Raw genomic sequence first — 138144 nt, 5'->3', positions numbered from 1 at the left:
TATCAATAAGCAATCGAGCTTCCCATTGCGGCATCATACGACTAACAGTATCTAACCCCGAAAAACCAGAGGTCGAATCAAGTGCTTAGGAAAATGAAGCCCCTCCTGTAGAGAATAGTCAAAATTAATATGAAATATATGGAGATAACGAACAGTATTTTATCTAAAAAGTCCATTAATCATTACAGAACAGGAGCAGAGCAAACACGGACCTCCAAAACATCAGAGGTGGGATCAGGGCCATGGAGGAATGAGCATCCCCTGCTGATTGGTCACACCCATAAAGTCAATATTCTGTGCATATTCTCTCGTCATAAAGACTTCATTTTTCAAATGAAACCTATCTGTGTCGTATTTTAGTTGTTTTGACTTATGTGTTTCGCACTAATTATAAGGCTATTGTTTTCATACCAATTTGACCATGAAGTACTCTAAATTCCTGGTAAATAAATATTAGCCTAAGTGTCGTTACGTTGGATGTTCAGTTCCCCAAGGATCCAGATCGACCTGTGGTATTTCCAAGATTGCACGTTCTTTTCGTTTTCTTGAATTGATATAGGACTTGTCTTCTGCTTTTCATCGTCTTCTTAATAGAGGGAGAAAGGTGACAATAACTGATTTTCATTTGAATATTATCAACAATGACTTCTTCAAATGTAATATTATTAATATTGTAGCTAGAGTTGTAGAATTCAAATGAAGACCATAATTGTGTTCAAGAGTCATTAAATACTTCAATAAAACATGAAAAATGTCTAAATTAATCTAATAAATCTGACTAGAAATATTATCTTTCTAGCTCATTTTGTGCAATTGCCTGCTTATCTCATAAGTTACATTCTTGTATGTTGTCTATATAGTTCTTTTTAAAACTTCTGAGTAAAGTTTTAGGAGATCTATTGCTATTACTTTTATTATTAGATTCTTTTATTTGAATACATTCTTATAGGTACTTATGGATATTCTGATTTTCAGTTATTTTGTTCCTGATGGTGAATGTTTTATCATTTTAAATGATGCTTTAAGAATATGCAGTGGTTAGACCTTTTCGATATCTTTAGAATCATTTTCTGATTTTATGTTATTTTAAGTGCAGTTCGAAAATATATTAACTCACGTATATATATAGATGTAGGGCTTCAAATTTGACCTTTCCTTGGCTCTTACATTTACGACCATTGAGCAGTGAGGAATCTCTGTCGTGCCAACGTGGGTTATTAAGGTTTCATCCGAAGGACCCAAAACTTTCACTTCAAAGTGCGGAGCGTTTGGCAAAGGAACAATTGCTACCTATATTGATCGATTTAGGTCAGTCGAGGCCTATAAAATAAGGTTAAGGAAAAATTCAAAAATAAATAAAGCCAAAACTATAGTGATTAATACAAATTAACATTAAATTTTCTTCTCAGCTCGAACATTAAAGGCGCTTGTTTAGGTAACGTACAAACATTGTGGAACGTCATTTAAATAATAGTTCATAACTGCTCAAGATAAATTTGATTAACATACAACATGCATTTGTTCTCAAGAAAATCAATGCCAAATTGCATATAATTGCACTACGTTAATCATATATTGGATAGATATTAGTTTTTCATGCAGGGTCCTTGTCATGTTACATAATAGTCATAACAGAAGAAAGAGGCATTCGATTTTTATATTGGAAAATGGTAAAAACCATAAAATGAGGTACAAGTTAAAAAGAAATGGTCTTGTTAAATATGCAGAAATCAATGATACATTGTCTAATCATTGATAGAAGTTATGAAGTCGAAATGGAATTTTAATTTTATAAGCATCAACAAACATGTATTTAGTTAAGGGTGTCAATATCTTTTTATCAGCTATTTAATAGGTATGCCTTTAAACAGTACCATTTGAACAACACTAAAAAATTGATGACCCGCCAATATATGTTTTGAAAAAAAATGTCCGATTTTTGGATATGCTCATTAACAAGAGCAATAAGTATCCCCTGTCAACCGGTTACACCCGTCGTGAGCCAACATACTGATCAGATACATGGAAAAAATTCAGCATAAAAACAAAGGCATAACACCCAGTATGAAACAAGTTAGCTAAAAAAACAAACCAATAATAGATTACGTTTGCAAGAATTCCTAAAAAAAAAAAAAACACAGAAGTTAATATGGTTAAGAAAAGCTGACTATAAACATGAATGTTGAAATCTGTTATATACACTAGACAAAATTGCTAACGCACCACTTGTTCATTTTTATTGTGAATTGAACATTTGCCGAATCGGTGCTAGTGTATTTAATATGCCATTATTTCAAAAGCAGTGGGATTGGCAAATGTCTTGGCATCATGAAAAAACCCTTGAATGACCTTCTTGTCCGAAAACCAATTTCCAGCTGTGCACTGCTCACCATTTTTGCACAGATATGAAATTCTTGATCACTAAAGGGGTCTGTGAATGTTGAAATCTGTTATATAAATAACTAACGGTCATTGACTCTCATATCTCCTAGTAATCATCTGATACCTTAGTGTCTATACTAAATCCACTCCACTTCCGGTTGACCAAGTTTTGTGGAACAATTTTCAACTTATTGTATGCTGCTAACTTAATGCCATGGTTATCTATAGTTAACATTTTCATGTTTGTTAATCTTTTGGAACAATTTTTCATGAGTAGAATCCGTAAGTTTTTTATTGTTTTTATTTTTCACAGATTTTTCTAAAGGAACCCCCTGCAGGCGCCACCATGTCTGCTTTTGCACACTCTTCTAGCGTCAAACGCCGCATACGATGTATTTTTTTCTGAGTTTTTAATTAGTACAAATGGAAAGAACTCAAATACAAAGAAAAAAATAAATAAATTTTTTCAAAAATGGAATAGACACGATTTTATCTTTTTCTATGAATTGGTCACACTTCAATAATCATTGTAGTAATTTATATGGTTTGATATTAATATGCCTTATTTTTTGTTAAAGTAAAATATTAATATACTGAAAGGAAAAAGAAACGCATAAGAACATAATATGCGAAAATGTGTTGACTATGCGCCCAAAAATTATGAAAATTGTTCAGATGTGTATTTTGGTTACTTTGCACTAAAATCGCTGGTCAAAACTACTCAACCATGAAATGTATGGCGTCACGTAGGGGAAATGATAAAAAGTAAAAACACGTGCATGTTGATGATGATAATTTTGTGATAAAATTTTGTAGTGCCATACGATGCATTAGAGTTATAGAAATCGTTTTTGCATATTTGCAGACAGTATAAATTTCTTGCAATCGTGGTATGGCTGACATCATTTAAAATTAAATTCAATATTGCATCCGTGAAATAAAAAGGCAAAAACATGCTGCTGTAATTTTTTCTTTTCAATCAGTTTTTTTGGTTGTCAGAGAGTTAATTAAAATGTTTCCAACTGTGTGGCGCGTATACAACAAGATAGGGCTTTTCATCATGCCACCTCGGTTATTGTCAAGGCATTATAACTGAAACTGATATTTATACAGCAGACAATCATACTCATTTTTTTAATCCTAAATTAACAGAAACTCTCTGTTAATTTGGGCCGTGAGACTTTACGTCTTTTGCGCAATTTTGCGTGATTTTTTTAGCATGTTTACACTGGAAAAATTTAGCTTATGTTTGTACATTTTTTTATACGTGTACCAAACCTGCTGGATATGTTCTGTAAAATATTTGTTGGCTTTGGAATAATACAGCTGATTAAGACTGCATGGTTGACAAATTTCTAAAAAGAAATTTTATTCAATGCACAAAAATCAAGTTTGTTACATAAAAGATATATATTTTATTTTTGCATATTGATATCAATATCTCAGGAATTATATAAAATCACACAAAAGTTTGGTAACTTGTTGATTAAAGATGAATTAAAATGTATGATAACAATGGTGGAAAACATATTTGAAATAATTGTTTTAATTTAACTCAAAAGTTTAATATGCGTTTCTTAATCCTTTCAGTATATTACAAATGCATCATAAACAGGTTTTTAAAAGTAAAATATTAATTCTCTTCGGTGGTGCGTTAGCAATCTTGTCCAGTGTATACTGTGAATTACTCTTTATTCGCGGAAACTTTATTTAGCACTCATTTCTGCTCTCGAGTATTTTATTCCCGCGTTTATTTGTATTCGTAATGATTATTCTTCACAAAAACTACACCTTGCGGAAGGTTTTACTTGCTCAAACAATAACAAGTATTATAGCTTGCAAATAAGGTGGCGCAAAAATAAAACAATCTACAGAAGTTTATCATCGAAGTTTTGAGCTTGTTTGATAGAGAAATATTATGATCTGTCCCTCTCATTAAACAAACATGATTTAAACGAGTAATGACAGATTATTTTTGTTGTTTTTTGCAAAACGAATGGCCTGACCTTTTGAAATTATGTGTACTTTCTCTATAAGTGCCTAATCAATGATTCTCAGAGCGATTGAGGGTTTTATTCGTGCTGCAACTTTAGAAGCAATTAACCTCTTTCAATTAGTTGAATTGTTTGATATCAATCTTTGTGCCCCCAAAGGCACATTTTGATCCCGTGTCGAATCAATAATTTAGAACGTTTGGTCCTTCTGGTTCACTTTTATGTTTTCAGGAAAGTCACGTGGTATTTATTTTTCTCTTTGTGTTCAAAATGTTTTACTATTCTTTTCCCCTTAGATCATAGGTTGGCCTTTAAAAAAGTAGAATTATGAAAAATCTTCTTCATCTTTTACACTCAATTTCAACATGAATATTGAATTTCTGTCTGATTTGTTTATACAACAAATAATATCAGAGCAAAAAAGAAATTCGTTATTGATTTCCCCCCAAAAAAGCCCATAGGAACTGTGAAGCTTCTCTGTATTGCCAGATATGGGCTTGTCAAATTACACATAGTTCGAGTTTGATTTTATCAAACTTAAAAAAACGAATACAAGTATCTATAAATTTAATTATGCATAATAATTTGATTTCTCCCAGAAACGTGAATAAAGTAGAACACATTCGTCACAATACACAAAAATTAAGAGCACAGATGCTATATTTTATATCTCTTTACAAATGCTCTCTCTCTCTCTCTCTCTCTCTCTCTCTCTCTCTCTTATTTGCAATACTCTTTGTTTGTTAACCAAATGAAACATTGATTGACTGCACCTGATATTCAAAGTATTGACAGCTAATGAGAAATATTGTAATGATTTTTACTAATGTGTGCATTATTTCTTTTTTTTTTCTTGCATTTGAATACAAATCTAATTTTCCGGAATTTTTTCTTCAATCTAACTATTTTTGTTTTCTTTTTGTGTATACGAATGTCCATTTTATAGTTATAGTTGACAACACATTCCTCTGTTTTATAGGAATTCATTTATATGCTGAACTTGAGATTATGGTTTCAACCACATTGTTTTTTTGGAATGCTTTTCTGACTATAGATTGATTGATTGTATGTTGTTTAATGTTCCACTCGAGAATTTCACTCACATGGAGACGCCACCACTTGTCGGTGGAGAGCTTCACATTTTGTGATGTACTCGACACTTATGGCCATTTAACAGGGAGGGGTCTTTTTCCTGCCAGCACCTACCGCGACAGGGGATATCGTTTTATACGGTCTTATTCGAAAGACCAGTCTCCATGTCCAACATTGATATTCAAACCCGCGACGTAAGAATCAACTTCTTACTTCGCAACTCAAGATCAGACGCTTTAACAGCTGCACTATTCTGGCGACTCTTGACTATAGAAGTTTGTGGCCTACTGTAGACTTAAATTGTATGATAAACGAGATGACGTCAGCTTTTCCATCAACAGCTTATACGGGAAGCTAAGTTCCCAAAAAGTTCCCACACAAAACTCTTTTGCAACATAAGCAGCAGTACAATATTTGCAACAAATATAACAATGTAGAATTAACAACTGAAAATAGAATGCATTTAAAAAACTGGACCAGATGAATTAATCAGGTCATGTACGTTCAATGTTTATAATACATCCCTATGTACAATAGATACTGAACAATGCAGCATATGAATATCATAACCAGCCTAAACAAATATTGTACCGATTAAGCTGACTGTTCATAAAATGATGCTAACAAAAAAGAACAAATTATAGTCTCAAAAACACAACTATTCAAAAATATATTGAATATGGTCCAACATTTTTAACTTGAATAATGGATTACTATAATATTTTATACATATAAGTATAACCAAACAGAAAATGGCGATTCAAGTAAAGTATAATTATATATGATGACTACCAAAACATGAAATGTAAAATACACTTATTTTTCCTAATAATATAAATCCTACGATCTTACATGAAGCAACCACCGGAAAATACGATGATAATAGCTACAACTGCAATCGTATCTAGATAACAACACATACATACACTGGTTTATTATTATACCTTTCGTTACTAGTATATACATGTATTACTTTGACTTCCGTGCAGTTAAAATAGTTACTTTGCACTGCTGCTTTATTTAATCATAATTTTTTTCTTATTTTGAAAATGATTGTTTAACTGACAATGAGGCTTTTGATCAATAATCATAATTTCATCTATTTAAAAATTTGATGCACTGCCTGCGTTACTTTGATTTCACATAGACATTACAGATAAACCATTGTTGCACCACATAGAATAGCCACCAAGAGAATTTAACTTTATTTCTCGAACAAAAATTGACTATTAAAGAACTTTTAAAAATGTTCTATTAATTATTTGGCTTTCCTATATCACCTTCTCCCCTTTCCATGACAGTTTTCTCCTTATATCTGAAAAATAAGAATTCTAGGATCGAACTATAGCATAAGACATAATAAATAATTCGAAGATCAAAAAAAACTTTTTCTAATTTTTTACGTTCAAGAGGAAAATCCATAATCGAATCAAAATTCAGAATTTGTATTCCTGAGAGAAGAGTGTTAAGCTATCTAGTTCATGAGGTATGAATAAATTCTGACGGTTTTTGCTTCTTCCTTGAAAACTAACACCTTATAAACAAACGGCAAAAAACCTTTTCTTCTAAGTAATCAAAACTAGTTCCAAGGGAATAGATAGTTTGATAAGGCTTAGCCAAAGAATTGTCAACATAATCAAATCTATATTGATTCCTTGGCGAAGCGTCGACGGCACATAAAAACAGTGACAGCTGCGATGATTATTGTGGGGAAAATATTGCCAATATCAATGGTTCAATGGCACACGCTGGGAAGTTTAGCTGTTTGGTGTACGATTAACTCTCGGGATATGGACAGTAAATATTAGAGCAGAAAAAAAACGTTTTTATGCAAATGGAATAAAGTGGTTTATTTTCTTTCCTTAGCAGCCGCTAAGGATTTATTTGCAAAAAATATACACACTGAAATATATTTTCACACATTGACCACTTTTTATGAAGAGAAGAGTTTGTTTCGTTTTTTATGTATATTTATATACACGCATTTACTCCATGAGACATTTTTATCGCCTTTTGAATTAATCTGCTTTTTATATTCCCACACGCATAAAACCTTCGCTCTTCAGTACTACTGGTGTACTACTGGTGTTTCAATAAGTTATAATTCACTAACAAATATTCTTTTTTCTTTTGGCTTTGATTTTAAGATGTTGCAAAAAGTCTTTGAGTGATTGCATTCAAATTGTCTTTCAAGATTACTCTAAAATGTTTTAATATCGCATTGTATTTTGTGATTTTTTCTATAAATGTTTTTATGAAAACAGTAAATCTTTATTACTTCGCTTCAAAAACTTGAAAAAGACGTTAATGGTAATCTAACAATCAAGCTATATGATAAACGTGATGACTTTAACTTTTCTATCGTCAACTTCCCTTACTTATGCTCTACGTATGAACAATTTCTAAAACGAGGTAAATTATTGATAAGCAAGTTGATGAAACAAGAATATCAACAGTCTCGTTTAAAGTCATCATTTCGTAAATTCTATGGTCGATACAATGACCTTGTCAGCAAATACAATTTATCATTGAGACAAATGCTGACTGACGTGTTTCATACTTATTGTTAGTCCATTATTTATACACGGATTTTTCCGTTATTTCCCTATCATGACAAAGAGCACACGGCGGGTGTGACCGTTCAACAGGGGATACTCACTCCTCCATGGCACCTGATCCCACCTCTGATGTTTCGGAGATCCGTGTTTGCTCTGCTCCTATTTTGTACTGTTTTATGGACTTTGATATTGAATACTGTTCGTTATCTCCATATCCTTCTTCAACGTTAGCTTAATGGTTTAATTTCACACAAAGCTCCTAGGATTAACCATTTTTAAATAAAGAAAAACAAAACAACATATTAATCATTATAGAAAGTACTACCGATAAAGATTTAGATACATACTACATTAGACATACTGCATTTTGATACAGTAAAGTGCAACCGTACCAGTTTAACAAGAACATTTAGAGACCCTTGTAAACATTTGAAAAGGTCGCATTTTGCAACAGATTGCTACAAGTACATTGAATTAATATTTCAGATCGAATGTTCGAAACATGTCTATAATTGCACATACTTGTACATTGACTTCCAATAATGACTTTAGTGAGATAGGAGCACAAACGTCCATAAAGTAGGCTTGGCCAAGACTTGACCCTTGTGTCTCATTAAGGGCTATTATATAGTTAATCCACTAGAGAGATTCTAGTTAAATCATTTGACAATGATGTACTGAAATCTAATTCCAAAAAAGAACTGGTAAATGAATATGTTCGTATGGAAACGTGCCATTGTTAAATGGACTTAATCTAGCATTTCCCTTTTAAATTACTTTCCACTTAGAAACCATATTACTAATTTGGCTTAATGCACATTTCACACTTATGTCTTGTTAAAATAAGCATCAGACACTGATATCTGCGCTTTTATTTAATGGGTTTCTCTTTATTTCAGAGTTATTTCGCTGTTTATCAGTGTAAATTGAGCAACTCATCCAAGTCATAGAATCTATTATTCACGTTTACATTGACGTCAAAATCCATTGCTGTACTCATTGTCTTCTATTACTTTTAATTACCATCTTTTTTCACCTAATGCGGCCACATTCCCTACAATTTTGCTCTAAAAATCCTTTTACAATTAAAAAAAGGAACAGTGATTGATTCTTCAGATACAGTAAAGAATACAAATCGTGAACAGTGTAAAACAGAATAAATAAATGGAGTTTCCGTAGTAAAACCTTAGGGCTATCAATGTATGTTTACTATATATAGTAGAAAAAGGTTGTATTTCCAAACAAAGTCAGTATAACGAACAAAAGCTTTGCAGAATGCAAATTTTCAATGAGATAGATGGAAAACCCTGAACGATAAAATAAATTCTTATTTAAGTAGCACATATATACGTTTTAAAACTGATCATACTAAGAGCATGTTCTGGATTACCGAATCCTTTGCGAATATGAAATTTATACCTTCATCTCCTGCATACGGAGTATACATATCTCAGTTGATTCGATATGCAAGAGCATGCTCTACATATGAACTATTTCTAAAACGAAGTAAATTATTGACAAGCAAGTTGATGAAACAAGAATATTAACAGTCTCGTTTAAAGTCATCATTTCGTAAGTTCTATGGTCGATATAATGACCTTGTCAGCAAATACAGTTTATAATTCAGTCAAATGCTGACTGACGTTTTTCATTCTAATTGTTAGTCCATTATTTCTACACTGAATTGACGTCGGATTTTTCCGTTATTTCCTGATCATGACGAGGAGCATACGGCGGGTGTGACCGGTCAGCAGGGGATGCTCACTCCTCCATGGCACCTGATCTCTTCTCTGATGTTTGCTCTGCTCCTATTTTGTATTGTTTTATGGTCTTTGAGATTGAATACTGTTCATTATCTCCATATCCTTTATTTAAAGAATGCTTCAGTATCCTGAAACGGCCCAGGCTCCGTCGAACGTTTCATAGTGTGGTTGAATGATGCAGAATTCAAAAGTTCAAAAATCAAGATGGAATTAAATTGCATGATTTGAGTGCTGTTATTTGCAAAGAATCATTTTCCTGTTATGATTTAAAAAATGTAAAGTCTATAGTTTGTCAATGACTAAATAGCCTCGTGTTGGATGATAGAGAAATTTCTACACTAGAAGGAATTTTTTCCAATGGAAAAAACGGAAGCCGGGTTTTTTTCAGATGTATTTTATTTTTTTAATACCAGTGATACTGAATTGAAGGTTAAGATGTACTTTAGACCTATCTGCTCATCATTGGGTGTTGTACTGATTTTAGACGTTAAATTGACAAAAAGCAGATAAACTATACGAAATGGAATGTTTGACCCTTGGTGCATTTGCTAATTGTCAATTAACGTCTAAAATCAGAGAAACAAAGAATAAGCAGATACGATAAACTCTATATAATAGTGTCTTTTGACATTCTTTACAAGGACACTGGTATAAAGCATAGAAATTATATCTGAAAAAAAAATTATATTGAAGAAAACGACAATAATTAATTTTTTGTCAATCTTTAAAATACAAAATAAATTCAAATTTTAGACTAGGAATAAAAGCTACTTTGTTTATGGTCAGGTGAAATTGGTTACATGAGTAAAACTAAACTCAAACTGGTGAACATTTTTAATTTAGGATACTTCTTTTCGAAATAAATTTATAAAAGTCTCTGTATAATTAGATTTGAAGAAAGTATAAATGTAAAATTCTGAACCAATATGCTCTGAATACATTTCATGAAATTATGTAGTTTGTCCTTGGGTCGAGTGCTGGCTGGTGTTATTTGTACTGGTTGTCGGTCCGTTGTTTGTTCGCTGGGTTGGCGGCGGGTTTTTCCGTTGTTTCCCGATCATGGCGGGGGGGGGGGGGGGGGGGCGCACGGCGGGATGGCCGGTCAGCAGGGGATGTTCACTCCTCCATGGCACCTTATCCCACCTCTGATGTGTTTCGGGTCCGTGTTTGCTCTGCTCCTATTTTGTATTGTTTTATGGCCTTTGAGATTGAATACTGTTTGTTATCTCCATATCCTTCATTATATATGAAACTTACTTATATTTTTACTTGTACTACAATTTTGAATGTACTCTCAATCTCTTCTACTTTAGCTGTTAGTGAAATTATGTCAGTTTATCAAAGCTTTATATCAAACATAATATTTACCCTTTACCAAATGGATTTCTTCAGGGTATTTAACCTCCCTGATTGAAATTTATGATATTAATGCTAGTTACTGCGTCAAGACCTTCTTTAGAAGGTGAAGTCTAAGAAATTCACCCATTACCCTTTCCTTTCCAATGCTTTTCTACAACGTTTTTGATACTTAATTTTTGTTGTTTTTTTTATTATTTCGGAGCATAACGGTTATAATAAAGAGTCAGTTGTTTTATTTTCTTGATGACTTGTGGCTTTATTTGGGATTTTGTAGGTTAAAGTCTTACCAGTAGATTCAACCCTTTCTGACGCTGCAGCTGCTGCTACTGAAGTCGATCGTCAACCCCTCTACCTGGGCTGATAATTCATAGAGTTGCTGGCAGCAGATAGTCAATCTTTTATCCGTCATGGCAGCTGATTCCTTGAGTGATCGGAAGTCAACCCTTGCTATCACATTTGCCGATTCTGTGGATGAGCGGATACTTAGCTGACTGGTAGTGCTCACCTGGATATTTTATTCAATTAGATAAATCGGCAAGGCTTTACTGGGCATGGCCTTACTTATCTTCTTTTAACACCTCGTCTAAGGGTTCATTTTGGACACCTTTCTTATTTTGTTTTTGTATCGGCTTTATATAAACAGCCATTAACATTAATGCCAATACGTCTATAAAACTTAGAAGTGTGTGTCAATTTTCTTTTGTCTAATAGTGTTCAGTCCAGAACTGCATCAATATTTTGTCTTTGATAAATAACATCAGACAGTTAGAGATTGTTAAGACATTGATTCGATTGGTAATCAATTGGTAATTGGATATCATCGGAACAATATTTTCCTTTTGAAATTTTGAAGATACTTTAGAAATGAAAGCTTAATATAATTATAACCCTTGTTTTATTGCAATACACCTTCAAACATGAAGCAATACTAAAATAGAATTGACAGCAAACATAAAACAAAAACGTTATACAGCTAGACAACGTTTTGATTATTAAAAAAAAAACACTTTTAAAAGCTCACCAATCTAATCATAGATAAATAAATAATAAATTTTTCATTAAAAATTCTTCTAAAGGTGATTATCTTTTCAAACTGATTTATTCATTTTCAAAAAACACATAAATGATAATCTCATTATTTGTTAATAAAGCGAATTAGTAAAGAGTACATTTCCACTTGTGCTCATGAAATGAACCAATTCATTTTTAGCTGGGCTCATTGCTATTGCGACGGTGAGCAACAGGAAATGCTGCTTCTTCATCGCCAAATTGAGTTTACGAGTAAAAATATAGTACGTACGCCCAGCCGCTGTTGAGAAAACAAACTCTGTTCAAACACCTTAAGAAATAGTAAATCGAATATCTTTATCAAAATATTAAATTGTTTAATATTTTTCCTGGCTCCTTTGACTAATATTTTACAAAGCAATTCAAAAGGTGCGAAAGGTTTTCATCAGGTATCCCTGTCTACGTTAGTTTAAAATATATTTTATTCATTTAATGAAATGGATTGAACAGCAGGCATAAATGCCTATGATCGTTCTCCCTGTCTACGTTCTATAAATAAAGGTTGTACTATCAGGCTAACACAAATGCAGGGAACATCATTAATGACTTGATGCAAAACTCCTCACTGAGGACACATCAAGGCATAGTCGTTTGACCTTAATTAATCTTGCTGCATCGGTGTTCATTTACTTCTGTTTGTATATAAAACCCCGAAACGATACATGTGATAAATATTTTATGCTGTTAATTTCTAGTTTCAAAACTCAGCAATATTTCTCATAGATTTATGCTCAATTCGTTAACCTAAATAATATCCATTAAGTAAAGTGGGAGAACTTTTAAAGATTTTGTCATAGGATTGAAAAGTTGTGCAAAAGTTAGTATAGAAGTACAGATGTATATAGAAAGCGACACAAAGTTTCTTATTTAAACACGAAAAACATCCAACGGTTTTATATTTAAATTCCATGGCTTTATTATTCACAGTCAATTAATCAGTCAAAAATAGGTATCAATCCATGCATCGAGTTTTTGTTTGTGTTAAGTACCCTGTAATATTCATAGCTTTTAGTGGCAAATAATAAATAACATGTGTTGGGACGTATATAGAGTCCTAGTGGAGATTTTGAGTCCTAAGTAAAAGGAAAGAGAACTCTAAAAAGGAACTTTTCCCCAATGATTTTGAAAATTGTGTTTCATGATCAATATAATATTCAATTCAATTTTTGGTGTTATCTATTAAAATTTAGTTGGTTTCCTGCCAAACATTTCTCTCTCTTGTTCAACATGTTGAATACTCAATTATTTCTAGTTTACGGGGATACGGTATATATATATATTATAACTATACATATAGAATCAACGTATGTATGGAAATGAAAATCGTCGTCAGTATATTTAAATGTCGAATGAAAGTATAAGACGAGAAGATGTAATTGTTTTCATGTAGAAATGTCTGACTATATTCTGCTTTGTAAGAAATTAATTGATACAATAGATACCGATGTGAATTCCAAGAATTTCAAAAACAACACTATGAAAAAAAACTCTCTTTTACTTTTGGAGATATCTTTCCAAGTTAAAGAGTTTCAAAGTTAAAGGAAAAGAGATATCTCTCTTAGTTTATCTTAAAAGATATCTCTTAAAGTGAAAGAGATATTTCCAAAAAGTGTATAAAAGAGATATCTCTCAGGCAAAAAGAGTTATCTCTTTATCGCAAAGAGATATCTCTCTTCATTATTTTTATTAAATTCCATTCAAAATGACTTCTCCCTTACCGGAAGTAAGCTTTTTATTATTCCTTAATATTAAACTTTTAGCATTTGATCAACGAAGTTGCCATTATTATTTGTTCTTTCTAACAAGGGATTTATAGCATTTTGTGAAGTAAGCTTTTTATTATTCCTTAATATTAAACTTTTAGCATTTGATCAACGAAGTTGCCATTAATATTTGTTCTTTCTAACAAGGGATTTATAGCATTTTTGTCCACATAGTACATATATTATTCAGGGTATTGCATGTTCAGTCTTTTTCGTATCGCAACGAAACTATTCCAGAGACTTTAATTACATCCTGTTTCGCTTTTGTTTTAAAGTGGAGAATTTATAATTTCATTTCAAGGATGAATGGAAAAGAGATATCTCTTTCATTAAAAGAGATATCTCTTTAGCTTAGGAAATATCTCTTTTTTGAAAATCTAAAGAGATATTTCTCTAACTTTCAGAGATATCTATCTCGTTTAAAGAGATATCTCTCAAGCTTTTAAAGATATCTCTCTAAGTAAAAGAGATATCTCTCTTACAAAAAGAGATGTCTTCTTTGTTTAAAGAGATATCTCTCTAAGGTATAAAGATATCTCTATTAGTCAAAGAGATATCTCCATAAGCTAAAAATATATCTCTCTATGCTAGAGAGATATCTCTCTTATTGAAAGAAAGTTTTTATTTCACAAATAAAATAATAGTAAAATGACTTGCCATACGCATAACTTACAGATCTTAAAAATGAAATAAAAACTTAAAGAGAATAGCTTGGAAGGAAATATTTTTGTTTCTCTGGCTGTTAACTAACACTGAAAAGTGGATTTATTTCGTGAAAAACTCAAAATACGCAGAAGCATGGTCGGTTGTCGATTGGTCTTTCTAAAATTTGATATTAAACTTTCAAAAAAAAAACATCACAAATGTTATTCCTGAATAATACATTAAGAAGAAACATTTTGATTGTACCAACAAGCTAGTACTCTCAAGTTGATTTTAAAATATGTATCTGTTTCTAATTGACAATATATATGTTGTTTTTGGAAACCTAGTCTTCCGACAATCTATTGGAATCCCCCTTGGTACCAATTGCGCCCTCTGATTAGCAAACACTTTGTATTTATATGAAGCAGAGTATATTTGGAATCTTATACATGAAAAGAAGAAAACACTTCCTGTGGCCTTCAACTCGAACTGTAGATATATCGATGTCGTATTATCAATTAAAATAGTTACAGTAAATGAAGTTTAAAAAGCGGATTTCATAATTCATCGGCTTTGGCGGGAGTAAGTATGCGCTAAATCATGAATATATCTAAGATATCTTAAATAAAAATGACACATAAGGAGATAAAGAACAATATTCAAGATCAAAAGTCCATAAAACAATACAAAATAGGAACAGAGCAAAGCATCAGAGGTGGGATCAGGTGTCATGGAGGAGTGAGTATCCCTGCTGATCGGTCATGGTGCTCCTTGTCATGATCGGAAATATCATATACAGTACAGACACTTGATTACGCCAAGCTTGACTCCATAATCTGTGGTGGCGCTAAATTTTGAATACGCCAAATTATTTACACTGCCAATATTTCCATTCATTTGTCGACAGGATATATTCCAGTGAGCTTGAAATAAAAAAAAAAGTGCACAGAGTTTAACACGTCTTTTTCATATTTGGATATTTTACAAGGAAAAGACGTAAATTGTAACCTTACAACAAAGTTTTATATTAAATCTGAAGATTTCAACTTTTAATCAACTTCCCTTACTTATGCAGCAATATACCTTCATCACCTGCATTCGGAATTTATATCTCTCGGTTTATTCCAAACGCAAGAACTTGCTCTACATTATTATGAAATAATGCTATTTATCGACAAACAAATTGATGAAACAAGAATATCAACAGCCTGGATTAAAGTCATCATTTCGTTCTATGGTATATACAATGACATTGTCAGCAAAAATAATCTTTATCTTCAATACAAATGTTGACAGACATTAAAGTAAATACACTAAATATACACACCCTCATATATCATATGTAACTTCCTCTAAGTCCAAAAAAGATATTAAAAAGAAGAACTTCACTTACAAGGATACAATGGAAAAAAGAACTTGCTCTGTAAAAAAAATCTGTCAATCACATAGTTTATAGATTAATGTTTAGATACGATCATATTCTGTATACATATACATATATCATGTAAACTTGTTATGGATGTAGAATTTCGAAATTTAAATCATGTTCACTCAAAGAACCCTATCTTTTCACACATGGTCATTAATTCAGAAGTTGCAGAGAGGTAAAGAAATATATCAGTTTGATTTCAGAAATATGCTTGGTTAAAAATTAACAGCAAACATATAAGAGGTTACATGGATAACGAGTATTAATTGTTTTGTGTGCATTTGTCCTTAGAAGAGAAAGAATAAAAGCAGCGTGAAAGTTTTACCAATTTTCATGACCTAGTTCTCTTACGACGGATATTGTGCAGTAATATGTCTCGCCTCTGTTGTAATTTCAATGAAGGGATTTTAATATTTCCATATCCAAAGACTTTTTAATCCTTCCTCAAAATATTTATCACCCTCTACTACGTTGACTCTTTGGTCCGGTTTAAATACCCAACAAAAAAGTAATGACTCAATTAATTCGTGGAGCTTTTATGTAGGCAAAAAAATGTACTTAAGTTCTTAAATGCATAGATGATATTTGTATGTGACACATGCAAAATTTAGTGAATCAAAACTTTTCTTTTCTTGTTTACATTGACAACAATTTACTGTAAATGTATTACATTTGGCTGTGTATTCTTTTTAGCGCCTTTCGCGGAAAGCAGCCTCCGCTAAATCAAGTACATCGCTAAATGCTGTGTGTATAAAGGATTATGTAACGCATTTTCAAAAAGCGGTAAATCAAATTAACGCCAACTTGTTGAAAATTCAATTTCCGCCAAATATTGTACACGCCAAATATAATACATTTACAGTAATTTGTCCTTAATCAAATGTGCAATAACTATGAATTAAGAAATTATATAAGGTTTCGGGGATTGAAATGTATGTGGTGAAATGACTATGGTGTATTCTGAACAGCTGTGGTACGTCTAGTCCAAAGCCTCTGAAGTTAGTTGTCTAACTTCTGGATTTGAATTCTGTGTTTCAATATTGTTTATAAAGGAAGGAGGGACGTGTGTTCAAAGTTATTGCAGTATGTTTCATCGCGCTCAAACTGTCCCCTGATGAAATGAAAATATCATCATGGGGTGTACCTCCAGTATGTCTAGGAAGAACTCCACGGCGACTTCCTTCCGGCTTATTTTAGTCGGTTTGGATGGGGCAGGTAAATATTATACAATATACATATTCATGTACTGAAGAGATAATTATACAAAAGTGTTTAGGTGTGAAGTGGGGATGAGAGGTATCTGTTTTCTCTATCTTACGAACATTCTTTTACAAGATATTTCACGTTCTAGATTTTGGGTTTTATACTCTTTCCAACAAACTAATAGAAACTGTGCTGCGATATATGGAGTAATTGTACACTTCAATAAGGGAAAGGGGCCAGTTGGACAAAGTGACCAAAACATGATCTTTAAACCCCCACACCCAGCGAATAGAAGATTGTTAGAAGATAGAGAAACATACATATGGAAGAGAGTGGATTATCCTCCCTCCACAGTCCATCTTCGAAAAGATAATTTCGGATTCCACAAGCTGATTTTTCTTCCTTTCTCATATTTTTGATTGTCAAAAAATTTTGACTTTCTTTCTATTTTGAATTAGCATTGACACATGTTTTAAGTTTAGACAAAAAATCATATCCGCACATGATTTACATAAACAATATTTAAGTTTTAAAAAATTAAACATAAATGAAGTATGTTTGCTTTGTCATTGATTCTGAATATGTACATCGGGTCTATTGAAATTTTTTTTCAATTTTATAGGAAAATCTTCCCTGCTGTACAAATTGTCCATCGGAGATTTCGTCGAGACAAAACCAACAATGGGTTTTAATGTAGAGACAATTAATTATAACAATCACACGATCACACTGTGGGATATGGGAGGAAAACCTAGTATACGCAAATTATGGAAGCACTACTATCTTAACTGCCATGGTAAGTGACTAATTAAAACAAAATCCCCATCATACTTTGTATATACATGTAATAATCTTCTAAGTATAAGAGGCTCTGAATAGGAATGGTAGGTACCAATATATACATGTACCAATACTTACTACGCGCATTTCCTAACAGTTTAAAGTGACTCCACATTATATGGAAAGTTAAAGTATTTAATATGCAGTATATTGAATGTTAAATTTTCAGAGAATTAAACATTCTGAGGATTTTTCAGCCATATATTATCACACTAGTTCTTATTTCAAATTGTATGTCAATATAGCTTTAGTAAAAAAAAATCTTGGATTTTAATCTCGTATACGGGAATATGCCACTAAAAATACTTGTACCATAAGGAATTTCAGAACCATAATAACTACTGTTCAAACATAGAAATATATTATCTTCACAATCCCAAATGTCCTGCTTGTGATCAAATGGTAGCATGCATAGTGGGAGACGGGGATTATCCCATTGTAAACTCTCGACAGCGAGTCCTTACATTTATAAGACCCATACTTAATACTCTTTGTCCTTTAAACATGAGACTAATTATTTTATGTTTTGTCGTTCTGGAACTTAACATAATTTCAACAAATGTTTATTCGGCGATTTTTAAACCTTTTTTTACGGATACTAAGTATATTCCAATCATATCAAACCCTGTTTATATTTTTCTGAAAATTATCTAATATCGTTTTTCATACAATATTGCTTCATTTTAAGCATCAAGCAATTCAACATTTTTTGGAATGAGATTGGTGATATCCTTTTAATAGACAATGATATTTCAGAATTTTTATTTTTTTAACCTACAGTTAACTCGCATGACGAACTCCTAAAATTAGCAAATATGTTTTCTTTCTCGTCCGGGGAACCAATCTGTTACCAACTCATATTTTGGAAAAAAAATCTAAGTGTGGAGTCCTGTAGATTTGAAACTTAAATCAATAATTTCATTCAATTTTTAGCTTAATTTGCGGGATAGTCCATTATTTTTTTTAAAAGAATTTTGATCAAAATTTAACTTATGAAAACAAGTTTACTTATACCTTCAATATGGTGCACATTTCTGTCCCCTACATGCAAGATTTTATGCTAACATGCAACATAATTATAAAGACAAGTTACATATTAATGTCAACATTCAAGTTAATTATGTTGACATGCATCTTATACCTATCTTATTTAAGAAATAAGGTATCATTTTTTGAGTTATATTGGGATGTAAAACCGGTTGGTCACGTGATCAAATCCCATAAAGCCCGAAGGGCTTTATGGAAGATTTGATCATGTGTCAACCGGTTTTACATCCCAATATAACTCAAAAAATGATACCTTATTACTTATATTTACACTTGTTGCGATGTTTTTGCCCACAACGAGTTTCCATACATTCCTCTTTTTTGACCTAGATAAGCGCTTCAGTTAAAATGACGTAACAAAAAATAGTTCCAAGGTAGTGCAACTATTTATTTAACACTGATTAAAAAAATAAACAGTTGTTTAAGTCACATTTACAATATATTATCTAAAGAAGAAAAATTACAAGAGAATTAATGTGTATTATAAGAAATACGAATAAAACTTTGCGGAGTGTCACTACTTCCGTTGGCGTAAAGAGGTCGCAAGGCGTCTATTTGAAGTTGAAAACACACTGGTTGAAAACGGACTTGGAGAGGAAATCAGACGACATTCTGGTGCTCACAGAAGAACTAGCATCGAAAGAAGGATGATTTTCATTCGGAACGGGGGAGAAAGGCCTGTCTTGTTTACGAGGAGAAACGGAAAGAGAAGCAGATGGGGCTGTCGAAGTGGAGGCACTGCACGAAAGGTTGGTGATGTTGCGATTGCGGTTTTGATCAGGATTTGTTAGGAGAGAAAGGCAAGAGCTTACAGAGCGTTTTTGATCATTTGACAATTCTCGGTTGTAGGTTTTCAAAGAAGCTTCACTGCGGTGCCCACTCATAAACATAATCTGCCGGGACTCGAACCCATGATCGCTCATAGCAGTAATGGCAGTGGCTCTCAAGCAGTGAGGGGTGTAAGACTTAAGACATTTTGAAGACTTGCATATATCCGCCATGTATCCACTGAAAGATCTCTTCGCCAAAGGTTTAGATGTATACCACAGATCAGATCCAGAGTTCATCAGAGCTTCTTTAAAGCATGTGTTAAAAAGACCTTTAGCACTGGACTCCGTCTTGCTCATCAACAAGCGCAGCATCTTCACAGGGCAGATATCACTGCCAGGAACCTCGTAGATCCGCTTTCCCGCAGGAGCTTCATCTGATCCGATTCCTCCTTGGAAATTTTTTTGCTGCGTTTCATGTCGAAGTGTAATGTACTCTAAATTGTTCTCATCTTTGTGAAATTCAAAGGAATCCATCTGTAATTGATGATGAAACTCTAAGCCACGCGTAACTAAATGGATAGACAAATTGTACCAAACGCATTGGCGAAGGACAATTGGGGAATGTGGAGCTGAAAGAAAATACGAAGATATGCGCTCAAGGTCTTCAGGATGAATTACTGATTTGTGCTTTGTAGCTCTCGATACACCAGTTTTTGTCATTGATTTTAGCATTCCATCTAAAGTGTAATTGGCTGTTTTGAATTCCTTGTCGCGGACAATATCTATTGATCTTCCTAAATCTTGAAGGTGTCTGTTGATGGCAGCACGGAGGTTTTTTAAGCTGTTCTTGTGATAATTTTCTGCCTGTGCAGACGTTAATTCTGCTGCCCTTTTTGGAGTTGATTTGGGTCTGGCTTCAATAAAATTTCCTCAATTTCTCAGCAAGGATCTCAGAAGGGACAGTTTTGAAATCAAGAACATCGTGAAAAGACCTCCAAGTGCCAATCTATAAATTGTAAAGGGAATATTTATTTCAACATTTTATTTTGATTTTATTATTATTTATTTATTTTCTAAAAATTTTTGTTTGTTCTGTTTCATAGTTTGCATGCAAGTTGCATTGTTTGATTGATTTGTTATATTGATATGTTAGTTTCTGCATTTGTTTGTTTGTTTGCTTGCTTGCTAGGCTGTTGGCCTACAGGCCTACATTTTAATTCTGTATTAAACAATCATCTGTTTGTAGACTGCAGAGAAAAATCTGGTATACCTTTGTGCTGGTGAATGTATTGTTTTACTGTAAATATACTCGTAGAACATGCTTTTGCCTTATTTACATGGATATATTAATATCAGCATTGTTCTTTTTTTTTTCATTGGTTCAATTTATTTATTATTTATACTCCTTGTTTTAGTTCGTTGTTATTTTTGAGCACTACTTAAAATTATGTACCTTGAAAGAGTTTCACTCCCCATTGGGTATTTCGTTTTGTTGAGAGAGATTGTCTGGATTCCTCAAATTCTTTCAAATTTTCCTCAGACATGGACTTGAATCTCTTACTAGGGGGGGCAGGCATACCAGGGCTAGGAAGTCCCTCCATATCAGACATTTTCAGCTCCTTTCGACCTCTTCAGTCTCTTCAACGCTTGCTGGAGCCATAAAAGGGAGATCCAGAGCGGCCATGATTTCATTGTCAAACAGAAGATACAGCAATGGGTCGTTATCACAGAGGTCAAAATCGCCAAACTCAGCCATTGTTTTGGTAGGGGGGGTTGAAAGCAGACGTGTATTATGATAAATGAATAAAAAAAAGTTTTTTGTAATGTAAAAAAAGTTTTTTTGAACAGATTTTATTTAATGTATTAAAATTATTTTATTTTTAATGTGACATTGTGTTTCAACGCCTTTTATTTGATTTCAGCCGGTTTTGTTTACGTTCGTAGTAAAGTAGTGACCCAGTTCTGAGGAGGTCAATGTATTCATGCGCGCTATTTGTCATATGACCTCTTGACCCCAAACATGTTTTATTGGGATGTAAAAACGACCGACTCAAGTAATGTTTATATAGGACAAAACATTTGCAAGTGTAAATATAAGAAAATATAATTTGAATATGGGTAAATTTACTTACTAACGCCTGTATCTGACATCGTAGATATAAGATGCAAAATGATTATGTAGACATGCGACTTATTTATGTCAACATGTAAGATAAATATGTAGACATGCAACTTATTTTGTCAACATGCAAGAAAATTATGTGAACAAGCGACTTATTTATGTCAACATACAAGATAAATATGTTTGCATGCAAGATATATGTGTTGATATGCAACTTATTATCTTGATTGTCGGGGGCAGAAATATGCCACCATACTTCAATGTTCATTGAAAGATGTTTTTAATCTTTAGAGGAAAATGACACAATTTACATTTCATTTAACAATAGGCATGCTTTTTGTCATTGATGGGTCCGCTCGCGATCGCCTTCAAGATGCAGATGACCTTCTGACGTCACTACTGCTGGAGAAAGAATTACATGGCGTTCCTATGGTATTTCTGGCGAATAAAAAGGATATCGAAGGTTAACATCACCTATATTTTTGAACGATTGAATAATTATGCAGAAGTCCTTCTTTGCTGCGATAAATCATTATAAATAGTAATTTAATATGTATACTGACATAACATCTTATTGGTGACCATGTTTGAAGAAACTCAGCCGGAAATGAGATATGATATTGAGTTTATATGTAGTCTATTAACTCTTTAAATACTCAATCTTCAAAAAAATTGATAGAAATATTTTTTTTTCCTTTTAGGAGCATTATCGGAGAGTGACGTCATAGAATATTTCTCATTAAACCAGATTTCCGGCCGGTTGTGTACTGTGCAAGGTACAAGTGCACTGACTGGGGAGGGAATTCATAAAGCTTTGGATAACATGATTAGCTTTAGAAGACATATCGACAGAATGCAGGCCTGATGTGGGGATGAAACTCTTACAATTAATTCACAACTAATTCATGTGGATGCAGGGTCACTGAAGTGTTCAAAAAAAGTGGTTCTGGGCTTCTGCACACGATGCATGTAACATTGAAGAAATGACACCTCAATGGGAAAACGTACGTGCCTAGAAGAAATCTTATCTACAGTGTGTTGTGCGAAGAACAAATTCTGACTAAATTGAATTTGTACTGTTCTAAGGGATGAAGGATCAAAATGAAATAAGCTTGCCTTAACTTGCTAATTTGCTTTTCATCATTAATTATGTTATTAATTTTTTTTATTAAAAATAACTGCAAACTTTGCATTTTTGTATTTTAAAAGCGTATGTACCTCTTGTACACAAAGTCCAAATCAACGTCACGTGACCAGACAACGGAGTCTATCATAGTTATTTCCATCGTATCTTCGGTGTAAATCAAAGGAAAAGACACAAATTAGCAAAATGTTGGATATGACGCAAAAATAATACCTACCCTCAAAGGATGTATTAAATGATAAATATTGGTGCTCCAAAATAAGGGTTTCCTCGGGATTTCTTTTATAGTTTTGTGACTTATTGGTTTTTATGCCATCCTCTTCTAATATAATGGATATACCTTTTTAGCCATGAGTCAACTCTGCTCTGTTTTTGCCAAACAGATAACATAACACAGAGTTTGTCGAAAAAGAACATTCATTTTTGAAAATGCCAAATATATATTTCGAATCTTAAAAGTACATACGACACACGTAAAAAATCTTAGACACAAAATACAAGAAACCTCATGTAAAAAAGTATCTCATTACAAGTATACAAAGAAAAATGTGCCTAAGATATATACAGTACAAATACTGATATATAAATAACAAATGTATTGCTCATTGGACTTAAGTTATATGGCAAAAACGATGGGACTAATCCTTATAAAAACGCCATGAACTTATTGTCAAATTGACAAGTGACAAATAGTTTGGACGATAAGAATTTCTTCGGACAAGTTACATGTATAACCTCTTTCATACGAGTCAGTTTCTTTGAAAGGGGATACAGGATAGAAAAATTGTTCAATTGGCTCACACGCACGGGTCAGTATCTGGTCAGAATGAGGCATGATGCTACATTTTAATTGACTGTGATACAATTCATTTTACAACTTTCCATTCTATCTTACCACAATAGTACATAATGAAGAACGAAAACTCTGAAATTGAAAGGTGAATATTATTCTTCTTACTTTTATTGGTTTATTTAGCCGATGTGATGTAATTAATATTTTTTGAAAATCTCATTTAAACTTTATATGAACAATTTCATGTTTTCATCACTCTTTGGATTTCAAAGGATTCTAACGACGGATGTTGAACCTAATGGCGAGAATAAACCAAGACTGCATTCAGTGGATATCGCTGAAACAGACCAGCCCGTCCAAATTGAGAACAGCCAAACAAATACATTGCTATATGGTGTTTCTGATGTCCCACCCTGGTACCTCTGTATTTTTCTAGGTTTACAAGTAAGTGCTTTATTATAAATTATGCGTTTGTAGAGAAGAAATATTTCCTTTATTATCTATATTGCCAAAGAATTAATTTACGCGTACGATTTAATATTACGAGGGACGTTCAATAAATAATGTCATTAGCTCGATTTCATACAACATAGTACTCATATAGCATAAAGCTTGACTTTCTATCATTATTGAATCTTTAATGAATTTATAACAGTTTGGTTGACCACTTTTCATCGCATTATTTCATCGTGGGAAGCTGGAAAACAAGGGCTATATAGACACTGCATTAAAAATGAATGGACAGGAATCAGTAAACTAGAGTAAAATTAAACGCTTCATTAAAGCAGCTGTAAAACTTGTTAATATCCCAAAAACATATTAACTGAAATATGTGAAAATTACAGCAACCAATGCCTGCTTTATAGACAGGTGAACATGTTGATTTCAATAAACAAAAATTATTTAATGCGCATCAAAAATGGGTACCGTCCTTCACAACAATGAATTACAACAACCGATGTAAATTTGCGAAATTTCAACAAATTATCACTGATTATGTTTTATTGACACATAGCAAAATTGATAAAAATCATTTTGGGGATAGTTCATACTGTTTTAAAGAAACATTTTATAGTAAAAAGGTTTAATACTCAAAGGTCACCCTATATTTTGAAAAATGAGTGAAAACGACAGCGTGTAGGAATATCCAAACAATTATTTTGAAAAATCAAAAATTGCACTTATCCATGTTTATATGAAATTCTAACAGATAATGAAACTTGAATCCATTTTGCTTTAAGCCCTCAAAACAAATTTACAATAAGATACACTTGACAAAACTGCAAAGGCCTAAGAAGAGCAAAGAATTGCAAGAGCATAAAACAGTTTTATATGCTAGTTTCTTAAATATTAGCGGTCTTGTTGTTCAAATTCATATTCGATGAGAAAGTTCAATTTCTGGAAAAGTCTAGAAAACAACTTTTTTGCAAAAAAATTGAAAGGTTTATGAGAGGAAGGAAACAGAATGAGGAATCCACTACATTAATTTTCTTCATGGCGGCGTTCAAACCCACAGGCCATGAAGAGTAAAGGAGTTTTGGGGATAAACAGAAAGTTAATGTTTTGTCACACCAACAAAATTAGCCAGATCTTCAACTTTTGATTTCTTTCATCTCCCGAACTTGAAAAACATCTATCAGAAAGAAAAAAAACAAGTACAGCAAATCATAGGATCTGCCATATTCCAGTATACGAAGGGTCATACTCAAATATGTGTTCGAAAAACAATTAGAAAATGAATGAAAATGTTACGGATATGCGTTTTAATTGAAAGGGAATGTTTTAGTTTAATCATTAAGACTAAGTCATAGAAAAGCGTTTTTTGTTTCTTTCCGAGCCCCAATGGCATTATTTATTGAACGCCCCTCGTAAATTGCGATTTTAAAACAAATGATAAGCAAACAATTGTAATATTGTAATATGTTGAATATATTACATGTAATTATGATATATATGCTCTTTAGAAGAATGTTGCTAGGGTATTTAAGACACAGAAGACTATCAACAATTATTTTTTAAAAAAATGATTTGTTTGATACGATTAAACAATATTTGAGAAAATGATAAGCATGTATAATATATTCAGCAGCTGTTGAGAAGAAGAATATTGTTACGGAAATTTGGATTGAGTAGAATGCCAACAATTATATAAATATTATTTGCAGCAAGCTTTCACCGGCATTGCGGGTGCTGTTGAATTACCCATAATTCTCCGTGAAAGTGTTTGTATGGGAGATGATACAGTTGGGCTTTCAGAGTGGATTGGTACCACCCTTTTTACAACTGGTCTAGCTACGATAATGCAGTCATTCATAGGTATACGGTGGGTATTGAAGTAGGTAATAAATTCAGTTATAATTATAATTGCAATAGTTTAAGTACCGATGTCAGAACATTTCCATTTCGATTTTATTTTCTCTGTGATAACTCTTTGAAAGTTAGCGGAGTTGATTTCTTGATAATTCTACCAGAATGTGAATTAGGCAGGTCGATAGGTCAGGAGTCAAGGAGGCCTAATATGCATGCAAATCTCGTGCGCATCTGTTTCTGTGTCTGACGCTAAGGAGGCAAAATATGCATGTAAATCTCTTGCGGCTGCCTTTGTGTTTGACGTCAGTGGGCCAGGGCTATTGAAATTGGCATGGGAGTTCCGTGTAATTTAAATCTATGTCTATATTTTTAAAGTCTAAATCTTTAACTTTATTTCACAATGAAATGGAAATACAGTAAAAGAAATCACTGTCTTGTTAGTATAGTATGCCAGGGACATCAACGACAGTGGGAAACATGGGATGATTTATGCATAACGCCCGTTATGCAAATTATCCCATGCTTCCCACTATCGTTGATGCCCTGGCATACTATAATAACTAGACATTGATTCTTTAAATAAATTCCGCAAAGGAAGTTCTCTAATATCAAACTCAACGTTAGGCATAGCAATAATGTGTCTGTATTTGGGGACAAAAGCTATTAATCATTCAAAATACTTTCGTTTTCTTAAGGACAGATGATACAAACAAATTTTTGTCAAAAAATCCAAAAATAACAACTTGGGTCATGTTCTAATGAATAAAATGAATGTTTCACCGAGTAGTTTTTAATTTTTTATTCAAAGTTGCATAAAAATGGAATTAATTTGAAGTGAAAAATAGTTGTATAGAATAATAAGGATGGTTTCAGATTGGTAGAATTTTGAACATCACAGAAGGTTTACTATTTCTTTATATTTTTGTACAATTTCTTTATATTTTAGAAATTTATTAATTTTTTTTGCATAATTTGCAATGAAATTAGGTCAACAAATATACCACTCTAGACATCCATTTTTTTTGTTGTATCATCTGTCCTTAAGTGTAAAAATATCCTAAAATGTTCTCCAATGTAAGTGAAACGCCCATCCTGGACAAGTTTTCAGCTATAAATATACATGTATGTTGCTAGATTACCAATTGTACAGGGAACAACGGTTGCTTTTTTGATGCCCGTATTTGCCCTAATGTCACAGCCAGATTGGAAATGCCCTTCTAGTTTAACACAAGGTAGGGTGATTAAGAATATGTACTGAATGCAGTCATAGTGTTATCAATTAAAACACATTACAAGGACTTATCAAAATGTCCGAAGGCTTATAATTCCTTAAGATTAACTTATGAATTTAAAAACTTTAAAATTCTACAATATCTTTTCTGTCTATACGATAAACTTTGAGACATACATGTACACTTTATCTTTGAATATTTTGTGATTGTATACGTCATAGTGTACGTCATAATGGTGCAAAATCGTTAACAGCGTCAACGGATGTCTCTGTTGTTTTAAATCCACTAATGTAAGCGCGGCCCACGGAATAATTTTGAAAACCTCTTATAAATATTGCACTATTAATTAGCCATGACAACAATGCAACCAAACTATTTAAAGAGGTCAAAACCTTTGCATAACTTATGAGAGAATTTGTTGTGATAAATTTTCTGTAAGGAATATTTTTATTTTTTTCTATGTAAGAAATCAAATAATTGCCTATCACTTTTCTTTGAAGGAATAGAGAATTCTTCAACACCCTTTCTTGAAGTTGGCAGTGATAAACATAGAGAAATGTGGCAAACTCGACTAAGTGTGGTACGCAAATAAACTGAAAAAAAGATACAAATATTAAGAAAATGAGGGGAGAAAACTCAGTACAGTGTTGTACGTTGACAAATTTAACAAAAGAGAAGTTGGAGATGACAATGAAAGAGAAATGTGGCACATTCAATGTGAAGTGTGTAGTTGGCATTGAGATTGATTGACTGATTGTATATTATTTTATTTCCCATTCATAAATGTTTCACCCATATAAAAACGTCACCATATTCCAGGCTTCAAATTTAAGCCTTCATGTACATACATAGCACTTATGACCATCGGATAGTGAGGTTTCCATATATCGTGTCAACGCCAACCCTGACACAAATAGATGGCTACTAATAAATTTCTCTCTCGAAAAACTCGTGGCGTGGCGCGGAGATTAAAAAACTAATCCAACTTAATTTACCAGATGACTTTTTTTAACCTAGAATTTTTCTACATTTCTGAAATTCATTTTAAAACATTGTGTTCATTTAGGTCTCAGGATCATTGATGGTGGCATCTCTTTTTCAAATGATCCTTGGTATGACGGGAATGATTGGATTTTTAATGCGTTTTATTGGACCAATCACGATATGCTCTGTGACGTCATCCATAGGACTCTCATTATTTCCCATAGCAGTTTCTTATTCCAGTCAGCAATGGTACATAGCCCTATCGTAAGTTTAAGTGGTACATTAATATATTGATAGGAGACCATGATTCTGCAAAGGAGAATTGTGTCCAATTATTTCTGTTGATACAATTATAATGCATAGAATAAAACTATTACAGGGATTATTTCCTTCCATATGCTCGTTGAAAAAAAAAAATAAAACAACAGATGCGCCTCTCAAATAGTTTGAACATCTTTGATTAGCATTAATTCTTGAATTCGATCGTGTCTTTAGTATTTGGGTTATACATTCTATAAAATATTATCGTCTAGTTTCATCTCCGAAAGCTTTAATCATTATGATATACATGACATGTATATTTGCCAGAGAAAATCTTAATCACTTATATCGATATATTTTTTTCATTGATGCCGCATATATAAGCATTTCTTTGTTGAAAATGTAATACAAAATCCTATAAAACCATGTTTTCTATAATTTGTTCCAAATAATAACTAAAAGTCTAACTGCAAATAAGATTTTTTTTATTTTATTGTCAGAGTGATTTTCTTTGTCACTCTGTTCTCCCAGTTCTTGAAGAGGTGGAAAATTTTCACCATTTTTCCGGTAAGTAAGAATGAATTTTGCAGAGATAAAAAGTAAAAAAAGGATTTCTTGACTACAACACTTTAACTGTTTAATGTTTTACTTAACATTGTTGAAATAATATGCAATTACACATTAAAGAGAAAAAAATATTTAAATTCTTTCGCTTTGATATTTATTAATAATCTTTTACTCTTGGGTTATTTTATCCCTTGGACTGGGATGGCTGTTGTGTTTTGTACTCACTTACACTGGAGTCCTTACCGATCAGAAAGATGGCTGGGGTTATTCAGCAAGAACTGATATTAAGTCCTCGGTTATAGGGAAAACTAGCTGGCTTAGGGTGCCTTATCCAGGTAGAGAGGAAAAACACACCTTTGTCTTACCTGCAAAAAACCCGCACAAGATTAATTTAATTTTGAAAAGCAAAGTCAGTTGCAAATGTCTCGAGATTGTCCGAAATTTGTCAAAGTAATGCATCATTTAAAAATCATATCTAAGGTGGAAAATATAGTAGAACATTATTTTATTCTACCTAATGTGTGTGCTACTTTCTCATTCCTATCTTAATTAAGTTAACGTTCTATCAATTTTAAACAACTTTGTTACTGGTATTCGTTTTATTTATTTATATTTCAGCTTGGATATACCTCAGTATATATAAAAAAAAACATAAAAGAGTCTGTATCATTTGTCTTATGATTTGGATGTTTTATTGACCATAAGGGGCAATGTGATTTGATAGGCAAAGTCTAACAAATTCAAACATATTTTTCAGGTCAGTTTGGATTACCAATGGTCAACATTGCTGGTGTTTGTGGAATGCTTGCAGGTGTCATAGCATCAGTACTAGAATCAATCGGAGATTACTACGCATGTGCAATGCAAACGGGGGCTGGGAGACCACCTTCGCATGCTATAAACAGAGGTGAAGAGCTAACCACAGTACATTATTTAATTTAAGGGGTTAATTGTGATTTCTCTGCTGGACAATACATGTATATGTGTAGAAGTTGACATTATTTTGCCAGGGTTTTCAAATAAAGAAGTAGGCTGCGACACACGGTCGATATGTACAGTTTGTGAAGTGAAAGGCTGGATATTTTACCTCTGCCAATATAAAAAAAATTGTGCATTCACATTTGCACAACACTATAATTTGAAATGCAAGGATGGTTAACAAATCTGTTTTTCGTTACAGGGGTGGCTGTAGAAGGCCTTGGATGTTTCCTCTGTGGACTGTGGGGGTCAGGTATAGGCACGACGTCATATAGTGAAAACATCGCTGCAATAAATATTACCAGGGTATTATTTTCTTTATTCAATTTGAAACATCAGCATGAAAATATGTTTTATGAGTCCGTTTAACAACAAACTTGTTTTAGTAGGTTGGAAGTAGAAGAGTTGTATTAGTAGCCGGACTTATTTTGGTGATATTAGGCTGTCTTGGAAAGGTTTCAGCCATCTTTGTTACCATTCCACACCCTGTCTTCGGCGGTCTCTTTCATGTAACATTTGGTAAGCACATGTACTAGTTTTCTGTTTTCTTTCAATATCTATAAAACTGTAAATCTCATGGATAGTGTGAATAAAACACTCATTATGAAACCTCTGGCAAATGTAAATATATGTCTAATTTGTAATAGACTCTTAAAGGCTTCAAATGTAGAATAACTTTTTTTCTTCTAAATTTCACTAGTTTTCGAAGGCCTCAAAAGTAGAAAAGCTATGCTTTAACTTTTCCTAGGTTTATGAGGAAAATAAAAGAAACATTGCTTTTATCATATCATTCATAAAACTTTGAGATAAAATTAAACCTTTCTAGGGTCGAGTGTCGTTTTCCATAGTATCGACTTTAATACAATTGTATTTAGATTTACTAAGATACTTCAATTTCAATTTTTGACTATGGACCTAATGGAATAAATCCAAGGCGAAAGCAAAGAAGTAGTTCTCAATTTTTGAACATACAGGAATGGTGATGACAGTCGGTCTGACATATCTTCAGTTTGTTGACATGTCTTCGCCGAGAAACATTTTTGTGATTGGGATATCTATTTGTACTGGACAGACCATACCTACGTGGCTTAACCAAAACCAATCAAGTATTAATACAGGTAAAGCTAATCCAAAATCAAGTTTCTACAAATGTGAGCACTAGCAAAGGCAATCTAAGTTCAATAAAACTAAATCAACTTTCTAATTTTGTACAAATTCATATCATTTTATACAGTGAGTTACACCTAAATTTTCTTTGCAAAGGTAAACAACTTAAGTTCAATAAAACTAAAAATTATTACAACACGGGGCCACAGTACTCACATTAAAAAAAAGCACATTTGTTTACTGGGGAGGGGGGGGGGGCCCCCCCAAGGGGTCATGATTTGAAAAAAATTAGAATCTATCTTAATTTAGGCTTACAGATTCATATCATTTTATGCAGGTATGTATAAATTACTGTTACACCTAGTTTATATATATTCCTAAATTTTCTTTTGGCCCCACCCTAGCCCCAGGGGTCATGATTTGAACAAACTTGAATCTACACTACCTGGGGAAATCAAAATAAAAATATATATTCCTATGTCTTCCTGTAAACTGAATACTTTTATTAAAATAGAATAGCTCAGTTGCCGACTATTAGAATTTCACAATAGATAAGATTCCCAAAAGTCATAAAAAAATTTTTATTGCATGGTCAAGCAAATGCCACATCAAAAAAGTTGCATGTATTTGTTTGTTTGTTTGTTTGATTTTATATGACTCTTCATGTATATGACCTACTCATTACAGTACATATTTTAGGTCACAAATGCCACATCAAAAAAGTTGCATGTATTTGTTTGTTTGTTTGTTTGATTTTATATGACTCTTCATGTATATGACCTACTCATTACAGTACATATTTTAGGTCACCCAATACTGGACCAAGTAATCAGTGTTATGTTGGGAACCCATATGTTTGTGGCGGGATTAATTGCGTGTCTTCTTGATAATATTATTCCTGGTAATAGTCAATTTCTCCAAATTAGCATATATTTTTTTTATATGTTCACTTGCTTCTTGTTTGTTTGTTTAAATATTCTCCAAGTACTTTTCACTCATTTTGAGGCGCCACCACTTATTATACTTATACCTTGACATATGTTATAATTAAGAAGCATAGCACTTTTTACATGCTTAACGTATGATTGAAATGTTTCACATGCTTCAAGTATTATGACAAGCGATTTTTACACCTACTCTTTTATAATGGTAAGGTGAAAATATCAAACAAGGATCATCTCAAAAAATTAAAAATCCAAAAACTGTGGAGAAAGCCCCTGAGAATTCCAAAGGTGGAATCTGATGCCTAGGAGGAATAAGCATCTCCTATATAAAAATGTACACACACTTCTAAGACAAGCTTAATACTCTTACTTTTACAGGAACGCAACTGGAACGGGGCTTTACGAGATGGAAGAAGAGCACCGTAGCCTCATTTGATCACACAGGGGCCAGTTCTGTCTATGGGCTTCCATACTTTCAGAAGTACTTAAACAGATTTACCTGGCCTTCATACATTCCAGTGTGTCCTGCATTCAAAGCAAAAAGAAAACGAAGCATGAAAACAACATTTTCCTCTGAGTAAAATCTTTCAACAATTACATGTTTTATTGTTTCTTTTGCTATATTCTTGTTGATTTTGTCTTAATTAAGGAATAGATGATACGAACAAAAAAAAAAAGTAAATGTCTGGATTTTGAATTGGTATATATTTTGGGCTTAATTTTATTTCAAGTTAATGATGCAAATAATAAATTTCTAAAATAAGTGTGAATGCTTACAGAACTTCTGTATATGAAAAAAAAAAACTTGTGGCCTTAAACTCGACTTTCAGGTATAGTGCAGACTTTTTCTTACTTTTTTAACAATACATTTTGTAATTCCATCTATATGTACAGTAAATATATTCCTGTGAACCCAAAATAAAGTCACCTCGGATTCTGCTGCATGTTTCATGTTTAAGATGTTCTTCTTACTGTAGTCCATAATGGACCAACTTACAACTACTTGTATATTTAATGACAAACGGGTTTCAGCGTTTCCATTTCTTTTCAATGAGCTAATATTTTGCTGTCACCTGCATATGAGGTTATGTCTTCAAACTTTTTATACTCAAGAGCATGCTCTAAAAGGGTTACTAAAATAAAGATTGATTGAATAAAAATGTGAAAAACGTCTTTTAAAGTCAGCAATTTTATGACTTTGTTATCAAACATAGTCTATCAATAAATCTTATTTTGGTTCAAGTTTGCCATACCAATTATTGATTATTTTATTATTATTTAATTATTTAACACTATAAATATGGCTACGGAATATACTTTTTTTTATCAAAAATAGGGCTCACGATGGATGTGATTGGTTAACAGGGGATATTTACTCCTCCAAGACATCTGAATCCACCTCTGAAAATCCCAAACGCCCCTATTTGATGCCCTGTTCAGAGATCTGTTTTAATTTTTTTTTTAATCCGTCAATATACGTAAACTTCACCTTTTCCTCAGAGATTAGTATGAAATATATTTTTAAACACGAGTATTTTTTAAAAACAAATCTCTTTTTATTCAAATATGTTTTATTTGATTTATTTATCAAAATATAAAAATGTACAAAATAGCATAAAAATATGTTTATAAAAAAAAGAATAAAGAGAACAAAGTCAAAGAATCATTAAAATCATAAATACACAAAACACAAAATGAAATAAAAACATTTGGATTTACAAACACTGGTATGCAATGCAAACATCATGGCAAGTTTTCATCAAATTGTACATCCTAATTCACACATTACAGGTTATAAATGGAAATATTCTTCTCTATTTCCACACTAAGGAAAACGTTTATTTATCATCACTGGAATTCGAATCTTTGCTTTCACTTTTACTACTTCTGTCTCGTTTTCTTTTTATTTTGTGATGTGTTTTATGTTTACTTTTTCTGCTTTTTACCATTTCAGAGGAATCTCCACTGCTTTTTGAGGATTTCGAAGTGTATGTGTCAACTTGTTTGTTTATATCAACGTTTTTGCTGTAATATATCTTTCTTCTGAATTTTGATTTCTTCTTGTTTCTTCGTTCTACTTTAATTGCTGACTCGTTGCTACTTGTGGATGATGATAAGATTTTTGATTCATAATCCACACTAATGTCGGAGTCTTTGCTTTCACTGCTGCTAAATTTGATATATGATTTTAATTGTGCTCCATACCTGTTTTTGTGACCTTTAATAGTTTTTGAGATGCCAAAATTCTCTTTTGACTTGCTGTCTTCTTCACTTGTACTTCCACTTATGCTTTTGCTTTTGCCAAGTCTTTGCTTTTTCAAGAAAACCTTTTTATTTTTCCTGTTTATTTTCTTGCCATATCTTGCTGGTAAATACTTTCTATTTTTTGTCTCTTCCTTCCTTTTTGATTGTTCCTTTCTTTCATATTCTTGACTTTCGGAAGATTCTCTTGATTTACTAACACTTTTACCGCTGTTATCGCTTTGATTTTCTTGACTTTCGGATGATTCTTGACTCTTGGATGTTTCTTGACTTTCGGAACTTTCTTGACTTTCGGAACTTTCTTCTTCAGTTTCGGAAGTTTCTTGACTTTCGAACGTTTCTGTTGACTTGACAATTTTTCTCCTGTAATCACTGTATGTTTTCTTTATCTTTCTTACAATTCTTCTGCAACATGGATTTCCTTTCAAGCACATCCCTCTCAGTTTCTCCCATATCCCAATAAAAGAATTCATGGCAAACTTTTTCTCATTTATATCAGTTGAATCACAGAATTTTGCAAAATACTTTACTAAGTCTTTCTTTTTAACAGCAAATAATGTTTGAACTGGTCCAAGGCAATCAATTACTGCTTCAAAAATAGTATCCTGAATTTTCTCAACGTCTATGGATCTAGTTTTCAGCAATTTGACGAGTCTTTCAAAATACATTACATTCTGTTTACCTTTGAGTTTCCACAACCAGTATTTGACTTTGTCCGCAAACATTTTCTCCTTGTTTGTCCATTCTCTGACTAATGGTTTACCACTAGTATGGTACTCATGTGAAGAAATCTTTGCCTTACTTTTCAAACTCTTAAGCTTGATAGACTTTTCAAAAACTTTCTTATTTTGAGCGGCGTTGTCCCCTTTTTGGAGATAATGTAGATTATGGTATATTGGAGGTATTGTTGCATATCTAGTTTTTTCGTCATACCTCGGTGGTTCGGGTGTATTTTCGTATGTTGGGATTCTAGTAGTATATTGTATTTGGTCATAAACATTTGGAGCAATTATGTAATCAGCTTCATATTTCACCTTGTTAGATTTTGTTGGTGTCCTGGGTGAATCATATTTCACGTAGTCATGTGTTGGTGGTTCTGTCGTTAGGTAATATTTCCCGTAGTCATATTTTGGTGGTTCGGTTGTTAGATCATATTTCCCGTAGTCATATTTTGGTGGTTCGGTCGTTGGTTCATTTTTCCCGTAGTCATATTTTGGAGGTTCTGTTACTGGTTCATATTTCCCGTAGTCATGTTTTGGTGGTTCTGTCGTTACTTCATATTTCTTGTAGTCATATTTTGGTGGTTCTGTCGTTAGATCATATTTCCCGTAGTCATATTTTGGTGGTTCTGTCGTTGCTTTATATATCTGGTAGTCATATTTTGGTGGTTCTGTCGTTACTTCATATTTCTTGTGGTCATATTTTGGTGGTTCCCGTAATCATGTTTTGGTGGCTTTGTAACAGGTTCATATTTCCCGTAGTCATATTTTGGTGGTTCTGTCGTTACTTCATATTTTTTGTAGTCATATTTTGGTGGTGTTGTAGTGGGTTCATATTTCACCTTGTATTGTTTTGGTGGTTCTGTAGTTGGTTCATATTTCCCATAGTCAGGTTTTGGTGACTCTGTAATTGGTTCATATTTTATGTTGCCATTTCTTGTAGTCGTATTTTGGTGGCTCTGTAACTGGTTCATATTTCCCGTAGTCATGCTTTGGTGGCTCTGTAACTGGTTCATATTTCCCGTAGTCATGCTTTGGTGGCTCTATAACTGGTTCATATTTCCCGTAGTCATGTTTTGGTGGTTCTGTCGTTGGATTATATTTCCCGTAGTCATGTTTTGGTGGTTTTGTAACTGGTTCATATTTCCCGTAGTCATGTTTTGGTGGCTCTGTAACTGGTTCATATTTCCTGTAGTCATGTTTGGGTGGCTCTGTAACTGGCTCATATTTCCCGTAGTCATGTTTTGGTGGTTCTGTAATTGGTTCATATTTTATGTTGCCATATATTGGAGGTGTTGTAGTGGGTTCATATTTCACATCGTATTGTTTTGGTGGTTCTGTCGTTGCTTTATATTTCCCGTAGTCATGTTTTGGTGGCTCTGTAACTGGTTCATATTTCCTATTGTCATATTTTGGTGGTTCTGTCGTAGGTTCATATTTCCCATATTCATGTTTTGGTGGTTCATATTTCCCGTAATCATGGTTTGGTGGTTCTGTCGTTAGATCATATATTATGTTGCCATCTATTGGAGGTGTCGTAGTGGGTTCATATTTTCCGTAGTCATGTTTTGGTGGTGCCATTGTGGGTTTATATTTCTCGAAGTCATGTTTTGGTGGTTTCACTGTGGGTTTATACTTAACGTTATCATACCTGGCTGGTATTGCCGTTGTATGTTTGTATTTTGTTGGCGCCATCTTTTGATCATGGCCATTATTAAATGGAATTTCTCCTGATTTATACGCAGTCGAAATGTAAGGCGGCTGGACGTTTTTGCCATAAAGGATATTCTTGTCACTTTGTGATTTGGAATACTGTTTTGACAAACCACTTATCTCAGTAGCATCTACAAGGGAGGGATAATTTATATTTGAGTTAAGACCATTTTCATATTGGTCAATTCTGGAATATTCATTGTGCTGAAAGTTTAGATTATTTCTATCTAGCTGTGTTGTATCCAGTGGATTTACATCGTAGTTAAAATAGTCCAGGTCCGTTTTAACATTGTTTATAGTTTCACTGACAGATGACAATAGCTGGTCGAAATCTAAATGTGGTGAATTCAGGTCGTTTACAAATTGTTCACTTTGGTGGTCTACATTATGGTATACTTGTGGTACTGGTTTGTTTTTCCTCACGAATGTAGGAGATTTCAAGTGGTTCACCAATGGATTACGATGGTGTCGGCCATTATAATGCTCAAGTGGCATTGAATTCTTTTTCCAGATGAGTTCAGCGTCATTTAGAGTGTGTATTTTCGGAGTCTCTCGGAAGTCTAGTATTTGATTACTCGGTGGATACTGCACTGGATGGACAATCACTCGTGCATGGGCAGTACTCACATAAAAAACCTGGAAAATTAAAATTTGGGCTTAAACGCAATTCTTCCGAAAGAATAATGTTTGTATACACTATAGTATAGTTTGTTTATTTGATCATCGAACAAAAGGAAACATTTTAATAAAAAAGTTATGCACCTGATTAAGAGCGTATATTTTTAATATGTATAAAATTTTTGTTTTACTTTAAAACGTTGTAAAATTACTTTTTAGAAGAGGTGCCTTTTCATTGCAGAGTGTCAATTAAGATGGTTTTTAGTATATTCAATTAATACTTAAATATGCCTGACCAAATACAACACATCAAGATAAATAAAAATAATACTTACCACGGTGATCAAAGTTAGTAATCTCATGTTTGTACAGGTGTTTCTCTATGTTTTCTTCTTCTTAAGACGCCTGCTTTTATACGTGTGACTTACGGATTCACCTAACACTTCCGTAAATAATTAACATATTAATTAAAATCAGATAGTTTGTTATTTTGTGTTAAGTTTATGACTCCTAAAATGATAAATTGATTATTTTCAGGATGTGATCAGAAGCTAATCTGTCTGCAGCATTTACCTGAATTCCGTTTATTTTTAGATTTATGAAGTTTTTAGGAAGTGACGATATAATTCATATTGACTTTAAATAAATTCCTGCATATATTTCACCATGTGTTATGAATAATTAATAGTGAAGAACAATCAATAGGCTCATCTATCTGCTTATTAAAAAAAAATATATATATGTATTTATCTACATGTCAAATGAAATAATTATAAACATTGAAGGGGAAAATCAGATGTATAATTATTTCATACATCTGATTTCCCCTTTCAATGTCAAAATGACGATTTTATATAGTTAAAACAAAAATACTACATTTAAGGTAAATCTCTGAAATAATGTATACTTAATCCATAAGTTCGTTCTGTGCACATGCATTATTTTGAACAAAACAATTTTTCATTCACTGTTTAAACCATTTTTTTTTGTTGTAAGTATATTTCAAACAATTTAAAGAACAATATAGTTTTGAATTTTTTACTAAAAGTAAATTAAAAATTGTTTCGAGAAGTAGTGTAAAACAGAGTAGATACTTAAAAAGTCCAAGAAACTTTTGGAAAATTTGAAATCATGAAATTTTGCCATGATCAACAGCATACCCGGTATGAAACTTACGATTTTTCAGCTTCAAAATACAACTATTCCAGACTTTTTTATATCAATGACAGCAGCTTTTTCAATAAAAATTGAACTCTTAAAACTTACCTTGTTAATGGTCATTTGTAGAATTATTTTGTTACAATACATTCTGATTGTACACGCATGTACTCTGAAATTGATATTTAATAGATGTTAGAGTTTCTCATTGACAATATCTTTATGGTTTTTGGAGATCATATCTTCCAATACCTATTAGAATTTCCTTGGGTACCATTTGCACCCTATTTTTAGCAGACCTATATTTTTGTATCCATATGAAGCAGAATTTGTCCAAATTCTTGTACGTAAAAAGAAGAAAACACTTGTGGTCTTCAAATCGACATTAAGATACTTCGACGACGTATTCATGGTATTGTTAATTTACAATGGTCATTTCCATTCTTATGCGGATAATGAACTTGAAATAAAAGATACAATGGTCACATTTTAATACTCTTAAAAATGTGGTTATAATTATGATCAACTTGATAACTTTTACTTTTCAATCATCAGCTTCCTTTACTTATATATTCAACAATATATCTTCATCACCTGCATACAGAGTTTATAAATCTAACACACAAGAGCATCTGTTAATATTTAGATATTTTACTTGAAAAATGACGTTAATGGTTATGTAACTAACAAAGCTTTGAGATCAAGTTGATGACTTTTACTTTTCATTTTCGCTTTAGATAAAAGTTTGAGTTTGTCATTTGAATTTGGATTTTAGTTCTTATTATATGCACACATTAAATTGTAGACGGATTTTTCTGTTATTTCCCGGCGGGGTGGTCGGTTGGGAAGGGATGCTCACTCCTGCATCACACTTGATCCCACCTCTTATTTTTGGAGGTCCTTGTTTGCTCTACTCCAATTTGGAATAGCTTTATGGACTTTTGAACTTGAACCCTGTTCGTAATCTCCATATTTTTTATTTTTTATCCGTTCCAAAATCCACAATTATAAAGCTACGTATATAAAATAATGGAGAGATAAATTCAAAATTCGAAATTCATTTCATCTGAAGTAAAAGAACAATACTAAATCTAAACATTTTAGAATTTTATTTCAGTTTACCACAATTTATAAGAGCTATGGCTTTAACATTATAAATTGTATAAATGCTATTATAATAAATAACTCAGTTCTGGCCATATGCTCCGTGACCCCCTTTTTGCATTTTTAAACATTTGATAGTATTGATAAATATCAAAATATATTCCAAATTTTTTACTCAATTTGAATCTTTTGTTAAAATATGTGTACTAAATTTGGTTGTAATATGACGTAAATTTTAAAAAAAAGTTATGTATGTATATGAATTATAATAATTCTAAGGGTTTGATTCGGGATTTCTTTTCCAAGAACACTTACGATTCCAATCATTGGTCGTCAACGTTTTGATCGATTACATTGATAAAAATGATTTGTATTTGTGTCTTCAAGGTAATTACATATCAAAATATAATAATTCATCAAAATCGTTCGAAAATACAACAAACAGACTAATAAAAAATGTTAATTTCCAGTTTCATTTAAATTACAAGCTTCTATGACGGCATTCCAAAAGTCAATTTCCCAAAAATTCCTCATGTTTTTCTTATATAAATAATCTTTTCGTGGCAATCAAAAATAGATTGTGTACAAATAAATACGAATTGAGATTGTACATGTATCTGAGACATTATAGAGACTTATTTTATAATATTCCGGTTGAGCATTTGGCGTAACCATAATAATTATTGACAGATTTTCGCTCTTAAATGGAATGTTGTTCTTTCTGTTCCTACCTTGTTTGCTTACACAATGCCAAGCTAATTACACCATAATTAGTGCAAATCAGACAAGACTTTATACATACTGGAGTAATTGTCTCATTATTTTGTGAATTATCTAGACTTTCTTTCTTAATTTCTACATCCTTGCATAATATCCGTGCCAGAGAGCTGTCATTTGTTGTTTGGATTCATGCTATTATCCTATCCAATCAATAAAAAAAAAGATGTTTGTGAAACACTGCTGATGTCCTCATATATCAGATTCTGGCGTAGGTTGAAGTTTCTCGAATGTAGGTCAAACTCCAAGGTCAAAGTCAAAGGTCAAAATTATTGATATGAAGAGGAAGGTCTACACACATGAAAGCCCTAATTACTTACTGTTCAAAAGTTATGGCCAAAGTTAAAGGTTTTTACAAAGTGGGTCAAACTCTAAGGTTAAGGTCAAAAGGTCACAAATATTTTACACTAATTGAAAGGTGTTGCCACAATGAATACACATGTAAAGTACGAAAGCTCTAAAATCACTGTTCAAAAGTTGTTAATGCCCAAGGTAAAAGTGTAGTTTTTTATTGTAAAAGTAGGTCAGACTCCAAGATCAAGGTCAAGAGGTTAAATTTGGTGGTACCAAAAGAAAGGTCTTGTCTTGTCACAAGAAATACACATGTGAAATATGAAGGTCATAGCCTCATCCACCCATAAGTTATGGGAAAGGTTAAAGTTTTTGCGGACAAACAGACAGCTAGACAAACAGACGAAAAGGCATAGGCCGAAATTAATAAGCTTTGCCACAACTGAAGCGTCAGAATTCAAACACAAACCAAAACTACGGCATGAACTTATATACCTCCGGTTGAAAAACGGCAGGGTACACAAGGTGTATTCTTGTAACAAGACCATTCTTTTGGGTACCAAGACTTTTGACCTTTTGACCTTGACCTTTGGAGTTTGTATTTGAAAAAATCCAACCCTCGACATAAACTGCCATGCTACGAGGGCATCAGTGTTCCACAAACACATCTTGTTATATACATGTAGATATCCATATATTTTTTTTTTCTAAAATCGACATAAATCCTGCTGTTCTCTACCTGTCCTCCCTATCAGCTATCAGTAGGTGTATTGCATGCAAACATTATTTAAATAAGAATTAAGCTCTAATAAGCCTAATGAGTTCGCTTATCAAGACCATTTTCTTCTTCGCGCGATGATCTTTGCAAGGATAAGAAATTCCTCAAAAATGCTTGAAAATCGTACGGAAGACAGTGCTTTAGGATTCACATCCAGGGGCACTAAATTTGCTCTGGGAATTTCCACCTTAGCAGTCTCACCCGTGGTGGTGGTGGGGAATTTGATGGTGGTTTTTGCTATGGTGATGTATAAACGTCGACTTAACACCCCGACCAACATTTTGATCGTCTCTCTCGCCTTGGCTGATTTGTCTGTTGGAATAACAACGTTGCCCATGTACGCCTTCCATTACTTCTCACCGGAAGTATTCGTGCGGTACAAATATCTCTGCATCCTTAAATATTCCTCCATCTTGTTCTCTATGAGTTCTTCGATGTATAATTTGACGGCGATCGCAGTAGATCGTTATATTGCTATCCTGTACCCTCTGAAATACACCCAATGGATAACCTCGTCAACAGCTAAGAAGACTGCCATTGGAACTTTCGTTTATAACCTTCTGATAATGTGCATACCATATATTTGGCACAATGATAAGGTTCTCTCGAAAGAGTGTGACTTTTTTAAAGGTTTGCCAAAGATATACACAATCTTTGTTTCCTTCGGAACCATATTTATTCTTCTTACTGTCTGTTCTATCTTGTACGCAAGAGTTTTCCAAGTTATCATTCGAAACCGGAAGAAGAATTTCGAAAGGAAATCCAGACTCACCAACATGAGAAAGACTCAGCTTAGAAAAGAAACCAAGTCGGCAACAGCTATGGGATTTGTCTTGTTCCTGTTCTTTGCATTCTGGTTTCCGTTCCTGATTTGCGGGCCCCTGAGATACACGAATTTGAACCCCAAGCTTGTTGAGTTGATAAAGAGCATAAGCGTGCTTATTGCTCAGAGTAACTCAGCAATTAATCCCATTATCTACTGCTGGCTCAAACCCGACTTCGCCTGGGCCTTCAAGAATATGATCTCTCGATGCTGTATCCAAGGAAACAGGGAGAGTCCTCAAAATATACTGACGAGAAATAAAGCTACATACTTGAACAAGATTGCTGCAACGCATTCTTCCTCTGGTAATACATCAATCCACATTATCAGTAAGCTAAGTTATCGTAAAACACAGGAAAAGAATTCAATTTCGTGTCATCGTAATGAAAATATAGAAATGAACTTTTAAAGCTGAACACGTTTTCAGCTTTAACAATATTGGTCGTAGTTCTGTATGTTTAAAATGTACTTTACGTCATGTACTAACAATTAGCGGATGTACATGTTTCAAACTATTAATCTGCTTACAGTATGTATGATAAATTTACATGATTTTACTACTGACAAAATTTGTGACGTTGTTGAAGTATGTAAGATAAATTTACATGACTTTACTATTGACAAAATTTGTGACGTTGTTGAAGTGAGTAACTCTGTTCATTTTAAGTTATTTCTGTGTAAACATTTTTATATATTAAAGAAATTGTCTTAAAAGTAATGCTATACTGTACATCCTTTGCCTTTTGAAACAATTGACCTGAAACTTTTTTTCTTTCAGTTTTTTAGTTCAATTGAGCCTAAGGCTCAAGTGAGCTTTCCTGGTCTAAATTTTTCCGTTGTCTGTCGCCGTTCTCATTGTAAACTTTTTACAGTTTCTCTTCTTCTCCAGAGCTACTGGGTCGATTTCAACCTAACGAACTTGGCTCAATGGGATTCAAATTTGTTCAAATGAATGGCCAAGCCCTCCTGCAAGGAGCGATGATTACGAAATAGAGAAAAACAAATAGCGCAAGCATCATTGAAAAATCTTCTTCTCAAGAATCAATGGGCCAGGAAATATGAAACTCATACAAATCACTGTCAGGTAGTGAAGATTTAAGTTAGTTCAAATCATGACAACAAGGCGTAGGGTAGAGTCACAAGGGACGATCAAAGTTCAACATAGGAATATAGTAAAAAATCTTCAAACTCTTAATTTTTCCCAAGAACAGCAAAGCTATGATTGGTCATATTTAAATGTCAGGTGGTGTAGATTCATTTTTTTTTTTTTCAAATCATGACCACCGAGGGTAGGGTTTGGCCATAATTATCGATCAAAGTTTTACATTGGAATATATAGGAAATCATGTACAGTTAGTCAAAAAATATGTAAGCATCCTTAGATAATTTAGATGCAATTTTGCTCAAATCATACCCCCTCCTTTCTAGGATAGTTCGGGGATCACTTATGCATATGATCTTTTTAAATACTACACAATTTTTTTTGCTATTTTCCTAGCCACCGTGATCAAGTGAACGATGTGGCCCCTGTGCCTCTTTTATGGTGGTTATATTTTTTCAAGGAATACCACGGTAATTAAATATTAATCTCGAAAATCTCCTTGTCCTGTATACATGTACGTCAATAATACATGTTGCATATTTGAGATGGTTGCAAGAGCATATAAAACGATTCAAACTTCACAGTGATACTGTTATTCACAAATACCCAAAATAGATTCTCAGAAAGACATCTTGTCAGTCATCTATGTGCACAAGAATGTGTCTCACGAGGTTTTGTCTAAACCTTATTATATTAGATTTATTAATCAAGTTCATTTAAAAAGAAGCAGAAAGTATTTGAGTTATATGTAAAGTCAACACGGACCACTGAAACCAGAGATTAGATCAGGTGACATGGAGGAGTAAACATCCTTTGTCGATCGGTCGCACCCGCTGGATACTTTTTGTCATCATTGGGTAAAGGTAAAATATTTGCTGACAATTCAAGACGATTATAATTAATGACCTAAAATGTGTATAATAAACCTCAATCTACAGTTCATCTATTGACAGATTGTATATGCTAACAAAGCCACACAAATGTTGACCTTAAACGGGGTTGTAGATATCCCTGTGTCATTGACTGATTTGTCAATAGCCTTAGTCTTGGAACCTGTTCAAAACTTGTGTGACCCTTAAAAGGAGAGACATAAATGATATATGCAGTTAAAGATGTGATTTTGCTTCATAAAGTAAAGAAATTTGACGATAGAAAAGTGATCTGACATATTTATCATTTTAGTTGAATAGTCGTTTTTTCTTTCAGTGTTGTTGCGACGTACATCTAAAAACAGTTAGCAAAATATTACAAGTTATTAAATATTTTTAACAATATAATTATTGTTCTTTCAACCCCCCTCCTCCCCCCACCCCCACCCCACCCCCCATCCCCAAAAAAACAAAAAAACTAACATTTCCTTGGCCTGCTCATGTATTTACAGTTAGAGCATTTATTTACAAAAATACAGAAAAAAATCTCGATGTTGTGTGAATCATTTGAAGTGCTGGTTTAATTCAGTTATTTTATTTTATTGATGTGTATATTAGACACAACTAGTTGCACAAATCGATTTTTCAATTTTTTTCATGCATACATTTATGTTGTACCGTCTTTGAAACCTGACCAAAGAACGATAACTCTTATAACACTCATGGGTGCAAGATGTTACCCCGTTTTCACGACGAGACTAGCGATAAGACGTTTTGCGGCAAGACGTTTCGGGAAGTTAAATTTTTCGTTTTCAATAAATACTGAAATAAATAACATATTTAGCTAAAATTATTTATTTATTTATTTTATTAATGTATCATTAGATAAATATATGGACAGACATTAAACTTTATAAAATAATTTTTTTTTATAATTTAATCGCCATAGATACGTTTTCTCTTTAATAAAAAGATTTTTTTTCGGGATCTCAACAAATTATTTTATTATGGTGATATAGCATATTATTCTAAGTACACAGAGTACGTAATATTTAATTTCTATGTATATATAGAAAATAAAAATTTTCATAAAAATATACTTTGATGGGGTTTTTTTCATAACAGACGAATAAGAATAAATCTTTACAATATTTGTATTGATTTCACATCAATTTTTTTAAATTAGTTTTTTTTTCTTGTGTGTGTAGTGTAAAATTTAATCAGAGATATATATTTTAAAATATTCAAGTGATCTCCAGCTACCGTCGAATATATCTTTAAAAATATGTCATGAATTGTTAAAACAACAACTGGACCAGGTACACATATCCCATAGGGAAGTGTTACGTACATGTATAAAGACGCCGCCGGTAATGGGGACTGAAAAGATTGTGTGGTTTCTATTGAAATTATTTTAAGAAAATAAAAATCTGCAAAAAAAATATCGTTTGTTTATTGGTAAATGAAATAATTACAAATCAGACAATATTTATATAATAGTAATAATTTTCCCATCATCAAAAGTTCAATAAAATATAAAGGTTTTCAAAATGTTTTGATTGATTTTCTCTATTTTTTTCCCAAACAGTTTCAAATTTTTTTTTTTCAAAAAGTTTTAAACTATTATTCCTCCTCTGGAAATGTTATTTTTAAAGTTTCCAAAACATTGTAAATAAACATATTTTACAAATATTGCGAGAATATTTTCCCTACATGTAGATTTTTAAAAAATACCATACTTTTAAAAAAAGAATACAAAAATAAAATGGTATAAACAATATGATTTCATTTGATATCGTTTGAAATAATTTCTTTAAAAATATTCTAAATTTCATCATAACTTTATCTATTTAATGTGGCTAGGTGGAAATTTAATAAAAAATCAAATTTAATGTTACATGTGTTTTTATCTGGAATGTCTTTTAAACACTTTTACAACGTACATGTAAAATGAAAAATTAAATATTTGCAAATTAAACTAGAGGTACTGTGAGTAATGAGCTCACTAAATGATACCCCCCGCCTCCCATATGAATATATTGGCAGTATCCATGTTTTGCTCTGGAAAATCCAAAATATATTTTAAAATAGGAGGTGCACAAAATATGTAATTTCTGTGAAAGTTTCATTAAATTTCCTTCAATGAGAGGAGTTGCACATCAGTTGTATCTTTCTTTATACCCTCCCGCTTTTCAAGCGGGGGGTAACTTTTTTTTATTTACAGTATCATTTAAACAGTGTGTCATGTACCTAATTATGTAACATCACATCTATTACGCACTGGTCAATATACGAAGATCGATAATTAAATTGAGATTTGTAGTCTGTGTATACACAGTAAACATAACAACTACCCGTAAAACGTAAAGTTTTTACTGCACATGTGCTAGCTTGAGCCTTTGTTAATTCTGTAAACAAATATGAAATCAAACACTTAAAATTGTTATTAAAATGGAGAGAAAGAAAGTCTTGGAAGTAAAAACACGTCCGTGGTCTTCGCACAGCAGTTACGACTGTCTCCACTCTCCAGGTTTTAATTCTGCAAACTCTCGTATCAAACACTATAAATAAATCAATACATAGTCTAATTCTATAATATATTTTTTGAATTAAATTTGGCGAACCAAATACTTTATAAAGGTAATATATCATGTATATCAAATGCTGTAATAATCAACATTGCGGGCGGTTGTTTTCTCGGCAGGCGTGCTCCATGCCGCATGCAAACTTATTCAATCTGTGCAATTAAATGATAAATTGTGTATAAAACTGAGAAATTATACATATATAAACATAAAAACAAAAGTTAACAAGTTTTATTTCATTTCCTTAACAAAATATATAGAAGTCCCGAAACATGTTAGCCCAAGTCCCGAAACGTGTTAACCCAAGTCCCGAAACGTGTTGTCAGGTCCCGAATCGTCGGGGTCCCGAAACGTCGCGGTCCCGAAACATCCAGAATTCACACTCATCATTATTACGACATTAAACCTTAAAAAATGCTTCGTGGATTTGCATAACTTGTTTTATTTTATTCAATATCCAGCATAAATATTTAACGTTGTTTACTTCAGTGCTAAAAATAGTAACTTTGTTGAATAAACAAATTTATGTTTTTTTCCTTACCAAAAACAAGTGAAACTTCCGGTAGACAGGCCCGAAAAAAGAAAGATGGCAGAGAGAAATTGCGGAAGAGAAAATTCGAAAATGAAAGTCACATGCGAAGCTCCCATGCATTATTTAGATTTAACGAAGTTTTAAGAACATGTTTCTTGTCCATTTATTTATAGGATAGGGTAAATTGATGTTTTATTTTGTTATACACACACGCTGTAAGAAGCCCACTCGATAACACCCAGTTTTTATTTGTGAAAAAATGAGTTCTGCATCAGGGCGCCATCGAGCGTCCACGCGACAGTACTCTGCTGAAGAACAAGCTTTAAACCAGATCTCAAAAGAGGTGAGTAAACTGTTATGTTAGCAACGAAGGGCTGTAGAGAATTCTACACTGATTAATATGGACTGAGCTACATGTGGGTACATTGCTCAGCTATTGTTTTACTCATGTTTATTTAGCCAGCAGTACAATATAAGCACCTCCATAAAGTACTGTGAAGAAGGACCGTTAGAAGGTCATTCTTTTAGATGTATCATAAAAAGATGTTAACCTCCTATGTGATTAACAAGTTAATATGACATAGTAAAAAACAGAACACCGGGATAGGTTTTCAAATAAAATGTAATTTGTAATGTTAGGTGTTTATGGATACTTGTTGGGTGAAAAATTAAGAGAATGTTCAATGACCATTATATTATATTGAAAGAAGTGCATATACATTATCAAGTAATTATTGCACACTAAAATATGTGATGTGTATTTTTTTTGATTAATTTTTCCTATTATTCTTTAACAGAGTTAAAACAACCATCTCCAAGGATTACTAACCATGATTTCAAAACATATTCTTTGACTATTTCTACAGAAAATCTTTTCCAGTAATCAATGCTACATGTAATAGCCCTCCTGGGCCTGAAATTGAGACTAGTTTAAAATAAAATCGCCTATATCATCATGATCATGTATATTAAGTTAATTTACAGTGATTTCAGTAGCATTATTAATTCAGCCCAGTAAGATTTGTCCACATGTGAACTATGAGAAGTCTAAGTAATCTTTTGTGTAGACAGCAGATGAGGTAAAAATTTGGAGAAGTACTGTAAACATGGTAAACAAACTTTTTTCCCTGTCATCTTTTAATATTTTGTTTTAAATCAATCCACAATGATTAAGTTTTGCAACTGAGGAAATATTCTCTAAAAATACAAAGCAAAATAAATGGTTCCTGATGATTAATATTTGCAAAGTGAAGTAGGTAATAAAATTTTTGGATATTTGTAGCACATGAATAACAGTTCATTTATAGTAAATCCAGAAAAACTAGGCACACCTTCTCGTGCAAAATATATATACTTTTTTTATGTGAATCACCTGGTGACACTATAGGTCTCTGGTCGCTAAATTTTTTTGGAAGGGTGGGGGAATAATCTACAGTTCTACAGCTAGAGTACATTTTACATTTATGATTGCAAGCTTCGTTTCAAAACTTTTTAGAAAAAACAAGTGTCTTTCACTATTGTGTATTTTGGACTCTGACATTCTTTAATGTTTTACTACATGTAAGTTTTAATAGCTTACATTCCAAAGTTTTGCATAACCTTTTGGAAAACAAGAGGATGGTGATACTGAGTATCATTAATGTTTCACAAATCGTCTGTTCTTAAAATTCAGTTTAGGAAATATGGTCCCTTTTATTAATACATTTAGTTGTTGTTCTGCTTGTCAGTGCAAGCTAAGCAAAAATGCCTGGGCAAAGAGAAAATTCAGAATAATGCACATTCATTCAATAGAATTTTCTTTGCATTATTAAAAATGTGTGTGAAGCTTTTTCGCTAACAAGTTTAGATCTATAAACTGCCTTGATTTATTGTACCGTATATACTGCCTATAGCGGTCCACCTATAAGTCGGTTGTAAAATTTGGAAGGGATTTGCCATTGACCCGCTTATAAGTCGGTACCATTTTTCGCAAGAGAACAATTTCTATATATATGCTATGATGTTTTACCCTAATTTTTAATTAATTTTTTAAGAAATGAAGTTTAACTTTAAATCATAAAAGATAAATACTGCCCTCTTAAGATTAAAACTGATATATATTATGTATAATCTTATAATACATAAATAATATAATGTATCCATACTTTGTTCAACGATAGCTGTTGTGATTATAGAATACCTGATTTGCCGACTAGAAAAATACAACTCGCCTATAAGTCGGACATAGCCTTTTGAACTAAAATTTAACTCCCAAAATACCGACTTATAGGCGAGTATATACGGTATATTGCAGATTTTCTGATTAATAGCAAATAAAATGTTCTTAGTTAAAACCAGCAACTGTCCAGGCTTCAGTTTGGTAATAAACTTAGGTATGAGGCCAACAATCAAAAGACGATTTGTTCGATGTACTCCAACGGACCTGTCAAAATCGCCCCTACCCAATCTTTTTTCCCGGTCTGAAAATTTTTATTCTTTTAAAGTTCTTGAAGAAGCTTTTCCAATAAATATGAAAGTATCGGTAATTTCTATGTTTGCAAGATTTTTGTGACAATTTGTCAGACAGGAGATTCCGAAATAAAAGCTTTCTTATTCACCACTGACTATGAGTCAGAGTACATCAAGAAAAAATTTAAATGATGGCTTGACTTCAATTGTAAGTTTTTGTAACGTAAGACTGTAGAGGTACCAAATGTCAGGTGTATTTTGAAGAGAAGGGTCTAAATACACTGAAAAGGGAATCTGTGCATTCTGTGCCTGCCCTAACGTTTCTGCCATCAGCATATTATTTTAGATTGTGATGCCACATTTGTCTTTTAAAAGGGAATGTTTCAATTTCAGTAATTTTCAATCCTTAGATTTTACATGCTTTAATATGTTTAAGGTAAAAACTTTAACTGAAAGGAACAGGGAAGTTAAAAAGTTAAAAGCATTAAGCATGGAAAAGTGAAGAGGATTGAGTATAAATAAAAAAACAACACTTTTTTAACATGTATTGACAGTTTGGGCAAACATAGAACGATACACAGAAATTGCTTTGTAAATGTGCTTTGTCTCTCCTAATTGAGATCTTACGGAAAATTATTTTTGATTTTAATTCATTAGCTATTTTTTCCTTTCTGTTGAACAAATTGATGTCTCTATCTTATGTTCATGTATTTTGTCTTACATGTCTTATATATAAATAACTCGGTGTTTCCAGAAAAAGAAATTGTAAACAATTGTGAGTGAGTTTTTCAGGTTAGTGATATAATGTAACTGTGTCGTTCTAACCAAGTTCCCAGTGCTAATTGTAATGAATGTCTAGTCAAACAACTGTCTGTTGATGAACTTGTAGCTAGCATAAACATAAGTTCTCAACCTGCTGATGCTTTAACAGAAAATGGACAATATATAAAGTGTTCATAGTCCCAGATGGCTCCATGATACTCTAACTTATAATACATTGTTTAAACAGATGATCAGGAGGGGGGGATTGCTCTGCAGGTTTAATCAATATCAGAGATTTTATTGTTAGATTATTTCATGCGTGGAAATTCTTCTTTTTCTAATTCATCATGTGCAGGATGTAGTGGGAGTTATATTGCTGGAAAAGATAAAATTGACATTGAATGAATATATTCTTATGTGTCATAGTGTTATATATCATTCATATGCAAGAATAGTAGCCCTCCTCCTTTATCTTTTTCTTTGGCACCCAACAAGAAGTCAATCATAATAATTGATCTGGCAATGCAATTTGTAGTTCATTTATTCAGTGAATTTTGTCACAAGCCCTGCTGTTTGCTGGGAGTATATACTTGTATTTGAAAATCTTAAATCTTAATGAACAGTGAGTGATTGACTTATAATTGGACTCTGATTATCAACAAAGAACATGTACTGCCTTGGATAATGTACAGTTTATTGATACAATGTTCTGGTATAAGACAAACATATATATAAACAGGCACACTTTGGGCATAGCCCTTTAGTACAGTATAATGTCAATAATGAGAGGCCTGGTGTGGCCAACTTTATCACAAGTAAACACACCTGCATTTAGCTTATCATAGCTGTATGCAATTATTTCATTCAGCGAAACTAATAGTCTTACTAATAAATAATAAATTGTTTGGTGGATCTAGGTTTTTCATCAGCAAAATTATTTTGATTTTATCCAAGGAACAGTACATAGATAGGTGTATCTAAGATTGAAGCAGTATATAATTATTATACATGATCTCAAGTGCCTTAATTGATTTATTTAGGTAGCTTGTTGACATGGATAGGTGGATCTAAGGTTTTAATTTGCCATGTTAAAGTCAAGTGCACTTGATATATGGTTCAAAGTAATAAATATATTGCTGGGTTGATTTAGAAAATTTCTTGTATCTTAAAATGCTTAAGAATGTTGAAAGATATTGTATAAGTGCTCAACAAACATTAAAAAGGCTGATTCATACATGAGCATCATTAATTGAGGAAGCTAGTTTCTTGATGAATTTGTGTAAAAGTATAACTATAAATTAATGTTGAAAAAGTTTTGAATTTTTTTTCCTGTCCTGTCAATTCAAAGGTTGAACTGGAGTACGTTATTGGTCCTTGTCTGTGTGTCTCTCTGATCAGAACTGATCGGATTCTGTCTGCATGGGTGCCATCAGGGAAAAGAACATTCAAAATCTTCTCAATGTGTCATCAATGGTGGTTAATTGATGGGGAAATATCCTTGTTAAAGACAAAATTAGACCATGCAATCACTTTTGCTCAACCTCACTCCTCAAACCCTTTGACATCTCATTATTTTTAGCTCTAAAATGGTCAGAGACACTTTAAGGATAAAGAAGTTTTTCAATAGTATTAATATAGTTCATTACGGTACCTCAAATATTTGTAATTCTGAAGAATCAATTGAAGGTTGGATATTTTCTTTCAACACTTTGCACACAATTGACCTTCACCAAGATACATAATGTTGTGCATCGGTAATTTGATTTTACTGTAGAATAAAGTTCTTTACTAAAAATTTAAATTTCTGTGAAATTTTCTGTTGAAGGTTGGATATTTTCACTTTGAATTATTGACCTTCTTTATTCTTTGACAGGCTGAGTCCAGACTTGCTGCAAAGAGGGCTGCTCGAGCAGAGGCTCGTGAGATCCGACTCAAAGAAATTGAGCGTCAACAGAAACAGGTGAGTACAACCCAGAAAATTCACAGGCTATCAATGGAGGCTTCTGATTTTTCAGGTGATTTTAATATGTGTATTTCAGCATGTTTTAAATGGCACTTCATGGACATTTGAACTCTGATATCTCAAACACAGCTTTCTCATATATATCATATGTAGACATGATTTTTAACATTTTTTAAGTCCCAACCCTTCATAGTATTTATCCCACCATGTGCCCATTGTCATGATCAGATAAATCTTAGTAAATTGAGTATGTAAATAATTCTTTATTAAGTATTTTACTTTGGATATCTCATTTATCTCAAAAGTTTTGAGATATCTCAAAGTCCCATTATGTTCAAGATATTAGGGTTTGACTGTTTATTTATTTATTTTTTTTTTTAACAATTTTTAATGGCTACTGACAAAAGTTATTGTGTTACATTAATGTTGTTAATTAATTGTGACAAACATTAAAGAAATTGTTGTTATTAATTTCTAATCTGTTTTTTTTATACTGGCTGTTCTGCTGTTAAATTTGTTTATAGCCATAAAAGTCACAAAGAATAACTGCACATAATGTCAGCTTTTGGGTTCATTTTCAGACAAAAACAATGAAAATGGACATGTTTAGACTGATTACAAATTTAATATAATTTAGTAAAAGTTACAGATTATATATTTTTCATTCAAAAGTTTATTTTACTTCAAGTGCAGTCATCTTTTGTAATAATGTATATTTAACATGTTAAATGAATAAATTTTTTAAGTGTTTAATCATTTTCTCTGCTTTTGCATCCAAATGTTTCTAACTAATATGTGGCTGAAAAATCTTTTTAAAAGGAGGAAGAAAGACAAAAAACCCAGGATGCATCTTCAGATAGCCAGTCAAGTAGGGTAGGTATAAATAAATCCCATATAAATAAATCCCACAGTGTGTCAACAGGTAGCCAGTCAAGTAGGGTAGGTATAAATAAATCCCATATAAATAAATCCCACAGTGTGTCAACAGGTAGCCAGTCAAGTAGGGTAGGTATAAATAAATCCCATATAAATAAATCCCACGGTGTGTCAACAGGTAGCCAGTCAAGTAGGGTAGGTATAAATAAATCCCATATAAATAAATCCCACGGTGTGTCAACAGGTAGCCAGTCAAGTAGGGTAGGTATAAATAAATCCCATATAAATAAATCCCACAGTGTGTCAACAGGTAGCCAGTCAAGTAGGGTAGGTATAAATAAATCCCATATAAATAAATCCCACAGTGTGTCAACAGGTAGCCAGTCAAGTAGGGTAAGTATAAATAAATCCCACAGTGTGTCAACAGGTAGCCAGTCAAGTAGGGTAAGTATAAATAAATCCCACAGTGTGTCAACAGGTAGCCAGTCAAGTAGGGTAGGTATAAATAAATCCCACAAATTGTCAACAGGTAGCCAGTTCAGTTAGGTTAAATTTAGTATTGTTATAAAACAGCAAATATCGTACCCACTGATGAGAGTTGCTGCAGATAGATCTATAGGCCTTAGCGCATGTTAAAATATGTGACCTGATGGCTGTGATGATTTTTAAATCACATGAAAGAGTCTACGATATGATTTATAACATGTAAGAATGATTGATCATTTCAAGGGATTTCTTTGATTTCATGATTGTATTTATTTCTGGAGGGAAAAAAAACTTTCATTGAATAAGGTGATACAAATCACATCTGATGAGCCACAAATAAGTTTCACATAAATTTAGCTTAAATACAGAAAACATTATTTATTGGTCTTCATGAAATGATAAACAATAAACACTTCAAAAGTATCAGAAATACAGAGTTTGAAATAATATTTTGCCCCAATGTTTTGTTTCATTTTAATAAGATTGAATGAAGAAGCATGCATTGCTTATCAAAGCGCTACTTATTTAATGAATGGAAAACCAATAACTTTATATTTGTTACATGTTATTTACAGAGTAATTTTTATGCCCCCCGCAAACGAAGTTTGGGGGGGTATATAGGAATCACCTTGTCCGTCTGTCCATCCGTCCGTCTAGCTGTCTGTCCGTCTGTCTGTGCAATCGTGTCCGGTCCATATCTTTCTTAAATCCCATTAAATCTACTACTCCACACTAAGTGTGCTCATGACCTAAGGGTGTGTCATGACCTTGACCCAAGGTCATTTGGGGAAGTTCAAGGTCACTATAGAAAAATTTCATAATTCGGTGTGTCAACATATCTTAGCTTATTGATAAACTTGGTAGGTTCTCATTTCACACAAAGATTGCCCATGACCCAAGGGTGTGTCATGACATTGACCCAAGGTCATTTGGGAAAGTTCAAGGTCACTGGAAGAAAATTTTCAAAAATCATGTTTGATACATATCTTTCATGGATAAAATTGGTAGGTTTGTTATAAAACATTGCCCATGACTCAAGGATGTGTCAAGACCTTGACCCAAGGTCATTTTGGAAAGTTCAAGGTCACTGGAAGAAAATTTTCATAGGCCTGTCCGGTCCATATCTTTGACCTATGGAAAAACTTGGTAGGTTTTTATTTCACACAAAGATTGCCCATGACCCAAGGGTGTGTCATGACCTTGACCCAAGGTCATTTGGGGAAGTTCAAGGTCACTTGAAGAAAAATATAATTCTGTCCGGTCCATTCTTTCATGGATAAACTTGTTTTCTATTTCACACAAAGATTGCTCATGACCCAAGGGTGTGTCATGATCTTGACCCAAGGTCATTTGGGGAAGTTCAAGGTCACTGGAAGAAAAATTTCATAATTCAAGTCAGGTCCATATCTTTCTTATGGATAAACTTGGTAGGTTCTCATTTCACACAAAGATTGCCCATGACCCAAAGGTATGTCATGACCTTGACCCAAGGTCATTTAGGGAATTTCAAGGTCACTGGAATAAAAATTTCATAATTCATGTGTGATACATGTCTTTATTATGGAAAAACTTACTTCTGAAAAAAACCCAGCGGGGGGTATTTTGTCCCGTTTGGACAGTTCTAGTTTCCAATAATTCTGATGCTAAAAACAGGGGAAAAAATGGATAAACAATTATTTTTTGTATAACTTCTACATACCAGGCAATAGCAGGATAAAAAAAAAAATTCTACGAAAATTAATGTTATTTCTCAACTTTTTTCAAAATTTTTCTTTTTTTGTAAATTAGGTACGTAATGATTACAATGATTCTCGGAGAGGAAGTGACGATTCGAGCTCCGCGGCTGAAGAAATGGACACATCACGTGACCATCAGAGAGAGATGAGGGTACGTAAGTCTACGAAATTGTTTGTATTTTAGCTGTGTTTCCTCATCATTGATTGAATTTAGTGCCTGGAAAGTATGGTTACATGAGGAAAAAAAATATATTTTCTGTGTCCATTCCTACCATTGTTATTTCCCAGCTAAACTGCAATTAAAAGAAAAATTATCGACCTCTCTTCCATCAGTGAAAAAAGTGGGGAAACACAAAAAACTTCAAAATACAACAAGTTTTAATGTAGTGCAAATAACCCAATGATTTTATTTTTTTTTTATCTCAAAAAGATTTCAATTTTTTCCAATTTGAACCTCTCTGGTCTTAGTTCAAATAAGTAATGTGAGAGTCCTGCATTTGATAATGTTTCATTAACAAAAATGATATTTTCATATGTAATCAGATAAATTGCTATATCTCTCTGACACTGTTTAACTGTATTAAAAAGTTCAATAATTTTGTTCAGGTGATACTGTGCAGACATGCTTTTAGAGAATTTTTTCAATATTTATTTTTTTAAATACTAGTAAGCTTTTTTATAACTTAATCAGGTCAAGATACGAGAGATGGATGAAAAATATAAAAAGGCGATGATGATGAATGCCCAGTTAGACAACGAGAAACACAGTCTCTTGTACAAAGTGGAACTGATGAAAGATCAAATGGAAGAAATGGAGGAATCTTTTACACAGTTACAAAGGGAATACAAGGATAAGTGTAGGGTAAGCATAAAATATTACTGTTACTATGCGTCTAAACTGGGGGGAGGGGGGGGGGGGGGGGGGGCAAGGGGAGATAATATGAAATAGGATTTTTGCATTTGGACAATTTACTACTTTTTTTCAGGTTTGAATTTTTTCTCTTGCAATAAGCCCCCCCCCCCACTTTCAATTTGCTTCCGGCGCCAATGATGTCTCTTGTTTGATGCTGCATAACCAAAGCAATTCATAGAGAGGCATGCAGTTTTTACCATATATTATTTTGATAAAGTTACATATTTAATTACATCGTCTTTTATTTATTACAGGATTTAGAAATGCAAAAAAGAAATGTAAAAGATATGGAGTTTGATTATAATGTAGCAAAGGAACAGCTGGCAATAAAGGAAAAGTTAATACAGGTAATAATTAGGTCAGATGCAAAGGACAAGATAGGCTAAACCCCCTTTTTTTGCCCCTGGTTTTGTTGTAACTTTATGAAAAAAAATTCCAACAATGACCAAAAAAGTACTTTGTTATATTATTCATGCACCCTCTTTGAAAACCCTTCATTTTCTGGAACCTCATTACAGGTTAGGAATTAAAAAGACATTTGTTTATGAAACCAAGACTAACTATGTTTAATTTGTGCATTCACACCAAGTAAATTTCATTCTTTTTGGATGGTTACTCCTCCATGGCACCTGATCCCAACTCTGATGTTTTAGAGGTCCTTGTTTGCTCTGCTTGTAATATGCATTGCTTGAATGGACTTTTTATGTTCAATGCTGTTTTTTATCTCCATGTTTCATTCAGATGTTTTTTTAATTTTCTTTTAGGAAAGTGGTTTAGTTATAGCTTCTTCTGATGAGGGAGTTCTCTCCCTTGAAAAATGTCTTCCGAATGGTCAGATTCCACAAGGGGGCGGTCTCCTGATTTCATCAGATGCTGCGGAACTGCTGGAGAAAGCCGGTGTAGGCTCATTAGGTAAGAAAAATATAGGTCTTTTAGGAGTGGCAATATAATGTAAAAGCAGAAATATTCATGCGGGATTAAATTTTGTTTATTTCATTGTTAACAATTATCAAGGAAATTAAATCCTTTGCGAAATTTCTATATGACTATTTACAGAATAGGGTTACTTTAAAACAACAAAATTAAATGATCATGAAAAATGTTTGAGGGCAAATGAATGAATGTTTATCCCCATGAAAATTTGTGCTTCTACAGTATTATATTAATATTGAATAAGAGGAAATTAGGCTATCTAAATTTAATTCTCTGGTTCTCAGGCCAAATTTCTCCAAAACAGATGCGGGAGGGCGGCTTTTTATTTATCATCTTATTGGCATTAAAGTAGATGAGGGAGGTATTTTTTTAATTTTAATTTTCGAATTTTCTTTTACTTAAAGATAATTTTTTTTTAACCCAGATATACTTTCCATTTCTGGTCAAAATTTCTGCTTTATACATTGCTTATTAGCGTGTAAACATTGTAGGTAATGTCCTCGAATGTATTTTCAAACGAAGTAGCTAAAATCTCATTGCAAATGCTTGATATTTGAATACTACAGTATTAAATTAAATACTTTTTATTTTATCAAAAATACAATAAAATTAGCAATAAAAACGGACTAAATTAGAATTTCAATTTTATATGGCCTTAATTTAGTTCTTTTATTTTATTTTTCCAGATGATCGATTACGTTCCTTTTTAGAGGAAAAAACTAATTTGCTGAAAGAGGTCAGTTTGCAAAAAAACAAAATTGTCAAAATTTATTTTTAAAGCATGATAAGAGAAACTAAGATATGTATTTGAAGTTAAGGACAGTACAGAAGAAAAATGTATAAATGTAATGGTTAAAGAACCACATTATCACATCAAGCAGATATTGACAAGATATACTGTAGATATTAATGAAACTGAGAAAAAATGGAAATAGTAAGGGAATTGTGAAGTTGTATAGTTTGTATAATTTTAAAATTTTCCTTTTATAAAATAATTTAGATAAAAGGTTTAAAGGATGAATTGGAAGAAGAGAAGTCCAAAAGAGAACACAAAACATCGTCTGTACCACAGATAAATGGTCCAGAGATGCAACTGTATGAAGTTCAACGTAAGTGCGGCCAAGACTGTCAAACACTTGATTGCATTCTAGCATGCGTGAAATCTTCTGAATATGTACAGAAAAAAAAACAAAAACAACCAACTTATCTGAAATCTTGCCTATTCTAATCAAAACTTAAGTCCCTATTGGTAAATTCATTGATTAAACATGGTGTCTAACCCGAAATATTATCCAAACTGGCCAATTTCTTAGAAGCCAGTTGAGCTTGGAATAGACAAGTTTTACTAAGCATCATTTTAAAACCAGTATGGTGTGACAAGGAACTCTTTTCCATTTCTTTCAGTCAACCAGTTTGTCACATGACAAGTCAAAAATTTAATCTTGAAATTGATGTAAGACATAAAATGATCTGAGGTTTCAATGCTTTGTAAATACAAATTTATATTTATCTTATTTCTTTGTAGGAGAGGCCAGTAAACAGATACATGAATACAAATTAAAGTTACAAAAGGCTGAGCAGGACATCACTAACTTAGAGGGAACAGTATGTATTCATTGGATAAAAGTACAAAACAGTAAAGCTCATTTAGTAAAAACACAGATATTGGGAATTTACGGATGTAGTGAAGATTATTCTTGAATAAAATGAATTAAAGATCTCACAGATCCCAGTGACTTCGTTATAACCGAGTTTTACTTTATAACAGGGTACATCAGTGTTAAAATTGCAGTGTTGTCTATCCCTTCACTTACATATGTAAAGCAAGGCTGAATTTTTTTTTTACTTCATGGCTGGCTGCATTCATGCCCAAGGCAATGGGCGATTCCTGTGCATTATAGACTTATTATGAAGCTAACGGATATAACGAATTACGTTTATAATGAAGCAAAAATGCCCGTCCCTGACACTTCTTAATTATATCAAACCATGTTTTACTAGGCTATGTTACATTGTTTGTTTGCTTATTGTTTAGGTGACAAGGTTAGAGACACAAGTCAAACGTTACAGAACAGAGTCAGAGGAATCAGAAAAACTAGAAGATGAGTTAAAGACAGAGAAGAGAAAGTTACAAAGAGAGGTCTGTTTATAATGCATTGATTTGTTACAATAAACCATTATTTGCGACATCTTTTATTCACAATTCTTCAGTTTGGATTCTACCTATGTACTCAATTTTCTTGACCAAGGCAATATTCTTCATAAATACATAAGTAAAGAAATATTTGCAAGGAAAAGAAGGGCTAACATGGATATTTTCTTGCTCACAAAGAAAAGTTGGTTTACATTACTTGTAATAAAATTGTTTTTCCCCTTACCCTCATTTGTTGGACATGTTGGAGTTAGAATTCTAGTTGAAAAAAGAAAACTTGGAATTGTAAATGACCTTTTATTTTTAATTATGTGATTTACATAATAATTTTTTATGGTAACCTTCATGTGAATTTTCCTTTCAGAAATATTACCATCTTCATGTTATTAAACTTAATGTTTGCTGTTGTTTTTTCCAGCTCCGTGAAGCACAGACACGAGTTGAAGAATTGACAAACCAAAATAAACACTTACAAAATCGAATAGAAAAAATGAAACAAGCCAGAGCTTTAGCTAGCCAATAGCCCAGAGTCTGATGGTTAGGACATTTTCTTTTAATTAAGAGTGTTTCTCGTTTGCGGCTAGTCTCACACAAATACAGGACCCTCATCCACAGGGAAGTCGCGCTAGCCCGAGTTGCCTTTGCCAGAATTGTGATCTTGTTCATATAAACTCTTAACAATATTGCCCTGTGATTGGAGTGAAGAAAGAGTCTCAAAGACCTGGATTGTTTTACCTGTTGTTCCAAAGTACACTTGATCATTTATGGCCGATTCTGTTTCTCATATTCTCATCCACACCTTTTTGTGTAATCAATTTTATCACATCGTTGCTAATACCCTAAAGAATTTATTTCTATATCGTTCACTTTAAAAGTGGAAGGCTGTTAGACTTGATACTTTTTATTGTATTTTGCTTAAGTATAGACATATTCACAATAATGGTACATATTCTTAATGGGCTTGATCCTACAATATTTATAATTCTTTGATATTTATTTTCCTTTTGATATGGGTTGAGTGAAGAAAATCTGTATGCTGTTCAGTTTGTATATGTGGTAGAAAGGTAAATGCTAGACTTTTTTCCCTCCCAAGATCCTGTAAAAATTAAAGCTTTATTTTTAAAGCACCAATTAAAAAAGAAACCTTTGAATTAGAAATTTCAGTATGGATCTTGAATACTTATTAATACATAACATATTCTGACCTTAATGATCAGATTTTCTGGTGCAGTTAATTTTCTACTAATTTTACCAGAATTTCCTCTGTTCCTCTGTCTATTATAAATGAGATGCTGAATTTGTGTTTTGTCCTGTTCTGAGATTGTTTATTATGTATTGCGTAATGGATATAAATAGACACTGCTTCTTTGTGCAATAGTGCAGAGTTTTGTTTGACAATAATCTAGAAGGCAATAATCACATATATTTTAATTCTATGAAATCTAGGGTTTTCTGCCCTGTGTATTTTTAATGTTTGATAAAAAGGATCTTCCATTTTATTCCCTGCGGATTAATTTGTTAGAATATTGACAAATGATAATATAGAGAAAGCTTTTCATGAAAGTGAACATACAATGTATGTGAATTAGTGAAAGGTACATAATTCCTTGTTAAATAGTTCCCTCTAACAGTAGCCAGTGTATTAATTTCTTTAAGTAGATCATCAAGAAGTTGGAGCATACATGTTTACTGATATTTATACATGACAGTTAATTTTTAATATAAATATTGATACTACAGTATCTTGAAAATAAAACAGATTTGTCAAACAGAGATGACTGAACCACTTTAAATATTAATTTTTTTTCAAATCTGAATTGTCTCAATGTCTCCCATTTCAAGCGTTTTTTCCTCAAATCCATTTAAGTTCAAGATAATAAGGTTTGATTGTATAAGTGTATTTTTTTGAGGAAACCACTGTGTCATGAAAAGTTATTAAATTGTTAAGAAAGATTACAGGTTTACTGAACTAAGTCATATGACATCAATATTTCACATAAAACGGTGAACTTTATTAACTTGGATGGTGGTTATATGGAATTTTTTATGTGCAGTTTATAAAACAATGTATTGTACAACATATTGTTGTCAATAAAGTCTCTGCTTTTTACCAGAATTTTTAATATCGTTTTTGTGTTCAATATGAGAATTTTCAGTTGAATGAGTTTGATTCCTGTGTGTACTTTTCTAGAAAAAAGAAAAGTTCTCTGATGCTTACATGCCATAACACTTGGTTAATACAGAATGTTTTTATGTTAATAATATCTAATTCCAGTAACATTGGAATACATGAATAAAAGAAGGCTTAAAATAACCTGTCTTTCTTTTTGGATATTTAATGAACTTTGCTTTTTATTTGATATGGTTCTTTGTTCATCATGAAACTGAAATGTTGAAATTGAAATGGTTAAGTATTAGACTTGGTTTGAATACAAACTTCTAGCAAAGCGTCACAGACAAACAATTTACTTTTCCTAGCTGGAAACTCAAGTCAGCTTTCCTGATTTTGATTAGCATCTGTCTGAAAGGTCCTTCAATGCGGCTGTACACATTTCCACTTCCTGTCAGAAATCACTCGGCCAGTTTCAACCAAACTTACCACAAAGATCCTTGGGTGAAGAAGATTTTCAAATATTAACCGCCATCTGTCGACTGTCAAGCCCCCATAAGTGATCCTTTTCATCACAGGAACTTGAGACAATATTGGCAAAAATCGGGTATATACTATATAATATACCCGATTTTACTGAAGACTGTCTCTAGTTCCTGTGCTTTTCATCGTCCAAACGAAAAAAAAATCTAGAGACAATTCGGTGTGCAATTTATAATGACTGAGCAATGGCCTTAGAAATTGTATTAATTCTCCGCACCTTATAGTCTGTTCACCCTTGGTTCCACTGTATTTAATTTTGACGTGTCGTCAGGATGGTGAATTCATTATTGCAACCCAACAAACGAACAAATATTATTTGCTCATAATTTTTATTATATTTAGAATATATATATATCTACTTTATCTAGAACTGTTACAGCTACTTTTTAAAATTTTGAATGGATCTTTGGAATTTTAAGTCTACGTCAAAAGCGCATTGCAGATGTGTTATCTGGAGGAGCGAACGATAACTCTACAGGGACGATGGATTCAAAGTTGAACGTTCTTATTTTCTGTATCCTTTTGCAGTAGATGTAACCTATAAAAGCTTACACTCAGAGCACGAGATGACAATGCGTGAGTATGTTGTGCTTTTCAACTGACGTAAATTTAATTATAAAGAACATGGCAGCTGATAAGTGTTCTATGTTGGTAAATGGGTATGTATAAAGTATCCACTTTCTGTTTTACTTTGCAAGAAAATTATATGTTCACTGTACATTTTCTGTCCTTCGCCCGGATTTTTCTTACTATTTCCAATCCTTTTGGGACATATAAAAAGGTTTTTAAAAAGAAAAGAACATAAATATAATTCAATAATTCATATGATTTGTGATGGAGTTGGATAAAATAGATCTATAAAAATGAGGTGAAATAATATAGGTCACTTGTATTCAAATAGAGGTCTGTTTGTATTCTATAAATATAAAAAGTAAAGATCCTGCACTATAAAAGTTGTGAAGTATTAAATAAAGAAGACAAAAATTCCACATTTTTTTTTGGGGGGGGGGGTCAATTTGTTTCGAAGCTTGATATAAAAAAATATGATTATTTTAAAAATATATCAATATCATAATGATACATTAAAATTTTTCCACGTGTAAACGAAAATTAATCTTGAAATTACACAAAAAGAAAATTGTGTCAAGAATTTTTTTTAGCAGAAATAAAGAAATTTATTATTCATTTGAAGATAATTTTTAATTACGACAAACTTAATATGCATTTTTTTATTGTTTGCAATTTCAATGAGGTTCTACTGTACCAGTCAAAATTTTCACCAGGAAAAATAAGAAAAATTTATTGACCGGTCGACAGGAGATACTTGCTCCACCATGGCACCTGATCCCACCTCAGATGTTAACGTTTTCATAGAATTATGTTTGCTTTGCTCCCAGATTGTATTCTTTCAATGTACATTTGAGCTTCATCGATAAAAAAAAATACCGTTCGTTATCCCCCTTTTCTATTGATATAGTTATAAAGTAGAGCAAACGGATTTTCCATCTATTAAACACTATATATTTGTGTTATCTTCACAATATCTCTTAACTCTTTGGAGCCCATACCTTAAAAAATGGAATTTCTAACAAATTGTGCCCCTTTATCAACGAGCGAGCAGTTAAACTGTTTTAAAGAATCACTAAACACTGAAAGAAAAACCTAGTGAATTTTACTAGTGTGTTTCGTAAAGCGTTGGTCGTGATTAGTAAACTTTCAGTTTACTGGTTAAGATAGTGAATTGTGGAGCGGGGGTCGTAACTTAGATACCTAGTTAAAGTTACTCATCAATTCTAAATTTACTAATCTTATCTAGTAAATATACCAATATCTGGTAAAACTACTATTAAGGTAGTGATTGTATGGACAGTGAATCTACTAGTTTTCTTCGTGACATTAACTAGTTATATTTTTACAGTGAAGCGGAGAGTCTAAATGAACAAACAAAAGTTTAGAATACATGTATCTCGGTCAGGTTAAAAGTCTACTAATTATCACTGACGTTTTATCAGTGAATGATATTTATTATTTCCTGTTTTCTTTTATCATTTGAAAAAAAAAACAAATTAAATTAACATGTAAAATATTTTCATTTTTTCAGGTATGCGGATTGCCCTGCTTCAGTTGTTGGCAAGGGACACAAAGTCAAAAATCCTCCAGAAGGCGGAGGAATACATAGCACAAGCTGCAAAAAATGAGACTAAACTAGCTATTCTGCCGGTAGTAATGTGTCAACTGTGAATTTTTCTTCTAAAGATTATGTTTGTATATATAACAGAGAAAACTCATACAAAAACAAACAAAACATAAACAAAATAAAATTTCATACTGTATTTTGTTAATATGATTTTGTTTGTTTGTTTTGTTGTTGTTTTTTGTTTTGTTTTTGTTTTTTATTTTTAGATATAATCTATTGGATTTTTTTTGTAACTACTGTATCTTTCATCATTAGAAAATCTTTATAGCAACGATCGATGTACAGGCACGTAGTATCAGGGGGGGCCAGGGGGGGCCTGGCCCCCCCACTTTTTCTCCCGACATTACCTTTTCTGTAGAAAATGTTTACTAAAAGGAAGGTTGGCCCCCCCACATTTCAGCACAGTGTAGTGTTATAAAGAAAATTTACCCCAAAAAGTTTGAATTGAAAAAAGTTGGCCCCCCCCCCCCCCCCCCCCCCCCCCCCCCCCCCCCCCCCACGCCCCCACGAAATAGGATTTTCGACTTTGGGCAACTTTTTTTCTTTTTTTTTTTTTTTTTTTTTTTTCTTGTCAAATTTTTCAGGTAAGTAAAAAAAAAAATTTTCAGGTTGGCCCCCCCACTTTCAAAAACGATGCTACGTGCCTGATGTAACCAGGATTACAAAATTTGACGTCCAATTCTCAAAAATAATTCTATTCAATTTCTGACGGCAATATTATAATTTCTTGTAAAATGTTTATTTCTCGAGCTTGAACACTTAAGATTTCAACAAGACTGTACCCTGAAATATTAATCATGCTTTTCTCCATCAAATTCTCGAATTGGAAGTACAATCTATTAATCAATCAATCAATCAAGCCATTCTAAAATGTTATGTTCACATTGGCAAAAGATTTGAATCCTTTTTCATTATCTGTTCAAGATTAAGACATTGTCACCTCTAATGTATTTTTAAAAATTGTTCAATCGTTGTTTGTTTGAATGATAAAGTTTCAGCTAGTGACATAAAAACAATGGCTATAGCTTCTTCGTAAAACGGGAAATTTAAAAACCATTATTCTTGTGGATAAAATCATAATTTATGCTTGTAAAAAAACTAGCTGCGATGAGCTTGCCTAGCATTAGAAGACATAAATCATAATTTAAGCTTGTACATGTATAGTTAACCGAGATTGTGTGGTAGTTGTACTTTCATCACCAAGTATGGATTTCTAACCAGGGTACACAGCGACCAAGGAGCAAACTTTGATGGAAATATTATTAAGGAACTGTGTCAGATCACAGGAATGAAGAAGTCCCGAACAACACCGTACCATCCCATGGGGAACGGGATGTGTGAACGATTTAATCGTACACTCTTAGATATGCTTGGTACACTACAGCCATCCCAGAAATCCAACTGGAAGATGTATTTGTCACCATTAGTACAGGCATACAATAGCACCAGGCATGAAAGTACCGGGCAGTCCCCACATTTCCTGATGTTCGGAAGAGAGCCCCGATTGCCAGTAGACTTAGCTTTTGGGCTGAGCAACAGTGAAGGCAAGTCACTCCAATGTCATTTGATTTGTAGGAACTGTTCACCGTAGAACTACATCCTCCCGTAATGATGGCAACAAAGAAAGTATACCTGACGGAGAGATGTGTCAGCTGATGTCCCACCTGGCCAAGAAACACAACATGCATATTATCGCAGGTAAACACAACAGGTATAGGTATATAACAGGTGAACACTATAGGTATAGGAGTGTAACAGGTGAACACCATGTAACACCTGGCCAAGAAACACAACATGCACATTATCGCAGGTATTAAAACATGTATTGGTACATAGCAGGTAAACACAACAGGTAAAGGCACATAATAGGTAAACACCTTGTAACACCTGGCCAAGGAACACAACATGCACATCTATAGCAGGTATATGTACATAACAGGTTATCAGTTTAGGTATAGGAACATAACAGGTAAATGAAACACAACATGTACATTATCGCACTTATACAATCACAGATATAATTTCATTTACATGTACATAACAGGTTAACCCATTTTACACCTGGCCAGAAAACCCAATTTGCACATTATCACAGTGTCACTTTGTAAATTTTAAATTTGCCGGGTGACAGTAAATACAAAATTCACAACATGACAGCAGGTAAAAATCACATGTTTCTATAACTAAAAGGCATAATCTTGTTACACTTGGCTAAAAAAAAAACAACATGCACATTATCGCATATCTTATGATTTTCTGGACTTGTTTCGTCTTTCTGAATGGTAATTTTGATCAAGTTAAAATTAAACGAGTGAAAGGATGAAAGCTCTGTTGAATATTGTTGGTATGACAAAACATTGACGTCCTGTTTATCCCCCAAACTCCTCTAATCTTCAGGGCGTGTTGGCTTGGACGCTGTAATGAAAAAAAAAATAAATGTAGTGGATTCCTGATTCTTGGTCCTTTCGATAAATCTTCCGATTTTTTTGGCAAATTCTTTTGCTTTCTTGACTCCTCCAGAAATTGAACTCCCTCCCCAAATAAGAATTTGAACAATAACACTAATATTTTAGAAAATGGCATATAAATCTGTCTATCTGCTCTTGCAATTCTTTGCTCTTCTCAGACGCACATTTGCTGATCTTACTGTTAATTTATTTTGAGGGTTTGAAGCAATGGATTCAAGTTTCTTTTCCTGTTTGAATTTCAAACAAAGGTTTAAAAAACAATTTCTGATTTTTAAATATTCTTACACTCTGTCGTTTTCACTCATTTCTTAAAACATAGGGTGTCCATTGAGTACCAAGCTTTTTTACTGTCAAAATGTTTCTTTAAAAAATTTGAACTACCCCCACAATGAGACCTTTCAAATTTGCTATGTGTTTTAAAGTCATTCAAAAATCATCTGATTCAGTGATAATTTGTTGAATTTTGGAAAACAGTATATTTGTTGTTGTAAGTCCTTGTCGCAAAGGAGGGCACCCATTTTTGGTGCCCATTATATCATTTTTGTTCATTGCAATCCACCTGCTTCCGTGTCTATAAAACAGATATTGGTTGTTGTAAATTTCACATATTTCAGTGAATATTTCTTTTAGATTGTTAACAAGTTTTACAGCAGCTTTAACGAGGCGTTTAATTTCACTCTAATTCACCATTCATTTTTAATGCAGTGTTTCGAATAGCCCTTGTTTTCCAGCTTCTCACAATGTAACTGCGTGATGAAAAGTGGTCACATCAACTGTTATCAATTCATTAAAGATTCAATCATGAAAGAAAGTCAAGTTGAATGTCATATGATTTCTATGTTGTATGTCATAGAGTTTAGGACATTATTTATTGAACAGCCTCTTATATGTATCATGTGTATATAGCAGGTAAATACCTTGTTGCACAGTCATGTAGAATTTAAAAAAAAAATTATAATTAAACTTGATCTTTTAAAAACAAAAATAATTTTTAGACGATTAAATGTTTTAGGATCTCTACCAGAAGAAATTAAAGAAAGTGCGAAAATGAAGAATACATCCGCCATATTTAACCCAAAAGGAGAGATAGAGGGAACGTATACAAAAGTAGGTGAAGGCAAGCAGAGGGAGAGAGAAAGAAAAGTTGTTCGCTGTGCGTCAATATTTTCAAAATGTTATATGTAAAATGATATAAAATTATGCATTATCATTATATACCGGTAATATATAGGATCTTTATTGACAGTAGAAAAAGGCTACTATATAAGTTCTAAATAAATATAATTAATTTGACAGATGCACTCTTTCGATGTTGATTTGTCGGAAGAATTATCGGTCCGTGAGTCAGAATGGTTTGAACAAGGTCAAAACCCAACTACATTCAACACTGGTAATATTCTAGTAATTCATCCATTGTCATCATAAAATTCTGAACTACAAGAATAATGTTTTTGTTACTTGAGTTATAAAACTTAGGTATACGTTCAAAACAACCATCTGAGAGATTCTGAATGTTTATTTCGTTGTAAATTTGTAATAAATGAGGATAATATGAAGATGAAATTCCTTTTTTGTAAAATTATTTTTAAAAAAAATTCTGATTGAACTTAAAAGCTCTCTTAAGTTGGTATTAAAAAGATGCTTGGGTTTCTGATTGACAATGTCATTAAAGTGTTTGGAGATCAAGTCCTCTAACAATCTTTTGGTTTTCAAAAAATATGAATTGTCCCTTTAATTGCAGATCTACTTTTGTAATCATTTGAAGCAGATTTTATTTAAAAATTCGTCCAAGAAAAGACGAAGCCTCATGCCATGGCCTTCAGCTCGACATTTAGATTTATCGATTACTATTTTTTACTTCTATTTCTAGGTTATTTCCATATATCCCTTTGAACTCGAAACTGAAAATTTCAAAGAGTCTGACAAACCTGATTCATACTAAAAAGAGAGAAAGAGAAATTTATGGCAAACTAAAAACAAAACAATATAACAAACGTGATGACTTCAACAAATTTACCGTCAACATCTCTCATTTCTATAGCAAATTAGCAACCACTTATTTACGGCACCTGATTCCACCTCTGTTATTTTTGAAATCCAACTTGTTTGCTCTCCTACTAATTAGTATATGTGTTTGCCATATTTCATAAATTTTCATGAGAAACTGTTGGAATTACGTCCCTTTTTTAAACTTTGATATTAAAAGGCAATTCTGGCTTATTTTTCTTAGATATTCTTAATATAAACACTATTGAACAGAACAACTACATCCAATGCTTGATAATGATTTAAAAAAAAAATAATTTTGTTTAAGTAAAATTCTGCACCAAAAGAATATAACCAGTACGCAACATTATCATGATTTAGTGGGATTAAAAGTATGTTTGCAAAACGCAGGAATGCAATGAAGTGGAATAAGTATACATAATCAAAGCATAAAACAGTTTGTGTTCTGCAAGCGAGATTCTTTTCTGAGATATTTTGTTTGTAGTTGTTGAGTATAAGGTATTCCAATGTTTTTTTGTTAAATATTATATTCAACTGTTTTCATTTGTAGAGATGTGTAAAGTTGGAGTAGGGATCTGTATGGACGTTCGTTTTCCGTTATTACACAGAGCAAGGTCAGAGCAAGGTCACCCTCTCTGTCTGTTTGTCTCTCTGTCTGTCTGTCTGACTCTCTTTCTCAATAGCTTTAATTTGATACTATAGATAACAAATTATTTGTCACTTTAGTTTTGCCTTACCCGAGACATCAAAACTATTTATCATATCCGAGAGAAAATTAAACGTATTTAGAATTTACTCAAGACAACTTGTAAAAAGATGTGTGAAACGCGACTTAAGAAGCAAGTACCCTTTAATATAACAATAATAATGGTATATGTTCTATAACTCAGTAAGAAAGAACTGCAAGAATCGTGTGTTGAAAATGAATTGACGTGTTTTTATTGTAAAATAAAAATCATTTTTATGTGTAGAATAATTCTTTTGGTGACAGGACAGTGAGATTCAAGCAAATCTGTTTAATAATATGAATAAATGAAGTATTTTTTTCCATAAAGAGATATTTTTTGATTTATTGACGTCACATGATGAAGTCTTGGTGAAGGATTTCATTTAGCCTAACTTAGGGTCATTTGCGTTTACAAAATGGAGCTTAATTATAGTTTATATCAAATGGCATTCATGATTTACAGATTATCAGCGGTACGGTTTTCGAAAAAAAAGTCTAAATTTTCGAATAAAAATGAGTAACCCAGGTGCTTCTCTATCTAACACGTTTTTTGTGCTTACCTGTACAAAATCACTGTTACAGTATAATTTACGATACTAATAAATTCATAATTCTTTAAATTTAGATTGTAAATTGCACGTCTATCTTGGAGCTTTTAGCGCAGAAATAACTGGACCTGCACACTGGGACGTCCTGTTGAGAGCACGTGCAATCGACAACCAGGTTTACATAGCAGCATGTTCCCCCGCGGCAGATAAGTCACATCATTGCGAGGCGTGAGGTCACAGTGCAGTAATGGATCCTTGGTAATAAAAATACCCTTTTCTTGACAGTTTTTAACATTTTCACAAAAGATGAAATTTACCAGTATTCAGTTTTACTTTTATAAGGTCCTTTTATCGACTCTCGAGTTTCAGTTATCACATGATATATATTTTGGAGTGTGTTCGATTCGAAAGGAGATAAGAACATTTATCATTCTAAAAAAATGTAGAGATACATGTACTAATCCATGCAAAACAAGGAACTCTGAAAATATGTAGGACATGGATTTATTTTCTCTGTTCATGTTTCTTTCCTATTTACAAGGGAAAACATCTTATGCCAAGCAGAAGAATCTATAACATATGTTGATTTATTTCCTATTTTGTAGAACAAGTTTTGGCAATGAAGTACAATCCCTTTTTCTTTCCATTTTTTGATTTTCTTTCTTCATATTTTTTTCTATTTATAAGGGGAAACATCTTAAGTCAGGCAGATGGTGAAGAATCTATAATATATGCCGATCTAGGTGAGTTTATTGCTAATACATTAACTTCCTATAACATTGTTCTAAACTGTTCATTGATTCCAATATACGAAAAAGCAGTGTTCTGTACACCATACTCTGTGTCTGATGCAAAAATTACAGTTCAAGTGCTGTGTATAAAACACCATGCAGAAGTGTAATCTTCATGTTACACCTTCTAATTGCATTCTATACATCACGAACTGCATACACTGTATCTGAAACACCTTCTACATGTGTATTGGTGTCCTACACGACACATCCTGTATTTCATATCATGCAGTGGTGTTCTCTATACTGTATCTGATACTGTACAGTAGTATTCTGTTCATAACATGCTGTCTCTACCACGGCACCGTATATTGGTGTCCATTAATTGACACATTGCAATAGGGACTTTTAAACAAGAGGCCCATGGGCCACATCGCTCACCTGAGCACTGTGGCTAGGAAAAAGTAGAAATTGGTTTATTATTGAAAAGTTTAAATCTTAAAGTAGTCCCATGACCAATCATGGCTTTTCTATTTTTAAGATTTTTAAAAAATTTTCCTATATATTTCTATATAAAACTTTGGTTGGCTATTTTGGCCCCGCTCTACCCCCGGGGGTCATAAATTGAACAAATTTGAATCTACACTACCTGAGAATGCTTCCATATAAATATGATCAATTATAGCTTTGATTTTCTTGAGATGAAGATTTTTAAAGAATTTTCCTATATAGTTCTATGTAAACCTTTGGTTGGCCATTTTGGCCCCGCCCTACCCCCGGGGGTCATAAATTGAACAAACTTGAATCTACACTACCTGAGAATGCTTCCATATAAATATGATCAATTATAGCTTTGATTTTCTTGAGATGAAGATTTTTAAAGAATTTTCCTATGTAGTTCTATGTAAACCTTTGGTTGGCCATTTTGGCCCCGCCCTACCCCTAGGGGTCATAATTTGAACAAATTTGAATCTACACTACCTGAGAATGCTTCCATATAAATATGATCAATTATAGCTTTGATTTTCTTGAGATGAAGATTTTTAAAGAATTTTCTTATATAGTTCTATGTAAAACTTTGGTTGGCCGTTTTGCCCCACCCCCACCCCGGGGCATGATTTCAACAAACTTGAATCTACACTATCTGAGGATGAAAATAAATATGATCAATTTTAGCTTTTCTATTTTGGAGAAGAAGATTTTTTGAAGAATTTTCCTATATATTTCTATGTAAAACTTTAGTCGTCCATTGTGGCCAAGCCCTACCCCCGGGGGTCATGATTTGAACAAATATGAATTTACACAACCTGAGGATGCTTCCAAATAAATATGATCAATCATGGCTTTACTGTTCTTGAGAAGAAGATATTTAAAGAATATTCCTATATATTTCTATGTAAAACTTTGATTGGCCATTGTGGCCCCGCCCTACCCCCGGGGGTCATGATTTGAACAAATTTGAATCTACACTACCTGAGGATACTTCCATATAAATATGATCAATTATGACCTATTCTTGAGAAGAAGATTTTTGAAGAATTTTCCTATATATTTCTATGTAAAACTTTGATCGGCCATTGTGGCCCCTCCCTACCCCCGGGTGTCATTTGAACAAACTTGAATCTACACTACCTGAGGATGCTTCCATATAAGTTTCATCTTTCCTGGCACAGTGGTTCTTGAGAAGAAGATTTTCAAAGACTTTTCCTATATATTTCTATATAAAACTTTGGTTGGCCATTTTCGCCCGCCCTACCCCCGGGGGTCATGATTTGAACAAACTTGAATCTACACTACCTGAGGATGCTTCCATATAAGTTTCATCTTTCCTGGCACAGTGGATCTTGAGAAGAAGATTTTTAAAGAATTTTCCTATATATTTCTATGTAAAACTTTGGTTGGCCATTTTCGCCCGCCCTACCCCCGGGGGTCATGATTTGAACAAACTTGAATCTACACTACCTGAGGATGCTTCCATATAAGTTTCATCTTTCCTGGCACAGTGGTTCTTGAGAAGATTTTTAAAGAATTTTCCTATATATTTCTATGTAAAACTTTGGTCGGCCATTGTGGCACGGCCCTACCCCCGGGGGTCATGATTTGAACAAACTTGAATCTACACTACCTGAGGATGCTTCCATATAAGTTTCATCTTTCCTGGCACAGTGGTTCTTGAGAAGAAGATTTTTAAAACATACCACCAAATTTTTATTAATTCCCAATTATCTCCCCTTGAATGAGGGCGTGGCCCTTCATTTGAACAATCTTGAATCCCCTTCACCCAAGGATGCTTTGTGGCAAGTTTGGTTGAAATTGGCCCAGCCGTTCTTGAGAAGAAATCGAAAATGTGAAAAGTTTACAGACAGACAGACGGACTACAGACAAAATGTGATCAGAAAAGCTCACTTGAGCCTTTGGCTCAGGTGAGCTAATAACCTTCTCTGTCTGATACCAGATGTGTTCTAAATTATCACGTGATGTCATGTATATCAGAAATAGCCATAATTCTTAAAATCCTTATTCTATAATATTTTTCAGACATGAATTATCTTAATCAAGTGAGGGGTCGACCTCCTTTGGAGAAGATCCGACGTAAAGATCTTTATCACCTAACGCACAAATGGTAGTGAAAGAAATTCAGCAAACCATAAACATTTAGAAAATCTGTCATGGATTATATTGCTTTTTTGATAAAAATGGATGTCTGAAATTTACTTACTGTTGTTATTAGTCATTTTCAAAATTATTTTGTCAAAAAAAACAACCATTCTGTTGTTCACACAAGTTCTCTGAAGATGATAATAAAATGAAACTTGAATTTCTGTTGTTGGATCATATTTTTTGTTGACAGATTATCATTTATTCACCAGTTTTTCTGTTTTACTCCTTTGCAGAAATATTTTTATTTCAATCATGATGGCTTTACGTTTCAATTGTTTTCATTCCAATACTTATGCAGCAACATATCCTTATCACCTGCATACGGAGTTTATATCCTTCAATTGATTCAATACGTAAGAGCATGCTCTACGCATGAATAATTTCTAAAACCGGTTAAGCTATTGAAAGCATGTTGTTCAAACAAGAATATCAGCAATCTCGTTTAAAGTCATCATTTCGAAAGTGTTATTTTCGATACCATGACCAGCAAATACAATATACTAGTATCATTAAGTCAAATGCTGACTGATGTTTTTCATACTAACTTACTAGGCCATTATGTCACACTGAATGGTCAACAGATTTTCCCATCATTTCCAGATCATGACAAGGAGCACACGGCGGGTGTGATCGTTTGACAAAGAATGCTCACTCCTCCATGGCACCTAATCCAAACTTTCATGTTTTGGAGGTCCGTGTTTGCTCCTCTCTGTATTTGTATTGTTAAAATGGACCTTCGAACTTGAATACTGTTCATTCAAGTATTGTACTGAGTAGAGATAAAAGGTAAGATATTTTCCGTCTTGAGAATTAAGACCAAATGTTTCTCTTATGATGTTGATCTTTCAGTTTAAGAATGTGGGAGAAGTTTGGATGAAAGAGATTTGACTTGATGTGTAACTGAGATTTTAACATTTAGAGAAAAGTTACAGTAAGTTAAAAGTAATGAATTGAATTCACATTTAAAGACGAACCAACACGCAGTCTTCGTACGCCAATAACAAAGCATAAACCAGGTCCACACAGTCATGCAAACTTTAAATTCTGACAAAAAGAGCATATGAACTTAACAATACTAGTAAATCTCCCACTTCGTATAATGACTGCTTTAATTTGAAAACTAATTCAGATGTGAACTCTAGATCTTTACTGAAAAAGCATGATATGCTACAGCACCTCCATACCAAGTAGTGCTGTTTTTTCTTGGTTCCATACATCACTTTAAACAAAGAATTATAATGGTTTTAAAATTTAAATATAACAAGAGGCCCAGGGGCCACAGCGCTCACCTGAGCACATCGGGCTTGAATTTACCCCCCCCCTTCCAGGCATTCATCATTTGAACAAACTAGAATCTACACTACCTGAGGATGATTCCATATAAATATCACTAATCATAGCTTTGAAGTACTTGAAAAGATTTTAAAAGGTTTCCCTATATATCCCTATGTAAAACTTGGGTCGGCCATTTTGGCCCCAACCTAGCCCCGGGGGTCATGATTTGAACAAACTTGAATCTACACTACCTGAGGATGATTCCACATGAGTTTCATCTTTCCTGGCCCAGTGGTTCAGGAGAAGAAGATTTTTAAAGATTTTTCCTATATATTCCTATGTAAAACTTGGGTCGGCCATTTTGGCCCCACCCTACCCCCGGGGGTCATGATTTGAACAAACTTGAATCTACACTACCTGAGGATGCTTCCACATGAGTTTCATCTTTCCTGGCCCAGTGGTTCTGGAGAAGAAGATTTTTAAAGATTTTTCCTATATATTCCTATGTAAAACTAGGGTCGGCCATTTTGGCTCCACCCTAGCCCCGGGGGTCATGATTTGAACAAACTTGAATCTACACTACCTGAGGATGCTTTCACATGAGTTTCATCTTTTCTGGCCCAGTGGTTCTGGAGAAGAAGATTTTTAAAGATTTTTCCTATATATTCCTATGTAAAACTTGGGTCGGCCATTTTGGCTCCACCTTTGCCCCGGGGGTCATGATTTGAACAAACTTGAATCTACACTACCTGAGGATGATTCCACATGAGTTTCATCTTTTCCTGGCCCAGTGGTTCTGGAGAAGAAGATTTTTAAAGATTTTTCCTATATATTCCTATGTAAAACTTGGATCGGCCATTTTGGCCCCACCCTTGCCCTGGGGGTCATGATTTGAACAAACTTGAATCTACACTACCTGAGGATGATTCCACATGAGTTTCATCTTTCCTGGCCTAGCGGTTCTGGAGAAGAAGATTTTTTAAAATTGCCATAAATTTTTAACAAATTCATGATTATCTCCCCTTGGAAAAGGGCGTGGCCCTTCATTTGAACAAACTTAAATCCCCTTCACCCAAGGATACTTTGTACTAAGTTTGGTTGAAATTGGCCCAGTGGTTCTTGAGAAGAAGATGAAAATGTGAAAAGTTTACGACGACAACAACGACAACGACAACGACAACAACGACAACGACAACAACGACGACAGACAACGGACAAATTTTGATCAGAAAAGCTCACTTGAGCCTTCGGCTCAGGTGAGCTAAAAACTAAAGTTTAATATTTTAATTTTAGGACATCTTAACAAGCACCATAAATATTGACTACATATAAACAACTTCTCTGCAGTTACTGAGGATACATCATCTACATTTTGAAGATACGTAGGTATACACAACTCTTCAACTTCATATCTGCCGGGCATTGTCTTTTAGGAATCCCTTGTAACTACGAGTTATCTGCTCTTTGAAATTACAGCAAGTGCTGTTGTATACAATCGTTATACCATTTTTATGGTTGACACTTTTTTTCCACTACCAGTTGTATGTTAGATGATACAGATCTTTACGACGAATGTTTTCCGTTGGAAGTTGACTTCTCACTTTGTTAAGATAATTCATATCTGAAAACAAGTTAAAAAGAAAATAAAAAGTTAATAAAGATATTTACGACTTGTAACTAATTTTAATTTTCCTATTCATTGAATAATAGAACGGGGAAGAGTTTCGAATTTTGACTTTTACTAGGCACTCAGAACAAATGAGCAGTGAGTTTTGTTTATCGTGCCTGGAGTGATACGGGGCTTGGGATTTAAGGTCTCAACCTGCAACTTCCACTTCAAAGTGCCGGCTTTTTCAGATTGAAACATTATGTCGAGGCGTTAGAACAATAAAAATCACTCATTTCTCAGTGCATGGTTCTGAGTGCTGAGTAAAGGACAAAATTGGAAGCCCTTTACAGGTATATGGTGATACATGTATGAGTGAAAAATTCTCGAATGGGGCACAAAATACAATACACAAACAATCAATCATATTCGTGGCTTAATGAAAGCTGACGTAAAAAAAATCACCTAGATCAGCATATATTAAAGCCTCTTCACCCTCTGCCTGGCTTATTATCTTCCCCCTGTTAAATAAAATAAATGTGGAGAATAACAAAATTCACACACCAGCGAGAAAACAAATTTCTTAGTCCTTTACTCTAACTGTATATTTGAAAATGCAGTCTTTACATATTCAAAGCATTTTAACAAGCATTAGGATTATTTATTGGGTATTACCGTAATTTGGTTTTCATAACAAAAAGGAATGAAGATTGTTGTCAAACAGAACATTGAATGGTTAGTCACGGAGATCAAACTTGACATCTAAGTGAGTGGATCAAAGAACGTTTTACTAAATCAATCGCTATAAGTTTTTACTTGAAGCCACTACCGGAAAGTACTCCAAGAAGAGAACACTTTTTAGAGATAACACTTTTTGTTTGGTTCATTACCATGGATCCACCACGGCACTGTGACCCCACGCCTCGTAATGGTGTGATTTATCTGCCGCGGGGGAACACGCTGCTATGTAAACCTGGTTGTCGATTGCACGTGCCCTCAACAGGACGTCCCAATGCGCAGGTCCGGTTCTCTCTGCGCTAAAAGCTCCAAGGTACACGTGCAATTTACAGTCTTAAAAAAAGAAATTTTAGCATCATTTACCCATGTATGAACATGCAAACACCAGACATCGCTAAAACAGGGAGTAAAACTTACCCTGTTCTGTGTAATATCGTGATACTTCAGGAAATCGAACGTCGATACAGATTCCTACTCCAACTTTACATATATCTGAAAAAGAAAAACAGAAAATCGTTTTCTGGTTTTATTGATGCACATTTGGTTTGAGAAATTCGATGCACTGCGCTGACCAGTCGGCAGGGGATGCTCACTCCTCCATGGCACCTGATCCCATCTCTTATGTTTTGGAAGTGCGTGTTGGCGCCACTGTTTGTTATCTCCACACAGATTTCACTGGTATGAACAATCTCTATTCTCGTTGGGTCTCTAAAGCATTATCATCCTTCTTCAATGCTGTCTTTTGCATTCATGTAAGGTTTATCACATTGGCAATTTGAATTTATAGCGTAGGGGTTGGAGAATTTTCTCCAGAGTCGCAGAGTAAGGAATTGATCCTTATGTCGCGGGTTCGAATCCTACTGCAGAACGTAGAGACAGGTCCTTCGGATGAAGCCGTATTAATCGAGGTCCCGTGTCTACGTAGGTGCTGGCACAAAAAAGATCCCTCCCTGCTCAATGGGCTTAAGTGCAGAGTAAAGGTAGAGAGTACAATTTTGCACACTCACACACACACACAAACCCTCACCAGTGGCAAGTGCTGATGCTTCAAAATACGCCAGAAAAAATCTAAACTCCAAATGCAGCTTAAAAGGCAAATTGGTACATAATTACGAGAAAAGTAAGTCAGGTTTACTAAAGAAAACTGAACTCATCGCGTAAATCAGGGTGTTTATTTGCAGACATCATACTTAAACGTCAATTGAAACGATACAAATTTGGAGCAAACACGGATCTCTTAAAATATCAGTGGTTAGACAAGGTACCGTTGAGAAGAAAGGATCCCCTCGTTGACCAGCCATTTGCTTCTTGTCATAATCGGACAAACGTAGCAACCCATAGGCTAACAAATTGGAAACATGACCTTCACCATGATCAATATTGAAAATGGTTTTAAAACTACATATATAAGGGTTGAAAAGTCATCATGTTTACTGTATAAGAAGTCTGATTGTTACCATTAAACTTTTTTTTGGTAAAATATCCAAACATGAAATTGATTTGCCTGATTCTGTGGTGTCTTTTGTTTCAAGATTGGATTGAATTATCTAATCCAAGTAGGAAAGAAAATGAATAATGTTTGTATGAAACGTCGTCAATATATCAAAAGGAATGAAACATATAGAAATAACGAACAGTTTTCAAGATCAAAGGTCCATAAACAATACAGAATAGGAGCAGAGCAAACACGGACCTCCAAAATATCAGAGGTGGGATCAGGTGCCATAGAGGAGTGAACATCCCCTGCCAACCGGTCACACCCGCCGTGTGCTCCTTGTCATCAATTCGGGAAATAACTGAAAAATCCGTCATCAACTCAGTATAAATAATGGACTAACAATAAGTATGAAAAACGTCAGTCAGCACTTGACTCAGTGATAAATAATTGTATATGCTGACAAGGTCATTGTATCGACCATAGAACTTACGAAATTATGACTTTAAACGAGACAGTTGAAATTCTTGTTTCAGCCACTTCAATAACTTACCTCGTTTTAGAAATTGTTCATAGGTAAAGCATCCTCTTGTGTATCGAATCAACTGAGATATATACACTCCGTATGCAGGTGATGAAGGTATATTGCTGCATAAGTAAGGGGAGTTGACGATAGAAAAGTCATCACGTTTATCATATAGCTTGGTTTTTAGATTACCATTAACGTCTTTTTCAAGTAAAATATCCAAGTATAAAACATATGTGTCAGACTCTGTGGTGTCTTTTATCTCAAGCTCGCCAGGATATATCGTATCGACGTAGGAATGGAAATTACCATTGTTAATCGACAATACGTCGTCGATATATCTAAAAGTTGAGTTGAAGGCCACAGCAAGTGTTTTCTTCTTTCACGCATAAGATTTTGCACAAATTCTGCTTCATACGAATATAAAAATAGGTCCGCTAATAACGGAGCGCAATTGGTCTTCTAGATTTCGTCTTTTAATACAGATGCTTTTGAATTAATATCGCTTCAAATGAATACAAAAACATTTCTTATTTGCTAATTACGGGGTACAATGTCTAAAATAATAAAAACAAATTGTGGAAGATGTGACCTTAAAAACTACATAAATATTTTATCAGAAACTGCTGATGAGGCCATTGTATCGACCGTAAAATTTTCGAAGTATTGATTAAGACTATTGATAATCCTTGTATTATCAAAAAAATTCTCATTAGCTGTCATAATCTAATTTAATAAAAGTTCAGTTTTTTATTTGTAAATATTTAGGTTACATTTCGTTTATAATTATAAAATGATTGGACATTGATAGTATTTTTTACCAGTTTTGAAGGTAGCCGGTTTGTGTCCATGTTCAAACCACTCAGATTCATGAATACATAAATGTTCTCCCAAATCAACATCAAAAGAATGCATCTGTAAAAATCACAATTCGAAAAGAAAGAAAAGTGTTCTCCTAGAACAACACTGAATTAATAGATGTGTAAAATTAGATTAATAGATCAATAAAGTTCCTCCCAAATGAACATCGAATGAAAATATCTGTAATATTCAGAGGTAAAGGCAGATAAAAATTCCCCAAATCAACATAAATTTTGTTATAATTATGATGGACGTACGTTCCAAATTCACTTGTGAACATTAATTTGCAAAATAAAACAATACTACAAATATTGAACCTTTCCTCTTTTTCTTTGAGTGTTTCAAATATTTTTTAGAGTAATATGTAAGTTTATGTCTTTGAAACAGTTTTACAATTAAAGAGAACCAATAAAATAATTTGTACATTTTAGGTTACCTAGGTAACTGACCTTTGTATACCTCCCTTCCAACTCTCCCTTTGGATTGAATATGGCGGTTGTGTTTTTCATTTTCTCGCTTCCTTTTATTTCTTCTGGTACAGAACCTGCAACACTTAAGCACTGATAAATACATTAACGATTGGTTTTTTATAGATTTGATAAGTGTACATACCAAATTTTATATCTTTTGAATTGTGCAACGATAGCATGTTTGTTTGAAAATGACAATTTTTCTAACAGGCAGCTTGCAAAATGCTCCAATATAATTTTTTCCCCAAAAATTTGAAAACTTGAATCTGTCATGGGCTGTTTTTATATGTATGGTTGTAACTGAATGTAGCTTACAATACAGCTATGCATTAATTGTTAATATTTATAATGTAATTGTGAAATTATCTTCTCAAACATGCATGATTGTATGGGAATATTATAAAATTTACTTCTATGTAATATACATGTATGTATACATATAGTTCTTGCATCAATGGTATTTACCTGCAAAAATGTGACTGTTATGTTTCATTTACCTGTTATGTTCCTATATCTAAACTGTTCACCTGTTATGTACCTATACCTGTTGTGTTTACCTGTTATGCTCCTATACCTGTTGTGTTTACCTGCGATAATATGCATGTTGTGTTTCTTGGCCAGGTGGGACATCAGCTGACACGTCTCTCCGTCAGGTATGCTTTCTTTGTTCGCCATCATCACGGGAGGATGTAGTTCTACGGTGAACAGTTCCTACAGATCAAAGGACATTGGACAACATATATTAAATTTAGCACCATCCTGGCCAAATTATCAATGAAGAGTGGGTTTTTTTTTTATTACCGGCAAAATAGCAAGTTTTGTCTCATTTTTTGCGGCTTGTGTTATGTATTCCTCCGCCTTCTGGAGGATTTTTGACTTTGTGTCTCTTGCCAATAACTGAAGCAAGGCAATCCGCATACCTGGATAAAAATATGATGATGTTATAAAAAATAGTGAAAATTTATTTAATAACAGTAAATAAATTGTAACTATACGTGTATATCATATATTAACCATTCAACTTGCGACGTAAGGATCAACTTCTTACTCCACGAGTATAGAGCGAACACTCCATCCACAGCGCCACGCAGGCGACTCCTTTTGAATGCAAATTACTTTTAACCATGTTAACATGGATTTATTTGTTTGTTTGTTGTTTAACGTCCTTCTTGAGAATTTCACTCATATGAAGACGCCACTATTTGCCGATGGAGAATCGTAAAGTTTGTCCTTTACTAAGGGCCATTGAGCAGTGAGGGATCTTTTACGTGCCATCACCTTTTTTATGTTTAAGAATTCTATATCCTGTACTAAACAGAACTACATAACAGATAATGAATATTTCTGTGAGAGAAGTCGATCTAGAAAGACCCTGCATGTTTCACAGAATGGAAATCAATACGTGGACCTGTCGCCTTAAGCTAGTCTGTGTTGACAGAGAAATGTAATGTCCATGCAAAGAACAATCCTTGGGGTCGACAACTATATTCTTTTCATGTGATGCCTTCCTAATCTTGGTAATAGAAATAAGATGCCAATGTTCGAGTTAAGAAAAACAGAAAACAGTTAAGAAAAAATTAAATAATCAAAAAATAAAATCTTTTGATCTCGCTCTATGTTTATTGACATTTATTTTACAAATAAGTATTAAATAAAAAAATGAATCATTATTAAAGTACAAGTCATCAATAATGTAAGAGCGATAAAAATATAATTTTTACAATGTTTCTTCCAATTCAGTTTACTTTCAATGCATTTTTCTTTGATATTAACATTAGACAATTTTCCTTTTGAAATATAGCATTACGTAGATGAAATATGGCGATTACAAACAGTATTCAAGCTCAAAGTCCATTTCGACAATAGATCGAGTTCGAAAGCAGAGCAACCAAAAACATCACAAAACATCAGAGGTGTTCAGAGGCCATGAAGGAGTGAGCATCCCCTGCCGACCGGACACACCTGCCATGCGCTCCTCATCATGAACGGGAAAATCGGAACAATTCGTAGACAATTCATTGTGCAGGTGTGGGCTAACAATTAGTATTAAAACATCAGTCGGCATAATCATTTGATTTCATGATAGGTTGCATTTGCTGAAAAGGCCTTGGTATTGATTATAAAACTTGAGAAATGATGAATTAAAACGAGACTGTGGATATCCTTGTTTCAGCAACTTGTTTGTTAATAGCTTGCCTCGTTTTAGAAATTGTTCATACGGAGATCATGCTTTTGCATATCGAAACAATTAAGATATAATTTTCAAAATAGTTTACATTGTATCCAAATTCACAATCTGTAAATAATAAGACTGTTTGAATGAAAGTTCCTCCCACCAGACTTTAACTAACCCCTACTGAAAACTATATTCACCAATAATAAAAAGATTCTTATATTTATTTGATTTATGGACTGTTTTCACAAATGCTTTATTAAAACGCTTCATCAGCGTCGGATATGAGCAAAGGCACACACTTTAAAATACATGGCACGTCAGTCAACATATGATCCAATGAATAGCTACCCCCGGTAGGTTATACTTGGTATGAAGGCCATAATAACAACCATAGCCATTAGATTTTATGAAATGCTGACTTTAAATGAGGTTTAAAACAAAACTCCTTGTCATATCAACTTTTCTGTCAATAGCCTGTCTCGGTTAGAAATTGATCATACTTAGAGTATGCTCAGAGTGTACGTAGGTCAAGTCTTTCAGCTGATTCAATACGCAAGAGCATGCTTTATTTGTGAGCAAATTTTAAAATGAGGCAAGATTTTGACAGACAATTTGGTGAAACAAGAATAATTATAAATTCTCGTTTAACGGCGACATTTCTCACGGCCTACGGTAGACAAAATTGCTTTGTCAGAAATTGAAAGCCTCTTTTTCTGAAACATCAAAATCGGATACTAAGTCCAATATAGACTGAATTTTTTCCGTTTACTACATGTAATTGATTATTTACACACTGGACTGTCTAAGGATTTTTTTTTTTCGTTTGCCCGCTCATGCGAAGGAGTATGCAAACAGTGGGTATAACCTGTCAGCAGGGGATGCTTACTCCACCATGGCACCAGATCCCATATGTGGTGTATATAAAAGTCTGTTGTATCCACCTTCTGATTTGTATCGTTTTGATGGACTTTTTATGTTGATGGCTGTTATTTTCTTCATATTTCAATTATTGAACTTCATGATCCTTGAAATTATGTACATGTATTTCCATATATCCATAAAGTGTACTTAAAAGTGCAATAAACGTGATAAAACGATCCTTTGCTTTAATTTTCACAGGAAGATATTTCTGATTTTATACGTACAGTTTATACACATCACAGGACATCTCATTGTCGTGTAATCGATTTCTGAGTTTTGTGGAACCAATCAATAAAGAACAGAGTCAAATATCAGAGGATATGTCACCGTCTAAATCAGGGTTGTTTGGTGGTGATTTCTGAACGTCTCGAATGACATCGTACGAAATCTTTAACGATTTCTTATTCAAGGATAATTTGTTTCCGACAGATTCTTTAGGGAACATGGCTGATTCATTGAGAAAATACCGGTGTTGACTATACATGTATATTAGAAGTTTTTTTCTCCTTTAATTTTGAATTCAAGATCATTTGATTCGTAAAATTCACAAAAATACTGTAAAGAAAATTGAAATCGAGATCTTATTTTGAAATTTTTAAAGATATAATCCCCGCACCTCAGATCTCCACATTTTTTCCATATTCAAAATAAGGAGAAAATGCGGACGGGAGTATTTGGACTAATTTTCCGCATTCATTCCAGATTTTCGTAGATTCAAATTTCCAGATTTTCTCCGTATTCAAAATATGGAGAAAATGTGGATGGGAGTATTTGGACTCTTTTTCCGTATTCTCTCCATTTCCGCATTTCCATATATACAAAATATGGAGGTATTTACTTGGTTGATAAAATGCGGAAATACGGAAATCTGGAGAAAATACAGAGTTAATCACATGGTTATAAAATGGCTTAAAACCACTACATGATGCATACATACATAAATATTTACAAAACCATCAACAATGTGCAAAATTATATACAATTTATTATATCATTTTGAGAAAAAAACATATTAATGAATGAACAAAATTACACATTATGTTCATGAGCAATGTATTGGATCTTATATCTTTGACAAACAAATAGGAGCATGTATGGAAAAAAGCTGGAACTCTTATTTAAGCCACAAGTTCATCATGGAAAAAATGTGGCATTTTTTAATATTCATATTAAATAAATGGAAATCTATTCATTCTATTTATGCAAAAGTGGGAGTGAAATGTTCAACACTATTAGATATTGGGGAAAAAATAACAACTGACATAGGCTAAGCATTGAATATTTACAAAACAAGAAAAAAATTTAGACATTTTTTATCAATCTGGATCACATTTGCCATTTTCTACCTGCATCCCTGATTCATATTTCTCACAATTCAATTTATATCTCAGGTCTGTGCTTTACACCCATCTGTCCAATAAAATTTTCTTCAGACTTCTTTGTAATTTGTAAGGTCACTGCATGTTTAATTTCTTGCAGCAGCACTTGCGGTCGAATTGGCAAATCCTATCAGTTAAAAAAAAGTACTTAAATTATAATGGTGCAATATTAATAAAATTTAAATTCATTGCTTTTATTCCTTTTATAATCTTTTTAAATACACAAGTTTGGGTTCTTCAATTTTATATAAATTTGTTTAAAATAATATTTATATAATAATGACAATCATAGTTGACTGTTTTTAATTAAACAAGCAATAAAAAAAGAGAAAAAAAGAATATATATACCTCAAACATAACCATCCATGGACCAAGCTTTAAGCCTGTTAAAATCGCAGTAAGTTGAATAACCACTTTCAGAAATCTCCTCCTCATACATGCACAGACACTACCAAAATAAAAGTATGGTAAATCATTGCTAGAGACTACAGCCCATGGCTCCCCAAAATTAACACCTTTAATTGTGGTTAACCATAATAAAATTCTATGAGCTGATTGAAAGATTTGAATCATGGGCATTATATTGGCTGAAACATACGTAGCCTGGTAGCTCAGTCCTAGGCCTAGAGTATTTATTTTCATCATGTTCATCATCACAGTGACACACATGTTAAAAAAAATATGACTGACCTACCGCATATGAAATACGTGTATCTGCACCTTTTGGTTGATACAGCAATACGATCTCAGGCTGTCTGGTCAACAAACTTCCTCCTTTAGACAGAGCAGACGTTGCAACATGGAGGCCAAGGTTAAATTTTGGCGGTCTGTTGTTTAAATTAATTGATCACTGAGCCCGACTTTTTGAAACTTTCTTCCGATCCCGATCAAATTGTACATAACATTCAGGAGAAACAGAGAACTGCTGTTAACCCCAAGACAGTTTTTATGCACCCAAATTTTTTCGGGGCGCATATTGTTTTTGTCCTGTCTGTCTGTTTAGCTGTATGTCTGCCTGTTTGTCTGTCTGTTGCCAACTTTAACCTTCGCCATAACTTTTGAACCGTGAGAGATAGAGACTTCACATTTGGTATGGATACTCCACTACAAAAACGCTTTCAACAGACACCAAGGTCAATGACCTTGTGACCTTGATTGTGACCTTTATGCTAAAAATAGCTTTTTCGAACTTTCGCCATAACTTCTGAACCGTGAGAGATAGAGACTTCATATTTGGTATGCATACTCCACTAATTAGGCACTTTCAACTGACACCAAGGTCAATGACCTTGTGACCATGACTGTGACCTTTATGCTAAAAATAGCTTTTTCGAACTTTCGCCATAACTTCTGAACCGTGAGAGATAGAGACTTCATATTTGGTATGCTTACACCACTAATTAGGCACCTTCAACTGACACCACGGTCAATGACCTTGTGACCTTGACTGTGACCTATGTGCTAGATATAGCTTTTTTCGAATTTTCGCCATAACTTTTGAACCATAGATGATAGAGACTTAATATTTGGTATGCATACTACACTAATAAAGTGCTTTCAAATGACACCAAGAACAATGATTGTGTGACCTTGACTGAGACCCATTTGCTAAAAATTGCTTTTTAGAATTTTTGCCGCCGGGTGGTACTGTTTTCACAAACACATCTTGTTTTGATGAAAAAATTCTAAGTCCAGAGCTCATTTTTTCCAGATGAAAAATATTCTAAGTTAAGAGTTCAATATCTTTCCAGATGAAAAATAGACTAAGTCCAATTCTCCGAAATTTCCGTTTATTTTCCGGATTATTTCCGTATATTTTCTGCTTTTCCGTATTGTTAATTCTCTCCGAAATTTTTTCCATATTAAAATGAGGAAAAAATGCGGAATAATGCGGAAATCTGGAGATCTGAGGTGCGGGTCCTCAAGAGAAGAAAATAATGAACTACATGTATCTGTCAGCAAGTTCGCCTGCAACGGATTTCTTTAATTAATAGGCCTACAATTTGTAATTTGTTCGCAAAATGGAAAAGTCGTTTTGCTATCGATTTCCACATTTCGATCATGTTTCTGAGATAGAAATGCTGCGAATGCATCACAATATGCTAGATATTATTTGTAATAAGGGTGACCTAGATTATTATACATCATTCTGTTTATCATTTCTAGGCCTATAGGCACAAATGCTGAATATTTAAAAAGCTGTTGTAATATTGAACTGAACTAAAAGCCAAGAAGTGCACACATGATTATCAAGCAGAAAGTGGGAATTAAAATCGTAAGCATAACACATGTATATATACATATACACAGACATACATACCAGCCGTCCAAATGATACCTAGGAATTTTTTTTCTCATTAAACATGTTAAAATAAAGAACACTTACGGTTCGTCATTGTTTGCTCCTAGTTATAAAAGTCACTGCCACTGCAAGAGACACATATAAACTGTGAACTATCGAAGGAGGAAGTTTATCACGAAGAATTAGACGATCTATCGCATATACGTGTTTCATCGACCCTCTCTAATAACTACCACTTTAATAGTATGATAAAGTATAAAATTATGTGATTTAAAAAACTGATTTGATCAATGCTGTATAAAAGTGTATTTTATGATTTGATCCATTTACAAATGTAACATGTGCAGTGGAAGGGCTGCTCGAAATTGGAGCAAAATACTTGAGATGAATGATTCAATGAAGAGACAAATGAGAAAGTATATACAACCTGTACTTACTGAACTAAAGTTGTTTTACATGGGGCAGCCTCATATGTTCACAGAAGCATAACCTTGGCGTGACATGCCTCTTTGTGTATACAATACACACTGTTGAGAGCAGATGAGGTCAAATTCTAGATTAGGCCTGAGGTCCGACCACGGTAACGAGTTTAACCATGTAGGTACGGCGTGCAACTCAGGCACTCTTTAAATAAAATATTCGTATAGTCTTAATAGGTGGCATTTTTTTTTATTTAAATGTGTTCTATAGGTTGTGGAAATTAATGTAAATATTGAGTATGTGCTTGCATTTTTATTCATGCACATACTCAACATTTACATGAACTGCCCCTGAAGTGTTCAATTTATAGTTATTAGTGTACATAATAACTGCATGAAAATTGAGAGTCGATTACTTATTACCGATTTCGGACCACATCAACTCTGAAAAAACTTTATAAGAATAGATATAAAATATATGCATTTTCCCAGACCTTTTCAGTCACGTTTCATGCTAAGTATTTTCTGTTACCCTGATAAACACAGACTCCCGAAAATGCCGGAGATGGAATCAGATGCGTAGAAGGAGTAATTAAGCAACCCCTGTTGAGCGATCACGCCCATCCGAGCTAAACCTTATGTGTTAATCAGAGGTGGGGTATTCATGGTAATGTAATTAACTTTGAGAAAAGGCGTACGTAATTTACAATCACTTTTCAAATACACCAGTTTGATATTTATGAAAGAAAAATAGCTCTTTCGAATTGGGCTAATAATGGACCACAATTTGTGCCCATTCGAATCCCGACAGTTTGTTGGAAGACAATATATAAATGTCGTCAATGAGGAACTCCATCCTTTTAATATCACTTTCAGAGTACATTTGAGTAGAATCAGATTTATTTTTAACAAAGTAACTGTCTTGATGACCTATTACAGGATATGAAAAATTCGGTATTAATATTCACATTCAGTGTAATCCATTAGAAATCCACGACGTTCAAATCTCTATAACACACGCGCAACCTTGTCACCGCGCGTTAGAATACGCAGTAGGAACTTTATGCATTTTCAATACTTTAGGAACACAAGTACAACAAATGTGCGTTTAAATTTGTCACTTTTTTCGTTTGTTTGAGTTATTGAACTTTGCAACGTCACAAACGGCTCTTACGTCTATAAAGTACACCAAGATTTGATTGATTGTATATTGTATATTGTTTAACGTCCCTCTCGAGAATTTTTCACTCATATGGAGACGTCACCGTATGCCGGTGAAGGGCTTCAAGTTTTGACCTTTACTCGGCACTCAGGGCCATTGAGCAGTGAGGGATCTTTATCGTGCCAACGCCTGCCGCTGACACGGGGCCTCGGTTTTTAAGGTCTCATCCGAAGGACCCGCAACTTTCACTTCTGAGTGCCGAGCGCATGGCGAAGGAACAGTTGCTACCAATTTTAACGACTAGGTCAGTCGCGGCCGAAATTCGAACTCACGACCTCCCGATCATGGAGCGAGCGCTCTACCGACTGAGCTACCGTGAACGGTCACCAAGATTTGAAGGGCGCTAAATTCACATTAAAGATTACCGAAGAAACTTTGTCCATGATGTAAAAAAAAAAACCTAGTTTTTTATCATGAGGAATAGTTAATTGCATGATGTGTAGATTGATTGATTGATTGTATGTTGTTTAACGTCTCTCTCGATAATTTTTTCACTCATACGGAGACGCCACCATTTGCCGGTGGAGAGCTACAAATTTTGTCTTATACTCGGCACTCAAGGCCATTGAGCAGCAGGGATATTTTTCGTGCCAGCACCTACTGCGACACGGGACCTCGATTTATACGGTCTCATCCAAAGGACCGGTCTCCACGTCCCACAGTGGGATTCGAACCTGCGACGTATGGGTCGACTTCTTACTTCGCGATTCTAGGGCAGACGCTATAACCACTGCGCCACGCGGGCGACTTGCACGGAGTGTAGAAAATAATCGTACGTTTTAATGTTAGTGTCTTCAGAAAAAAAATTGCTTATTTTAATTTTTCTGAATGTTTTTCGGAGATTTTAAACAATTTGAATGGTGCTTGGTAGATCATTGCTGAACCCGTGTGTTTGCCTATTTAATATGTATAGATTTTTATATGTTTAGTATAAATAGTGTAATAAACTTAACTTGTTTTACGGGAATGTGTGAAGAGAATTACACTCTTAAATGTGATTCTGAAGAGTTGCATCCTTAGAAAGTTGGATAGGATATAGTAACACAATCGTATGTGTTTGTAGGTGTGAATTAATGCTGTACGAAACGGAATCGATGTATTTGCATTGGGATCAATGTCAAATGCTGTTTTGATTACATGTACATGTAATTGGATATTAAGCTTTTTGTGAGGTGATGCTTCTCTTTTTGTGGTACCCTGGTTTACGTTTATGAATGAGTAATGAATATTAGTGACATCTTACACATATACACTTTACATTGTATGACAAAACAAAGAGCAAGAGCCACGTTGGGCCTTATTTGGCCCTGAGAATTTCCGAAAAATCAAAACTGCACAGTTTAGGTTGCAAATGCAGCATTTATCACTTGGGAGTGTTGCAATCTCTCACCAGAGGGCGCGCTCCGCTTATTTATGGCTCCGCTTACACGGAGCGGAGGAGCGTAAACGCCCTCTGGTGAGAGATTGGGGAGTGTTGGTGACCACATATCTATTAACTGTGACGTAATTTTCCATCTACTCAATGCATTGTGACGTCAGAAAATGCATCATTTTCCTCATATCGTGTAAATTCCTTTGAAAATGGCCTAACGTTGAAGCATTTTTTCAATATTTCATATAGAGCACAACCTCTGATCCAAAATACTGAGTATGCAAATACATAATGAAAGCTCTGTTTCTGAAGATTAAAAAACGTTTTATTTTTTGGATCGTGGGCTGTGCTCATATTTTAATTCTTTGCTGAAGGTAGTCAAATACGTATGTTTTCAGCAAATTTCAAGAACATTGCAATTTCTCAAAACCTGTTTTCCAATATCTGAATTCTCAAGACGACATTTCATTACAGAAAATGAAAGCACCAAGTGTCTACTTTATTTTGACATATAAAATGGGAAAGAGGGTGATAGTTAATTATTTGATATTAGTACAGGGCCAATTTATGCATAAGATGGCTCTTGCTCTTTCACATTTTTTCCCTACAAGAATGATAAATATATTAATTAAATTTCCCCACTGGGGTATCTTGGTAAGAGCCTCCGTTTACCTCCCTTTGTTCCTTAAATATCTCCATGCCAAGTCAAAAGAATATTGTCCTGGACCTCAAGCATGCTCGAGTATGGTCATACATACTGCTACAAATAAGAACCTCCCTTTGCTACTTAAATATTTTAGTGCCATCAAATCTATCTCACCCTGAACCTCTCTCATGCTCGAGTATGGTCAAATAGTACCAATAATGATGTCACTCATGTATTTGTCTTTATAACCTCAGACTCTATATCCGACTTTGAGAAAACACAGAGATACAGAATTTTTTACATTCAAAATCTTATTTTATTTTATTTAGGGACTACAGTAAAAGCATATATATTACAAACTAAGCTAATTTTGCATTAACTAAGTTAATGAGATTCATGGTTTAAAAACTGAAATAGTTATAAATCTGAACACAGGGTTAGCCTCAATTTATTGAGATATAATAGTGTTTATAGCAAAATTAATTCTGCTCCAATAAAAAAGAATAATTATGCTTTAATTCAAAGACACCTATTAATGCCACAAAATATACAGATTAAATCATTATTGAAAGGATAAAAAAAAATACATGATACACTTATATTAAGGCGAAATTTCCCCTGTACCCCTTTGTAATTTGTCTTGCATAAAGATGCTGATACATGTATAAATTAAGATAAAAATGTGTTAACACAAATTAAATGCCATACAACATAACTGACTGAATTGTTCATTGGGTAAAAAAAAATAACAGTACATTAAAAAAAGTCACAAAATTAATAAAATAAAAATATACAACCATTGGTGAATAAAAAAAGGTTAACAATTATTGCATTGATTAAACAAAGGATTTAGTTTGTTGGCTGGTCTGGAAAAGATTAAATAATAAGAAACGGAACACACAGAAAAACATACATGTATCAAATCAGTCTCGGTCAAATTGCTACAAGACTACTCTTACATTCTCAAACGAAATAAAAGATGACTTGAAAGTTTGGGACTAGTGTACAATTTACTATTAAAACAAAATTTTTTGAGGACATTCAAATTTGCCGTAGTTATTTTGTTTCACAGGCATATGATTTAAAAATTTTTAATTAAAAAATAACAGGCTGGTGGAAGGCACTGTTACATCCGTATGAATAAATACATGTAGTTAATAAAGTGGTGCTATTGTATACATTTAGGTGTAAAATTTAATTCAAGGAAAACCTGGCCCATTTTATTAAAGTATAAAAAATATTTTCAAAATATATATATATATCTGGATGAGGACATTATTTTGAGCTGTATTTTGGTCAATATAATTTACAAAATTATAGCAAATATACTGAAATTAAATGTATAAATAAATATTGATAACAAATATACATGTACATGACTGTGGCAAATAAACACACGTTACATTCATCCCTTTTACTTCCAACAAAATGCAGAGAAAACTGTTTTTTTTATCTTCAAAAGAAATATTTGAAAAAACAAAAATTTAAATGCCCTTGGAATTAAAGCAAAGCATACTTTATTTAAGCTCATCAAAAAAGTTCAGGTCAAAAAATAATTTTTCACAACACATCATAAACTGCGTAGTGAAGGTTTGAACACTTCAGCTCCGAATCACAATTTTCCTTATCCCTGAGTGGTGATTTCTGCAGTTATCTCCACAGCTTTACTGACTCCATCTCCTTTCCCAGCTGTCTCGTTAATTTCCTTTTTATCTTCAGCTGTCTTGTTAATTTCCTTTTTATCTTCCCCTCCCTCCTCTGTTTTCTTGACCTCCTCCCCTTCCGTGTTCGGTTTGTCTGTGGAGACATCCTCCACCGTGATGGTCACTTGGACTGGTTCCTCTGTCTTTTCTTCTTTGACTGGTTCTCCACCCTCCTTTGGTTTGGCTGGTTCCCCCGTCTTTTCCTCGGATTTGTCGTCTTCATCTGCGTACTTGATGCCATCTGCCACCTCTGGTCCATCTGTGAAACAGGATTCATAAAATGTAAAATTCAGTACAAAACAAACATCAAATTCAACAGCTTGTACAAGTACAGGGAATGGTTTCTTCTTTGTGTGAATTGATCATTTGATAAACCAATAATAAAGTAGTTAGGATTATCTCCCTTTAATATAAGCAGGTCAATGAACCATAACTTTAAATAAACACATAAAATATTCACAGTAAGAGTTATCTCTCTTACCAAGGGGGTCAGTGAACCTTAACTTTCCTTTTTGTTTTTACAGATCTTTACAAACCTTTCTTCTCTCCTTCTTCCTTGGCTGTTTTATCTTCTGCAACAGCCTCCTCTTCTTTCTTCTCTTTCTTGGGGGTCTTGACCTTTTTGACTTTTACAGGTTTCTCCTCTGGTGGGGGTGGAGCGGGGGCATCCAATGGTTCGTACCCCTCCAGGTGGCAGTAACGGGCAGACAACTCATACACCTGTCCCTGGAGCTCTTCGTTCCGCGACTCCTCAGAAGATTCTGCCTCCTCAAAGTCTTTGAAGTATTTCCCTGAGACATCTGTGCAAAAACATAGGTAATCAAAGTTTACGAAGCTCACCTCGACAAATGTTATCAGTTTCGGACAGTTTTCCCCTTAGTCTGGACTTTCAGTAGGGCGTGGCATTCTAGCCGCTACGAAATGGCGAATACTCGTAGATTCTCATTGGTTAAGAAATTAATAACATCAGGAACTTTAAATTGTTGTTGACAACAATGAGACGACTTATACCCAGTCTGGACTTTCAGTAGGGCGTGGCATTCTAGCCGCTACGAAATTTGGCCAGGTACTCGTAGATTCTCATTGGTTAAGAAATTAATAACATCAGGAACTTTAAATTGTTGTTGACAACAATGAGACGACTTATACCCCACCTCTGTGTCATGAGAGAACTTTTAACTGGCTATTTAATACACCAGTTGACACTCGGCCGAATTTCTTTCCTATGTATATTTCAACAGTGAAGGAAAGCTGTGTAAATTTCAGAAGCTAATTAGGTAACATCGAGAATGCCACGCCTTCCTGAAAGTCCAAACGAAGAGTGAAATGGTCCTAAGTAATGTAAGTCTCACATCATATTTTTTTAATAGTTAGTGTTTATCCTGACAACAATATTCGTGCAAGTTCTGTTTAAATAGGTCTTAAAGTTCACTGGGGATTGACCTGTTCCATAAACTTTAACCTGGTCACTCATTTGGCATCTGAAGAAAGTCACAATTGTCCATCTTTAGATGCATCATCCATGCAAGTTTGGTCAAGGTAGGGCTTATACTTTCTTGGGAGTCACTCATCTGGAAAATGTAGGTCAGATCCAGCATCCAAAGCAAGTCTGGTAGTGCTCTTCCTTAGATGCATCACCCATGCAAGTTTGGTCCAAGATGGGCTTATAGTTACTTGAGAATGACCTGGTCACTCATCTGGAAAATGTAGGTCAGATCCAGCATCCAAAGCAAGTCTGATAGTGCCCATCCTTAGATGAATCATCCATGCAAGTTTGGTCCAGGTAGGGCTTATAGTTACTTGGGTTTAGACCTACCCTAAAAACTTTAACCTTGTCACTCATCTGGAAAATGTAGGTCAGATCCAGCATCCGAAGCAAGTCTGGTAGTACCCATTCCTAGATGCATCATCCATGCAAGTTTGGTCCAGGTAGGGCTTATAGTAACTTGGAAATGGACTTGCTCCTAAAACTTTAACCTGGGACGCAGACACCAGGAGTATAGCATAAGCTCATCTTGACTTCGTCGAGGTGAGCTAAAAACCTTGTCTCTCAATAATGATGCTTTATCTCTTTATTTTTTTTAAAATCAAATTCCATTTGGTTGAAACCTTCAAAGGATACAAAATTTAATGAGTAAAAAAAACAGCAAAATTCATATACATGGAACTTTTACTTCTGTATCTACTTGTAAGGGGGAACAACGCTATTTCTCATGAATAATCAAGACAAAAGGAAAGTTTTATACCATATTTTCAGTTTAAAGAATGAGGTGACTTGCGGCCCCCGATAAATTGACAAAAAATTAAATGTCTAAATTTTACTCAAATTTTTGTATGTTACTAATCACCGATATGTGTACCTTTATAGAATACTATTTTTAACAAAAATAGAACCGTTATTTCACTTATTTGAAAGAAATAGATCCCCACCCCACTCTTTGAAGCCCTTTAAATATACGAGCGCAGGTAGGTACAATTTTCTCCTTTGGCTGGTCACTGTATTTTATTGAAATCTACCTATATGTGAAAGGATAAAATTGTACCTAACTGCGCTCACATGCTATTTTTTAAAAAAATTGTAAAATCTAGCTGACCTTTCCCATGCTATTTTTTAAAAAATTGTAAAATCTAGCTGGCTTTTCCTAACCAATTATGAAACAGATGTGCTAATTTTGACTATATTGTCGATTTTTCTTTTATCATCAAAATTTACACTCGTCAAATTTCACATCATATATATATATAGCGTCGCAACAGACATTGAATCGTACATTATGCTAACGAAGTTACGAATATCTTTTGTAATTAGTTATGAAAACACAGTGATATATAATCACATTTTTAGAAACCATTGAATCTAAACTAGTGTATAAAATACTGCATGCGTAACTAACCACTTATAATGAAAACAATTTACAAGAGGGCAATTTATTTAATCAAATCTTATACACAATTAGATAGTTTGCACAATCTAACACACTGTAGATGGTCTTACAATAATTAAATTTTATAGTGACTCCGACGCTGCCTTTGTATCTCCGTGAATTCAAAGATTTTTAACTCTTGATTAAATAATTCGTCAAAATTAACACTCGTCAATTTTCGTAAACTAAAAATCGTCAATTTTTCAACTCGTCAATATAACCACGTTTACAGTAAATGAAATTCGTTATGAGTGAGTTCCACAAAAATACTATGGAATTTTACTGCTCTCCGATATTTTTTTTTATGCAAATGAGTCACAGATTAGACACAGATCTACATATGTACAATTTCCGAGATCACAGTAAAATTTATATACAGTTACAAACAATTGAAAAATATACATTAATTTAAAGTTTTGTAGCATGTTTGGTGAGCAATTCGCTAGGTCTACACATATTCCTAAGTATCAGTGAATACAAGTTTCATTTGCTTTCATTTTTTTTGCATTTCTTGTCCTGAAAACCGTAAATACTGAAAATCCATTCGTATTATAAGTATAAATAGCCTTAACTGACCATTATAAAAGTTTGAAATGTAGAAAATGATAACAGGTATATTGACCTAAATCACATGTCTGTGATAAAATGTAAACGTAGTAAACCAGCATGTTATGTTGTTCTGTCATCGGATTGGACAATGACTATGTGCGAAGTAATAACAATAGCCATATAAGGTCTTCTCGGACATGCATATCCCTCTATTGTACTAAGACCCGCCCATTCTCTTGCCATAAAATAATATATTCTTACAAACCTGGCCGAATTTAGCTGTCAAAGGGTCTAAAAAAACAAAGTTAGAGCAGTATTCCTTATAATTAAAATGTGTTTGAACTATTGAAACTATTCAAAAGGCGTCGTATTTATTCACTCATATGTTTGAAAACTACCAACATCGTTATGGATTAAATATAATTTGTCGTAGCAAAAGGGGCCCCAGTCCCCAGATAGCAGTTATGTCACATCATCCTTTCACGAATATATTCATTACAAATTAAAAAAAATTTTTTTTATACTAAGCTGAACAAAGAATGAAGAGTAACCTTTATATTTTTCATTAACACTGAGCTCCACAATCATTTTGCTGCCATGGTCTACTGTCCTGGAAATTTTAGCGACCTTGAAGACTGGTCCCATTAAATACTTCAACATGAACCTAGAAGCTGAAGAAGCATGTCTGGAAAGCTGGGTAGATGGAATGAAACCTAAAAATCAGAAAAAATAATTATTAATAAATCTTGAAGGTCATAGGTCAGTAACCTATCCTGCTATCCATCTCTACTGGCTTTGAAATATATGTCCATGTACTAAGGTCTTACATGAAGATGTGTTAACACTAAGGTTTTTTTTGGAGATGGGGGGAATTATGATATAGGCATTTTAGTAAACAAATCTTTAGCAATTGTTTTTGAAATTTGAAGTCCAAACAAAAAATATCTAACTATGCATTGACCAAATAAATATGTCTTCAACATTTTCTATACTTTCTCTTTTGACATATCTAAATGAAAGTACAACAAATTTTTATCTTTATTGCAATCATGATCAATTGATCACGGCAATTTCAGCAGTGAACTTTGTACTCTAAATATACTGTAAACCAACTTTTATTCGCGTGTGAGAATTTGTACTCTACAAATATACTTTTCTTTGTTTTGTCCCTTCTACATTGTACTGTTAACCACTTACTAATATTTCATATCATATTTTAACTTGAGAAATAAATTCAAAGAATCTCCAAAATAAGTACTCACCCAAAGTGTGCTAAATGAATCATTTTCCATAAAAAAATTGGATAATAAACAAGTTTCATTTTCAATTCATTCAAATTTTTGCAGACTTTTGATATGATTCTAGTCTTTCTATAATTTTAATCACTGAACAGGGGGCCCTTAAAATTTATTGTTAATAGGGATTATACGGTATTTTGTTTTGTGAAGAATAATTTGTAAGTCGCGAAAATTAATTGTTGTGGATTGATTTCAAACTGACGAATAAAAGTTGATGCGAAGAAAAGTTGGTTTACAGTACTGTTTGTCTCTGGACCTACCTGGACACATGCAGTTAACACTGACCCCCGACCCCTCCAGTTTCCGGGCCAGGGAGTAGGTACTCATCACCATGGCCAGTTTAGAGTTCTTGTAGGCCTGTTGTCCATTGTATGTTCCATCCTTTTCCAGGAAGAAATTTTCAAGGTCAAAGGGTTTGACACCTGAAAAAGTTAAAAACATCTATATTGTAGATGTGAAACAGTTCACTTGGTAATCAGTTCACCCTAGTAATTTTGGTTTGATACAAGTTAAAAAAGCTTTGGTTTACTTTTTTTTTTTTTTTCGAAGAACTGCACAGGATATATACAGATACTTTGCAGACAAACATAAATATATAACATACGCACCACCCCGGTTGCCTCGGTCGTTTGTATCGTGTAATGATGAAGCCACCATTACAATGCGACTGTCTCCACTTTCACTTCCTGTTTTCTTTAAATCATCCAAGAGAAGATGGGTTAGAAGAAATGGACCTGTAAAATCAATACATCTGTCATCATGTATGTAATTGAATTCTGTCATTTATAGTTCTTATTCAGTCTTTTATTAATGATACTGAGATGTAATACAGTGGACCTTCAGATATCTGGACGCTTCAGTATCCGGACGATTTTTCACTGGAACTGAATTTTTCAATGTTATTTTGTCTTGTTTAACTGGTAATTCAGTTATCCGGATGCTTCACATGTCCGGACAAATTGACTGGGAACCAAAGCGTCTGAATAAATGAGGCTCCAATGAATATGTCAAATTATCTTCAATTTAATTGCCAGTTTAGATTTAGTAAGCCATGACAAGTTAATATTCACATATAACAAGATGACACCAAAGGGGAAAAACATGAATTTTTGCTGTACACATCAACCTATAGAAAAATGTAGGGCTAGAAATTATATAGAATTAAGAGGTACAAGTTTTCATTGACTGCCATATTAAAAGTTGAACATAACCAGTATAACTGTTGCAAATCCAAGTTTTTTCCTGAAATTAGTGAAAAGAGTAGGTCCAAGGTACAAATCAGACTATGGCCCTTAGGTAGTATCTCTCTATGAGAAATATAGACTATAGTGCCTTACTAATTACCGGGTTAGGCGTTTGGGATGATCAGTTTTTCTACCCCACCTCCTTTCGGGTAAGTATATAGGTCAAATGATCAAAAATCCATTTCTTGTATTACCTAAATAGTTTGTTCCCATGGTCAGCTCAAAGTTATCCTTGGTAAATTCCCTAACTCTTTCGCTCCTGTTAAGAAATACCCCTGCATTGTTGACAAGGACATTTAGTTTTTTGCCCAAAGCATGGAAGTCTTCCACAAACTTTCTAACTGATGCCAGATCTGCCACATCTAACTGTAAAAAAAAATCGTAAGGAATCAAAAACTGAAGTTTAACGGATAATTTCTTGTCAGCAGTGATATCTGATATTTCATGCAGGATTTTTATGACTCAAAAATATAAAAAAAAAACAAAACTGATTGAACAGGTTGAAATGTATCTCAAAATTAACATGAACAAATTTGATAAAAGGTTTTCTTTTGTAATACAGTTTATAAAAGTACTGGCATATACCCGTACTTAAATTTGCAAACTTAATTATGAATATTTTGTATGAAAAGGATTAATGATATAAAACATCCCCTTACTTTGAGAGAATATCATTTTTGTGCTTTACCTGAAGAAATGTTGCCAGTGCATTAGGATTCTCTTGCAGAATTTTTTCTACCGCAGCTTTGCCTTTTTCCTCATTTCTACAGGCAAGAATTACATCATTACCGGCTTCACACAGCTTTTTGGCTGCTTCAAACCCAATCCCACTATTGGCTCCGGTCACAATTATCACCCGACCTGTCATTTTCTGTAATCATCAAATCCTTTTATTGAAGTTTGTCCATAAACAGATAAAAAAAAAAGCACATTCAACACTAAATATTGAAATGAAATGATCCATCAATTATTAGTATTATGTCTAAAGTATTTTTTAAAGCTATAGATAGTTTTCGATAGGCCAGAATTTAGCAAGAGTTATTTCCCGTTGGCCGCCATAATGGAGGTCCAAATGCTCATATTCCTTTGTTGTTCAACCAATTTTATATTTGCTATTTTGAATTAGGAATCATTATTTTTCTAAAGTATATTAAATAAATTTTGGAAGCCTCCTTAATTAAAAAAAATTATTTGTCAATGGTAAAGATTTTCCACCAAATATTTCTGCTACATCCTTTTAGACTTGGTTAGAGTTAGACAAAGGGGAAAAATCTCTGAGTCGACCGCCAATATGGCAGCCAACAGGAAGTACTGTAAAAGCACAAATATTCGTGGGGGATAAAATTTCGTTGATTTCATTGTTAACATTTATCAACGAAATTAAATCCCATACGAAATTTTATATGACTGTATAATGAATAGGCTTACTCTCAAAACAACGAAATTAAATGCCCACGAAACTATTTTTGATGACAAATCAATGAAATTTTATCCCCACGAAAATTTGTGCTTCTACAGTAACTCTTGCTAAAATCAGGCCTATCGAAAACTATCTATTGCCTCTAAGCAAACCCAACAATCTTAAATTTCTTAAGCTTGCTCTTGTTTGTAACCCTGATAATTGTTTGTCTGGAATGTGTAACAGTGGTTCCTCGGAGATCAAAATTTCCTTAAATTTGGAAAATAATATATCAGAAGACTCTGGGAGGTAAAAGTAATGGGAAATTCTGCAAAAAAATAGGTTGTATCCAGGAATGAGGTAGATAGAATGTTCCATCGCAGCATTCGAGCGATAACTAGAACTCAGTGCATAAGCCATTTACTACAAACAATCAAGAGAGTTCTGAATTAAACATGCCATGTAAATTTGAAGCCTGAATCAAGCAAGGGGTCAAAATGTTGTTGCACACCAAGTGTATTTATATATAGAGGGAACAGAATTTTCTATGTAGCTAATTTAGTGACTTATTGGTAAAAATTCAGGTGCCTGTGAAGACACCAGGGAGCAAGCCTTGTGACAGTGATCAGAGCTCCAGATAAGGTGCATATCTGCAGAAATAATTATATGCATTGAAAGTTTCAAAATACGCATTAAAAAACTAAAACTGAGCGTACATTCTAGTAATGGAGATGATGATTTCCATTTCGGGAGAAAGAATCAAAGATTTAGATTAAAATCGATTTTGCATAATTTTTAATTTACCGATCAACAGTTCTCTTAAATTCTCTAGAGTTCTCTGTTTAGTAAGATGCTTACATACTGTTTGTACATAACATTTTATTATGTGTCCATTACCCATTTCTCTCAACTAGCCATATGAATGAAGATTTTTTCTCTCATTTACTCTTGTTACGATATCATCTTAAACAAAGGAAAATATTAAGTGCCTGTGAAAACTTTACCTACTGTATTATCTTCCTTGTCAAAAATGAATGTTTCTCAGTTTTAACCAAAAGTTTTGTATTTTCAAAATTTAATTAGATAAAATAAAATGCAGACACTGTCCTTTGTAGTTTTATTTTCCCCTTCTAAAACACTTATATATTAACAAAATACACAGAAGCCATTCAACTGAAAATCAAAATCTGACTGCATTGATTTGAAATTCAGGGAATACACTTTGGGGTAAAATATTATCTGGAGCTCTGAGTGAACTGATGGCCCCATTTTTAATATATGGGTTATGAGAAAGCCTCTTCCTTATCATGCAGGATTAATAAACGCTGAATACATCCTGCAAAATGGTTTTCTTATTGACTTTCACATGATAAAGGTTTAAGCAGTTTATATAACTGCATTATGTGTAGGCTGAATCTGTTGCAAAAATTCTACCTACATGTAGGACGTTTATATGCATGCATTCAAAATTCTCTTAATCATATATTGCAATAAGATTTTAAAGACAAAATAAGTTCAATAAGCTTATAGAGTACCTCAAATATTGGTTGTTTCAAGGCGTTTCTCTTTGAATTTTTTTCTTGGCGGCTTTCCGGAAGTAAACAATGGTAAGTATTTTTCTACGCAGTATTTTTAACTTATATTTCAAGGGAATATTTTATTGTTTATAATAGAAAAAGTAAATTAATAACGTAAGTCATTTAAGGTAAAATGAATATATGATTGTATATCTGCCATTAAAAGCTTGTGTTTTACATTCATTTAGAGAACTTGATTTTCAGCGCATTATTACATTGGTTGTTCTTTGGCACTTCCGGTTTCATTTCACATTTGCAATTTTACTCCACAAATTATGCCACCCAAACGTAAACAAGTGGCCGTAAAGGGTGAAACGACAAAACGACAGAAAGTAAGCAGTAAAAAAGATGAAGCATCTGCAAAACGGAAACCAACTAAACAAAAGAAACCAGTTGTCACCTCTAAAAAATTAGACAAAGCATCTGCAAAACGGAAACAGACCAAACAAAAGACATCAGTTGTCACTTCTAAAAAATTAGACACGGGTACTACAGCAATCAAGTTGAAAATGCAAGCATGGTTTTAATTAATAAGTGAAGCTTAGATTAGCTACAAAACTAAATCAAGCTATATAGCTAAATCAAGAGATTGTGTCAGACCTGATAATGGACATTTATAAGAACTGTATTGGTATGTTAAGCTAAATTAGATTTAACATTACAGTTATAAGAATTGAAACAATATTGCCATTGTTTGTTTTTACTGTGTAACGGGAGAGGATTAAAATGCAGCAGACCAGATTGGGATTCAAGCCCGGGCCCCCTAAATTTCCAGTCAGGTGCTCCACTGACTAAGCTTAATCTGCCCACCGTTGATTAAACCTGGCTGACCACCACAACTTCATGTGCTAGTCAAGCAGGTTTTTCATGTAAACTGTTAAACAGAGAAACAAAAAACAAAATTTTACTCAATTAAACACAATTTTAAATAGATATGACCAAATGATTTTAATATATTCATGAATCCTATTCTGGCACATTTGATATAATTAGGGAGAATGTGAATGGTTAATTTGAAGATTTATCTGTAAATATGAAATGAACCAAACTCAACATGTTCAAAAGAATTAATTAAACAACCATGACTCAATGAAAGGTACATATGAACAGGAAATTTATTTTATTTTGTTTTTAGGTGCTGATTCTAGTTTTTCCCTGAGTGACCTTATCTCAAATGAAAAGTGGAAAATTGCATTATCAGAAGAACTGGAGAAAGATAATACGAAAGACATCCAAGCTAAGCTTTCAGATCATTATAAAAAGGGAGACAGCGTATTTCCGCCTAAAGATCTTATATTTAATGCTCTCAACATGACTCCTCTGGATCAGGTATAATAAATTTAATCAGAAGGCCAACTTTAAAATAATGTACAGCATGTGTGTTTGCCCTCTCACGACTAAGGGTGAAAAACTTTGGGTCAGTAGGTAGGTGATTTTTTTTTTTCACAGAAAATTTTCAAATCAATACTTGGTTTTCAAAATCTATTTTCCATAATACATAAAAAGATATTTGTTTCTTGGAGGTTAAAAAAAAAAGATTTGAGTCTGTTTATTTTTAGCCAGTCGGGAGAGGGCAAGCAAACAAATTTTTAAAGATGGCTGAATGCAACATCATTTGTAAACTCTCTATTGCTCAATAAAATGGCATTTGAAAATTTTAACAATTAAACACTCAGTGTATGAAAGTAAATTAATTCTAATCAATTTTTGATCATGTCTTCATTTCCTGAAGTTGTTTTACAAACAAACCAATGAAGCTATTACAATTTTAGCTGCAGTCTGGCTTTCTTACCTCACATTATATTAAACTGTCAAAATTTGACACATGCTTTACACATGTTATAACTGTATTATAAAACTGTAAATATTACATTGTACTGCATTTCAGATTAAAGTTGTGATTCTAGGACAGGATCCATACCATGATGATGGACAGGTGGGTACAGTCCTGAAATTAAACACTGATGAAAATATTTGTTTTAAATCAATCTTGTAACGTACACAAACTTTAGAACTGCTATTTAATCTAATATTTAAAATATTTTATTTTCAACACAGTGATTTCTTCAGTTATGGAAGTTTGTTAAAATCATTGAAAAATTGAATGCTATTTCTTCAAATGATTTTTTAAAAGAATTTTCCCAATATGTTACCAGGCAGTATTATAATATTTTACCAGGCAATGGGGCTCTCCTTCTCAGTACCAAAGGGGGTAAAAGTTCCGCCATCGCTAGTTAATATTTACAAAGAGTTGGAAAAGGATCCAGACATCAAAGGATTCAAAACCCCGGATCATGGATGCTTAGAAAGCTGGGCAAGGAATGGTGTCTTATTGTTAAATGCTACACTTACTGTAAGGTGAGTAAAGTTGGGATGAATATGCAACATTGAAAAATTCTGTTCTAGCTATGAAGATATGAACCGTCAACCATATATATATAGGGGGAGATGTCTTTTCCTCAACACCTGAAACTGCTTTTAATGAAAGACTATATATTTAACAACTCAGTCATGTCTATTTTGTTTGTCAAAGTGTAGTAAACTGTTATGCAAAATTGGATGTCAGTTTCCATTATAATGTTATATCAACAAAACTCTAAATTTATTTTAATTTATTGCAGTGCTCATCAGCCTAACTCTCATGCTAAATATGGCTGGCAGAAATTGACTGATGCCATCATCCAGCTGGTCAGTGAGGAGTGCTCGGGGGTCGTCTTCATTTTGTGGGGAGGATTCGCACACAAGAAAGAGAAACTGATCAACCAGAAGAAACACGCTGTGATCAAAACCGCCCATCCTTCACCCCTCTCCTTTGGAAAGTTCATCAATTGTCAGTGTTTCTCAAAGACTAACAAAGAATTAAAGAAATTCAAGAAAGATCCTGTTGACTGGAACCTTTAATAATTCTTAGAGAATTTAGAAAGACTCATTTTTCAATACTTTGTGATTGATGATAGAATATACAGTAAAACTTGGTTATAAAGAACTCACTTATAAGGTATCTTGGTTATAAGGAAATTTTTATGCACCCTGTGGAAGACTTATACTAATTTGTGTACAGTCAGATATAGGGAATCTCGGTTATATAAGGTTTGAAGAAAACATCGAGATCTGAGCAATTTCTTTATAATAACCAGATTTTACTGTACCTTGCATACATATCTACAATGTTAATGACTGTGATTTCTAAATTTTACATTGTTGTAGTCTTTTTATGAATTTTTAAAGTCACTATACTTTAATGAAGTATTTTAATTTTTATACAATTTCTTATAACCTGTAGATAATTTAGAGTAATTTCTATTTTTTTTTTTTTTTTTTTACATTTTTTATTTTACCATCATGTTAATTCTTTAGTGTACTACAAATAGTTTGTAATAAAAAATTGTCTCTTTTTTTCTCTCCTTTTTTTCGTGGATTAATATACTAAAATCTGAAGTATCATATGCCTGATGAAATGAGTCATTAGGCATAGGATTATTGCTATTGCACTAGAGATGATGCTTGGTTGATATTAGGGGATACTGTGATGGTTTAATGTGAATGTCTGCGAAAGAATCTTGCCGTACATCTCTTGTGATATTATTTAGCTATAGTTTATGTCATCACACTAACACTGAATGATTTTTAAATCGATCCTGAAAGGCCATTGGAAGAGCACTGGTAATATCACAAAAAAATATTGATAAAAGTTATATTTATTAAAACGTAAAATAAAAATAAAAAAATAACGAAAAGAAAATTATTTTTTCAAATTAATGTTCAACTTGGTATATTTTGTTTTATAATATTGGATATTTGCACTTGCGAAAAACTGCAGTTCATAAAATTAAAAAAAATCTGGATTTTAGAGGAAGGTTTAAATTCCTAGACCCTGTTCTCTCCCCTCTCCCTTGTTGCACTTCATGAAAGCAAGGGGGGGGGGGGGCTTTTCTGGCTTTACTTCTTAAGTAAAGACACATCATCAAAAAAATGCAAGATCCATGGACATGTTAAACAGAATTTTGGATACATGTATTACAATTTTAATAGTAATTTAAGAACTATACTTCATTTAAGTATAATGCATTTTTGTTATAGTGTACTTTGAAATTTATTTTTAACTTTTGTTTTGAGTCCATTTTTTCCGGATATGTCGTTGACCTTGTCCGATTTAGATTTTAGGATTGCATGCACTTCCGGAATGTCTTTCATTCTGATGATAATGGAATTCTGATAATGTTGGGATGGAGGAGACGAATTTTGACTGTCTTCCGGACGATTTAATTATCAGAATTTTTAAGAATGTCTCCACGGAAGACCTTTGTACGATCTACCACGTCAGCACGCGATTCAGGCGGCTAGCATACGACAGAAGCCTAGTGAGGTGAGGCCTTTCTTTGGTCTGTGTATACCCAGATTGTGGATAGTTTTTGTCAAATTATGTCAACAAAAGACGGCTAATATTTTTTGAAAAATATGACAAACCAATACATGTCAGTTGTTGGCTTCACAAACCTGGGCCATGTTCGCTTATTTTTTTCGTTTCACACTAGCCATATTCTTAACTCAAAGAGTTCAGATAAGGGTTGATTATATCATGTATATACTTTATATATTTATAAATTGATAAAATAAAAATGAAAAGGAAACAGTACATTAATTTGATCTCCCAAACTGTTAACTCAGTTGAAATATATTTAAAATTGTGAGGTTTTCTTTTTCAGGCATTCAGATTTTGAGCAGTGCTACCAGACTTCATCATCAGCATTTACAGAGTACATCAAATGTAACTGTTCCCTCATAGAGAGCTTAAGTCTGAACCACTGTTACTGGTTAACAGGGCGATGTGTGGAAACTGCCGTACTCAAGTGTAAAAACTTGAATAAGCTCTACCTATTGGATGTCAGTATATCGACAAAGCAGCTTTGTAGGATTTTGTCATCTATATCCAAGTTAGAGGCACTGGCATTCACAGTTGCCAGTGTGGATGAATTTGACAACAATCTGAATGTTTCAGAGCCGGCCCAAAGGACAATGTACAATATTAAGCATTTAACGATTCATTTCAAAGTGGGTATCACCCCTCGGACTGAACCGTCGATATCAGTGCAGTTTATACAAAAGAAGAACTCTTTTATAGAGCATTGTAGGGAGTTGACCTCCCTTCATGTGATGGGGCACCCAAATCTGGGATGTGGGTTGCCCAAACTCCTTCTTCAGCCTAACGTTGTCAAAGTTAGCAACCTCAAAAATCTAAAACATTTGTCTCTAAATTATGCCATTGACCCAGCTGCTAGAATATTCTACTATGGGACCTTGATGTCTGTAGCCAAGCTACATTTAAAATTGAAGACTGTTCTAAACCCTTCTGCAAATTTCAGTTCGGAAAGAAATACAGACTTCTGGAAAAATTTCTGGATTTCCCAAGATGACCTAGAGTATTTAGACTTGTCCAACATATCATTGAAGAATATATTTCCAACCATCTTTGATCCGGGTGTAGTGAAGAGCAGCCTTGTTTATCTAAATATCTCGCACACGGACAGTCGGGAAGTAGGAATGAACCTTGCTACACTTGGTCACGTTTGCCCAAATCTGCAGAGTCTGAATCTGAAGAATAGTCAGTTGGTGTACCTCCATTCTGCTGCAGCAGACCAGACAGAAAACACTCTACATGTAAGTCTCAGGCACTCACTGTTAGTCAAAATTTCTTGAAACCTACAGACACTTTGCAAATCTTAAAAAGAAATGTTTTTTTTTTCATTTCAACATGTTCAATAAGAGAATTTTTTAACATATTTCACAATTTTCTTAATTTCTTATGAATGAAATTTGTGAGAAATTTGTCAGTATTATAATAATCTTAAAAACATTTTTTTTCAGATCTTATAAGCATGAGCTAAATTTATCAATGTTAATGTTAAATCTAAATTGAGTCATCCATTTATGACTGTGGTCCTAGAGAAATACCTTAATTATATTATTTCATATATGGAAATGACAAATTAATGCTAAAATAATAAAATACTTTCATTTTTTACCTAAGCAGAATTTTGACATTGATGGCTGGACGAGTTTGGTCAGTATGTGTCATAAACTGGTTCATCTCAACATCAGCAACATCCACATCCACCAAATCAATGTCTCCAAAACATTTGTTACTGCCCTCACCTCACTTACAGGTATGTGTAACAACTGAAGCAGATTTATCATCCTCATGGTCTCCAAAATGTTTGTCAAAGTCTTTGCTGATAGGTATAACAAATCAGTGTCTCTCAGATCTTTGTGCCAAATCTTTGCATATTTGACCATAGGATAATAAAGTTATATGCAAATATACTCTGATAATTAGTACACATTTAGCTTAAGTTTATGTCAGTTTTTGGATTTTTTTTTATGTGATCTAGGTCTGAAATCTCTGGCAGTGTCTCCATGCTGCCTGCGTTTACAGGATTCAGACTCCAAGGACACAGAGAAAGGTCAAGGTCAGTCTGGGAAAAAGCATGCAGCGTCCACTGTCCTGGTCCAGTATGCCAAGAAGAGGAGGATAGCTCTCTCAGGGAACTCTAGTCAGGTTGGTGAAATTAATAGCTTATACACACAAACCATTACAACCTGCCAGATTTTATCTAAAACCCAACAAAGTGGAAAGTTTGCAGGTAATATCATGCACATGGACTGTCTCTAATCTGAGATCACTTTATAAGCTACACCGTGTAATTTTATATTCAGGAGGAGTGATAAATTTTGAAGTTACGTGTAAATTTAAGATTGAAAAAATATATGACCATAGGACAGCATAATACTGCTTTGTTAAAGAGAATATTTTTACAATTCTGAGTTAAATTTGAGCACTGTATTTTTTTCCGCTAGAAATTATAGCAGCAAGGACATTGTATTTTAGTGACTAATAATGTGCTAATTTTTTCTTCATAGGCCATACCCTCAACCTCTTCAAGTAGTGACCTTGACCCTTCTGAGACAGTTGAGATTCCCGCTCAGTGGAAGACAGGTCTACAGACACTGACTGAAGCCTGTCCTTCAATCTCACACCTAGAACTCCTGAGTGCGGGGCTGGTACGACCCATTATACACAGGGGCTCAATAGGACTGGCTCCAAAACCTTGTGTTTACATACCATGGTAAGAACTAAGAAGTTGTGGATGCAAATCCCTGTTTTTTAAGGTGGCATGTTTTCTGTATTGCAAATGAGTTTTGTGAAACATTTAATGGAGGTTATGCACAATATTGTGTTGTTCAGGTAGATTCAAGTCAGCTTGATACTAGTTACACGTATTTTTTTTTTTACTTTAGAACAGAATACCTTAATGAATACAGAGCTATGGTATATTGGTAGATTACCTAATCTATTGTTGTTTATTGTAGCGTGGAATCATACGCCTTGACAGATAAAGAGCTGTCATATTTAGGAAGGTTATCTAATCTATTGTTGTTATTGTAGCGTGGAATTGTATGCCTTGACGGATAAAGAATTATCCTATCTAGGAAGGTTACCTAATCTGTTGTTGTTTATTGTAGTGTGGAATCATATGCCTTGACAGATACAGAGCTGTCATATCTAGGAAGGTTATCTAATCTACAGTACCTCCAGCTGGCTGGACTACCAGGTATACTTATTATACAGTAGAGATCCGCTATTACGGTGACAGTTTTATACGATAGAACGCTTATTACGTTGTAAATTCAAAGCACAAATCCATTTCTTAACAAATCTATACAAAAAGAACTGTTTATTACATTGTCCAAAATCACCAGGTCTCAGTAATACGATGTAAAAATTCTGTCAAAAATTTTTTCACTCCGTGTTTATTCAGTGTTGATTGCTGGTAGACACTTAAGGAGACGCTTAAAATAAACATTGGAACACCTGTGCTCAGAGAGAGTGTTAACTAACAGGGCAGTGAGGTGATTAGTGACGCTTGATTGCACCCACCTGGACTGTTCCAGCGAGCCCAGCAGATTTGGAGACGTGCCAAAGCCATTGTTAAACAATTAAAGTTTACTCATAAACCTAGCTTCTTCTTTATCTATCGCTGTAATTTTTTTTTTAAATTCTTTTATTCTTTATTTCATACTTAGTTTAATATATTAATTTAATAAATAAAAGGTTATATTTAATCTTATGCATGTATGCTGTACACAGGTACACATAATGTGTAATTTCGTTTGCAAATAAACTGCGTAAATAAACAGCTTGGGTATCAAACATAATTTGGACAAATTTTGAACTCCAATACAAACGTTTTAACAGCTTGGGTAGTGGCTTGGACTACCTCTCAGTTGTCAGCAGAAAAACAAATCGATAATTGCTGAACTGCTAATTGACCTCTGTTCAGTAATTAAAAAAAATTATTTTGACAGATTGCTTGTCTATTTACTTTGACCTTTTTATTTGAATAAAAAAAAAAAGTTGTGGTTTATTTAGAAATGACTTTTAATTGAATACAAAGAGAATAAAATAATCGGAATTTTGGTAGTTGTTTATATAGAAATGACTATGACTACGAAGACATTGAAATTTTCACGAACGCATTATCTGGACAGAGTACATGTTACAGAAAATGGCGGCAATTAAAGGAAGATTGTCGAAGTTTCTATTAAAAAAATTGCTCTATGCTTTTACTATAATAAAAAAGAAGAAATAGCATCATGAAAATAAGTTTTAAAGATAAGTAATCAATGAATTAAGTGTATATGGCATATTGGAGAAGAATTTGAGCATACAAGAACACATTTTCCAAACAATGTTTTACAGGATTTTATTGGGAACTTTTATTACGTTGCCCTCAGTATTACGATATTTTACCGTGACAAAGTGAACATCGTAATAACGGGTCTCTACTGTACTATTAATTAAAAAATATTAATTAGATATATTAATTAAATATTTACAAATGTAAATAAAAATTCAGTTGTTTTGAACATACCATTTTTGTTCATTGTTTTCCTAGATATGTTATTAAGTTACCATGAAACTCAAATGAGTTTCAAATCAATTCCTCTCCATTCTGCAGGCCCCAATATCACGAAAGGTATTAAGCTTAAGTCAAAATCTTTATGTTGTACTAAAATGTTAATGAAGTCAAGGAGACAAAAACTAAAACATTTGTCATTATTGCTTCAAAATAGTTTTGATATCTGCAAATGTAGACATTAATTCAATTATTTTAAAATAATTATTTTAAAGGCAATCGAAAATTTGACTTAGGTCTAAGTTTGTTTCATGATCCTGGGGCCTGATAATCCTCTTGAATTCATTGAAAAGAAATTTATTGAACAATTTGGTATCAATAAATATTGTATTCCTTGATGTCTAGTCGTCATATTGCCCACAAAAAGCTGCAATAATTGTTTTATTATACGATTCATTGTGAAATTTCAATGATTTTTTAAAACTCATTTTAAAGTAAGAATTAAGGTTCACAAAAAAAAGTGAGGGAAGTAGGCAAGCACCCTCCAACCCTCATCCCAACCCTCACCTTTCAACCCCAGATTCTTTGTGCCTTTATGCTATGTTCACACAACTGAGTGGAAATCAGGTGCAATATCCTTTCAGAACTTTTTGTTTCAATGTAAATTTCCTGATATACTCACTTTTATGGAAGTGAGGAGTATCATTTTATAAGCTTATTCCAGTAATACTCCAATAATACTTCTATTAGTTTTTAAGTTGTTTTTGTGCCCTTTATTCAAACTGCCATTTGTCTATAGCTGAGTGTACATATGATGTACATGTACAAGATAAATAATTTGTGTTTCAGGTATAATAAGTGGAACCTTACTTTGTGTTTCAGGTATAATAAGTGGAACCTAAATTTGTGTTTTAGGTATAATTAGTGGAACCTAAATTTGTGTTTTAGATATAATTAGTGGAACCTTATTTTAAGTTACAGATATTATATGTGGAAGATTAATTTGTATTTCAGGTATATTTAGTGGAACATTAATTTGTGTTTCAGGTATAATTAGTGGTACCTTTCTGTCTGACCTAGCCAAACAATGCCCTCACTTGAGACAGCTCCACCTGTCTTACCTAGGTCTGACAGCCCACTGTATCTACACTAACCAGCTGTGCCAAGCTTTTCAGTATTTTACCTCTCTCATTGATCTCAGGTGAGTTTTCTCATTTATCTCGTTTGAGAATCCTAGCTCATTGATCTCAGGTGAGTTTTCTTGTTTATCTCATTAGCAAATCCCGTCTCATTGACTTCAAGTTAGTGACTTTTTCTTTAAAGGATTTTACTTCAATTATCTCCGTTGAGAATTCGAATTCTTTTGAGAAGTCAAAAATTCCTTTGATAATTCTTTGATATATTGCCAATACTAGACTTACTTTATTTATCTGTTATTTATCAGATGATGAATCCATTTATAATGTTAAAGTGCAATATTTTACCAAGACCTGTAAATTCATTTGTTTTTCAAGAACATGCTGTTTTACTAGTAGTTTTATTGTGTTGAAACATATTGTAGTATATAAAACAGAATGTATATTGGATGAGGTAAGAAAAAATATCTCTTTCTTGTCCACAGAATAGAACATGCCTACCTGTCCATAGATCAGCTGTTTTGTCGATCGGCGGTGAAGTGTCAGTCTCTTCAGAGATTCTGTGTGGTGTCTAAGAATGGTAGTGTGGACCCAGCTGCAGTGACAGACCTTATGTCAAAAGTAAGACATGCTCTAAATATACTGTAAAGCTTATACAGTGAACAGACACAGTGACAGACTTTCCATGCTTAAATTCAGTGTTTGGAAATCACCATTAAGGTTCCTTTTTCTTTCAGCTTCCTCATTTGATGGTGCTACAGCTCTTCACAGACTCAACCCAGACCATGTGTAAAAAACTCAAAAAGACCCTCAAAGACATGTAAGTTATTGTAATAACAAAAGTCCAGGACTCAACTCGGACGATGTGTTTTTAAAAAACTCAAAAAGACCCTCAAAGACATGTAAGTTATTGTAATAACAAAAGTCCAGGACTCAACTCGGACGATGTGTTTTAAAAAACTCAAAAAGACCCTCAAAGACATGTAAGTTACTGTAATAACAAAAGTCCAGGACTTGACTGTCAGACAATGTGTAAAAAACAAAAAGATCCTCAAAGACATGTTGTAATTACAATAGTCCAGGACTCGAACCAGACCATGTGTAAAAAATTCAAAAAGACTCTCAAAGACAATTAAGTAACTGTAATAACAATAGTCCAGGACTTGACTATGTGTAAAAAAAGATACTTGAAAACACCCTCAAAGAAATGTAAATTGCTATAATAACAGTAGTCCAGGATTTGACTCGGACGATGTGTAAAAATCTGAAAAAAAGACCATCAGAGACGCATGTAAGTTGTATTAGCAGTCCAAACCATGTGTAAAATTCTCAGACATGGAATTATTAGTCATTAGTCATATATTCGAACCAAGCCATATGTAAAAAAAAAAAAAAAAGAAAGACATTCAAACTCAATAATGGTACATACTATAAAGTGTCGTGTATGAGAAACTGAAATACACTTGAAGACACAAGTTGTAAGCATCCCTAGCCATATTGAAGAAAAAAACACTCTAGGACCTGTAAGCTCAAAAAGACACTCAAACATAATTTTTAAATGTTACCAGAAACCCAGACCATGTGTGAAAATGAAAAAAAACTCACAAAGACACTCAAACACTATATAAGTTACATGTACAAGTGATGTTTGTCATAGACTCATAAGCTAACCTAAACCATTTAAAAAGAAAAATAAAAGCACTACTCTGTTATTTGTTTTTGTACCTTTATTTGAACCAAATTTTGAAAAAGTATATATATACAATTTATAATTTTTGGGGTATTGTATATGGAATTCATTTTTCTTTATATTAATAATTTTTCCTTTTCACTGTAGGTTCCAAAGTTCACGGCCAGCTCTGAGTATCACCATTTATCCGCTGTTTGACCAGGACACAGCTTATGTAATGAATAAGATACCCACAAAACACTTAGAGGAACTCACAATATTTAGCTCAAAAATCTGCCAGCAACCTCCAGGACAATCTAGGGTCAAGGCTTAAACCATGGAAACTGAAGGTCCAGCAACCTCCAGGACAATCTAGGGTCAAGACTTAAACCATGGAAACTAAAGGTCAAGGTTCAAAAACAGAAACATAATTTTGTGTTTTTTATTTAGGTCAAGGCTATTAATGTAATGAAGTATAAAGTCACTATAAACACAGATACCATTATGGTGTAACATACTGACACAAAGAGAACGCTTCATAAATCTATATTGAGGAAGCCATGAAGTGCTATATAAAATGTTGTATGATATCAAATTTATGAAATATTTCATGTTGATAAAATAATAAATTTTATCTAAGAATAAGTTTTTTTCTTTTTCTTTTTTTTTTTTTAATTTATAGTTTTTTTGCAAGGTGGAAAATTTCTTGAGTGATTGACTTGTATGGCATGCCAAATTCACAAAAATGAGCTAAACATAGTTTCACAGTCGATAAACTAGGTTTATCGGTTGTAAACTAAAGTTTACGGACTGTAAACTATAGTTAACAACGTTAATCTATATTTTACTTCTGTAAACCATTGTAAACGCGATAATCTATGTTTCAGAACCGTAAACTATATTTAACACTGAAAACAATCATTTGTGATTGCAAAACATAGATTATCTGATAAATACAGTTTCACGATTTGTAAACTATGGTTTACAATTCTTAATTATAGTTAACGATCTGATAAATATAGTTTCACGATTTATGAAACTATGATTAACAACTCTTAACTATAGTTCATGATTGTAAATTATAGTTTACAGACGTGAATCTATGATTATCAACAAAATCTATTGTAAACGTTTTATTACAGACAGATAAACTTAGATTAGCATTCGTAAACTATAGTTAACGTCTGTTAAACATAGTTTTACAGATGAATACTATAGTTAACGAATTGTTAACTATAGTTTACGGTTTGTAAACTACAGTTTACAGTCGATAAACCTAGTTTATCAACTGTGAAACTATGTGTAGCTCATTTTCTGAGAGTTTGGCGTGCCATAAACTTGCATGGAAAAATGAATTTTGTTTTCCTTGTCTGCTTCATGTTTAGACAGTATTGCAGAGGTCATTGGCTTTAAAAATTGAAACGTTCAAATTGAAAAAAAAAATCCAAACTAAGATCTTATAAATATCATCCAGTTAATAATGTAACCAAAATCAAATGGATCAAAAATTCACATTTAAAACTGGTCAAATTTGCAACTGTACACAAAAAATTTTTATATGACACCTTTACCTGTTTACAATGTCTGAACATGTTCAGTAAAACTCGTTTAGTACGGATATTGCGAATTCAGGGATATAGTGAATTTTTTTATCCCCAACAATATACGGAAATAGCAAATTATGGACATAGCGAAATAATTTAGCAGATCCCATTGACTTCGTTATAATATATCGAGTTTTACTGTAGAGGATTCACGGACACAGTAAAGTATTTGAGAATACCTGGCCAAATTCTCTAAATACTTTGAAATATATAATGGATACGAGGGCTGTTCAATAAATAATGTCCTGAACTGTATGACATACAATACAGATATCATATGACATTAAACTTGACTTTCTCTCATTATTGAATCTTGAATGAATTTATATCAGTTGATGTGACCACTTTTCATCACATAGTTTCATCGTGAGAAGCTGGGAAACAAGGGCTATTCGAGACACTGCATTATAAACGAATGGTAAAGAATCAGTAAACTAGAGTGAAAATAAAAGCGTCATTAAAGCTGCTGTAAAACTTGTTAAAAATCCCAAAGAAATACTAATTGAAATATGTGACATTTACAGCAACCAATGCCTGTTTTATAGACAAATGAGCGGGTGGATTTCAATGATAAAAAATTATATAATGGGGATCAAAAATGGGTAACGTCCTTGCCAACAAAAATTATAACAACTTATGTACTGTTTGCCAAATTTCAACAAATAATATTTGATAATATATGATAGACTTTAAGACACATAGCAGATTTGATAGACATCATTTCGGGAGTAGTTTACACTGTTTTTATGAAACGTTTGACGGTACTCAAAGGTCATCCTATATTTTGAAAAATGAGTGAAAACGACAGCGTGTACGAATGTCTTAACAAGTATTTTAAAATATCAGTAATTGTAGTTATTCACGTTTATTTGATATTCAAACAGATAATGGAACGTGAATCTATTGCTTAAAACCCTCAAAACAAAATTTACCATAAGATGTACTTGATGAAAACAACGAAAGTCTGACAAGAGCATAGATATGCAAGAGCACAAAGACAGATTTATATGCAATTTTCTTAAATATTAGTGGTATTATTGTTCAAATTCGTATTCGGGTGGACAGTTTAATTTCTGGAGGAGTCTAGAAAGCAATTTTTTTGCAAAAAAATCGAAAGGTTTATTAGAGGAAGGACCCAGAATCAGGAATCCACTACATTAAATTTCTTCATGACAGCGTCCAAACCCACATGTCCTGAAGAGTAAAGGGGTTTTCGGGATAAACAGAAAGTTAATGTTTTTTCACATTAACAATATTCGCCAGATCTTTGACCTTTTGACTTGTTTCTATTTCCAAACTTGAAAAAACACTTTTCAGAAGGAAGAAACAAGTCCAGGAAATCATTGGATCTGCCATTTTCCAGTATACTAAGGGTCATACCCAAAAATGAGTTCTAAAAACAATCAGAAATTGGATAAAAAATGTTACGGATATGTGTTTTAATTAAAAGAGATTAATAAGTAAAATCATGAAGACTAAATCATTGAAAAGCGTCTTTTGCTTCTTTCCGCGCACCGAGGACATTATTTATTGAAAAGCCCTCGTATAACGAACCAGAGTTGGATATATCAAATTTACGGATATAATGAAAGATTTTTGTCCCTTTGAGGTTAAAAATAACAGAATTTACATCTTGTATATCTTTTAAAAATGTTAACAAAAAAAAATCTTGAAATTTTTTTTCGTACATTGATGGTTTAAGTATTTGTATATGAAATTTAATTCATTCGAAAACTTTTGAAACCCAAGCTTACTGTGATTAAAACTTTCCAAAATACTGCAATTAGTGGTTAAACTTAAAGTTAAAACTAGAGGTACTGTGCAGGCACGTAGCATCGATTTTGAAAGTGGGGGGGCCAGCCACAGAAAATTTTTTTTACTTACCTGAAAAAGTTGACAAGCAAAAAAAAAAAAGAAGAGGAAAGTTGCCCAAACTCGAAAATCCTATTTCGGGGGGGGGGGGGGGGGGGGGGGATAGAGGCAAACTTTTTCCACTACCAATTTCTTTCAATATCCAATTTTTAACCTTACAATACTACATTTCAGTCAGATTACTTTACTCTAGTATAAATTAGTGGGGGGGGGGGCAACCACCTTTTCAATGAACATTTTCAATAGTAAAAGTATTGTTAGAAAAAAAGTGGGGGGGGGGCAGGCCCCCCTGTTGCTACGTCCCTGCTGTGAGCAATGAGCTCACTAAATGATACTCCCCGCCTCCCATATGGTTATAACTGATGACAAAGTCCATGTTTTGCTGTGGCCGGGAAACCCAAAATATGTGTTGGATCAAAAAGTAAAATAGGAGGTGCACAATGACAATATGTAATAAAGATTCCGTGAAAATTTCATTAAATTTCACTCAGTGGTATAAGATGAGTTGCGGATAAGAGATGGGTACCCTAAAGCGTAACAGACGGACGGACGGACGGACATACCGATTACAGTATACCCTCCCACTTTTCGAGCTGGGGGTATAAAAATATCTTGCATGTTGCAAATACTGTAAAGGATTTGTTATAGGTATAGAAGGAAAAACGGATATAATTAACGAAGTAAATTCACAGGTCCTAAGGAATTAGCTATAAAATTGTGTCTTAATGTGTATGAAATGCATTAATAACTAGCCTAGAATATTACGGTTTTTACCAAAACAAAATTTTAATTTTTTATGTCAACTCTTTTGCGCTGAATGGTTCTTCACCAGTATATGACCCATAGGAGTGATGGATTCTCGAAAGGGACGTAAAACAACATACATGTACACTGAATCAATCAACTGATTTGGGGCCGTATTCGCATTACAAACGATACCTCTAATAATGTTGGAAACAGTTGTTGCAGCCGTATAGGAACCATCGGTGTATCTAAACATGAAAAATGAAAGGAAAGCTTATAGCCAGATTTTTATCCAAACATTTTAATGAAAATGGTATTTTTAGGCAGCTTTTAATGTTTTTTGTACCCTCCCATCTCGCTTAAAAAGCGGGAGGGTATATAGTAATCGGTATGTCCGTCCGTCGGTCTAGCTTACGTCTGTCTGTCTGTCTGTTACGCTTTGGGGTACCCATCTCTTATCCGCAACTCCTCCCATGCATACCACTGAATGAAATTTGATGAAACTTTCCCAGAATCTTTATTACATTTTGCCATTATGCACCTCCTATTTTAGTTGTTGATCTGACACATATTTTGGGTTTCCCACAACAAACATGGATACTTCCATTATATAATATGGGAGGTGGGGGTATCATTTAGCGGGATCATTGCTCACAGTACCTCGAGTTATACACCCGCTTGAAAAGTGGGAGGGTATACTGTAATCGGTATGTCCGTCCGTCTGTACGTCCGTCAAGCTGTACGTCCGTCCGTCTGTTACGCTTTGGGGTACCCATCTCATCCGCAACCCCTCTTATACCACTGAGTGAAATTTAATGAAACTTTCCCAGAATCTTTATTACATATTGCCATTGTGCACCTCCTATATTTTAATTTTTGATCCGACACATATTATGGGTTTTCCACAACAAAACATGGATACTTCCATTATATAATATGAGTGGCGGGGGGGGGGGGGTGTTATTATTTAGTAAGCTCATTGCTCACAGTACATCTAGTTTTTATTACATTACGGTCTGTTTAGGCTTCTCCTCGGTCAATTTTGAAGTCTATACACTGTATATAAATATTTTAACCCTTAGCAGTAAAAAATATGCAAAAACTAAGCCTACTTCAGGTAGGTGCAAGACTAACCTATAGCAGTCGAAAAATGTGCAAGACTAACCCCTATTAATTTAGTGACGTAGATCTTGTGTCATGTAGTGCAATGCGCTCAAGTCGACCTTATAAAGATTATTTACAATGCTAGGAAAGAGCTTTACCAATCTGCAGTCTTTTTATTTTGGGGTGGGTCAGAGGAAGGTAGTACCTAGGTATTATGTAATTGTCTTTCTGTGTACTTAAGATTGTAATTACACGTATCGACCGTTGTCACACACCCGGAGTATAGCCATGATTAATCATTGCTGATATATCTTGATCTTCCCCTGTCACAAAATTGAGAAAATATAAATCTGTCATATAATATCAGATTTGCTACGAAGAGCTGAAAGAAGGAATATCGTTTTGTATATCAAATTATTTTTGTATAATGCAAGAAGAAATAAATGCATGCAGGATATTCATGATATTGCAAATTATGTCATCATGCAAGAGCTTTTTTGTTCAAGCACCGGTTTTGTTAATACCCGGTACTAGATCTCAATACATGTACAATATCTAGAGATTAAATCAATACCACAGAGTGTATTTGTGTTGAAGAGTAATGGATTATATTGCGTAAAGATATCAAATTCTGTTAAGTATTTTCTTCATTTAAGAAAATATGTCAGTCACTTTGCAGCCAAGCTTTATCAAATTGTATTACTCAGCAATTTGAAGTGCTTTATTTCTTTTTTTTTTTTAGCTTACTTTAGCTTGAAGGCCAATTATTTGTCATATAGCCGCATTACTTTGATGTCTCTATGTGTAACATTTTGACGTACCTTTCTTTTTCTAATATCAATGTTTAACAATAATATTTCTACAAAAGTTGGGTTAGGAGGGTTTTTTTTATATAATATAAAAATGTTTAAAAAGAAGATATTTAAAGAGTAAATATAGTGGCAAATTTCTGAAATAAGCACCCGAATAGAAGGGGTTCAGAATCATTAGATTGATTTTTTTGCTAGAGTTAAGGCTTAATGATCAAAGTTTTAAAGCCTCAATAGTTTTTTTTTGTTATTCATAATTTTATTTGTGCTCTCACATATACACAAATAAGTTAACAATCAATACATATGAAATGTTTTTTTTTTAAATGAGCGATCTTTCTAAAAAAAAAAAATAAGCAAACCCGCAAACAATATAAATTTGTACAGGGGAACGTAAGTTTTCAAATGAAGTATAAAAGCAAAGGCCTAACTTTCGGTATAAAACAAGTCTGTCAAAATACCAACCCTTGATTGGTCATATTTGCTAACAAGAACATTGCAAGGTCCAATACAAAATGCTGAGTTTGAGCAAGTTTTTTTGAACACTTGTAACATCAACTTATCTGTCAGTACCTGGCCTCGCTTTAATAACTGTCACATTCAGAGCATTCTGAGTAACGAATTATAGTTAGAAGATGTAAACACCATATGCAGGTGTTTCCAAATGTATATACTTATATTTTACACATTTTTATGATAGATCGTTGCACATAATACACTGTAATATGTCTTTTTGATTTGAAAACTTTACATGCAGAAAGAAGAAAGAAGAAAAAGGGAGGGGGAAGAGAGGGGTGTTGTGAGAGTGTAAGTGTACGGATGTGAGTGTGGGTGACAGTTTTAAACTGATTTTTTTTAACTTTAGTATTGTATTGTTTGTAATTTTCATTTTTAAATCGATAAATCAAAGTTTTTTTTATATATATATGCAAATATTTAGCAAAATTCAAGTAAATGGAATTAGAGGTTGAAAATATATTTTAATCCATTAAGTAGTTGTTAATGCAACTGTACATTCACCTTTCGTTGTTGAAAACACTTGTTATCGTGGAAGATTATTTCGTCGATTAATAAAGCTTTCGGAGACCAAGAATTTGATAATGATACTTATTCAGTAAGGGCAATGTTTCCAGTTAAGGAGAAAATAAAGATGTTCAGTCAATGCCACAATTAGTTTAATTTTTTACTTTGACAGTTCTACGTTTGGATTTAAAAACTTCATAACAATCCTTACAAAGATATACAACGGGTTCCAGTAAATGTTCAACCAATTTAAGGACAGATGATACAAACAAAATATGGATGCCTGGATTTGTATATATTTTTTGGCCTAATTTCATTGAAAATAATGCAAATAATATATTTCTAGAATATAAAGAAATTGTAAACCTTCGACGATGTTCAAAAGGTCGCCTCTGTGAAACCATCCTTATTAATCTATACAAGTAAACCTTCTACGATGTTCAAAAGGTCGCCTCTGTGAAACCATCCTTATTAATCTATACAAATATTTTTCACTTCAAATTCCATTTTTGTGAAAATTTGACTAAAAATTTTAAAACTACGCGGTGAAACTTATTCATTTTATTCATTAAAGCATGACTCAAGTCGTTATTTTCATGTTTTTGACAAAAGTTTGTTTGCATCGTCTGTCCTTAAGCCTACAGTGTACTTCTTTACTCAATCTCTTGTATATATTGAATGGTTTTATTGCTTAATTGAATTATTTGAATTTTGCCAGAAGCATGCATGGCCAGGACCCGTAATTATCGGCGAGCATTTACTCATGCTGATGACCTAACGATTAAAACCTTTCAGAAGTGTTAAATTAAAACCTATGGTTAGAAGAGTAGAACCATTAACAAATAAAGATTATTTGTAGTTTAATAAACTATGTACATATTTGAATGAAATACCAAACGAACATTTATATTCAAAACAAAATATAAAATACTGGTTTCAGCGTAGAACAAGGAGGGAGTCAAGATGCAAGTGCATTTTGGCTATTATCAACACAACCTCATAATATATGAGCCTGAAAAATATATAAAATATTATAGAATTCAAGTAACCGGATTGAAAACAAGGGATAAATTAAGATAGTGAATGTAAATACCGAATTACTTCTTTGGTCAAATAAGGAATATTTATGCATTTTCCTCTAGATATTATTGCGTGAAGGTATCGTCCTTAAAATATTAAATGACATCAATGTTTTTGCATAAATAGTCAATTTTGATCAATTTACGTTAAAATAAAAAGATCAAGAATAGACATTTTTTAAATTTCTTTTGAGCTAACGATAAAAATTTTCTCTTTATTACGGAAGAAGAATAATTTCCATTATTTTAAATTGTAAATAATTATGAGACATCGATGTATAATGCATATGAATAGTTTTTTTTTCATAGGAGTAGGAAGTTATCGAGTCAAACAGACAAAATCAAGAAAGAGAGAGTGAGAATGTGGGGAGACAAGAGAGAAAGACAGATTGGGAGGGGAGGAGGAGTGAAAGGGAGATGTAGAGTGGGGGAGAGAAAAGAGGGTGAGAGTGGGGGATAACCATCTCCCGTTCTATCTAATCGCTCGAGATCGAGAGAGATCTCGAGAGAGAGAGAGAGAGAGATAGAGCGAGCGAGAGAGAAAGAGAGAGAGAGAGAGAATAGTTGATAAGTGGAGACATACGATATCCATCGCTAATAGGACCCTTGATAAAGAAATAACTGTCTTATTTTTTGATTTCATGATGATGATCAATCGATTGGCTTGCGAGATAACTTTTGGCGTTTATGCAAATTATCACGCAAGTCAATCGATTGATCGCATCATAAAATCAAAAAATAAGACAGTTATTTCTTTATTAAGGTTCCTATTCGGGATGGATATCCTAAAGACTTTTCAACTTTGTTCACAAACATTCCCCACGAAAAATTTAAGTCCAGGCTTTTTGATATCATTGAGAGCTGCTTTTTGAATAAAAATGGAACTATTAAATTTACTTACCTTGTAACTGGTCATTTGCAAAATTATTACTCCCAATACTATTACTCTTAACTTGATATTCAAAAGATGCTCGAGTTTATGATTGACAATATCTATGTGGTTTTTGTAGACCAGGTCTTCCAACAATTTACTGGAATTCCTATGTGTACCAATTATGCACCGTTATTAGCATACCTATTTTTGGAATTGTTTTAATCAGAATTTGTCCAAAATTTTATTTTGTACGTGAAAGAAACTTGATGTGGCCTTCAATTTGACATTTATACGTATAGACGACGTATTTTCCATTAACAATGGTTATTTCCATTCTTCTGTTGATAGGATATATCCCAGTGATCTTGAAATAAAAGATACCATAGATTCTGACACATCTGTTTCATATTTGAATGTTTCACTTGAAAAAAGACGTTAATGATAATCTATCAACCAAGCTTTATGGTAATCGTGATGACTTTTACTGTTCAATTGTCAACTTCCCTTACTTATGTTCATGTAGCAATTAACCTTCATCACCTGCATACGGGGTTTATATCTCTCAGTTTATTGGATATGTAAAAGAACATGTTCTACAGTCGTATGAACAATTTCTAAAACGAGGTTAGTTACTGACAAACAAGTTAATGTAACAAGAATATAAGCAATGTAGTTTAAAGTCATCAATTCATAATTATAAGTTCCATGGTTGATACAATGACCTTCTCAGCAAATACAACTTATCATTGACTTAAAGCTGACTGATGTTTTTCTTACTAATTGTTAGGCCATTATCTAAACACTAAATCACTGTAAATTGTCGACGGATTTTCCCGTTATTTCCCGATCAATACAAGGAACACACAATGGGTGCGACCAGTAGGCAGGAGATGCTCACCCCTCCTTTGCACCTCATACCACCTGTGATGTTTTGGAGGTCTGTGGTTGCTCGGCTCCAAATGTATACCTGTATTGTTTAAAAGACATTTTTGCTTGTTAACCGTTTGTTACATGTATCTCTATATATTTCATTTAATAAGAAGATAAATCTGAATATCGAAAAAGTTAGATGTAAAGTGAAACTAAAATGTTTGAACAATTTTGAAAGCAGCAATGTGCACTTATAATTGTTTGTGTGTGGATGTCGGCCTTAATCTAGATCAGTTGAAATAGATCAACGTGCATTGACCAACGACTAATGATGTAGGGGTAACTCTGGCACCATAAGTCAATAGCTATAACTACTGAGATACCCAAACCATATGCCAAATTACATCTCATTGTATACATCCCTCTCCTTTAATTGGCTTCGCCCTATAAGACACAAAACAAGTTGCAATACTTTCATCTGCAAGTCTCGGGGTGCTCAACGGCACCAAATAAGTTAACAGAAAAGAATGAAATGTATGGCAGGGCAGGGAATTGAACGTTACGACCCTAAAAAAGCAAGAAAACTACACTTGCTTTTATCAGCCTTTCAGGCATAGCCACATATCTTTTGACGGAATGAATGATTCCAACTTATTACCGGGTACGGGATAATTTAAATAAATGATTGATAGACATCTTAAATTCAGGGGATAAATGACCACTTTTAGATCTTATCATCAACAGGATAACCTGGCCATTCAGGAAGTCAGGCTATTTATCTATTTATTTTTATTTCGTTTAATTTTGCATGTGTCTATGATCGTCAAAGATGTTTTACATAACCAGTATCTTCAAAACGGTGCGTGTAAGTTGATTTTAATTTTTTTTTTTTTTTTGAATTAATACACAAGTGATTGTGGACTGGACTACATGTGAAAAAAATGTCCCAAGCTTATCTTAGATCAAACAGAGAAATATTCTAAAAATAACTGAAGACATCAACAAGGCATATATCTAAACACTTATAATTGGATACACTGGTCTTAAAATATACTTGGACATTTGATTAATATCCTAGCGCTGAAATTCGAATGCCGTTATCGCGACTTTCTGCATGGATACCAAGAAATCCCTTCACTCGTGTTTTGAGACCAAATTACCGGTGGCGAATTTATAAAGTTTACTTAACAAAAGGCCCGTGTGTAATGGAGAAAAGAACATTTTGTCATTTGGCTGATAGGGATAATGTTTATTGACTGCATAACGCGCTAATTCGTTTGGATTGGACAAATTAAGGGATTTTGCCAAACGTTCTACGAAGCTTGGGATTGGTTCGGTCAGACACGGAGAAGACAGAATCTAATTAGCGACAGTCGTAAACTTAATTGCAGTAAGTAGGTTACTTAATTTATTATATAAAATAACTTGATCTACATTTAAGTCTTAAAACTTGTGTGCTTTTTATAACATTGAAAGGTAATTTTATTTATTATCTTGAATTCATTAACATGTATATTTCATATTTTTAAAATTATTTTAATAAATTCTTTGCTTTAGTTTTAATTTGCCTATATTAAATTAAACTTTCCGAAATGCAGTGAAAGTTTCAAATAGCCAATAAGACTATTCATTGAAAACAGATGTGATCTGACGGTATACAGGATACCAAGCAAAAAAGTAAACATGTTAATTTTTTAATAGTTACTCAATATATATCCGTTCATTATCTTTAGTCATAAATGCATTGTTATTGAATGCAAAATTTTGTTAATTCTATTTTATTAATTTTCTACCAAGGTATTATTTACTTTTAAGTTGGACATAAGCTGCCTTATTTCTCATTTTTTTTAATTAATGAAGAAAGTTTGCCTAAGTGCAGGACCTTGTGACATTCAATACTTGTAACGGCTGTCATTACTGAGCATTAGGATTTTTTAGATTCACCCATAACTGATTGATAGCAGTTTATTGTTTAAAAGATAGTTATGTAGAACTTCCACAATCCCAAAGAATATCATGTAAATTTTGTAAGACATTTTTTGTTATAAAGATTAATTAATGCCAAATCACTTTTCGTGATTTCCTGATACACATTTTTATTATGCACAATTATGCACAATTCATTTAATACTTTCGAAACACAAGTGCCAGTAATACTTTACATGTAATTCGAATTCAAGATAGTAATAAATTTTACTTTATATGTAAATTCGAATTAAAGATAGTTATAATTAATGTTTTTTAAGTAAAATTCTCGCTTCATTTTCTTTCTTGTTTGCTCTTTAATTAATAAATGATGCATCAATAGAAATTTGGTATGTATACACACACGTACATGAATGTATAGAAACTTGTGCAAAGTAAATTTTACTGTTTCAAATATCCAATGAAAGAGAAAGTCTATGGATGGTATTTGAATCGATAGAATCACATGATATTTTAAAAAAAACGCACTTTATCAATGAAATCCAGCACTTTTCTCACGTCAGTAGTAAAGATAAATTGGATATCAATAAATTCGACTTTAACCTTCTACTGATAAAATTTTGCTAAATTTATATATTGTTTCTAAATTTACCAATAACTGGAAATCTTGTCTTAAAATATTTTAACATCTATGTATTTTAACCACACAGAAAGTTACAGGGTCTTGAAATATTCGAAGATACGAGGATTGTCCAGTAAAATCGTGTACAAGTTGTCTAGACTAAAAAATAATCATCACTGCGTTCTAAAATATCCACTACTCCTTAGTATATTTTTCATTAATATACATAGCTGCTAGCAAATTTCAAATAGATATGTTCATAAATAAACAGATTATGAGATTTTATGTTATGTGTTGTATCACCTTACGACGCACGGATGATAACGTCAAAGTGTCTAAAGCCGCGTCACGTTTCCTCTTTGCTAAAAAAGTTGGATAATTCCCACACAAATTAAGAAATTTCATTGATGCACATACTTGAACTTCCCTTTATTCCTCCATAACAAGAGGCCCAGGGGCCTTATAGGTCACCTGAGTATCATGTAACAACTTTCCAGCGATTGTATTTGGTTCGTGTTTTAATCCAAAAGCCATGAAATTCACAAATTTTGAAGAAGGCACCATTGCTTATCAAAGGGCAGATTTCAAAGCATTAATTTATTTTTAGTCAAAGTACCCCCCTGGTACCCCTGACCCAGCGTCCCTGAAAGTATCTATTTTGAAAGGGGCCCCTTTCTTCATTATAAGGCCAGCATTTTTTTTTGTTTAGGTTTAGTTATGAACATGAGAATAAAAAAAGTCCCAAAGGAGAAGGAAATCAAAATTTTTTTTTTTTGATAAATCAATTATTAACATTTGTACATTCTTTTTTTTATGCTATTATAATAGGCTCCTTACCACTGGACACATAATGCTTACAAATAGGAAAGTAAAACATTGCTTATTTCATCATCTGCCAGTTTGGGCCAGTTATATAAATTTTGTGATGTTGGTCAAAATATATTTTAAAAAATCAATTCTTTAAAAGTCTTTCAATATATCTTCATTTTTTTTAATATGTGTTAGGTAAATGTGTAGACATTGTTCTAAAATTTAATCCTATCATAAAACAGACAGGCGGTATTGCGGGTGTAGGGTGAACATTTTTTCAATCAAGTGTAAAATAATTTTTCTGGCTGATACAAATGATACTACATGCCTGTATATATTTGTATATTCTTGCCTTAACAATTTCTTCCTCAAATGGACTGAACTTCTCCCATAGTTTTATTCATTACATCTGATGCATAAGCAACCCTTTTCTGAAGAATGATGCTTAGACTGTAAGCTATAACAGAGACCTAAACAATGTTGCTGCCCGCTGGCAATATGCAACAGCTACCACGGGCAGTTTAAAACCTGGGGGAGGAAAATAATTTACAGACAGATACTTTTGAAACGAATACATAATTATCTCACCAGCATGTCATTGTGCAACAAAGTCGTCAGCATTTTATTTGTCCTTTGAACAGGTGAAACTTTTTGAATGCGTATCGATGAATTTTACACAAAACCAAGCTATCTTTCAGATCTCGCTTTATTTACCCGCCGTTTCATCTTAAAACCGGAAGTGCGAGTTCGTAAATGTGAAATCTCGATCCCGACTCAAATTTGACATCGGAAAGAAAAAAATTGTTTTATTTTTTTCTGAACATTCAAAACCTTGAGCGGAGGGTTTGTAAAACTGAAAATAAAATAAATCCTGGCCTTAAATATGTAATTAGATCATTAGCATATTAACCAGGATGTTAAAAGAATTCATGCATTTCACTATATAATCATTAGAGCCCCACCCTAAAACAAGAACCCCTGACCCTGGGGCCATAAAATTCACAATTTTGATAGAGGCACTCTTGCTCATCATAACTATGTACTTAGTTAGTTTATTTAATACCCAGGAGCAGAGGAGAAGATTTTCAAAGAATTCATGTATTTTCACTATATATATAATCAATAGAGCCCCGCCCTAACACCAGAACCCCTGACCCTGGGGCCATAAAATTCACAATTTTGGTAGAGGCACTCTTGCTCATCATAACTATGTACTTAGTTGGTTTATTTAATACCCAGGAGCAGAGAAGAAGATTTTCAAAGAAATAATGCATTTTCACTACCTACTTATTTAGCCCCGCCCTAGCACTAGAACCCCTGACCCCAGGGCCATGAATTTCACAATTTTGGTAGAGGACTCATTGCTGATTACAATCATGCAAACAGTTTGACTGCTTGATGTCCAGGAGTAAAGAAGAAGATTTTTAATTAAAGATTGCATTAATTTTAGTGGTTTTGGCCCCACCCCTCAGGCCCCAGGGGGCAGGGATCATGAAATTCACAATTTTTGTTTCCCTTTACCCATAGATGCTTTGTGCCAAATTTGGTTGAAACTGGTTCAGTGGTTGCAGAGAAGAAGCTGAAAATGTTCAAATGTTAACGCACGACGCACGACGACGGACAAAAACAGATAGCAATAGGTCACCTGAGTTTACTCAGGTGACCTAAAAAGTCGAGGAGTCTATCTCGCACACACATGGGACCTTCTGAAGATTTTTTGCAAGTTATGGACAGTATTCTCACTATCATTCCACTAATGGGCAATCTTATATCGACGGTCTACAGTTAGGGCATCTTTCTTTATTACCATAGTACTGTTTGTTGCTCGAGTATGTTTTATTTACCTGGAGACTCGATCAAAAATGATTTCGCTAAGAAAACTTCCATTTCAATTTAATATCAAGGATCTGGTGATTCTTATCTCCTGTATTCATTGAAAGTCTTTTAGGGCATCATTACTACATCTAAATCAAACTGAACTACTCTCCGGTTGGCCGTAACGTCATCCAACGTCGCCATTTTTCATGTGCTGTATTTATCACTTTCCCATTTCGAATATTCAGGAACAGCCAAAAATTAAGCATATGACTTGACATTTTCAAAAAGAAGACAATAGAAAGTGGATTAAATAATTTTACTTCATTTTTTCTAATTAATACTTTATTTCGAAATAATACTCGTGTATTCTCAAATGAAACCCTGTTGTTTTTTTTATCGCGCGGCCCGTAGTACTGTACTCTGTGCACATTCAACATGTTCAAGCATAAAAAATCTTTATTTTTGGTACAATTTAATTAAATAATTACGATGCACTAAAATGTATTTCTCCAGCTGATCGAATTTTAGCTGAATTTGAGTTAAAAATTATTACCTTTGTAAAATCTTGAAAGATTTCTTGAAGTCCACCAGGCTAAATCTCACTGCTTCAGGAAAGTAACAGGTGAAATGAAATGAGAAAATTGCAAGATTTCTTTTAAAAAGTATTTTTAGATAGCTTTATCATTGAACACTTGCACTATTCCCTACATAACGAAAAGACAAATTGGATATTAATAAATTCATCTTAAGACTTTTGCTGATAAAATTCTGCCAAATTTAGAATCCGTGTCTAAATTTAACATAATCAGAAATCTTTTTGTCTTTTAAATATTTTGATAACTATGTATTTTAACCTTATATTGCAAGAATTTCATACGTAAATTACAGGGCCATAAAATGTGATATATTTGTCCTTATAAACCCTGTATTGTCTTTAAGATTAGATGCGGCTTTTTCTTTTTAAAAAAGTCTTATAACAAAATAATCCCGCCCCCTATACTGTCTGGATAGAGTTTGATATTGTCATATTGTTCTCTGTAGGAAATCGGGTAAGGTGTTCTTTAATTTTTAAAGTTCTAATTCTTTACATTTTTCTTGCACAAAATTTTAAAATTTATTTTTTCGAACAATTTACAACTTTTCTTTTAGAAATTATATTTGAAAGCTCGTATTTAGATTTAAAACTCTTCGTAAATCTAGAATTTTATATTTCAGGAAAACTCAGTAAAATAAAATCGCAAAATCACACCTTCAGACTTATATATTTATGACATACAATAATACATAACTTCTGCTTTGTGAATTACTGAAAAATTCTATTTTTGTGGGGTCAAAATATTGAGGTTTAAATGAAAAATATTGGTTTGTGTGGATTTAGATTCGTGGTCTTCAACTTGACATTTAGATATATCGACGACCTATTATCAATTACCAATGGTTATTTCCATTCCTATGTCGATACGATATATCCCGGTGAGCTTGAAATAAAAATTACCACATCTTTTTAATATTTGGATATTTTACTTGAAAAAGACGTTAATCGTAATCTAACACTTAGTTTTATGATAAAAGTGATGACTTTAATTTTTCAATTGCTGTCTGACGTTTTCATACTTATTGTTAGGCCATTATTTACACACTGAATTGTCGACGGATTTTCCAGTTATTTCCCGATCATGACAAGGATCACACGGTGGGTGTGACCGGTCGGCAGGGGATGCTCACTCCTCCATTGTATCTAATCACACCTATGATGGTTTGGAGGTCCGTGTTTGCTCTGCTCCAATTTTCATTGTTAAATGGACCTTTGAACTTGAATACTGTTTCATTGTGCAGAGAATGTTAAGAAGTAATGCATATGAAATTTTACATTTCGTAATGGACATAAATTCGTGGGTCTTCCCATACCTCAAAAAGAACGAAAATCAAAACGCATGAAAATTTGGGATTTCACAGTATTTGAACAAGAGAAACTAGTTTTTGTTTTAGGAATTCAATGTTTATTGAGACCTGCAAGATAGAAAAACAAAATTAACTGTGTTTTTGTAAAGAATGAATCTGTCATTAAAGCTATAGTAAAACATCAAATCACCAATCTAAAAAGTGCATTTTGAAAAAGAGAATGTTTTAAGCATCTATAGATTTCTAGTTCTTTTTTGGGCTTTTGTTTTAAAAGATGACCTGAATGGGGACATCTTACGTCAGATTTGATTAGTTAGAAATTTAAACAGATGAGAATTTTTTTGTCCTTGCAGAATTTCAAGCAGTAGTTTCAAAGTTTCAAGCAGTATTCTATTATTTAGAGAAATGTTATGTAGATTTTGATTTCTTTACTTTCAGCTAGAGTATTCTTTGAGGGAAAACCCTACTAAGAAATGAAGATTCAACATAACTTTCTTTTCACATGCTTGATTACTACTTGTATGGTACGTATTACTTAGTTTAGTAAAAACTGTATATGTTTTTACACTATATTTCCGAAAATGGCATTTAATGCATAATGATATTAAATATGGTATACGAAAATTACAAGCAGTTATCTAGTTCAACAGTCCAATAAAGCTACACAAATTTGGAGCAGAGCAAACATGGACCTCTGTTAAACATCGGAGATGGGATGAGTTGTCATAAAGTAGAAAGCATCCCTATCGAACGATCGCACCCGCCATGTGCTCCTATTCATCACCACGATAACGAAAATATCCATTGATAATTAAGTGTGAAAACAATAGCTTTACAATCTGAAGGAAAATCGTCAGACAACATTCATAACTACCAGGGGTTATCAAAAAGTTCGTGGACTGGGGCTCTAAAAATAAAAATATGTAGTCTGAGCTTACAAAATTTTTAAGAAACATAAAACAACGATAAATAAAAAAATGTGGAAAATTTTAGCTTGATACGTTCATTATTTCCCAATTTATTATAAAATAAAAGCGACATTAGATCATCACCCGGCGCCGTTGCCGTTTATTTTTATGACGTCCGACAACGTCATTGTTTTTCAATGTCTGCTTCTTCTACCTCATACACTTATTTTAATGAGATTCCCTGAAGCTGAGTAAGGACTTCAATCAGTCTTGTTTATATGACTTTACAATGTCATGAACAGCATCTTCCAATGCATATAATATTGCAAATAGATTTATACAATGGGAGAGGTCCGCGATTAATTGGGTCAGCATATTTTGCTTTTTGGACTTCAATAACTACATCACATGATTAACGTCATTTTTGACATGATTGATTTTTCACACCTTGACTACAAATCGACATTAATTGTGCTTTCCTTTTCTCTCTGAATCTATTTTGGCATTATATTACAGGCATTCGTGATGCATATTATTTCTCTGTAGCCAGTTTAAACATTTCTTATATATAGGTCTATTCCAGTTTTTTCATGGGCATAACTTTATAGTTTCATGGGCATAACTTTATAGAATGTTGGAAAAGGAAACCCCTCCCCCTTTTGGCGTCATTTTCTAAACAATATTTGTTTGAATACTAATATCTTATGGAAAAATAGTGTCCCAACACATACCTGAAATAACGTGATACATGTATTTGGATGTCAAATTTTCACATCAAAATATTTTTTCTCAGTTACACTTAAGTCGAAAAAGGGTCGTTTTCGAGGTTGCGCCGCCTGGACATACCATTGCTTACAAAAAAATTACTAATTTATTAAAATTTTATGATTTGTGGTTTATTCTATAGATAGTAAAGATGATGCTTACTAGATATTTTAGAATTCATTGATGTACAAAGCGGTTTTAATTTTATGGCGCTAGTCCACGAACTTTTTGATACCCCCTCGTATTTTACAGCAGAAATGCTGGTGTTTCATTCTGGTCAATTTTATTCAAGAAGTAAAACACTGAATCATTTTTCTGTCACCTTTTTTATGTTTGAGATGAATTACTTTTACCGATGTTAAGGCGGATAACTTCCATAAGATAGTAAAATAATGTATTTATAAGCGAAAACGGGCCTTTTACGCCAGACAGATTTAAATGTGATTTGAATGTTTGAATTACGTCAATAAAAAACATATAATAATAAAAAAATTACTAAAAAAGTAGCACAGATTAATGAATATAATGAATATAATGGTTTGCATTGCCAATCACTGGAAAAATAATGAAGAAATTGAAATCATTATATACTGTAAATCACATATTTTTGTGTGGTAAAATTTTCGTGGTTTGAGGAAAAACTCTCAGTTCGCGGGGATTTGATTTCATGGATGAAGAATTGTTGAGTAATTATGTTTGTAACATTTTACATTTAAACCCAACGAAATTTTGTGATTTCACAAACAAAAATTAAATATGTATAAACAATTTGCTTCAAATTCCAGTTTGACATAGGTCAAAATATCAAATGAATTACTCTCAGTCTTTTAAACTTATTTTTCAATTGACTGTCTTAATTACATTTTAAAAAATTATACGTAGAACACACTCTTGCGTTTCTGCACAGTTAACACATAGGAGAAAAACTCCACATGCAGCTGAAAAATGTTTATTTCTACGTTAATGAGGGAAGATGGCGACAGAAAAGTTAGTGTCATCATGTTTATTATAAATTTAAGTTGTTAGTTTTTCATTTATATTTCTCTCTTTCTTAAATGAAACAGATGTTTCAAACCCTGTTTTTGTTTTACTTCGAGTTCAGTGGGATCGAATCAACGTAGGAATGAAAATAAATACAACTTTACAATAGATTCCTTATTTTTGCGGTTTTATATGGTAGAATGACCCAATGACATCAAAGCGTGTCAACATCAGGCATATAAACATAAAAACGAGTAATTTAATGTGAATGGGGCTTTTCGTGAAATTACGCGATAATTGCAATCTAGAAATTTACTGTGAGTACTGTTAATTGATGAAAAATTATCTGTATATCTAAAATGGAATTGAAGACCATAGCAAGATACGGTGTGATTGAAATTAGTTTTATATGAATACAAAAACATACCTGCTTATAACAGGGTTCAATTAATTTAACTAAAACTAAATAAGTATTGTAAAAGAGAAACTCAGGTATCTTCTTGATACCGATATATTTGCACGTAGATTAAAATGCAAGAACAAAATGAGTTCATCATGTGAATATGCCATATTAAAAATAAAAAAAAATAATGAAAAGTTTATTGAAATGATTATTTCTAAAAAGCTTAATTATGTAACCCAAACTGATTTTTTTTTTATTTCAAAAGAGAACTTTAAAAGCTGTTTTGCATAAACAGCATATTGATTTTATAATAGTATCGTTTAAGGTTCTAAAATGTTTGGTTGACATTTTTAATTTCAAAATTTAAAAAGAAATGACGGAAACGATACGAAAATAAATTCAATAGATGATTGTTCAATTTTAATTTATTTAGAAGAATCAAATCGTTGTCAATCCTTTTTTGGATACCCTCAGCTTTTATCTTTAATTTTTATCCATTATATTATCCATTTTCAACAAAAAACACCAAAATGCTTGGGAAGAGAGGAAATATCTTCTTATAAAATAAGAAAATAACTAAAGTGTATGTTCTTAGTTCTTTCTGAAGGTAAAATAAGCTTACACTCAATGCAGCGATAAGATCAATTAGTACAGAAGAACTTTTGGACCAAATATATTTTTTATCATACCTAACATACCTTTTTCTCCAAAGTAAGCAATAGTTCACATGCTAGGAGAGGTGATTCAGTACTTCCAAATATAATTGTAAAATTATCACGGGAAACACGTAAATATCCGGAGAGAGAGAGACAAACGAACGATCAAACCGACATTTCGACACTGTGTACACAACAAACTTCACCCTGCTTTAGGAATCTTAAGCTACTTTCGACATAATTGTATAATGCCCAAAAACGTAGCCATACTATTAATTGATCATATTTCCACTTAAAAGCCACTGTGGGGAAACCTCTGATAAATTTTGATCCTTGTTTGTTTGGAAGAAATTCTAATATGCTTGTCAGCGCATTCGATGGTTAATATCGTATTATTTACTCATTATTCATTGTTACTTATCCCCTTGCGGCTTACTTTTTAACCTTTTTACAACTTTTGTGAAATGTAAGGCTAATATTGAGCACTTTATGCCAATATGTGTGAATCTTTGGTAAAATTTGTACTTTATTACTTAGATAAGAAGTTTCTTGTATTAAACGCCCTTTTTCTTCCCTAGGACAAATGTCCTTGATTTTCGAAGTCAAAATAAAGCACGAGGATAACACTTTCATGTGTATTCTATGACTAAAAGGTGCATAGACTCAGATTTGAAGTTAATATTTTCTCAAATTTTCTGTATAATATGACGACTGATATATTGCAGTAGCATTTCACACGAAAATATAATAAAAATCTTATTTCATCTCGAAGTTATTGAAACTTCCCATTTCTGGACTGGTTTGATTGACACATCCTCGCACTTTCACAAATTTTAAATTTATTCTTACTCTTTAAGAAAAGTGGCAATTTTATGTTGGAAATTTTTTGTTGGAAAACTAACTATTTTAATGAAATGAAGAAAAAAAGGATGTTTATAAACATTTGTTGTTCATATTTTCAATGGAAGAACTATTTTTAAGCTTTGATTCTAGCAGAATTTCATTGTTGTCGTCCTGTACAATAATGATTTCTTAGTAAATACTATATATTCGATTGTTAAGAAGTCTTTCTTCTGAAGCAATTTAATACTCTTTTGAGTCTTATAGATCATTAAAGTTTCAATTATGTACTACGTTATCATAATGGACTTTTACGAGAAGAGTTGATGGTTTACTTGGACATTTAAACCTGCATCATGTATCAGGTACAGAACTGATAATAGAAAAGAAAACCTTTCTAATGGTCATAGATATGGTGTTAAGGGCGCTAACATGTGAAGGCCGGGAGTTGAGGGTAGGGTGGTTGTCGTTTTCTTCAAGGACAACTTATATGTGATTTGAAATAACCCGTTATTTTCGTTTAATTAGAGCTAAAAATTTATATCTTAAAAGAGGTACCGTACATAGCCCTAGTGTAAAAGTAAGCGTCAACTGTAAAAGTCAGCTCTCCTCATAAAAGTCCAATAGCATATTTTGACAGCAAAATGAAATTTTCAAAAATTCCGCTCATATTGCTTTAAATTATCTTTATGTTTTTGTTTTATTGGCAAGAACTTGGTCAAATTAATGCTTTTGGCCGATACAAAAATTTATATTGAATTGAGAAAAGGATTGCGTCAGACTACGGTATACTTACTACTGTTAAATCATTAATTTTCGTGAGGGTTCAATTTCCGTGGTTTTTAAGGTATGAAGGGACCCACGAATTTATGTCCTCCACGAAATCCAATTTTTCACATATATCTCTACTGAAAATTCTCAACTTACCATGAAATCATATCTCCATGGCCATGAACCAAAATATTTTCCACATACCACGAAAATATGACCCCTCGAAAATATGTGATTTTACATAAGTCTACTTGGACATTTTACTTGAAAAAGACACTAATGGTAATCTAACAACCAAGCTCTATGATAAACGTGATGGCTTGAACTTTTCTATCGTCAACTTCCCTTACCTATGAAGCAATATACCTTCATCACCTGCACACGGAGTTTACATATCTCAGTTGATTCGATACGGTAGAACAATTTCTAAAACGATGTAAGTTATTGACAAACAAGTTGATGAAACAAGACTATCAACACTCTCGTTTAAAGTCATCATTTCATAAGTTCTATGGTCGATACAATGACCTTGTCAGCAAATACAATTTATCATTGAGTCAAATGCTGGCTGACGTTTTTCATACTAATTGTTAGTCCATTATTTACAACTGAATTGACGACGGATTTTTCCGTTATTTCCCGATCATGGCGGGTATGACCGGTCGGCAGGGGATGCTCATTCCTCCATGGCACCTGACCCCACCTCTGATGTTTTGGAGGTCCGTGTTTGCTCTGCTCCTATTTTGTATTGTTTTATGGACTTTGATATTGAATACTGTTCGTTATCTCCATATCCTTCATGTACTTAATATTTGCAATTATGTCTTAGGTAACTGGGGAAGAAAGTTGCAGAGAAAGATCTGGAGCAAAACTGACAGACCAAGCCTACAAACACACAACCTGTACTTTATGTTATCAATTCCTTATAAAAGAAAATAGAGCATTCCGTACAGGTTATCACACCAAATATACAGGTGAAAAATGCTTGTATAGTTTGAACCAAAGTGAATTCCTCTGCCCTACGCACGACAACCACACAATTATGAGTTATGTCTGTGAAACTATATCATCTGATGAAAAATGTATGCAGTGGAAAATGTGCTGCGAGAGTGCTTGGGAGTGCTGCCTCTCTCAAAAACTGCAAAACACTACGACACCACAGGGCGCTTTCTGTCCGATGACGTGGGACGGTTGGGAATGCTGGGAGAGAACTCAGTCTGGAAAAGTTACCAGACATGAATGTCCGACTTTTATACCGTATACTCCAAAGGAGGGTAAGTAACATACTAAAGTACTGTTGGCAAGGGTTAATTAATTTAGTTTATACAATAAATCGATATCTTTTCTGTAGCATTAAGGTAACTGGGAATCATCAGATTTCGCGTTTAATGCTCAATTTTCATGGGATACACTCATTCACGAATTTTTATTCTCCATGCGTAAATTGATACATAAAGGTAAAAATGTATACGTAACATTTCTGTAGGTATCAAAATTACTACTTCGGCATTTATAAAATTTCACATTTGTTTTCTCTTCGAATTTTTACAAATTCGTTTGAAACCGTTGTTTTCTAAAGTTGTATTTTTTTTTTCAAAACAAATCATTGAAAATAATTATATCATAATTATCAAATCCCAGATTTGACATCAGTAATTAGTTTGCTACAATAAACAACGATATGCAGGAAATCTTTTAGATGGGGAACTTTTTGAAGGTATAAAGAGAATGCTGTATACTCAAAAAATTTAATCCTAAGAATGAAAGCCAACCATTTAAAAGATACTTCAACTGACATGATATTTACAGTTTGTTCGTTTTAACCTAACAAAAATCGTGCAGCAGGGGATAAAATCAAGGTGTCTCAAACACCTTGAAATATAATATCAGCAAGAAACTAAGTATAGCTTTCTCAAAACAAAGTTACGTCAATGCTTTTTTTTTTGTCTTTGGAGTAGAATTATAAGTGTAGGGACGACACGATCTCTCTCATAGTTTAACGGATTCGGTGTGATTATTCAAAACGAAGGATTATTGCTTAACAATAATGATGT

At 33.3% G+C, this 138144-nt stretch overlaps 9 protein-coding genes, 1 long non-coding RNA gene and 1 pseudogene across 17 annotated transcripts in view; 7 read left to right on the top strand and 4 right to left on the bottom strand.

Moving 5' to 3' along the window:
• Window positions 1–16982: 16982 nt before the first annotated feature.
• Window positions 16983–23146, top strand: LOC134275020 (uncharacterized). The gene is made up of 4 exons (XM_062757261.1): window positions 16983–17268; window positions 17879–18052; window positions 22364–22498; window positions 22737–23146. Exons 1-4 carry the CDS (start codon window positions 17187–17189, stop codon window positions 22898–22900), a joined length of 555 nt encoding a protein of 184 aa, XP_062613245.1. The 5' UTR covers window positions 16983–17186; the 3' UTR covers window positions 22901–23146.
• Window positions 23147–24074: 928 nt separating this feature from the next.
• On the top strand, window positions 24075–33297 carry LOC134275010 (solute carrier family 23 member 1-like). The gene is made up of 14 exons (XM_062757250.1): window positions 24075–24117; window positions 24245–24416; window positions 26138–26295; window positions 27417–27514; window positions 28015–28094; window positions 28581–28762; window positions 29260–29325; window positions 29504–29661; window positions 30084–30233; window positions 30507–30610; window positions 30694–30823; window positions 31279–31422; window positions 32217–32312; window positions 32734–33297. Exons 1-14 carry the CDS (start codon window positions 24089–24091, stop codon window positions 32934–32936), a joined length of 1770 nt encoding a protein of 589 aa, XP_062613234.1. The 5' UTR covers window positions 24075–24088; the 3' UTR covers window positions 32937–33297.
• A 795-nt stretch (window positions 33298–34092) lies between these two features.
• LOC134275155 (uncharacterized) lies at window positions 34093–38066 on the bottom strand. Its single transcript, XM_062757397.1, has 4 exons — window positions 38003–38066; window positions 36272–37685; window positions 36080–36240; window positions 34093–35984 (listed from the first exon to the last, which is right to left on the bottom strand). The coding sequence occupies exons 1-4, from the start codon at window positions 38027–38029 to the stop codon at window positions 34194–34196; spliced, it is 3393 nt and encodes a 1130-aa protein (XP_062613381.1). The 5' UTR covers window positions 38030–38066; the 3' UTR covers window positions 34093–34193.
• Window positions 38067–47713: 9647 nt separating this feature from the next.
• On the top strand, window positions 47714–62071 carry LOC134275221 (leucine-rich repeat flightless-interacting protein 2-like). Of its 2 annotated transcripts, XM_062757482.1 has the most exons (12): window positions 47714–48029; window positions 52770–52856; window positions 53679–53732; window positions 56010–56108; window positions 56649–56819; window positions 57125–57217; window positions 57635–57782; window positions 58490–58539; window positions 58804–58912; window positions 59329–59408; window positions 59839–59943; window positions 60374–62071. In XM_062757482.1, exons 1-12 carry the CDS (start codon window positions 47946–47948, stop codon window positions 60476–60478), a joined length of 1185 nt encoding a protein of 394 aa, XP_062613466.1. In that variant the 5' UTR covers window positions 47714–47945; the 3' UTR covers window positions 60479–62071. The 2 variants fall into 2 exon arrangements, with proteins under 2 accessions (XP_062613466.1, XP_062613476.1); XM_062757492.1 differs by lacking the exon at window positions 53679–53732.
• Window positions 62072–64705: 2634 nt separating this feature from the next.
• LOC134274998 (omega-amidase NIT2-like) lies at window positions 64706–70807 on the top strand (annotated as a pseudogene).
• Window positions 70808–76490: 5683 nt separating this feature from the next.
• On the bottom strand, window positions 76491–88228 carry LOC134275205 (omega-amidase NIT2-like). 2 transcript variants are annotated; one of them, XM_062757465.1, is made up of 10 exons: window positions 88074–88228; window positions 87721–87761; window positions 81660–81778; window positions 81446–81569; window positions 80838–80932; window positions 80349–80442; window positions 77984–78058; window positions 77719–77899; window positions 77294–77349; window positions 76491–76843 (listed from the first exon to the last, which is right to left on the bottom strand). In XM_062757465.1, exons 2-10 carry the CDS (start codon window positions 87728–87730, stop codon window positions 76755–76757), a joined length of 843 nt encoding a protein of 280 aa, XP_062613449.1. In that variant the 5' UTR covers window positions 87731–87761; window positions 88074–88228; the 3' UTR covers window positions 76491–76754. The 2 variants fall into 2 exon arrangements, with proteins under 2 accessions (XP_062613449.1, XP_062613454.1); XM_062757470.1 differs by having other exon boundaries at window positions 88070–88225.
• On the bottom strand, window positions 84578–86208 carry LOC134274987 (uncharacterized). Of its 2 annotated transcripts, none has more exons than XR_009993748.1 (3): window positions 86029–86208; window positions 85683–85782; window positions 84578–85461 (listed from the first exon to the last, which is right to left on the bottom strand). It is a non-coding gene; the product is annotated as an uncharacterized LOC134274987 (long non-coding RNA). The 2 variants fall into 2 exon arrangements; XR_009993747.1 differs by having other exon boundaries at window positions 86025–86207.
• Window positions 88229–91588: 3360 nt separating the features above from the next.
• Window positions 91589–102081, bottom strand: LOC134275298 (retinol dehydrogenase 13-like). 2 transcript variants are annotated; one of them, XR_009993792.1, is made up of 9 exons: window positions 101948–102081; window positions 99702–99884; window positions 99208–99379; window positions 98378–98503; window positions 98030–98191; window positions 97023–97184; window positions 93535–93798; window positions 92046–93257; window positions 91589–92014 (listed from the first exon to the last, which is right to left on the bottom strand). XR_009993792.1 is itself a non-coding variant. In XM_062757578.1 (8 exons), the coding sequence occupies exons 2-8, from the start codon at window positions 99879–99881 to the stop codon at window positions 92920–92922; spliced, it is 1404 nt and encodes a 467-aa protein (XP_062613562.1). In that variant the 5' UTR covers window positions 99882–99884; window positions 101948–102081; the 3' UTR covers window positions 91589–92919. The 2 variants fall into 2 exon arrangements, 1 of the variants encoding a protein (XP_062613562.1); XM_062757578.1 differs by having other exon boundaries at window positions 91589–93257.
• A 25-nt stretch (window positions 102082–102106) lies between these two features.
• LOC134275311 (uracil-DNA glycosylase-like) lies at window positions 102107–105384 on the top strand. The gene is made up of 5 exons (XM_062757591.1): window positions 102107–102475; window positions 103125–103318; window positions 103878–103925; window positions 104169–104347; window positions 104611–105384. Exons 1-5 carry the CDS (start codon window positions 102265–102267, stop codon window positions 104888–104890), a joined length of 912 nt encoding a protein of 303 aa, XP_062613575.1. The 5' UTR covers window positions 102107–102264; the 3' UTR covers window positions 104891–105384.
• Window positions 105385–106141: 757 nt separating this feature from the next.
• LOC134275263 (F-box/LRR-repeat protein 18-like) lies at window positions 106142–114345 on the top strand. 4 transcript variants are annotated; one of them, XM_062757550.1, is made up of 12 exons: window positions 106142–106355; window positions 106696–107647; window positions 108018–108153; window positions 108379–108545; window positions 108908–109113; window positions 109358–109405; window positions 109559–109599; window positions 111952–112105; window positions 112526–112661; window positions 112778–112860; window positions 113878–114059; window positions 114115–114345. In XM_062757550.1, the coding sequence occupies exons 1-11, from the start codon at window positions 106216–106218 to the stop codon at window positions 114041–114043; spliced, it is 2229 nt and encodes a 742-aa protein (XP_062613534.1). In that variant the 5' UTR covers window positions 106142–106215; the 3' UTR covers window positions 114044–114059; window positions 114115–114345. The 4 variants fall into 4 exon arrangements, with proteins under 4 accessions (XP_062613534.1, XP_062613529.1, XP_062613525.1 ...); XM_062757545.1 differs by lacking the exon at window positions 109358–109405 and adding an exon at window positions 109434–109481 and having other exon boundaries at window positions 106143–106355; XM_062757541.1 differs by lacking the exon at window positions 109358–109405 and having other exon boundaries at window positions 106143–106355; window positions 109511–109599.
• Window positions 114346–135731: 21386 nt separating this feature from the next.
• LOC134274819 (calcitonin gene-related peptide type 1 receptor-like) overlaps window positions 135732–138144 on the top strand; it is a 9150-nt gene continuing 6737 nt past the window's right edge. Inside the window, exons 1-2 of the mRNA XM_062757058.1 lie at window positions 135732–135773; window positions 136920–137364. Of these exons, the coding sequence (XP_062613042.1) occupies window positions 135732–135773; window positions 136920–137364 (487 nt within the window). The remainder of the gene's footprint in view (window positions 135774–136919; window positions 137365–138144) is intronic.

The sequence above is a fragment of the Saccostrea cucullata genome, unplaced genomic scaffold (assembly GCF_032062105.1).
Source record: "Saccostrea cucullata isolate Sc308-1 unplaced genomic scaffold, CSIRO_AGI_Scuc_v1 ctg72, whole genome shotgun sequence".
Taxonomy (NCBI): Eukaryota; Metazoa; Mollusca; class Bivalvia; order Ostreida; family Ostreidae; genus Saccostrea; species Saccostrea cuccullata.
Note: the sequence above shows the minus strand (reverse complement) of the source record. Positions and strands in the feature narration are given on the sequence as shown.

Excerpts from the sequence above, each read along its gene's own strand:
- LOC134275010 (XM_062757250.1), top strand. The coding sequence starts at position 24,089 with ATGAAGAACGAAAACTCTGAAATTGAAAG. Across the intron at positions 24,417-26,137 it reads GTATTTTTCTAGGTTTACAA|CAAGCTTTCACCGGCATTGC; the intron begins GTAAGTGCTTTA and ends TATTATTTGCAG. Across the intron at positions 30,611-30,693 it reads CTGCAATAAATATTACCAGG|GTTGGAAGTAGAAGAGTTGT; the intron begins GTATTATTTTCT and ends TTGTTTTAGTAG.
- LOC134275155 (XM_062757397.1), bottom strand. The coding sequence starts at position 38,029 with ATGAGATTACTAACTTTGATCACCGTG. Across the intron at positions 37,686-38,002 it reads TACTAACTTTGATCACCGTG|GTTTTTTATGTGAGTACTGC; the intron begins GTAAGTATTATT and ends TTAATTTTCCAG. Across the intron at positions 36,241-36,271 it reads ACCAAAATACGACTACAAGA|AGTCACCAAAACCTGACTAT; the intron begins AATGGCAACATA and ends AACCAATTACAG.
- LOC134275311 (XM_062757591.1), top strand. The coding sequence starts at position 102,265 with ATGCCACCCAAACGTAAACAAGTGGCCGTAAAGGGTGAAACGACAAAA. Across the intron at positions 103,319-103,877 it reads ACATGACTCCTCTGGATCAG|ATTAAAGTTGTGATTCTAGG; the intron begins GTATAATAAATT and ends ACTGCATTTCAG. Across the intron at positions 103,926-104,168 it reads CATACCATGATGATGGACAG|GCAATGGGGCTCTCCTTCTC; the intron begins GTGGGTACAGTC and ends ATATTTTACCAG.
- LOC134275263 (XM_062757550.1), top strand. The coding sequence starts at position 106,216 with ATGGAGGAGACGAATTTTGACTGTCTTCCGGACGATTTAATTATCAGA. Across the intron at positions 109,114-109,357 it reads CCTTGTGTTTACATACCATG|CGTGGAATCATACGCCTTGA; the intron begins GTAAGAACTAAG and ends TGTTTATTGTAG. Across the intron at positions 112,662-112,777 it reads TGACAGACCTTATGTCAAAA|CTTCCTCATTTGATGGTGCT; the intron begins GTAAGACATGCT and ends TTTTTCTTTCAG.
- LOC134275205 (XM_062757465.1), bottom strand. Across the intron at positions 80,933-81,445 it reads CAACATGCATATTATCGCAG|GTTCTGTACCAGAAGAAATA; the intron begins GTAAACACAACA and ends TAAGTGTTGCAG. Across the intron at positions 76,844-77,293 it reads TTTAATATATGCTGATCTAG|ATATGAATTATCTTAACAAA; the intron begins GTGATTTTTTTT and ends ACTTGTTTTCAG.
- LOC134275298 (XM_062757578.1), bottom strand. The coding sequence starts at position 99,881 with ATGACAGGTCGGGTGATAATTGTGACCGGAGCCAATAGTGGGATTGGG. Across the intron at positions 93,799-97,022 it reads TGTTAATGAAAAATATAAAG|ATGTCTCAGGGAAATACTTC; the intron begins GTTACTCTTCAT and ends GTTTTTGCACAG. Across the intron at positions 93,258-93,534 it reads GGAAGAAGGAGAGAAGAAAG|ATGGACCAGAGGTGGCAGAT; the intron begins GTTTGTAAAGAT and ends CCTGTTTCACAG.
- LOC134275020 (XM_062757261.1), top strand. The coding sequence starts at position 17,187 with ATGGGGTGTACCTCCAGTATGTCTAGGAAGAACTCCACGGCGACTTCC. Across the intron at positions 17,269-17,878 it reads AGTCGGTTTGGATGGGGCAG|GAAAATCTTCCCTGCTGTAC; the intron begins GTAAATATTATA and ends TCAATTTTATAG. Across the intron at positions 18,053-22,363 it reads CTACTATCTTAACTGCCATG|GCATGCTTTTTGTCATTGAT; the intron begins GTAAGTGACTAA and ends ATTTAACAATAG.
- LOC134275221 (XM_062757482.1), top strand. The coding sequence starts at position 47,946 with ATGAGTTCTGCATCAGGGCGCCATCGAGCGTCCACGCGACAGTACTCT. Across the intron at positions 52,857-53,678 it reads TTGAGCGTCAACAGAAACAG|GAGGAAGAAAGACAAAAAAC; the intron begins GTGAGTACAACC and ends TCTTTTTAAAAG. Across the intron at positions 57,218-57,634 it reads TAAAGGAAAAGTTAATACAG|GAAAGTGGTTTAGTTATAGC; the intron begins GTAATAATTAGG and ends ATTTTCTTTTAG.